We start from the raw sequence: 120,373 nt of genomic DNA on the forward strand, positions 1-120,373 counted from the left end.
TTTGGGTTGGCTGGAACGCTCTGTTAGGAAAAAAGATTTCAGGTATTTTGATGTAGACACGACGTTCCTCTCTTGTTGAACTTCTTTTTTTTTTTTGAAACGGTGGATGTAGTTGATTTAGCTGAAACGTCGGATTCTTCTCCGTCGGTTTCAGCTCTAAACTGATCAATGAAAGAGAACTACGTCGTAAGGGTCCGAGGGTTAATAATCGACTGAAGATCTTCAATTGAGCGAACACAAGTTGGCATTGAGCCTTCTGTGCTCCTAAGCATGATTTTGCCAATCCTGGTCCACACTCTCAACAATTTACCTTCTTTTAATAAATATCTTGCTTGTTGAAAAATCTCAAGCGTTGACACCCCGAAGTGAAGCGCTAGGCGGAGCGCGATGCGCCTGCTGATAAAAGCGGAAGTGGCGAAGCGGGATACAATCATCGTAAATAGTTCACAATTAAATAAATTTAAATATATATAGACAACGGAGAGCAGAGATAAGAATGAGGAATACTTATGCCGGAAGTGGAGCTCCTGAAGCGCAGTGCTAGAGGTATATTGACGAATGCGAAGAAAGCGGAAATGGTAGAGGTATATGCGTGTCTGAGGAAAGCGGAAATGGTAAATGTATCTGCGTGGCTGAGGACAACGGAAATGGTGAATGTATATGCGTGTCTGTGTGTTAAGCGTAGCGTTGAGGAAGAGGGAAACCCCAGGAAAGGCGTAAGGAGAGAACGGAACTTGCACCGGAAGCGGGACCACGAAGTGGCCCGCGAAGCGTACAATAATTGGGGTGATCTCCCTTGATGCAAATCGTATGATGGTATGTGTAGACCACCAAGGCTCGGCAAGCGAAGCGTAGTGAAGCGGTGAGCAGCACAGCAATAAACAGCAGACTTAAGAAGCGTACAGGATGCTGGTCAGAAGCGGACTCCCCCCTCAATAGATAAGGAGGTGACCATATGGTCTTAGAGAAGGTAGAGGGGGTAGTTTGGTAGCGTGAGAATGGCACAGAAAAATACAGAAACAACCAGTTAAAATATATAGAAAGCTTCAGAGAACAACAGTAAGGTTTTAATTGAACAAAAAGCTGAAAGTCCAACAAGCGGAATGTGAAATGTCAGCGCGCGGGCGATGGGCTGACCAGCGCGAAGTCATAGCCAACCGAACTGGCCGAACGTCTTCGGTCACGTTCGAACATATTCATTAACATATATTACGAGATTGCGAATCGAAGCCAAAAGCTTCCGTTTTAAGTTCTTTTTGTTTAACTTGGCCTTAATTAGAAAATTTGTTTTCTCGGAAGTTTTTACGAATCTCAGAAATATCGAGAGATGTCCAGAATTTCTCCTTACTCGCTCGCGGTAAAAGTAATCAATTGCGTCAGTATTTAGCTTAAAATCAATTAGATTCGCAAAAGATATAATTATTGTTTTTAAATCTTCATTAGGAGATTCGGGTATGTTTTTCGAGTATATAGAAAATTCAGTTATGGCACGCTGTAAGTCAGAAATATGACTTTTCAAAGTAATGTTTTCATTTTTTATGTCCAAAATATGTCTATTTGCTTTCTTAATGTCGTTAGATATTTTTTATTGAAAATTTACTAATATCTTTTCTATTATCTGTGATGTCCTTCGAAGAAACTTGAAGGTCGAGTATAAGCGTATTTAAGTCTATTTGAATAGTGTTCATATCATTTTACTTATCTTATCCAGTCGGTCAAATATAATAGAGAGATGGTCGGTACCCCCATACTAGTTTGGATGGACATCTAACGGTGAACGACAGCAAGTTCAATATCCACATATGTATGTGGCTGAATTTGGCGCTGAATGGTCCTCCTAAAATTTCAGCATCGCATGATAGCCAACCTCATCCTATATTTCTTTCTAATGGCATATTCATATTATAGCTATAAAATTCAAAACCTGGGTTCAGGTGGTAAGATGTTCAAGGATAACTTCTCTCATGATTTCATATAGGTTTCGTCCACTTTCAGAAGCTGTGTAGCGTTCTTTATTTTCTTTAGTAATGATATAAAATTACTGATTAATGATAAGACAAGGTTATGGATTTATTAAGAATGTTCACTCGGGTATTAAATATGTGAAGGGGACATTTTATGGTGAATTCAATCTTCACAGGTAATAGATTTCATATTATACTGTGTTTATAGAAAAACTCTCGTTTTGGATGCCCCGTAATTCTTGCGGTATTTTACGTTTGCGTTTGTTCATTTTTAATAATTGCACTAAGAAAAGTTGTACGACCGCTCTACACTTAATTTTTTGTTCCGTAAACCGACCGACAGTACAAGAATTAAAAAAAATATATATATATATCATCCGGGAGGGGAGATCAAAATTACTAGTTTGTATATAACTCATTCATAGATATTTTTATTTAATGCTTGAGTTTATCTGTGCACAGATTTAAAAAACAAATAAATTATTGAGAAAATATATGAACAGATTTAAATTGTAGATAATTGGTAGGAAATAGGTTTTTTACATTTGTGTTGGTACATTTAATAATACTGAGCTGAAGTTAAAGTTAGTATGTTCAGTTGTTTCTCGTGGTAGAACAAAATTTAATTAATTTATTTTTTATATTTGCCTAATGTATATATTTTAGAATTGTAGACACTTGTGTATATTTTTTTAAATGAACTTTATTTAGTGATAAATTATTTATTTATTTTGAATTTAAAGTATGTCTAGCGAATCGGTGAAAACGGTAAGGTTCCTTTTTTAAAAATTAATGGATTTTGTTATAAAAGTTTGTTTTTAGTTGTTTAAGGGTTGATCGTCAAAAAGTGCTGAAAAAAGCGCTACGTTGAAAGACACCCATCATAAACAATTTTTTTAAATAGATATATGGATCGCCTTTTACTTTTGTGCAATCAACTTAATAAATCTTTGTAAGATAATCAGTTGCTCTGATAAACAATCACGTTATTGTTATTGTTTATCTTAAAATTTGGAATTTGATTTGATTGATTAATTTGTAATGTTAAAATTTTTTGTTGATTTGAAGGCTAATGATGACTGAATAGTCGTAATTTCTTGAATAGCGTTAAATAAATATGAACAAGTAGTATTTTTGAAAGGCGGAGCATTGTTGAGACACAGATGAGTGCAAGTTATGGAAACTAATGACCGACATCGAATTTTTTGTACTCTCCAGTCAATTGTAGTGGAGTGTTAAAATCAATTTTTCGTTTTCAGTTTTCAAGCCTCGAAACACCTGGTTATGTAGGATTTGCAAATTTGCCAAATCAAGTTCATAGGAAATCTGTGAAAAAAGGATTTGAATTTACATTGATGGTAGTTGGTGAATCAGGCCTGGGAAAGTCTACTTTGGTTAATAGTCTCTTTCTAACAGATCTGTATCCAAATAGAAAAGTGGCTGATGCAGTAGGTATGTGCCCAATAACAATGTTTTTATTATATTTGAATAATTTAAGGCATGTTTACATCTGAGTCATTCGCGCCTGGAGCCGTTTTATTCCTATGTCGAGCTATGTTCTTTCGATACAGACGTTGTAATCTTCGGACAGAAAACAGCAGTTTATCCTTGAATTGTATCCCATCTTCTTTATGAAAAAAAAAATCAAGCTTAGCTTTGTAGCAATTTTCTGGAGTTAATCGTGGATTTTCAGTGACCATCACATTTTTTTCGTTTATATGCGAGGAGTAAATCAAGTTTAATTTGATAGTAACATTTAAGGGTTTAAAGTCCTATTAACTTTTGTAACGACCCTCTATATTTCAAATAATTTTTGTTATAAAGAACAATTCAACAATTATTTCATTTAAGTTATAATAGTTTCGATTTCGTCTAGATAAAACTACGAAAACAGTGGAATTAGAAGCATCAACTGTAGAAATTGAAGAGAGAGGTGTTAAGTTACGTCTGACGGTTGTGGACACTCCGGGTTTCGGCGATGCCATTAACAATACAGACAGGTTTGTCTTCTTTTTTCTTTTTTAATTTTTCCTATGTGGTATTCTGCCTGGTGATCAATGGCGGGTGGCTCGCATTTCCTCTTATTATTGGCCACTGTGTTTTCCGCCCGAGACCTTGTGCCAAACAGCACGGAGATAGTGCTTTTTATTATTATTATTGTCATCATCATCATTATCATTATTTACCAGTTTCAGAGCCATTATTCAATACATCGATGATCAATTTGAGAGATTTCTCAGGGATGAAAGCGGCCTTAATCGCAGGAACATAATAGACAATAGAGTGCACTGCTGTTTCTATTTTATATCACCATTCGGCCATGGGTAAGTTTTTATGTTTAGACTATAGTAAGTTTTCATTCCGTTAATGGTGACATTTGGCTTGTATTTGTATAACTTTTAACATTTCGTATATTGATGTGAGTAGAAATATCTGTATACTAACTTGAAGCCGACAGTTGACACTAAAAATGTGATGGTTGCCTCCTAAATTCGTGGCACTTACTGACAGTCACGCAACTTTTTTTACTAGATTACGATAAAACATGCGACGTGCTTAGTTCTTAAGCATTGCACCCAAAGGATAGTTACTGACTCTTATAGATCTAGTGGAAGAACTTCTATTTTATGCAATGTCCAGGGCTTATATATCAGTTTTGCGTATCATTTCCAATGATTGAAATTTGTATTTTTGTATTATATAATTGAATTACTTTGGTATAAATTTTGTATATTTGTATTCTGCTTTAACATGGTTACAACAAACTCTTTTGTATGGGGCTAGACCCCGATCACATATAAATAAATAATAAAAAAAATTACATTTCCAATGATTTCAAGGTTCCATAGGGCCCTATCGCAAACAATTGATCCCAATCAGAGAAGATGTAAGCTTAGATTAAGTCGTCGTAAGCACTCAGCTTGGTTCGGGCAATGACTCGTACCTAGTTACTGTCGGTACCTCGAGAATTTGTGCCACTTGTCCGTACAAACAAAACTGTTCAGATGGACTTGTATGCTCATGCTGGTCCTAAGTAACCGCCTTTCCAGTTCAAAAGGATCAGCAGCCATATGTTGAGGGTTGTCCCTCATCTGCCAAAACTCGCCACTGGGTCAAAATTAAAGGGATCTAACTGTGCCGGATGCCCAATGACCGTCCTAGAGGTCCTTAACTTCACCCAATATAGTAGAACGTATTTTCGTACTAGAATGTCTAAAAACTTGTCTCTGGGTTACATCTTCGTGATACCACTACATTCATGGAAACAAGAGAGAAATTTGGGTATGAAGACCTATTTACCTCATTCTCTTGCGGCCAACTACTCGTATTGCTGGTGGACAATTTTATTTTAGTTCAGAATTTTTACAAAAAATAAAACTCATTGTTGATGACAAATTCGTTGACTTGTAATTTTGCTTTGCAGCACAAAACCTCTGGACATTGAATTTATGAAGCAGTTACACAACAAAGTCAATATTGTACCAGTGATCGCAAAAGCCGATGTGCTCACTAAAAAAGAAATATTACGTTTAAAAAAGAGAGTGAGTAATATACTTTTTATCTGTTTAAGAGTTGATATTTACATAAGTTAAGGATGAATAGAATGTTTTACATATCAATAATGACTCGTATCCTTCTTATGGCTTTGGTTAATTTGACAAGGTCGTATTGGAGTTGTGAATCCCCGGCCTTCAAGCCCTTTGCATTCTTAGTACATTTCAGTCCAAACAGATATATCCATCTTAAGGCTTATAGCATCATACAGGCTTAATAATCTTGTATCACTTTCTCTTACTAGTACCCTAAGCATTGCGATCTTATCAAGTTTCTGACTTCGAGATTTCACCAGAAATAAGAGTGCAAAAGGTGTGTTTTTACCAAAGTAAAAGTTTGTGGCAAAATATTTCAAAATCGAAAAAATCTATGAAAGTTCAAACTCCTAATTGCGTTTGGGCGATCTAAATTCCTCTACCCCAAACACCACTTTGCCGAAAGAATTAATCGCATTTTCAATTTTTTCTCAAAAATTGAACGTTAAACATAGTACTCTGATTGCAAACATACGACTTCAGTTGCAAGAATTTTAACGTTTTATTTAAATGCTATTTTTGAAGAAAGTTTGTAAGTTAGAATTTCAATAAGAATTGTAGTAACAGAAAGTTGAAAGTTCATGCAAGATCTTTAATTTAACTTATATTATTACGAAAAGTATAGCGAGTGTCAAATCTTAAAAACTAAATTTTCACCGGAAATAAGATTATTGGGTTGTCCAGAAAATAATGCAGGATTTTATGTTTTCTTTAAAATACCCCTCCGAATAGTAAACTGTTTGTTTGTTCAACTTTTAAAATGTAAACACTTATTAATCCTCTTTCAAACAAATAAGTTTGTTTACCTCTGTAACATTTTGCTACTGGGAAATAATTCAGTCTTTACTAAGATGTCAAAGCACGATTTTTACATAATTTTGGCCCAAACGGCTAGAAATATCAACGATGTCAGGGGCGAAGGCAGTATTAAAACTGTCCGGTAGGACAGTTGTATAAGGGTTGATCGTCAAAAAGTGCACGAAAAAGCGTAACGTTAAAAAACACCCAACTTTGACAATTTTTTTCTCTTTTTCTATAAAAGATAAAATTCCCAAATTTTCTTTAAAATATAGGGCAAATCCTCCTTTATAACTGTAATTTTTTTGCAACCACCCAGACCTAATAGATTTCGAGTAAAAGTTGCCGAAAATGAGCAAAAACGGCATTTTCAGAAATTGTTGTTGTTGTTGTTCTTCTTCTTCTTCTTCTTCTTCTTCTTCTTCTTCTTCTTCTTCTTCTTCTTCTTCTTCTTCTTCTTGTTACCTTTTTTGTAAACAACGTAGCGCCTAAACGCGTGAACCGATTTTCATGAATGAGGTGTCATTCGATTCGGAATTTTATGTAGATGTGCCTTTTGGGGGTCTCGACGCTGTACACCGAATGGGAGAGGAGTTAGCCCCTTTTATGTAAGGCCCCCTTCCAAATTATTATTACTAATTACTCTGTAAATCTTAGCCCGATTTTGATAAAATTTGGTAGGATGATGGGGTTAGGGCTCCCCTATGTAACATTAAAGCGACGATCTGCTCTTACACTAGTACACTAGTTAAGGGGAAGTATAGCAATCGTTTCAAATTATGGACACGTGAACTGATTTTCATGAATGAAGTGTCATTCGAATCGAAATTTTGTACAGAATTGCACTTTAAAAGTCTCGTCGCTATGCCTCATATGGAGGGGAGTTTGCCCCACCCAAGTAAGGCCGTTTCTAAAACTATTATTACCAATATTTCTTTAACGCTTAGTCCGATTTTGATAAAATTTAGCATGAAGAAGTGATTAAAGCTCCTCTACATGGCTGTGAAGTGCCATCATGCTCTTACACCTACTAAGAGGAAGTACTGCAATCGTTAAAATTATCAATGGGTGAACCTATTTACATTAATGAATTGTCGTTCGATTCAAAATCTTTGCCTCTTTGCCGTTTAGGGAGAAGTACTGTAATCGCCCGTTTATTTTTCTTACTCCTCTTAAAAGGAAGGTCTGAAATCGCAGTTTCAATTTGCTTTTTACCTACAAATACCTTCCTATTTTATATAAAAAGGCTTTCTCAAAGAAATTGTTATTGAGGATGGTTTGGGGACCGCAACTATAATCATTCTTTAAAAAAATCTCTCCAGTGGTAGTTACGGTTCCTACTTAACACCTTATCAGGTTATAATGATAGAATTGCTTATTCCAAATTTAAAAAAAAACAGTAAAGCAGATATGTAACTTAGCAAAATAAACAAAAATGAAAATCTATCCAAAAGGTACAAAAATCTCCTTAACAAAAACTTACAGTTTAAAAAGTTAAGTATAAGGGTTGATTAAACGCCAAAAGGTACACAAATCAGCTAGTACCCAACATTTCATTCATGCTTAGTTGATATAATTTAAGTAATTTTGCTGCATTAACTTTTCCTTCACATTTTTTAGAATTTATTAGATGTCACAGACCCTTATGCTGGCCATTTTCATCTACAAAATATTTGTTCAAGTAGCACTGTAGATTGACTGTAATATCTAGTTATTTATAATAATCAAACTATTAATTACAGGTTAAAAAGAAAACGTTATAAAAAATAAAAAAAATTACGAGGCTACAAAATTTAAAAACTTTTTTAAAAAAAATGCTCATATCAACATACATCAATAATTTCGATTATTTTATTTTTAATAAAAATCGTCGGTTTAAGTTTATTCTTCGATTAAAGTAATTGTTATTTTATGAAGTAGTCAAACGTTTATAATAATAGGTAATAATTATCTGGCTTTATCGCAAATAATATAGTTTTCTTCAATTACACTCTCAATGTAGCTGTTCTTCTATATGTTATGTAATATAAAATAAATAAGATATGCATATTTTTAGGACAGCTAATTATTCCAATATTTTACCATAAGTAAAATTAGGGAGACTAAATTTAATTACAATTGAGAAATGAATAATTGTTGTTGAATAATCTACTTGTTATTAACTGTGTGTTATTTATGCTCACGAATATTTCGGTAAGACGAATTCAAGTCTGAAATATTGTTTTAAATCCTCCGTGATTCAAATTTAAACAGTAGCCGACTCTAACTTTGTCTTTTTCTACTTTAACATGCATGTATAAGATGTGACAACTTCAGAATAAAGGGCATATTAAAGATAAATCCGAAGAATAATTTGGAATAGAGTTAAAATAAAGTACCTATTTAAAAACGAAGATATAATATACATTTTATCATAATTATAACCAAATAATATTATGAACGAACTGGCCAGCATAAGGGTCTGTGACATCTAATAAATTCTAAAAAATGTGAAGGAAAAGTTAATGCAGCAAAATTACTTAAATTATATCAACTAAGCATGAATGAAATGTTGGGTACTAGCTGATTTGTGTACCTTTTGGCGTTTAATCAACCCTTATACTTAACTTTTTAAACTGTAAGTTTTTGTTAAGGAGATATGTGAGTGCACTGTTCAACGGTGTTTCCAGAGATTTCGAGAGGTAGACTTGAGCCTTGAAGACAAAGAAGGCCGTGGAAGAAGTTCTGCCCTTGATGAAGATGTTCTCCGAGCTTTGGTGGAAGAAAATCCCAGAAGAACTGTTCGAGAACTGGCAGGGAAACTCGAAGTCAGCAAATACCCTTCGATGGCCATCTCAAGGCGATTGGGAAGGTGAAAAAGCTTGAAAGTTGGTTCCTCACATATTAAACGACCGCCAAAAAGATCAGCGGTATGAAATTTGTGCTGCACTTCTTTGCCGAAACAACAACGTCCTTTTCTGTCCAGGATTGTGACTTGCGATGAAAAGTGGATCCTCTACGACAACAGCAGACGCTCTGGACAGTGGCTTGACAACGGAGAAGCAGCACGACATTTTCCAAAGCCCACAAATCATCAAAAAAAGGTGATGATTACTGTTTGGTGGGCTTCATTTGGCCTGATTCATTAAAGCTTCTTGAATCCTGGCGAAACCATCAATGCCGAATCGTATTGTTACCAAATTAATGTAATGCATGAGAAATTGGCAATAATGAAGCCATCCTTAGTCAATCGAAAGGGGCCCATTCTGTTGCATGACAATGCTCGGCCACATACCTCACATTTGACTTCCCGAAAATTGTTGGAGCTTGGCTATGAGACTCTGCCACACCCGCCCTACTCACCGGACCTCTTGCCTACTGGTTACCATTTTTTTTTTAGACACCTGGACCGCTATTTACAAAATAAAAAATTTATTGACCTAAGGACATTAGAAAATGCGTTTTCTGAATTTGTTAAGAGGGTTAAAAAGAAAATAATAGTTAGGTCAGTCAGTCTGGTGGAAGAGAGGGAGGCAATGATTATTTAAACAAACAAAAACAAAATATATAAATAAATAAATATTTTTTTTTGTTGAGAGGGGGTCAGTCATATGTAATGCACCTCTTAATGAAGTGAATTTGATTTTGTTTAATCAAAAAAAATAGGCTTAGTAATAGTTGGAAAAAGAAAGGATTAGAAGACCAAAAGTGAGGGGAAACAAAAGAAGAGAGAAGATCCAGGAGTACAGATGGCAGGGGGAGCATATGGAAGAAAAAAAAAGGTACTAACAGAGGAGAGTTGGTTCTGACGCTGGCGAAGAAAATTGAGCCTTTGGATAGCTTGTCTTCTACAGAAAACGGAAACTCGCTCGCAGGAGGATTTATTGTGTACCAATGAAAAGAAAAATCTAAAGGCGTAAATGCAAGAGTTGAGAACCTGTTGTTTGCCAAATTCAAAGTTGAATTTAAGAAGAGCGTTGATTGTAGCAGTGACCCCAGCGCTGGTGGTAGCAAAGGTAATGGGAATTGGACAATTTGAAAAAGTTTGAATCCGTTATTATTTTGAACAGAATTTTTTTTATTAATTTTTTTCCCCTCATTTTTCTTATTAAATGTACAATGTGTTAAACATATTCATTGGTCAGCTGGGCTTATTAATTTAATTCAAAGTTCTGTTTGTATAATTAATATATTGTAACGAAGTTGACCTGAGGAGAGAAGAAAGGCGTAGATTGTTCTAGGGGTTGAGCGACCAAAGTCGGTAACGGGCCGCCACTGTGTGAACAAAAGGCAAGGCTTTACCTGAGCTGGAAAAGAAAGGGCTAGATTGTTCAAGGAGTTTAGTGACCGTAGCCTATAACGGTCCACCGTTGTGTAAAAGCCAGCTAAGAGAGAGGCCCCAGTTGGGGTGGTGGCAGTATGTGTTTTCCCCAGCCAGTGAGTGACAGGTGGGAGTGAGACAGACGGAGTTGGAGTGAGACAGAGAGTTGGAGGAGGGAGGCCCCAGTTGGAGGGGGCAGGCAGTTAAAAGTGAGGGAGACAGAGTGGAAGCTAGTCAGGCTTTGAGTTAGTTAGTCTTTGAGAATCAGTTTTGAGAGACACTTTGAAAGTGACAGTTTTTGAGAGAGTCAGTGTTGCGGAGTGCTTCAGAGTTAGCCAGTTGGGCAGGTTAGTCAGTTAGTGAGTAGAGCTGTGTTAGTGCAGCTGAGACTAGTGCAATTCGGTGCAGTGCGGACCAGTGGTCAGTCGTGGAACAGTTTTGTGGCGTTACGTAGTGAGTAAGTAACAGTAAACTGTTGTGACTGTTGTAAATGGTAACTAATGAATAGCGTTAGTTGCTAGTAAATGTTAATGTTAGTTAATGTTAATGTGTTAATAAATCAGACTACTTATAAGTTTAGCGAGTTTGATTATTTATCAAACCCACATAAATTAAATTAACTAGTGGCAGGCACTAGTTGTGTTGTTAAAGTTTTTAGTAAAAGGACAAAAACTTAACAATATTGTTCATGTTCAAGAATTTCTAACCAAGCATTGTCATTTCTGTTATATGTTAGATTATGAAATAGCCTATTCTGATATTGGAGTGAGTACGACCTGCTGTAGCTGGTGCATTATATGAGGGTCGTTTGAAAAGTCCGTGCAAAAATAAAAACTACTTAATTTTTTGGGGTAAACCTTTTTTATTTTTCAACATAGTCTCCTTTTAGGCTTATACACTTCGTCCAACGCTGCTCTAGTTTGTTGATCCCTTCCGAATAATAGGATTTGTCCAAGTCTGCAAAATAGCCATTCGTTTCTGCAATCACCTCCTCGTTTGAATAAAATCTTTTTCCCGCCAGCCATTTCTTCATATTGAGGTAGTCCGAGGGAGCCAAGTCTGGAGAATAGGGGGGATGTGAAACGAGTTGGAACCCTATTTCCATTAATTTTGCGACTACAACTGCTGAGGTGTGAGCTGGTGCGTTGTCGTGATGGAAAAGGACTTTTTTGTGGGCCAATCGTGGGCGTTTTTCTTACAGCTCGGTTTTCAAACGGTCCAATAACGATGAATAATATGCACCTGTAATAGTTTTACCCTTTTCCAGATAGTCGATGAGGATTATTCCTTGCGAATCCCAAAAGACAGTCGCCATAATCTTTCCGGCCGAAGGAACGGTCTTCGCCTTTTTTGGCGCAGATTCCCCCTTGGTAACCCATTGTTTAGATTGTTCTTTGGTCTCAGGAGTGTAGTGATGTATCCATGTTTCATCCACAGTGATGAAACGACGCTTAAAGTCCTGCGGATTCTTCTGGAACAGCTGCAAACCGTCCTTGAAACACTTCACACGATTTCGTTTTTGGTCAAGCGTGAGCAATCGCGGCACCCATCTTGCGGATAGCTTTGTCATGTCCAAATTTTGATGCAAAATATTATGTACCCGTTCATTCGAGATGCCCACAGCACTAGCAATCTCACGCACCTTCACTCTTCTGTCATCCATCACCATATCATGGATTTTATCAATGATTTCTGGAGTAGTAACCTCAACAGGGCGTCCAGAACGTTCAGCGTCACTTGTGCCCATATGGCCACTCCGAAAATTTTGAAACCACTTATAAACTGTTCTAATCGAAGGTGCAGAGTCACCATAATGTTTATCAAGCTTCTCTTTAGTCTCCTGAGGCGTTTTGCCTTTCATAAAGTAGTGTTCAATCAACACACGAAATTCTTTTTCGTCCATTTTTTGAAAATCACTCGACTTCCTCGATTCAAACGAATGCCAAACACAAAGAAATAGACCGATCTGGCTGAAACTTGGTGTGTGTTCTTCCAAGAGATGCTTCTAACTAAACATAACCTCGATACGCGCCAGTGGTGCTATCTCTCTGACTTTGCACGGACTTTTCAAACGACCCTCGTAGGTTGACTGATTGCTCCGTAAATCTAAATTAAATTGAATCCCTGCTTTCTTATAGTTACTGCTCACTCTCTTTTACTCCAGCAAACCTACTATTCCGGGTATTGGGGTTTTCGCTGCTGTACCCCCAAGAACCAACTCTTACAAGCCCATAAACATCCTCTCCCCCTACACCTTTTGTTTAATCATTTATTCGTTTATTATCTTTTATTTATTTTCATTTATCTCCTGAAACCGGTACTTATTTCACTTGAAACAGCAGCGTGGCGCTCAAGGCAACTATAAACCGCCCTTCCCCACCCCTTCATCACTGAGCTAGCGGCACTGCTTTACCTTCCCCATTGGGGAGCGTAACAAATTTATAAATTCTTAGGATTCCAAATTCTATACTGTGGGTATGGAAAAGTTACCCACATGTTGGCAGAAATGTATAGAAAGTAATGGAGACTTTTGATTAATAAAAACAGTTATAAATAATTTTATTTTATTTTATTTTAAAACCATAATTCTGCATTATTTTCCGGACAACCTAATAGTTCCTCTGAGTCCGAAAAAGTGATTTTTAGAAAGTGGTCAGTGTGTGAACTATATACTTCAGTAACGGAAAATAATAGAAAGCCTAACTTTGAGTTTTGTTTTTCCGAGTGTACTTTGCCCCGATTGTGTCCTTTACGAGATTGACTTTTCAGTTGAGATTTTTTGGGAAACAGCCTCAGATTTTTAATTATTCCATTCATACATGTATTTGTATTTTTTTTTACATAGATTTTGTATACATACTTATATGTATTTGTACAATGTTTTCCACGAAATTAATTCATTAGTTTTGTGGGAGGAGGTGTTTAGCTTTTCCCAATTTTAGTGGATTGTGTAATTCTATCTCTTAAAGCACCGTTATAGTGATGTCAACAAAGTTCACTTTATTTAATCAAAAAAATTATATTTTAGAACCTTGAGAACGTAAGTGTAGTGAGAAAGACCTTTGAATGTTCGCACCAGATATTATTTATTCGGTATTTCCAGATACTGTTCTCCTAAACCTAGTGTACTTATATTCCTATAGAAGGAGTTATATCTGGAGGTTTTTTTTTTTTTTTTTTTTTTTTTGGCGCATCAGCAGCTGAGGTCATTAGCGCCCGGAGCTTTTTCCAGTGCACTGCCGGCCTCCGGACAGTGTTCTCTCGTTACAGACAACACTGTCCATCACCGGACAGTGAGCTGTAAGAAGCTCCTAGGAAGAGAAAATCTAAGGGTCAGCTGCTGGATTCGAACCCGGGACCTCCGCGTGGGAGTCCAGTATGCTAACCTCATAGCTAATCCCTTCCCTTATCTGGAGTTTATGGCCGCCTCTACATCTCTCGAAATATGGTGATTGCTAAATTTTTCAAATAGATTTCCTAGCACCCTCTTTACTGCGCATCTATTATTTATATCCATGTACTCTCGCATGCCCACTACCACTAGCTTTTCTTTTAGCTGGGTAAACCAATTATAGTACACTTTATTACCCGGCCATTTATCTAGTGCCCGCAACCTCTCCATACATATTCTCGGCAATCTGTAATCCGGCATATTGTTAACTTTATTTAACCATAGAAACATACGTTTCACAATTTCTACTTCAATATGGTTGTACCCGGTCTCTAGACGAACTAAATGGTTCGGAGTATTGCGTGTCCAGTGGTAAAGACATTTAAAATACCTAAGCGAAACCATTTCCAGTTTCGCGCAATAGAGGGAAGCCCAAATTTCGGACGCATAAAGCAATGTTGAATCCACTAATGCTCTACATAAAGTTAATTCCGTTGCCAATACGTTACTTTTAGCCCTGTTCAATACCGATCTAGCATTTGTTGAAGCCAACAAGCCTTTCTTTATGACCGCCTCAGTATTTATATTAAATCTGCCCGAACTTGAAAAGATGACCCCGAGATAATTGTAACGATCAGCTATTCTTATCTCTTCATCTTTAAACATTATTTTTTTCATTTTTTTAATTACTCCACCTCGCCGAAATATTATAATATTTGTTTTATTTAAATTTACTTCTATTTTATTTTCATTGCAATATCTTTCTAGTAATTTTAATTTCTTTTGAGCATCAATCCATGAATTTGATAAAATCACGACATCGTCAGCAAAAAGTAATATATTCAAGTCCCCACTACTATCTATAGTTACACCTCGAGTATTTTCCTTTTCAAGAAATTTCACCAAATCATTAATAAACAAGGAGAACAGCAGAGGTGAAAGTACGTCTCCTTGCAATATTCCCTTAGTCAACTCTATTCTCTCATCCTCTATCAATACCCTAGCTTTACTGTACAACTCTTTGATTATATTAATTATTTTTATACTAATACCGATATTAGATAATTTTTGAAGTAAATTTACATGATCAATGGTATCGAATGCCCTTCTAAAGTCCACGAATATTGCGAAAACTATCCTTTTTTAAGTCTAAGATTGATATTTATTAATGTACCCAGAACGAATATGTTATCTACACAACCCCTGTTCCTTCTGAACCCATTCTGCTCTTCAGCCAATATTTTATTACTTTCAGTCCAATAAATTATTCTCTCAGCAAGGACGGAAGTGAACAATTTAGCCATAGTATTAATTAAGGCCACACCTCTATAGTTTGCCGGATCCGATTTATCTCCTTTTTTAAAAATGAAATGCATAAATACTTCGCCCCATTTGTCTGGTATTTTGCCGCTATTAAAAATTACATTGAACAGATTAAGTATGTAATGTTCCCAGTTAGCAGGCATTGCTTTGTACACCTCATAGGGGATGCAATCCGTTCCAGGTGCTTTCCCTTTACTATTTTTAAATATAGCATTCCGCAGTTCTTCTAAAGTAAAATCTTTATCAAGTTCTGGTACACTCAATAATCTATCATATCGAACTAGAATTTCTTCTCTGGGTGGGTATAAATTTCTATAAAAACTAATTAGGGCTCCTACTGAAACAGAATCTCTTTGAATTTTCGGCTTTTTGTATCTATTTATTACATCCCAAAAATCTTTACAGTTTCTAGCATCAGATATTTGTTGGACTTGTCTATTGTAATATTCCTTTTTTGTTAATTGAATACATTTTTTTTAAGCCACCTTACTATCATAATATTCTTTAAGTACGTTAGAATTAAAATTATTTAATTTACAGATTTTAAAACTATTTTTAACTTTCCGTTTTGCTTCAGAGCATTGTGCATTAAACCATGGACTTTTATGACTGTTTACTTTTTGCTTGTGTACATCTTTTATTAAATCTAACTGTTTTGCTGTTTCATTTATAGCTTGAGTGACATTGTTATATAATGAATCTGAATGACAAGAATTAAAGTACAATTTTTCTGATTGATTTAATAAGGTGCGAAACATTAGCGATTTGTCGGCATTCCATGCAAAAGCTTTTTTTTTCATTACTTTATTGTCAATATTTATATTAATATTCCTATTTATCCCCTCTAAACTTAACAAACATGGAAGATGACAAGAATTTTCTACTAAATCTAAAACTTCAAAATTATGAATAACCCTAGCAATAGAAAAATTCGCCCATACTAAGTCTATTATACTCGCACCATTACTAGTTATACATGTATAATTTCCTTTTTTATCGCTCGCACTTCTTCCGTTAACCAGAAACAGACCGTGCTCCTCCATTAATTCTGTAAGTTTTCTACCCCTTGCATTTATAACATTATCTAATGAAACTCTTTCTCCATATAAATTAATACCTAATAATAAATCTTCATCAATCTGATTAAGGTTACCTACTCGACCATTCCAATCACCCCCAATTACAATATTATCATATTTGTTCGCATTTTCTAATTCTAATAACATATCGTCTAATAACTGTACACATACATCACTATCACAAGTTGGTCTCCAGCACACGTGCCCTATAATAAAAGAGAAACCTTCAATTTCTATATGAATAATTAACCAAAGGTTTGTAGAGCTGATAATGCTCAACTTTTGGTTTAACCTTTTTTTAATAAGAAAAGCTATACCACCGCTAGCCCTACCTTTTTGTTTCTCCTTAATTGCTTCAGAATGTATAAAAATATACTCATTTAACCAGTTGGGCAAACTATATGGAGAACTAATTAAAAAAGTTTCTGAAAGGGATATTACATCTTGCTTGATTAACATATTTTTGGTTTCAATATTCATGTTATAGATACAATTAAAACCTTCAATGTTCCAAAATAATAAATTATAATAATTATCATTAAAAGAATCAGAAGAATCACCTACTAAACTTCCAGCGAAACTTTCTCAGGAGGCTCCTGTAGATGGTTTTCTCCAGAAGCAGTAGTACGTGAGGGTTGGTTGTAAATAGATGGATGCCATCAGGAGGGAAGTGATCTGACTGATGAAGTTGAGGGCGATCTAGGGCGAAATCGAAACATACTCACTTTTTCTTTGATTTCATCAACCTTTTTCTTTTGAATGAATGAATGATTGAATATGCTTTATTTACATAAAAAAAGAAACTTTACAAATTAAATTACAAAATAAACTTTTTAAACTGATTAAACTCAAAATTATATTTCTTAAAGAATAAAAAGCAATCTGACAATGGTTGAAAACAACCGTCTGCCAGGAATTTGACCTTTCTTTGTTTTTTCCTAAATGAACATATTTATTTTGTTTAATTATATACAATCCAGTACAACACATACAAACACACACACCAACGTACACTCAATAATTGAACTGCTCTACCAACCAATTTCTGTACTCTAAAGCATTTTTTGTATACATATATATACTACTGAGTTGATCAGATTTTAAAACTTTTATTAATTCTTCTTTTGTTATTACAGACTTTCCAAAAAAGGTTTTTCTGATAAAACCTAGCGTTGGACAGGCAGTCATAAAATGTACAGTATCCTCGAATTCTTTCTTATTACAGAGTGAACATAGGTAGACCCTATCTGATAACCACGGTTTATAATTTAGGTTTAGGAGTTCTCCTTTAACTTTAACTATTGTTCTAATAAAATCTATTTTTTTATTATTAATATAGTGATTATTTTCTATGGGTAGTAGTTCTTGGTATAATTTATGGTATTGCGATTGTTGAGCTTTTCTAATAAATTCCTGATGAAAAGATTTTTTCATTATCTCAACAATATCATCTATTTGTTTTTCCCATCTGCTTTTAGAAATGAAAGGACTGTCTAGATTACATTTATATTTATTTGCTAAATTCAGCCACTCACCAAACCATGACACTTTCTCCCTAATAATTAATTTAGCCACAATTTTCGGAAACCTTTTATCATCATAATCAAATATTTTTAATATATACTTAACATGTAGCTGAAAGACTTTGTAAAAAAACAAATCCTTTCCAGTTTCTAAGTATAAAACATAGTTAGGAGTGACACTTGGGATCCTGAGTATTTTCTTTAAAAAGAACCTTTGAATTTTTTCCAACTGTTCGTAAATATTGTATCCCCATATCTGACAACCATAGCACATAGATGCCAAAACTATTGAATCGAAAATTTGCAGTTTTTTTGAAAATGGTATATAATCATTCATAAAAATGCCAGACCAAATACAATTAATCGCTTTTTTCGCCGCTTTATATTTTTCATTTAAGTAGTTTGTATATCTCAGTTGTGGCGTTAGCGTTATCCCCAAATACTTATAGTTATTTACAATTTCTACAGGTTCTCCTCTTAAGTACCACCTCTCAATTCTTTTTAATTTTCCTGTATTCTTTTTAAACACCATCATTTTAGATTTTTTCATACTTACAGTTAAATTCCATAAATCTGAATACATTTCTAGCTTTTTTATCATTTCTTTCATAATAAACGGGTGATCAGCAATTAACACTACATCATCCGCGAACAGAAGGGTGCCAATTTTAATATTTCCAACCTTTAAGCCACCGCCAACATATTCCGCTAAATCGTTAATATAAATAGAAAATAATAAGGGGCTCAAGAGGCAACCTTGTTTTACACCCACATTTGTGTTAAATGAGTCAGATACTCCGTTTTTCAGCCAAACTACTGCATTTGTTTGTTCATATAACGCTTTTATTGCATTTATGAATTTCGCGGATACCCCCAGATTAAACAGTTTTATGAAAAGTGAATAGCGATCTACCGAATCAAATGCAGCTCTGAAGTCGATAAAAAAGCAATAGACTCTTTTATTTTTATCTTGAATGTAATATTGAATAATATTTGTTAAAGTAAACAAATTGTCCATTGTTGAGTATCGCCTCCTAAAACCGCACTGCCCTTCGTACAACCGGCCGTCATTCTCTACCATTCCGTCAATCTATTTGTCAATATCCCGGTATACAACTTCATTATTGTATCTATGAATGATATACCTCTGTAATTAGTAATCAAATCCCGATCTCCTTTTTTATGTAATGGAAAAACTATAGATGTTTTACAATTATCCGGTAAATTTCCGTTCTCTTTTAGATTAATAAAAGCTTCTACTATTAATTTCAAAAATGAATCAGGTGCGTTTTTATAATATTCATGCGTAATTCTGTCAAGCCCCGGGGCTTTATTATTTTTCGCTTTATGTAAAACTTGTTCTAATTCAGGTAATTCAATTGGAGAGTCTAAGTATTCATCTTCATAACGTGGTTCTACAAATAGCATTCGATCACATATGATTGGTGGATTGGAGAGCTACCGGAAATATTCAACCCATTCTGTTGCTTTAATTTGTGGGGCATACTGAAAATTGCACTTTTTAAATTTTTTAACCATTTTCCAAAATGATTTGGTATTTACTTCTGTAAAATTTTTACTAATTTTAATGTAATATTCTTGGCGTGCCTTCTGTATATAACTTTTGTATTTTTTATTGGTTTCTCTGTATTGGTTTTTTACTAAATCACTATTACACCTCCTAAACAGGTTTAAAAGAGCAAAGGTCTTATTTCTTAATTTCTGACAGTTATAATTAAACCACGGTTTTTTATTTTTCAAACTATACTTATTAAAGACAGCGTTATTTCTTTTTGTTTCTGCACAAAACTTTACCGCACTTCTGATAAAATCTAAATCTACTATTCTATTTTGTATATTGTTTGAATCACTTAAATATGAATTTAATTTATTCTGAAAAGTTAATCTGTCATTTTTTGACCAATTAAAAGCAGGAATTAAGGGCAGTACTTTTTCCTCTAACTGTCTTTCTTTTATGTAAATTGTCAAAGAAATTGGCATATGGTCTGAAAAGTTCTCCGCGAGCACCTCAAAACTATTTACAATACTCAGAATCCCAAGGTCAATTACAGCATAGTCAATAACAGAATTACCTCTACTACCCAAAAAAGTGAATTCTCCACCCATGTCACCCTTCACTCTTCCATTTAACACAATAAGATTGTTATCCGCCCATAATTTTAACAACTTAGTGTCTTTGCCATCTTTGTTTTTGTCCTTTGAATTTCTACCTAATACAACATTATCAACCAGTTTATCAGTTTCATCTAGAGTACCTTGATTAATTCCAATTCTCCCATTCCAGTCCCCAATCAAAATAAATGATAAATCATTATTATTATTTAGAAAGTTCTCTAACTCATCATACTCTTCTTCCCAATTAGAACAATTTACATATATTGGCATTAAAAATACAACTCTATCACTAGTAGTTATTTTAACTGATACCCAATTTTGTAATAACACTATTTGTAAATTTTCATTTCCCTTTTTTACACCTATTACTTTTCCCCCAGAAGCCCTACCAAAAGAAGATGTTCTTACTGCAGGGCACCAGAATAAATTATAATCAAGAAAACTATCCTTATATAAAGCAAAATCTTTCTCCTCAATAAATGATTCTAATAAAATGATAATATCATATTTGCACACTAAGTTAATAAAAAAATTATCTTTTACCTTATTTTTGAGCCCCGCTACATTATATGACAAAATATTACATAACTTACAATCAGGATTTTCTTCACCAGTTGAATATACCTGACAGACTAATTCTTCTCATTTCCTTTCACTTAGTTGCTGTAACCATGTCTCGTCCTCTTCACAGATGGCTCTTAGTGACCCTGTATCATCACAGTTGAATCTCTTCCCCTCAATTAACATACTGTCGGTCAAGATACGCACCTTCAAGTTTGGATTTTTCTGCAGGAGTTCTTTTCTAAACAGAAACATATTTTTCCTCTTCATTCTTGTTTGCCAGGCAAAGTCTCTGTCTATGTAGTACCCCGTACCCTTTAACTTCCCTGATTTTTTTAATATTTCCATTACCGTTTTCTTACTATCGCAAAATTTTTCAATTGTACTCTTTTCTGCGCCTTTTTCTACTGTTAAACCTTTAAATATTAAATTATTTCTCTTGGTAAAATTTTCCAACATTTCAAGTTTAACATCCCTTTTCTTCATTTCCACTTTTAATAATACAACTTCGTCTTTTAAATTTATATTTTCTTTTTTTATTTCACATAACTCCTTTTTCACAACTTCAATATCTTTTTTACTAGCAAGATTCTTCGAGTCAATTAGATTGCTCATTTCAACTAGAAGTTCTTTAAGAGACATTGTTCCAACTTGCTTATCCATCTCCTTTCCAAAAATTTTGGCTCTTCCTTTCTTAGATCTTTCAGCTTCAGAATAACCTGGTGAAGAGCGAGATCGTTTAGCTTTCCTCTTGTCAGAACTCACTGGTGTTTTATTTTCTCTCTTGTCAGAACTCACTGGTGTTTTATTTTCTATCTCTTCAAAATAATCCTTTAAAGATTTAGACATAAGAACTTTTGGGGATTTTTATTTAAAAATTTAATTAATGTACTTTAATTAATGTATAGTGGAAAATTATTTATAAAAAAGGTCCAAGAGTAATACACAGAAAGTTATAAAGAAATACAGTTTAGAAGCATTACCTGTACTATCAATGTTCCACACCTCCAGCCCACCCCACTTAGTAACACACTGTTACAAATAATAACCAAGTGTATGGATTGCTCAAACCAATCGTTATTATTTTATTTTTCACTATAATCAAACAACTACTCTATAGATTCGTTTGATTTTTCGCACAAATAATGTTCGTAGCTTTCACTAAAACTCTGTAAATTTTCATTCAAAAAACTCAATATTAACCACTTGAAAAATCACAAAATACGTGGAGACGATGTGAACACAACCAAGTACGAGGTCAAACTCCTCACCTTTTTCTTTTTCTTGATTTGTTCATCTGAGAGAGTATCCGATTGACTTCCGGTCTGATCTTCAGTAAACAGAGCTTCAGCCTCCTTCAAAGTGTAACGGTTACCTCTGAATGAGAACACTTTCCTATTGTAATTTGCCCTTATGTCCAAATTCTTCATTTTGCTTATGCAAGCGAAGATCCTTCTTCCTTCTTCTCTTTCCTCTTTAGTACGGTCGTGGCTTAACCGGAAATGCCTGTGCTGAAAAAGTTGTTTATTGCTGAATATTTTCCTTTTTAGCAGATAACTGTTCAACGAAACCAAAATAGGCCGTGGTTCACCTCCTTTCCCTATTCTGAAGCAATTATTAATATCCTGATCAGTTATTGTAATTTCGCATCCAGCACATACTTCCTTTACCGTATCTACAACGTTTTCATTTTCAGCGATAGGTACGTTATAGATAATTAAATTATTTTTCCGCAACTGTCTATTTAACATTATAACTTCTTCAGTAAGGCGAAAATTCTTTTCTTCCAATTCCTTAAATTTCATTTTCACGTCAGAAAACTGCTTCATTACATCTTCCATAATTGTTAAAGTCTTTTCCAAAGTTGTTTTTATCTCTTTTGTCTCACTTAAATTTTTCTTGATTTCATTCATTAGCCATTACTAATATTTATTTAAAATTTAGGAGACAATAAATTATTAAAGATAAATTAAAATATTATTTCAGTTACTTTTAAAATGATTACGAAAAATTGAAACACTAACAAAAGCTCTTGAACTTTGTCTTATCTCTCCGAACTGTACGCTCTATCACAACAATCGCTCTCTAATAACTCATCAATTATTAAATTCAATTTCCTTTAATTTCTCCGAAGAAAATGCACTATTTTCAATGAAATTTCACAAATATAATCAATTCTTTATGTTCTAAAACTATGACAAATTTCACTGCAAACTGATCACTTCAAACCAATAAAATTTAAAGATCAACAGAGAGCGATCTATTCACGCTACCAAACTCCATACATTATTTATTAAATATATGTGTTTTTAGATAATGGAAGAAATTGAAGAAAATGGAATAAAGATCTATCCATTACCTGATTGTGATAGTGATGAAGATGAGGACTACAAAGAGCAGGTACTTGATTCTTAATTTTAATAAGGTCTTTGAATTTTTAAAGCTGTAATGTAGAATGTTTTGTGCTGTTGGTTGTGAGTCCCGCACGGTGGATAATGAAGTTATAAAAGTTGAATTCAACTTTTCAACGGATTTCCTGTCAATGTGCCGTCAATGGAAATAACGAAGTTGTAGACTGTCAAAGTTAACAGGGACTATGATACACTCGATAGAAAGCCTTCCATTTAAAGCTAATCGGCTTCTCTTGTGCTTCAGAAAACAAGGTATAAAGACCCTTCGGATTGGTTCTTTAATTTCAAACAACACTTGCACACTTGGAATAGGAAAGTCTTATCTAAAAGCTGCATTTAAATCCAAGATGTCCATTGTATTAGACAAACGTGCTAAAAATCGTTTTAATCTTCCAATTTTTAGGTCAGACAGTTAAAAGAAGCTGTACCGTTTGCTGTATGTGGATCTAATACTTTACTTGAAGCTAGAGGTCGCAAAGTACGCGGACGACTCTATCCTTGGGGTGTAGTCGAAGTAGAAAATCCAGATCATTGTGATTTTATTAAACTCAGGACAATGTTAATGTAAGTATAATAATAATAATAATATTGATAATAATAATAATATTGATGATAATAATAATAATATTGATGATGATAATAATAATAATAATATTGATGATAATAATAATAATAATAATAATGATGATAATGGGCGCCAATAACCTTAGATGTGGATGCGCCTTAAATTAAAATATATGTATAATACAGGGTGTTCATTTTAAGACGGCTCAAATGCATTTCATGCTTAAACGGTTAATTTGAGCAATAAATGGTAGAGGAAAAATTTGTTGCCCATCACCTCTAGTTTCCGAATATGTGACTTGATTTTAGATTCATGATCGCGTACGCGGCAGACGCGCGTTCAAAAGTAAGGGTTCGTAGATGACCCCCTCTTTCTTATACGCAGTTTTAAAGAGTATAAAAAGTAATGAAATAAACTGTAAACCGCAATTCGATATCTTCAAAATTAAAGGTGCTAGGCCATTTCAAAATCCGATATTTATTAATCATATTTCAATTTTTTAACTTGTTTTCAAAGAGAAAGAAGAGCACTTGATGGGTCATTTTTATGTATTTTTTCATCCCCTTTCTACTGAAAATATTACCAAGGCAGTATAGCTAGTATTTTTCTTAATATCGGGAAATACATAGTTTTCCAAGTGATTTTCGAAGCAATAATCAAATGTTAAGTGCTTTAGATGTTTACAAGCATTGAGCAAATGGCTAAATAATAATTATACTTCTGTTACAAACAAGAATGTTAAATACTTTTTTTGGTAATTTTGGAAGAGTTGCGTTTAATTACCAAAAAAATTGGAAATATCCTGTCACATATCTAAATGTTCAATATCTTAGTTTTAAATGTTCAAACTTATTTCTTAATTTATCAAATAATGCACTTTACCCAGCTTGTGCAGCATGTAATGTGTCTTCAAAAGTGCCTCCTCTGGTCCTTCTTCCGACCGTAGTTGAGTATCACGGCTACTATTGTGTCCTTACTTCTTTCTCTTCTTCTGGGGTGCTGTATAAGTAGCAATAGAAGTCATGGATAATACTGAGTATCTTATTTTCTTCCATTTTAACAACACCCTTCTTATCTTTCATCACTGTGATAGTTTTTTTAGAATTTATTTAACAAAATATAATACCTTGATAATATAGTTTGAATGATTTGTGAAAATTTTATTGTTAGTCAGATTACATTGCCTGGATTAGCTAAAAAATGTAACAAAATAGTAAAAACAGATGTGAAAAATTATAAACTCAAAATTTTTCAAGTGAGAATACCTTTTGATAATTAGATCTTCCCCCACGTTTTTTAATTACCTCCAACAGCCTTCTGGGAACACTTTTTCCTAAGTTTATCAAAATGTGTTTAGGGATGTTTTCCCAAGCCTTAGTGATCCTTTCTTTGAATTCTTTGACATTTTGGATCTCTGGCTTCTGAATGTCATAGGCGTCCCTTGCCACAAATTTTCAGTGGGGTTAAGATCTGGACTAACAGCCGGCCAATCCAAAACATTGAGCCCGAAATCCTCAAACCACTGTTTTGTGGACCTTGCTTTGTGTATCGGTGCATTATCTTGTTGAAAAATTATCTCTTCTTCTTCTAGTAATGTAATAAAAGGCAAAAGAAATTCTTCCAACACTTTTTGATAACTATCTGCATTCATTTTGCCAGTGATGAATGCAATTTGAGACTTGCCCTTTTCATTGAAAGCAGCCCAAACCCACCACCCCAATTTTCCTTTTTCCCAATTGACCTTCGAGAAAACGTTTTTTTCTCCTTTCTTATGTCGTGCCAGTAATAGTTAAAACCGTCAGGACCATCAAGATTAAACTTTTTTTCGTCACTGAAAATCACCCTGGACCAAATTTCGCTTTCCTGGATGTGTTTTTCAGCAAACTGCATGCGCTGTTGTAAATGATGTTTTTTGAGCTGCAGTTTTCTTGTAATTTTACGATATTTTAAATACCTGGTTTCAGCTATCCACTTCCGTATTAAGCTGGCATCACACCCAAGGTTGAATCGCATCACAAACTGAGCAGAAGAAGCACCAGTTTTTGAAATTTCTCTTAAAACGGCGCGTTTCACATAACTGGAAAATCTTGGAGGCCTTCCAGTTCTTTTATTTTTTTCCATAATTTTCTGAACCTAACTTTAAAAAGTTTTGAATCACACCTTGGGAGAGGTTTAAATCACTAGCGATTTGCCTTTGTGTCATACCGATTCTTTTTAAGCCGATTATTCTTTGTTGCTCAGTTTCACTTAATTGAATCCCGCGCGACATGTTTTAAATTAAGAAAATCAGCAAGAATACTTACTCTTTGATATGAAAAGGTGAACTGAATTGATATACTATCAAAAACATAAAAGTAATTTAAAAATAAACCTTGATCAAAACATTGAGTTTGTAATTATTAACAACCCCAGCGTAAATTAAAACTGTCCGGTAGGACAGTTGTATAAGGGTTGATCGTCAAAATCTGCACCGAAAAAGTGTAACGTTGAAATACGCCCAACTTTGACAATTTTTTTCTTTTAGTTGTCGAAAATAAGCAAAAATGGCATTTTCAAAAAATGTTCTTGTTCTTCTTGATTTTTATGAATGAGGTGTCATTCGATTCGGAAATTTATGTAGATGTGTCTTTTGGGGGTCTCGACGCTATACATCAAATGGAAGAGGAGTTAGCCCCCTTTATGTAAGGCCCCCTCCAAAATTATTATTACTAATTACTCTGTAAATCTTGGCCCGTTTTTGATAAAATTTGGTAGGATGATAGGGTTATAGCTCTCCTACGTAACATTAAAGCGACAATCTGCTCTTACACTTGTTAAGGGGAAGTATAGCAATCGTTTTAAATTATCGACTTATGTACCGATTTTCATGAATGATGTGTCATTCGAATCGAAATTTTGTACAGATTTGCACTTTCAAAGTCTCGACGCTATGCCTCATAAGGAGGGGAGATTGTCCCACCCAAATAAGGCCCTTTCTAAAACTATTATTACCAATATTTCAATAACGCTTTGTCCGATTTTGATAAAATTCAGCACGAAGAAGTGATTAAAGCTCCTCTACATGGCTGTGAAGTGCCATCATGCTCTTACACCTACTAAGAGGAAGTACTGCAATCGTTAAAATTATCAATGGGTGAACCGATTTACATCAATGAATTGTCGTTCGATTCAAAATCTTTGTCTCTTTGCCTTTTAGGAAGAAGTACTGTAATTGCAGTTTATTTTTCTTACTCCTCTTAAAATGAAGTACTGAAATCGCAGTTTAATTTTGCTATTTTCGTACAAATACCTTGCTATTTTATTCAAAACGCTTTCTCAAAAAAAATGTTATTGAGGATGGTTTGGGGACTGCAACTATAATCATTCTATAAAAAGATCTCTCCAGTGGTAGTTACGGTTCCGACTTAACACCTTATCAGGTTATAATGATAGAATTGCTTATTCCAAATTTTTAAAAAAGTCTGTAAAGCAGATATGTAACTTTGCAAAATAGACAAAAAGGAAAATCTATCCAAAAGGTACAATAATCTCATTAACAAAAACTTACAGTTTAAAAAGTCAAGTATAAGGGTTGATTAAACGCCAAAAGGTACACAAATCACCCAACATTTCATAATGTTGATATAATTTAAGTAATTTTGCTGCATTAACTTTTCCTTCACATTTTTTAGAATTTATTAGCTGTCACAGACCCTTATGCTGGCCAGTTCATTCATAATATTTTTTTGTTATAATAATGATAAAATGTATATTACATCTTAGTTATTAAATAGGCACATTATTTTAACTCTATTCCAAATTATTATTCTGATTTATCTTTAATATGCCCTTTATTCTGAGTAGTCACATATACATGCATGTTAAAGTAGAAAAAGATATAGTTAGAGTCGGCTACTGTTTAAATTTGAATCATGGAGGATTTAAAACAATATTTCAGCCTTGAATTCGTCCTACCGAAATATTCGTAAACACAAATAACACACAGTTAATAACAAGTAGATTATTCAACAACAATTATTCATTTCTCAATAGTAATTTAATTTTGCCCCCTAATTTTACTTATAGTAAAGTACTGGAGTAATTAGCTATCCTAAAAATATGCATATTATATTTATTTTATATTACATATATACAACATTGTGGGAAGAACACCTAGATGGAGAATGTAATTGAAGAAAACTATATTATTTGCGATAAAGCCAGATTAATTACCTATTATTATTAACGCTTGACTACTACGTAAAGTAACAATCATTTTAATCGAAGAATGAACTTAAACCGACGATTTTTATTTAAAAATAAAAATAAATAAATAAATTAAAATAAATTCATTGATGTATTTTGGTGTACGCATTTTTTAAAAAAAGTTTTTGAATTTTTTAGCCTCATATTTTTTTATATTTTTTATAACGTTTTTCTTTTTAACCTGTGATTAATAGTTTGATTATTATAGATAAATAAATATTGTCAGTCTACAGTGCTACTTGAACAAATATTTTGTAGATGAAAATGGCCAGCATAAGGGACTGTGACATCTAATAAATTCTAAAAAATATTATTGAAAATTAATGCAGTAAAATTACTTAAATAATATCAATGAAATGTTGGGTACTGCTGATTTGTGTACCTTTTGGCGTTTAATCAACCCTTATACTTAACATTTTAAACTGTAAGTTTTTGTTAAAGAGATTTTTGTACCTTTTGGACAGATTTCCTTTTTTGCTTTACAGATTTTCTTAACATTTGTAATAAGCAATAGTTTCATTATAACATGATAAGGTGTTAAGTCGGAACCGTAACTACCACTGGAGAGATCTTTTTAAAGAATGATTATAGTTGCGGTCCTCAAACCATCCTCAATAACAATTTTTTTGAGAAAGCGTTTTGAATAAAATAGAAAGGTATTTGTACGTAAATAGCAATATTAAACTACGATTTCAGTACTCCTTTTTAAGGAAAACAAGAAAAATAAACTGCGATTACAGTACTTCTCCCTAAAAGGCAAAGAGAAATTTTTAATCGTACGACAATTCATTGATGTAAATTGGTTCACCCATTGATAATTTTAACGATTGCAGTACTTCCTCTTAGTAGAAGTAAGAGCATGATGGCACTTCACTGCCACGTAGAGGAGCTTTAATCACTTCTTCGTGCTAAATTTTATCAAAATCGGACTAAGCGTTATAGAAATATTGGTAATAATAGTTTTAGAAAGGGCCTTATTTGGGTGGGGCAATCTCCCCTCCTTATGAGGCATAGCGTCGAGACTTTGAAAGTGCAAATCTGTACAAAATTTCGATTCGAATGACACTTCATTCATGAAAATCGGTACATAAGTCGATAATTTAAAACGATTGCTATACTTCCCCTTAACAAGTGTAAGAGCAGATTGTCGCTTTAATGTTACGTAGGAGAGCTATAACCCTATCATCCTACCAAATTTTATCAAAAACGGGCCAAGATTTACAAAGTAATTAGTGATAATAATTTTGGAGGGGGCCTTACATAAAGGAGGCTAACTCCTTTCCCATTCGATGTTCAGCGTGGAGACCCCCAAAAGGCACATCTACATAAAATTCCGAATCGAATGATCCTTCATTCATGAAAATCGGTTCACGCGTTTGGGCGCTACGTTGTTTACAAAAAAGGTAACAACAACAACAAGAACAAGAACATTTTTTGAAAAAGCCGTTTTCGCTCATTTTCTGCAACTTTTTTCTCAAAACCTATTAGATCTGGGTTGTTGCAAAAAAATTACAGTTATAAAGGAGGGTTTGTCCTATAATTTAAAGAAAATTTGGGAAATTTATCTTTTATAGAAAAAGAGAAAAAAAATGTCAAAGTTGGGTGTTTTTCAACGATACGCTTTTTTGTGCAGTTTTTAACGATCAACCCTTATACAACTGTCCTACCGGACAGTTTTAATGCGCCTACAGAAGGCAAAAAAAAGGTCTCATCTACGTTACATGATGCACCCTTAAACCAGTCTAAAGATGTATCACTAATATAAAGTTTTAAAAAATCTAGCCAGGCAGTACGCTGATCATGGATATCTTCCACATTATTATGGAGCTTGTGTAACTTAAACAACTATGTTTTATTAATTTCTCGTAAAGTTACAAATTATCACTTTTAGGTTTTCTTTCTTTCTTTTTCTTTTTTAAAAATAAACTCTAAAATCGAAGTTGCCTTGACTTTTTGTTGTGAACGTAATATACAAAGAAACACCCTCCGCAGATTAATATATTGTTATTAAACTTCAGATATATGTCCATGTATTTTAAAGTACTGAGAACTTTTTATTATGTTTTTATACAACTTATTTATCTTTTTAGTTAAAAAAATTATTTTGTTTGTAGAACTCACATGCAAGACTTACAAGAGGTGACACAGGAAGTACATTACGAGAACTACAGATCTGAAAGACTGGCCAAAGGTGCACCCGTACCAAAAAGAACATCGTATGTACTTATGCCTTGGTTAAAAAATGACTAACATGCTGTGGCGTATTTACTTCAACAGGATTTAAGCATTATTACTTATTTTGATGTCTTGTTTCTCTTTATGATCTAACACCTGCATATTGACGGCCTTCTGAAATACATACAACCTCAAATGTGATATTTAATACGGTTTGCATGCGGATCCCAATCCAGGCATGCAATTAATTATTGCGCATTGAACTTCCGCACATTAGATATGTTCATGCTTATCGAATTCTGGAGATCATGAAAGGGACTTTCATTTTTGATCAGATAAGATTTTTCTTATAAACGTAATTTTTTTCCATTCATTCTCTGTTGAAGCATAACAAGTTGATGAATGGGTGGGTGAAGTACAGCACGGTTTCCGCATAGAAAGGAGCACCCGGCCTATTATTCAAATGTGACAAATTTCAGGAATAGTTATCGCAAAAAGAATGTACAGTTTGTTTCATGGAGCAGGCGAAGGTCTTGACAGAATCTGAAAAGAAGAGAGAATTAGGGCCCTGCTTAGCAATCAAAGATCTAAACGCAGTAAGAACCGGTGGCTTTAGGTCACAGGTACCGCAGCTTGTAGAAGTATCATACAAGGCTTCATCAAGGTATTAGCACATTGGATTCCCATGCTGAGATGGCTCTTAGGATTACTCTTTCTAGGAGTTTTTTACTACTCACTATCCGATGATTGACAGTGTTGTCTGTAACAAGAGAACACTTTCCGGCATCCGGCACTGAAAAAAGTTTTGGGTGGCAATGAGCTCAGATGTTGGCACACCTTAAATTAAAAAATAATAATTCCGTAAGAGAAAGTGGTCTAGCCCTTTTTTAGAGGGGCCTTTTCTTCCTTGCGGTTATCTAACAACACGAAAAACATTTACATTGACACCCCAAATACTGTAACATTTGTAGGGCCTGCTGAGATAGTTGATGGGTGCAACTATTTGGGTTTAGCGAACCTTCAAGCAAACTCATGCTCATCACCACATACTGAATCAGGACTCGCACTATTCAGGGTGTTCAGCATGAGACTACGGTAACTTCGGGAGGCGATTCTGGGCATCATTTGCAACAAAAAATTCCATATAAACTATGGCTCGATTCGGCTCCGTTTTATAGATATTTTTAATTTTATGTTTTTTCAAGGTGTTACTACTTTTTAGCAAAAAGATGTCTATATTTCTCAAACTATTAAAGCTACAGTTATTTTAATAAGCTCATTAGAAAGAACGTTAAATTTCCTTTTAAATAAACTAATTTGTATTCCACAATAATAATATTAGGTATTTTACTTTGTGGCCCAAACATAAGAAATAGCAAGTTTCTAATTTTTTCCAAAAACTTTGACTTCATTTTTCTCAAAAACATTTCATATGAAAAAACCGTGCACTATTCAGGAAAAAAATCTACATACGATCACCTTTCGAACGGTATACAATAATTGGGGTTATGTTAAAAATTGATGCAGAAATCTGTCATTAATTGCAAAAAAGTAGGCCTCAAAACAGCGTCGGCATTATGAAAGGAATTCACCTACCATAAGAATATAACTGATCAGAATCATCAAATCCAGTACGATTTTTTGCAAACGTGTAATTTAATAATTAATGAATAAGCCGAGTACTTATCGCTCTAATCTCCAAGTTAAAAACTGACATGTTTTATCCTAATACGGCTTACAAAAACAATTAAATACACAAGAAGAAAAGATAGTTTAAAGTCTACATTTTCATTAGATATTTAGTTGTCATTTGGCTGTCATTACGCCAACGAATTCGAATATTGAATATCGCGATATGTTATACATCTACGGTTTCGTAGATTGGAATAGTGGAGAAGCTAGGCGGGAGTATTCTAGATGTTTTGCTGATAGGGTGTTCCGAACGCTAAGACGATCGTGGAGATGTACTGGCGGTCCGGTGAAATATTCCATCCACTATTATTTAATTTGGGGATCAGAGCGAGTAATAAGTTCATTAGCTCTCCACAATCTCCTGTGTTCGGCTTATTCATTAGCTCTTCACAACCTGTTAATTCCAAAAGTTTATTGAGTAGTTCAAAATGATGATTTATTCACATTATTTGGCATATTCCTTTAATTAACTACAGAATAACACACAGATCTAAACTCGTTAAACGAAAATCCTTTCTTTTGAAATTGGTACCCATTTAACATCATATTCAATTTTCTTCTTTTTATTTTATTATTTATAATGTAAATTTTATATTTTTGAATATAATTCTTAAATTAATTAATTATTAAATTACACGTTTGCAAAAAATCGTACTGGATTTGATGATTCTGATCAGTTATATTTTTATGGTAGGTGAATTCCTTTCTTAATGCCGACGCTGTTTTGAGGCCTACTTTTTTGCAATTAATAACAGATTTCTGCGTCAGTTTTTAACATAACCTTAATTATTGTATACCGTTCGAAAGGTGATCGTATGTAGATTTTTTTCCTGAGTAGTGCACGGTTTTTTCATATTAAATGTTTTTGAGAAAAATGAAGTCAAAGTTTTTGGAAAAAATTAGAAACTTGCTATTTCTTATGTTTGGGCCACAAAGTAAAATACTTAATATTATTATTTTAGAATACAAATTAGCTTATTTAAAAGGAAATTTAACCTTCTTTCTAGTGAGCTTATTAAAATAGCTGTAGCTTTAATAGTTTGAGAAATATAGACATCTTTTTGCTAAAAAGTAGTAAAACCTTGAAAAAACAAAATTAAAAATATCTATAAAACGGAGCCGAATCGAGCCATAGTTTATATGGAATGTTTTGTTGCAAATGATGCCCAGAATCGCCTCCCGAAGTTACCGTAGGGTCATTCCATGTCAAATCAACACGGGGTCTGAACCTCACCATCTCGGATTTTCTTGAAATTTGGCACATGTGTACTATTGGTATAGACTTGGAAAAATATGAAATTTTACTGTGATATGTCAACTGGTTTATGAGTTACAGGGCTGTAAAGTTGCCAAAAATGGGCCGAAAAACAGGGAACCCCGTGTTTTTTAATTACTGTAGAAGCTTTCCTAAGTGAGCTACAGACTTGGGATTGATGTCATTTTATAGCATATATAATGCCCTTTTCTGTGATATGCGACACCATATGGGTTAGGATTAATAAAGTTTGTTAAATTTAAATTTAAAATTTAAATTTTAAATTTTTTAAAAAGTACATATTTTAAAATTTTAAAATTAATTCTATGAATAGCTAATAGTGTTATGAATCACTGGGCAAAATATTAATTTGGGACGACAATGGCTTCATTGTTAAAAAAAATTAAGTCTAAAGCTCCAATCCGATTAATTCAACTCTGAATTCATATTAATATAATAATGCTAATAATAATTCCACTAATAAGTCCAAAGTAAAACATACTGTTAAGTAATAGGATCTCTTTATTATTTTAAGCTTGAAAAGGCTTCATTTGTTTGACATGCATCACTTTCTAGAAGGACATATGTAAGTTCTTCCAGTCAGAGTCACAGGATCAATTTTTATCAAAACATCCATTACTGAGACCCAAAGAATATCGGCATTTCTTGGATACGAGATGATTTAGAGGGTCTAGCTGGATGAAGAAAAGTTACTTTTACTTCATCAAGTTCTTCATTTTTCTCTAAAACATATCCAAGCCACCAGTTTCTTTATAGACTACACTAATATAACCTGATTTGTCGGCTAATTTTAGTTTATCAGGGAATTTTGAAACTTCGCAAGCTTCTGATTTCATAGAAACGTTTTTAACCAATATTTTGGATTGACTTCTGGGAATGAAAGCATGGTATTGCTGTGTTCCTATAATAGCCAATGCTTGAGCAAACCGATTTTTTAAAAAACACTCAGATTCAACATAGTCTTCCTGGGTTGAATATGCAAAGTCTATGTTGGTGATGTTTTCTACTGCCCACTCAAAAAGTTGTAGTGAAGTTTGGATTTGATTTCCATAGGGTCGTTGCAAACTGGCACGAGCTGCCAGTCTCTTTACCGAACCCCCTACGCCATCACAAGGCCCTTTGCCGACTTAAACCAACTTAAAGAGGCTGTTATCTCAGCCAAAGAAGACTGTTCTTAAACAAAGATATTGAATTGAATTATTTTTGTATAATTTGATTAACTGCATAATTTCATTAAAATAATATATTATAATTAATATGAATAATTACTGTAATCATAATTATTAATTCTAAAAATGATTTCAAAATTAATATTTTAAATCTTAATAATTATTAATTTTGATTCATTGATTCATTATTACTATTTTCAATTTATTTATTACTTTAATTTTATTAGAATATATTTTCCATGAAAAGGAGCTTTAGTCTTAAATTTTTTTAACAATGAAGCCATTGTCGTCCCAAATTAATATTTTGCCCAGTGATTCATAACACTATTAGCTATTCATAGAATTAATTTTAAAATATGTACTTTTTAAAAAATTTAAAATTTAAATTTTAAATTTAAATTTAACAAACTTTATTAATCCTAACCCATATGGTGTCGCATATCACAGGAAAGGGCATTATATATGCTATAAAATGACACCAATCCCAAGTCTGTAGCTCAATTAGGAAAGCTTCTACAGTAATTCAAAAACACGCGGTTTCCTGTTTTTCAGCCCATTTTTGGCAACTTTACAGCCCTGTAACTCATAAACCAGTTGACATATCACAGTAAAATTTCATATTTTTCCAAGTCTATACCAATAGTACACATGTGCCAAATTTCAAGAAAATCCGAGATGGTGAGGTCAAAAATGGTCTTTTTTTGTGTTGATTTGACATGGAATGACCCCGTAGTCTTATGCTGAACACCCTGTATATGTAACAGTTATTCGTACATATTCCAACATTAATTTTTTTTTTGTAAAATAAATTAAATTCTGTTGTAAATTTTCCTTTAATTGTTACTTTCTTATTTATTTTTATAGATCATTGCCAGAAAGCGAAAAAGCACAGACGCAAAGTGAAAAAGATAAAATTCTACAAGAAAAAGAAGCTGAATTGCGTAGAATGCAAGAAATGTTAGCTAAAATGCAAGCTCAAATGCATCAACAACAACCTCTGTAAAAACAAAGGAATGGAACTGATTATTTTTTTTTAACTTTTAGAATGGTTAGAATTTAAACGGAAGTTAGAGCCATAGTTTGTTTACTTGAAATTATGATAGTTTTACTAAAAAGATAAAAATCTCAAGTTTGTCGTAGGTTAAGTTTTTTTGACCATAACAAAAAATTAATCCTAAGTAAACCAAGGCAAAAAAAACACTTGGTAGCTTGCCAAATTCTATTCGTTGAAGTTGTCAAGTTGACAGACAAAATTTGTAGAGGATTCTGCATAAAAAAAAGAAAAAAAAAAAGGCGTTATGCACTAAAGCCTGAATCATTGATCCAGAAATTGTTCAAAATACTCAGGGTTGTGCTTTTCAGCATTTCATCTCAAAAATTACCTCGAAACCTCTTTTCATTAAATTTTTAATATGCATATGTTTTTTCTGCAACCGTGTAATAATGTTGCAGTTTACTTTTTCCTGATTTGCGCGATCACAAGCGTTACAAAGAAATTTTCTCCACACTTATTGCTGTTAGAAAAATAGATTTTTATATAATCAATTTGCTAAGTCAGAACTAGAGGGAACATAAAAACACATTTTTAATTTTTGATTAGAGTTTTTTTTTTGGTCTCCTGAAAAATCACTGGGTCGGAGTTGCGTTCTTCATTTATGTAGCTATTTAATTTTAAGTAATTCAGTAAACAAGAGAAGACATTGTTTAAGCTGGAGTTTGATCTCAAATTTTATTTAAAATTCCAAAAATTTGGACAATCAGAAAGAAAACTTTAGCATTTACAGTAGAACTTTATTATTATTATTAATTTAGTGTCATTACTTTAAAAACCAAAAATTATCATTATTTTTATATAACAAAGAAACTCAATTTTGTGAAAATTTAGTATAAGAGTTTCGATAAAAAAATTATTTTTATTTTAAGTTTTTTTTTTTTTTTTACTAAGAATTTCTTTCGGATTCATGGGATAATATTTATTTATGTTTATTACATTGTTTCAAATATAACTACAAACCTTTATTTGTAATAAATACATTTTTTTAAGTAAAGCATTGGAAGATTTTGTGTAAGCCCTCTGCTACGTTTTATTTTTGCCATTCTGGTTTAAACGAGAATTATTTTTTCTTGGAGCTTTTATTACGTATAGGAAGCTTCAATTTTATACTTTATATTTAATAAAACGATATTTCCTAGAAGAATGATTTTAGTAAACAGCCATTTAAGATTCTATAACTACTTTTTACAGTCTCACGCAATATTCAAACCTGGTGAAGATAAAATTCCCAATTTTTCTTAAAATATAGGGCATATCCCCGTTTACAAGAGTATTTTTTTGGAACCACTTAGATTTGATAGGTTCAATGAAGAAAGTGACCAAATATGAGCCAAAAAAGCATTTTCAAAAATTGTTCTTGATGTTGTTACCTTTTTTGTAAACAACGTAGCGCCGCCTAAACGCGCAAACCGATTTTCATCAATGAGGTGTCATTCGATTCGGAATTTTATGTAGATGTGCCTTTTGGGGGTCTGACGCTGTATGTCGAATGGGAGAGGCGTTAGCCTCATGAATGTAAGGCCCCCTCTAAAACTAGTATTACTAATAACTGTAAATCTTAGTTCGATTTTGATAAAATTTGGAGGATGAGGTAGGGTTAGGGCTACCCTATGTATAGCGACGTTCAGCTATTACACCTATTAAGGGGAAGTTTTGCAATCATTTCAAATTGTCGCGTAACCGATTTTCCTGAATGAAGTGTCATTTGAATAAAATTTTACGTATTTAATTATTTTAGTGGTCTCGACGCTGTGCATCATTGCCTCCACGCAAGTGAGGCCCTCTCTAACACAATTATTACTAATATTTCTATAACGTTTAGTCCGGTTTTAGGAAAAAATTTGGCTCGAAGAAGTGGTCAAAGCTTCCCTATTTGACTATAAAGTGTCATCATGGTAGGCCAGCCGCAGACTCTTCCTAATTCTCACTTACTTGAGCAATGATTCTATACGCACACACACACACATTCGCACACACTCACAGAGAGATATGACCCATAAACTATTTGACATAAGCTAGAGTAACGATAGCCAATCTTACCATTAATCAGAATAGTTTCACAGGATAAATTCTTTTTAATAAATTATTTAATAACATTAAATTGACGAGAGGACTCGCAGGTCAACAAGAGGTAACACAAGTTTTTCCAAACAGTTTTGTCCATGTCTTACTTCCAGCAAGTCCCAACTCAGAATGAATAAAAATAAATAAAATCCTTTTTTCCAAACTCCTTAACAAAAACTTACAGTTTTAAAAGTTAAGTATAAGGGTTGATTAAACGCCAAAAGGTACACAAATCAGCAGTTCCCAACATTTCATTAATACTTCATTGATATAATTTAAGTAATTTTACTGCATTAACTTTTCCTTCACATTTTTTAGAATTTATTAGATGTCACAGACCCTTATGCTGGCCATTTTCGTCTACAAAATATTTACTCAAGTAGCACACCATTTAACTTAGATTGACTGTAATATCTATTTATCTATAATAATCAAACTATTAATCACAGGTGAAAAAGAAAACGTTATAAAAACCAATGATTTTATGCATTTATTTTTATTTTTAAATAAAAATCATTGGTTTAAGTTCATTCTTCGATTAAAGTAATTGTTATTTTATGTTGTAGTCAAACGTTTGTAATAATAAGTAATAAATAATCTGGCTTTATCGCAAATAATATAGTTTTCTTCAATTACATTCTCAATCTAGGTGTTCTTCCCACAATGTAATATAAAATAAAGAAAATAAAGATATGCATATTTTTAGGACAGCTAATTATTCCAGTATTTTACCATAAGTAAAATTAGGGGGACTAAATTAAATTACAATTGAGAAATGAGTAAATATTGTTGAATAATCTACTTGTTATTAAATGTATGTTATTTGTGCTCACGAATATTTCGGTAAGACGAATTTAAGACTGAAATATTGTTTTGAATCCTCCGTGATTGAAATTTAAAAAGTGGCCGACTCTAACTTTGTTTTTTTCTACTTTAACATGCATGTATATGTGACTACTCAGAATAATTCATCACTCATTTTATCATAATTATAATAAAAAAATATTATGAATGAACTGGCCAGCATAAGGGTCTGTGACATCTAATAAATTCTAAAAAATGTGAAGGAAAAGTTAATGCAGTAAAATTACTTAAATTATATCAATGAAGTATTAATGAAATGTTGGGAACTGCTGATTTGTGTACCTTTTGGCGTTTAATCAACCCTTATACTTAACTTTTAAAACTGTAAGTTTTTGTTAAGGAGATTTTTGTACCTTTTGGATAGATTTTCCTTTTTGTCTGTTTGCAAAGTTACGTCTGCTTTACAGATTTTTTAAAATTTGGAATAAGCTATTCTATCATTATAACCTGATAAGGTGTTAAATCGGAACCGTAACTACCACTGGAGAGATCTTTTTAAAGAATGATTATAGTTGCGGTCCCCAAACCATCCTCAATAACCATTTTTTTGAGAAAGCGTTTTGAATAAAATAGGAAGGTATTTGTACGTAAATAGCAAAATTTAACTGCGATTTCAGTACTTCCTTTTAAGAGGAGCAAGAAAAATAAACTGCGATTACAGTACTTCTCCCTAAAAGGCAAAGATTTTGAATCGAACGACAATTCATTGATGTAAATCGGTTCACTCATTGATAATTTTAACGATTGCAGTACTTCCTCTTAGTAGGTGTAAGAGCATGATGGCACTTCACAGCCACGTAGAGGAGCTTTAACCACTTATTTGAGCTAAATTTTATTAAAATCGGACTAAGCTTTGTAGAAATATTGGTAATAATAGTTTTAGAAAGGGCCTTATTTGGGTGGGGCGAACTCCCCTCCTTATGAGGCATAGCGTCGAGACTTTTAAAGTACAAATCTGTACAAAATTTCGATTCGAATGACACTTCATTCATGAAAATCGGTTCACGTGTCGATAATTTGAAACGATTGCTATACTTCCCCTTAACAAGTGTAAGAGCAGATCGTCGCTTTATTGTTAGGTAGGGGAGCCCTAACCCTATCATCCTACCAAATTTTATCAAAATCGGGCCAAGATTTACAGAGTAATTAGTAATAATAATTTTGGAGGGGGCCTTACATAAAGGAGGCTAACTCCTCTCCCATTCGATGTACAGGGCCGAGACCCCCAAAAGGCACATCTACATAAAATTCCGAATCGAATGACACCTCATTCATGAAAATCGGTTCACGCGTTTAGGCGCTACGTTGTTTACAAAAAAGGTAACAAGAACAACAAGAAGAAGAAGAACAAGAACAAGAACATTTTTTGAAAAAGCCGTTTTTGCTCATTTTCAGCAACTTTTTTCTCGAAACCTATTAGATCTGGGTGGTTGCAAAAAAATTACAGTTATAAAGGAGGATTTGCCCTATATTATAAAGAAAATTTGGGAATTTTATCTTTTATAGAAAAATAGAAAAAAATTGTCAAAGTTGGGTGTTTTTCAACGTTACACTTTTTCGTGCAGTTTTTGATGGTCAACCCTTATACAACTGTCCTACCGGACAGTTTTAATAAAATACACAGCTGTAACCATAAGCATAGCAACTAGTTCTAGTGCCCAGTTACATCATGATCTTACTTCTACTAAGAGGAGTTACTGCAATCGTTAAAATTATCGACGCGTGTACCGATTTAAGTCATTGAATTAACATTCGATTCAACACTTGATGTGGATATAACTTTTGAAGATTTCGACGTCTTGTAGACATTAAAAACGGAGTTTACAACACTTAAGTGAGGCCCATCTTAATAATCAATAACTACGACCAAAGTTTGAATTTATTCAAACTTTATGGCGCGTCATTAAAGTGCCATCCTACTCTTACAGCTACTAAAGGGAAGTATTGCAATCGTGCGTATTTGACGTTTAATTTCTCTTTCATTTTTGGGGTGAAGTACTGTAAACCCACTTCTACTTTTCTTACTCCTAAGTACTGGAATGGCAGTTTTATTTTGCCTTCCTACTTTATTCGAAACGTTTTCCCAAAAAAATTGTTTTTGTGGATACTTTGGGGACGGCAACTCTAAGGATTCTATTAAAAATCTCTCCAGTGGTAGTTACGGTTCCGACTTAACACCATATCAAGTTATAATGAAAGTATTGCCTATTCCAAATGTTAAAAAAATCTGTAAAGCAGATATGTAACTTTGCCGAGTAGACCAAAAGGAAAATCTATCCAAAAGGTACAAAAATCTCCGTAACAAAAACTTTTATTTATTTTTTATTCTGAATACAAAAAAAAAAAATTGTCAATGTGATTTAAAATAACAAAAACTTAGTTTAAAAAAGTAAAGTATAAAGTTAATCAGCGAAGACGATCAATTCATTAATATTTCATTGGTATCATTTAAATAATTTTACTTGCATTAACATTTCATTAATATTTTTATAGTATTTATTAGAGTCACAGACCCTAATGCTGGCTATTTTCATGTACAAAATATTTGTTCAAGTAGCGCAACATTTACCTTACATTAATTGTAATATCTATTAATCTACAATCAATAAACTATTAACTACAGGTTAAAAATAAAAACGTTACAAAAAATCAAAAAAATTACAAGGCTGAAAAATTCATAAACATTTAAAAAAAATGCTTATACCAGAATAAATAATTGAATTTGCTTATTATATTAATTAAGTTTCAGTTTAAAATAAAAATCATCGGTTTCAGTTTGTTCTGTGATTAAAGTGATTGTTACTTTATTTAGTAGTCAATAATTAAAAATACGTTAATTAATCTGGCTTTATATTAAATAATATACGTGTAGTATTCTTCAATTACATCCTTATTCTAGGTGTTTCTCCCACAATGAAATACATAAAAAATAGAGAAAATATGCATATTTTTAGCACAGCTAATTATTAAAGTATTATATTACAAGTAATTAAAACTGTCCGGTAGGACAGTTGTATGAGGGTTGATCGTCAAAAACTGCACGAAAAAGCGTAACGTTGAAAGACCCAAATTTGACGATTTTTTTCTCTTTTTCTATAAAAGATAAAATTCCCAAATTTTCTTTAAAATATAGGGCAACTCCTCCTTTATAATTGTATTTTTTTTTTTTGCGACAAATTAAATAGATATCGAGAAATACGTTGCTGAAAATGAGAAAAAACGGCATTTTCGAAAAATGTTCTTCTTGTTACCTTTTTTGTAAACAACTAAACCGATTTTCATGAATGAGGTGTCATTCGATTGGGAATTTTATGTATATGTGCCTTTTGGGGGTCTTGACGCTGCACAGAGAATAGTAGAGGAGTTAGCCCCATGTATGTGGGGCCCCTCCAAAATAAATAATAACTCAGTAAATCTTGGCCCGATTTTGATAACATTTGGCAGGATGAAAGGGTTAGGGCTTTCCTACGTACCATTAAAGCGAAGTTCTGCTTTTACATCTACTAAAAAGAAGTTTTGCAATCTTTAAATATTATCGTTTGGTGAACATATTTTTTTCAAAGAAGTGTTATTTGGTTCAAAAAGTGATGTCGATTTGCATTTTTATAGGTCTCGACGCTGTTATCATTAGTAGAGGAGTTTGCCCCACGCTGCTCAAGCCCTCTCTAAAATATTATTACTAATCTTTCTGCAACGCTAAATCCGATCCTGCTAAAATTTAGCACGAAGAAGCGGTTAAAGCTTCACTATGAGACTCTAAAGTGCCATCATGCTCTTACACCTACTAAGAGGAAGTTCTGCAATCGTTTAAATTATCGACGTACGAACTGATTTTAATGAATCAATTGTCTAAATTAGGCAAGAAGAAGAATTTAGAATGCGTGACATTAAAGTGTCATCCTGCTCTTACACTTACTAAGGGGAAGTATTTGCAACCAGGCCGTATTAAATTCACACTTTAAATTCTCTTTGCTTGTTTACACAGAAGAACTGTAATTGCAAATCACTTTTCTTTCCCCTCTTTAGAAGTTATTGTGATCACAGCTTGTTTTCTCTTACATCCCTTAAGAGGAAGTATTGTTATCAAAATGTATCTTATTTCTCTTATTGAAAGGTACTGGTAATTTCAATTTTCTTTCTGTTATCTCTCTTAATGGGTTGAAATTATTCATACTTAGTTCCTCAACGTTTCTCCAGTCTCCATCTTCTTCCCACCAATTTGTTACCATTCCCCATAACTTGTGTCAGTTTTTTTTCATTCTAGATCTTCCAACTAATTTTTTTTCGCGATAGCCGTATATTTAAAAAATCATTGGCTATATAAATTTGTTCCAACCAAGTTAGTTACACACACAAAAAATCTATCCAAAAGGTACAAAAATCTCCTTAGCAGAAACTTACAGTTTTAAAAGTTAAGTATAAAGGTTGATTAAACGCCAAAAAGTACACAAATCAGCAAGTACCCAACATTTCATTCATACTTCTAGTATAATATTTTTTAGAATTTAGGATGGAAGATTTGCGAGGAATCGGTCAAATAAAACTACTCGTCTTTTTGCCAACGTTTCGACAAATATATTGTCCTCTTCAGGGCCTGGATATTACAAATACAAAACTAATTTACAGAGTCAGTAACATAGATAGAACAATAAAAAACAGTAATACAAAAATAAACAGTAAAATACAAAAAATTCTTTATAATTATTGAAACTTACGTGGCTATGCGGGTTGGTTGAGTTACAGAAACTAAGAGCCAGAAATGGAGAAGCAGGTAATACAGGGTGACCAAAGTTATATGCTCCACCCACTTTTTTTTTTAACGGCGGGAAATTTCGAAAAATAAAAAACACGTATTTAATCATTTTTAGTCCAGTTTATTTTCAGTGATTGACCCATTTTTTTTTAAACCCTTGTATCTCGAGATACAGCATCCAACTTTTGTTTTTCAAATGGAACGTTATATTTTTTGTTGCATATTTTTGTAGTATTTGATCTCCTAAAAACAACAAAAAAAATTTTTTTGAAATCGGTTAGGTTTATCAAAAGTTATGGGTATTTAAAATATGAAAAACAAATTTCAGTTTACTGTCAAAATTACGTTATTTTTTTTTAAAGAATCTATTCAAACTGGGCACAATTAACGGATAGGCAAGCCAAAACTCTGGACTCCCACGCTTTGCTTGTAGCAGCACTTATCGTGGCGAAGTCAAGATCTAGGCAGGATAGAAGTATTCGACGTTCAGGTTGCTTTTTCTACAAACGTTTAGGTGGAGTTATAGGAAATCAACTAATCGGCCCATACTTCTACAGAGAGAACTTAACTGGTGAAAGGTATCCAACTTTTTTTTCAGACATTTTGCCAGTTCCGCTTGAAGATGTTCATCTACAACGTCGGATAGATATGTATTTTCAACAAGATGGTTGCCCGGCGAGAGTGGTTCGAGGTTAGCTGGGCAGAAATTTCCGTTAAAAGTGCGTAAGGACTCATTTTCCCATCCAATGGCCACCTCGATCTCCGGACTTGACCCAAATGGACTATATTTTGTGGGGATACCTAAAAAAATAAAGTGTAAAGTATCCTTAATCCCGTGGCTTCAGTCGATGATCTGAAACGTCGAATTACTCTAGCCTGTCTAGAGCAACAACAAACCGTTAAACACAAAACACAGGAGAAACCAAATAACTCTTATGCACTAAATAACAAATAACCAAAAGATTTGTAGTAAATTTAACAAACCCAGCAATAATTATGTACAAAATTTGGATATCTATTTATTTTTTAATGACAAAATTGTAGCAGTTGGCCAAATTCGACGTGTCTGTCCTAAAGTTAACTGTGTTGTTCTGTTTTACTATGTGGCACATTTCAAGAAAATTTCGCTTATACTGGTTTTTTTCCCTATCGAGTACTGTCACATTCTGAAAGTCAAAGTTGTGTTTGTTGTCAATGTGGTGTCTGAGTAGCGCGGTGGAATTGTCGTCTTTTTTTGTCTTACAATCATACTGATGTTGGTAATACCCTTGCCTTGAGTTACTGACTTGTCTGGCCTATATAACAACTGTCACAATCCAGGCAATTTATTTTGTAAATTATGTTAGATAGTTTGTCTGTTAAACTATATATTCATTTTTTAGAATTTATTAAATGTCACAGACCCTTATGCTGGCCATTTTCATGCATAAAATATTTGTTCAGTAATGAACAGCACCCATTTTATTTAGATTGTAATAGGAACTATTTTCTTGAACTATTGACGTTTAAATTAAAAATGCGTATACAAACGTACATACCAATTTTAATTTGTTTTTGTTTTGGACATCTGATTTAAGTGCAAGTTTAGCGCAACAGAAGAAAGTAAAAATCGTAGGTTTAAGTTCATTGTTCAATTAAACTGATTGGCACTTTACTTTTGCAGTAGTTTAGCTTAATAATAACGTAATTAATAATTAATCTAGTTTGTTAATCTTAAATGTTAATGTAGTTTTCTTCAATTACATTGTTAATTTAGGTGTTCTCCCCACAATATTATACATATGTAATATAAAATAGATATGCATATTTTTAGTTGGTTATAAAACTTGTTTACAAGTACTCAATTAAAGAGCTAATTAAATTAAAATTTGAAAATGAATGAATTATAATTACAAGTATTATATATTTGTTATAAACTATGTAAGTTGTGCTCACGTAAGACGAATTCAAGACTGAAATTTCGTTTCAACTCCGTAATTCAAATTACAACAGTACAAGGCCAACTCCAACTTTCCCTTTTTCTTTTTAATATGCGAGTGAATGTGATGATTATTCAGAATAAAGATAAATCACAAGAATAATTTGGAATAGTGTTAAAAAGAAGTGACATTATGATGTATGTATGTACTAATTATGATGATGAGATACATCTTTTGATCCTCCTGTGGACTGATTAGGAATACTGTGGTCAGTAAAAGAGAGGTCAGCAAAAAAGTAAAAATGACCGTCTTCAAGACCGTTTACTTACCTCTTCTTCAGTATGGGGCAGAATCGTGGACTATGCCGGATAAGCATGCAAGCCGGATTACAGCTTCCGAAATGAGATTTCTCCGCCGGGTCGAAGGGAAAACTAAGCGTGGTAAAATTAGAAATGAAACAATAAGGAGCAGCTTAGAGGTACAACTCTTCGTAACCAAGTTGGAGTATCGGCAGTTGGGGTGGTTTAGCCACGTCTGCTGGAGAAGTGAAGAGGAGAAAATAAGGTGCTTGATGGAGGCCAAATCAGAAGGTCGCAGACCAAGATTGGGATATTTGGATTACATCGGACAATTGGCACAAAAGCGTGGTCAGACTAGGTCTTCCAACCGACAATTGGCAAATAACAGAGAAGAGTACATCCGTTGGTTAAAGGCCTAAGTTATCTAAAGCTCGACTAAAGAAGAAGAAAGGTATCAGATAAACAAGGTTAAATTTTGGAGCTTTTACAAATGTTTCAAATTTAAACCACTATATCATTTTTTCGATTCTTCTAATTTTAATGATTTCTGAACGAATTGTAGAGAAAAGTCTACTCTATAACTGGTATAAATAGCAACGTTTTAGTGATAATATTTTTTGAAATACAGAGAGTTAAATTTTGGAGGTTTTGCGAATCCTACAAATTTCAAACCTCTATATTTATTTATTTGCAGAACTGTTACTTTCACTATTTCATACTATTTTTGTTTGAAAATTTAATGTATGCCTCCTAAATCTGGGACTGTCTCTACGCCGTCTTCACGATTTTTTCCTCAAATAATATGTGCTTTTATGTAATTTAGCATTTTTTACATTTAATATCTTTAAATCATTTCTCAAGGTGTTAATATCCGCCTTAATATCAGATTTTAAGCTAGTAATATTGTTCGATAAACTTTGATTTTCCGCTTTTAATGCATTAAATTGCTGCTGAAAGGAAATTAAAGTGTTGTCAAACCTCTATATCTCTCTGCTTATTATTCCGATTCTAATGATTCTATACGGAATTGTAGAGAAATGACTACTCTATAACTGGTATAAATAGCAATGTTTTAGTGAAACTAGTTTTTGAGATATTGAAGGTTAAATATTTCAAAGCTTTATATCTCTTTTCCTATTCTCCCGGTGTTAATGATTTCTTTACCGAATTGTAGAGAAAAGTCTACTCCATAACTGCTATAAATAGAGTTGTATTAGTGATTAATGATTCTTTAAGAAAAACTTGCAGTTTAAAAGGTTAAGTATAATGGTTGAATAGCAATGTACCTTTTAGCGCTTAATAAACCATTATACTTAACCTTTCAAACTGCAAGTTTTTGTTAAAGAGATATATTAATGCTGTAAAGGAATCAGAAGGGTAAATCACTTTTTAATTTCATTTTTTAATCGACGCCAAGCATTTTCTTTCACAAAATCCCATCTACTTTCTAGAATTTTCTAAAGTTGTATCTCTCTTATTATATTAATAGTTTTGCAGTACTCCCTCAGCCATTCTCTGACCCTTTTCCACTTACCTTCACTATTAAGTTGAAATCACCTGTTAAAAAAAATGTCCTGCCTCTTCTCCCACAACTTATTTGGGATAACAATAAGGCAGCTCAATATAAAAATAATATGAGATCGTTAATCAGTGAGACTCTAAATTATTCCGCTGATCTGCAAGACCAGGTAAAACGGGTTGATAAACGCGATGAAGTCTTCTTGTCCTACTTTTCTATCCTATTCTTTCTTCATACGAGCATTGAAAAAAGGAGGTTTGGTTTGATGGTCAGTGTTATCATGCCAGGAAGAAAATATTAAAGCTTTTGAAGCTATTTCCTAAGACGAAAACCAAATTTATTAAAATTGCATATCTGGAGTCTGTTCAGTCTTATAAACGAATTTGTTCAAATAAAAAAAGGAGTTCCCAATGTCTATGGCGAAGCAGCTCATCACAACCAGAGATTCCACATCATTTCGACAATTAGTTAGCAGTTTTAAAAGAAAGAATCTAGTGTGTGGTAACGATATTTCAATATCAGCCTGGGTAACAAACACACTTCAGTGACCTATTAAATCTCCCAACTGAAGTTGCTTCTATTCTGTATGCTTAATCTCTTATTTTTTGTTCTAATAAAGGTGAACCATTCACGTTAGAAAAATCGACTGCAGTATCGAATTCTCTGAAAAATAACGAAGCGCCAGACCAAGATCGTATAAGCTATGAATTCTATAAATATGCCCGGGAAGGGTTTATGAAAAAATTGTTGTCTCTCTTCAACTTCATTGGTAATGTTGGTATAACTCCGCCCTCATTTAGTAGGTTGATCATCTTTCAAATTTTTAAAAACGGAAATGTTAATGATCCTTCGAGCTATTTCTTGTACTTGTACTACTGCTAAGATTTTTTTTGGTTTCCTCCTATGACGACTCGATACTTTACTTCAAATAACCTTTTAACTGAATTCCAAGCTGGATTTCATCTTGGCTGTTTCAGTATTGATAATTTATTTGTACTAATCAATATAATAAAACTAGGACTGCTTTAGAAGAAGAGTAAAGTATACTGGTTTTTTATTGACTTAAAGGCAGCATTTGACAGCAATTTCGTTGGAACTGTTTGTTTAGTCTTGAGGTTTCTTCTAAATTTATAGAAATTTTAAATTGTCTTTTTAGAGACTCTTTATCTGCAGTTAGAAGCAAAGAAGGTACCTCGGAATGGTTCCGAATTTCTTCAGGTATAAAGCAATGGTCTATTTTTTACCCTTTTTATTTTCACAGTTTTTTAATGATTTGCCTTCTGTTTTGGATTCAGGGATTAGAATCGGTAACAATGTCATACTGCTCATGGATGCCGATGATATTGTTCGCAGGCCGATAATATTTATAATTTGCAAAGAAATATTTAATGCTTTTGCAGAATATTTTAACATTTGAAATCTGTTAACTTGGCTAAGTTGAAAGAGTTAGTCTTTAGACGAGACGGAAGATTGACATCAAAAAAAGATGGTCCTTTAAAGGTCTTCCTTTTTGTGTTGACGAGGACCATGCTTAGGTTTTACGCTTACATCCAAATTGGTCAATGACCTCTTATTTAAATGATTTAAAACAGAAGTTTTCGACGGACAAATGTGCAGATAATAAGATGTGGCCTAATTTTATCGGTCGAGACATGAGTGAAATTTAGATTCTTCAACTCGGTCTGCCGATCCGTCTTGTAATTGCCTGCCAAATATGCGGGTATCAAAAGAATGACAGAAAAGTTTTTATTATTTTTTATGTAAATGTTTCTCGCATTACCTCCTAGTATGTACACCAAATTATATTATATAGCTGGAAGTCTCAATGCATCCATTATTCTTCTTTTGTTGGAATCTGCATTTTAGTTATGTCTCCAAAATCATGCCCATCTCACTCACTCACAATGGCACTACAACCCAGTTAGTTGGGTCCTGGCCTCCTCGATTTTAATCCGCCAGTCGTCCCTCTCTCTTGCAGCCGCCATCCACTTTCTAGTTCGCAATAACTGCCTGGCATCCTGCGTCACACTGTCAAACCATCTCAGTTTCGGACGCCCAACTCTCCTTTTGCGGTCAGGGACTTCCTGTAGTAGCCTGTACGGGATCTCTTCGTGGGCCATTCTTGCGACGTGTCCAGCCCATCTAAGTCTGATTTGTTTAATTAACGCTATAATATTCGGCTCTTTTGTCAGACCATACAGCTCTCTGTTCGTTCTGCGGTGCCAAGTCGTGTTCTCACGTATTGGGCCGAAGATCTTACGCAGTATTTTCCTTTCGAATATTAAAGGGCGTTGTTCATCAGCTTTCGTGATTGTCCAGGTTTCGGAGGCATATACCAGGACAGGGTGAATAAGAGTTTTATAAATTCTTAGCTTGGTTGCCCTGTCCAACAACTTACTTCTCATGTGCCTATAAAGACCGAAGTAGCACTTATTCGCGGATATAGGCGCCACGGTAGCCGAGCGGTTAGAGGCGAGACCTGCGAAGCTAAGATGTATTGTGGTACTGGGTTCGATTCCCGGTCTTAGGCCTTGGATTTTATTTAATGGTTAATAAAAGAAATTTACAGTAAAGTATGTTCGCGACACCTAATTGGTAGCTGGACGTTAAGCCCCGCCTGAAAAAATAGGCGATTACTTTACTTTACTTTTACTATTCGCGGATATGATCCTCCTGCTGATCTCGCTCGAGACGTCACTACTAGCAGTTACTATAGATCCCAGGTACACAAAGCTGTCGACCTTCTCAAATGAGTAGCCGCCGACTCTAAGGGGACCTTCAAACCTTTGATGGTTTGTTAAAAATTTGGTCTTACTTTTGTTTACACGAAGGCCCATACTTCTGCCAGCCCTTTCTATCTCTACAAAAGCAGATCTTACAGCATCGGCAGATCTTCCTATAAAATCGACATCATCGGCATACGCGAGGAGTTCTACAGACTTATGGAATATAGTTCCGGTGGTTTGTATTCCGGATTTTCTAATGACCCATTCCAAAGCTAAGTTAAACAATAAACAGGCTAACGCATCACCCTGTTTCAACCCATTAGAAGCTTGGAAGTTTTGGGAGATATCCGACTGAACCCGCACAGCACAGTTGACAGAAGACATAGTCATAGCAACAAGGCGCACTAACTTAGTTGGAATGCTGAGGTCTACCATTGCTTGGTAGAGCTGGCTTCGATTTATGCTATCGTACGCCAATTTAAAGTCTATGAACAAATGGTAGGTGTTCAACTGGAATTCTCTACCCTTCTCCAGGATCATTCTCAGACTAAAGATCTGATCCACTGTCGATTTATCCTTTCTAAACCCGCATTGATAACGCCCCAGAATTCCTTCAACGAAAAATCATGCCCATCGTGACCCTAAAATTATAGCCCTGGAAGTAATAAATGATCAAGTTCTTTGCATCCATCACTGGAATGCCTTACGCACTAATAATTCTGTTGATTTTTCTTTTTCTGTTAACAATACATCTGATTGGAAAATGTAGCAAGCAATTATTGTAAAAAAAATCTGATTTAGACATCAGTTGAAAGTCTTGGATCGCGCTCACTCAACGAATTTCTTCTTATAAGCTGTTAAATAGAGAACTCAATTTATTCTGCTTGATCTCAGAGATCCAGTATGAGTTTAAGAGAGTCACAATGGTTGATTTGATTAAAATCAGGAGAGTAATATCTCAATTTCTCTTCATTCTTCGAAAAAGAGAGCAATATGTGTTCTATGTCTGGTTTCCATTTAGTGGGATAGCGCTCTAGCCTGTTAGAAATTCTTTGCTTAATCTTTAACTTAGAGGCTGGACACTGTTGTATCTACATTGGCGAATTAAAAGTTCAAATGCGAACATGTCCATGTTGTGGTCAAAGTATAACTGAGCCAAAATCTCGTATTTCCTAACTTGTTATTATCCCTCCACTCTATTATCTATTTCACTAACATTTGTCGATTGTAAATATTTTTTAGTAAAATATTCGTTTCATTTGAATGCAAAAAACATTATAAAAAAAGCTCAGTTCATTCTGCTGAATTTTCCGAACATGAAAATTGTTAAGTATGCTCGCAATGCGTGAAGATATCGCCAATGGCCCATTGTACAGTTAAATTTTTAATTTTATTTTGCTATGTAAATATTTTTCGCAGGCTAATTTATGCAAGAAATCTTATTATTTGTTAATTGTAATTTTTTTTATTAATTTGTAACTAATTTTTATTTTTTTCATTTTTTGTTCTTATGTAACATCAACCTCCAGCAGTCGGATGGATATCCATGTTGTACGGTGGTGCTGATAATTTTTGTTGTATTGTTGTCTTATGAACAATAATGTACTCGTATATTGTATTAATATTATTATGTACTTTCAAAGTGGGGGTGTAACTGATTTGAAAGATATTTTTCTTGTAGTAGATTAGAAAGGTACACTTTACTAATGGGACTTCATAGTGCATAACCCTAGCATTAAAAAAAAAAACCTAAAGTGAAAAAATATTTCTTATAAAAAAGTTTCTTGACCAAAAAATTGTCAGCAAGTACCTTAATCAAAAATATAAAATTATCGTTTAATGCTTCATGCTATCTACCATGCATACTATTTTTTTTTTCAGTTCTCTTACTCAGGGAACATCAAAAAAAGAATATTCTATGAAAACTCATAGTTAAGTCTAAAGAAATGCGTACATTTTTTGAGGGGGGTAAAAGAAAGTGAATCTGTCTAAGGTAATAGTAGTACCGAAACATTCCGTCCTCTTGTTGCCAACTAACACTACTGCTCTTAGACAAGCCTTGAGCGCAGCCAGAAAACCAGGCTAAAACCAATTCATACCTCTAACGGCCGTAGATGTCCCTTTGCAATCAATCTTCAACTCCAGAAGATCTTGGCTGAAGCCGTAGAGAACGTAAAAACCGTTAGGAAAGCAGGAAGGCATCCAGATAAGACATAAAAATACACATAAATATTTGTTTGATATAAAATCTCTTTTTAATACAGAATATGAAGACTAAATATTTAAAAAAATATTAATTGGGCATTTAGTCACAGGTAACCTTAACCTATCAACAACTGGTGTTGTGCAGTGAGTACAATGCGACGAAAAATGATTTTACTAAAACAGTCCTTGTGCAATGCCAGTTTCCATATCCAACTCGATGTCATAAATACAGGGACGAGTCGGTAAGCCTGGCATCCTCGTAATCTATGTGCACAAAATAAGCACTAAATTAAAAAAACAAATTTCTTTCTTTACAACTTACACAGTCAACATTTTCTTTAACATTAGAAAGATGTGGCTAACTATTTTATCGCTTTCAACTTGTACGACCTAAAAAACAACACTTACGACTTATAAAAAAATTGCCTACAGGTAAAAAAATCTCCTTAACAAAAACTTAGTTTAAAAAGTTAAATATAAGGGTTGATTAGATTATTAGATGTCACAAATCTTTACGCTGGCCATTTTCTCATACAAAATATTTGTTCAGTAAAGTCTAACACCCATTTAACTTTGATAGATTGAAATAGGACGATTAATGCACATGTAAAGTGTTAAAATTGATGGTGTGAAGTTGGGTTTAAAGGTAAAAGATAATATAGATACTGTATAACTAAGTAAACGTTTATAGTTACAGGATAAAAACAGAGGTCCTGAGTTAAGAACGTAAAGGTGTAGTGGGGGTGAAAGCCTGTGAATGGGGGGACTAGGCACAGTGATGGGCAGAACGAGTCCGCCTTTGGAATCGTCGGATTTGAATCAGTTCCAGGGTTGGAATTGATCCAACAGCTCGTTCACTGACTCCAGTTTCTGAACTTACTATATACTTTCATACAAATGTCACGCAATTTATTAAAATATATCAGTAAAAGTTAGCTTTCCCAGTTAATAACAAAACTGTATTTCTTTAACACACAGAAAGTACTATTCCTAATTTCCAATTTTTCTAATAAATATAAAATTAACAACGTAAACTCATATTAACACAAAAATAGGCTAGTCAAATTTAAACATTAAAGCAATGCAGTTTTGTCATTATCTAGCTTGACCCCTGGAAGACAAGCATTAACTTGCTTCAAGAGTATTCAAGGTAGTTAGAGAAATGAAAATGGATAGGAAATTATTACCACACAAAAAATTCTAACTCATCAATCAAAATGATAATTACTTATAAAGAAACAAATATTTATTTACTAAGAATTGAATATCAAAAGCTTTTAAAATATTATCTTATTATTTTACAAAAGAAAAAGCTCTTTGCTTAATCTCTAACTTAGTGGCTGAACACTGTTGTATCTACATTGGCGAGTAAAAGTTCAAAGTGTACATATCCATGTTGTGGTCAAAGTAGTGATTGGCTATTTGAGCGGACTCGTTCCAGTGGAATAGCTTTAAGTCAGTTGAAAATTGTACATATTTCAGTGTAACATCTAAGTAACTTCAGTATAAATTATTTTCATTTTAATTTGCCTCACTTTTTTGGGGTGGGGCGGAATCACTGTTTTAAAAAATAGGGACTTGAATAAATTCTTTTCACCATCCTATTCGTTCCAGTGGACCGAGTCCGCACAAATAGCCCATCACTAGTAGACAGACATCGGGCACCTAGTCTAGAACACTGCAGACGCAAGAAGTGCTGCATTGCAAAGTATAGGTGAGCTTGACTGTGTGTAACTCACTCACACGGTCTGGTTCAGTGGGAGTTACCTCTGACTGTACTTATTCTAGAGTCATGAAATAGTAGAACGTATCGTTTCCGTTGTAATGAAATATCTTTCCTTTTGTTTTTATTTTAAAACATTTTTTTTTTTCATTTGACCGTTAACAATTCCCTTTTATTATTTAATTATCCCTTTCCTTTAGTGTATGCGAGAGAGTTCGCGTGTTTGTGTGCGAAAGGGAACATGCAACGTAGCTTAGTGAAAAGTCCCGCAGAGTGCCGCCGCGCTACGAACGAGAGAAAGCGGAAGTACCAATTCGCTAGGTTTCACATAGGTTTTTATAAATGCAAACAATTTGACGCGATTTTTTTTTAAATGCATACATCATCATACTTAACAGTTATTATCCCTGTAATTTTGGCTCACGATTCTTCTGAAAGACGAATTGAAGACTGAAATTTCGTTTTAAACCGTGATTTAAATTACGACAAAATAGACCAACTCTTCCTTTTATTCTATTTTATTGTGCATGTGTAAGTGATAATCAATCAATCATTCATTCAGAATATAGGGTACCATAAAGATAATGGAATAGAATCAAAATAAAGTATCAATTTATTAATGAAGATATAATATATGTATATTTTATCATTATTTTAACAAAAAAAAAAAAAAAAAAAAAGAATTGTTACAAATGAAATAGCCAGCATAAGGGCGTGTCTTTGTTTTGTAAGATAATTATAGACGGAACCAAGTGTTTTAATGCCGAAACTTTAGATGTATTGCTTGCGTAGTGAAATATATAATCTAACATGAGGACACTATTTTCTCTAATACTATGATACTATGCAGTACTTTTAACTAATTTTCCTACACATTCTAAAATAAACGTATCTTAGAATTAAACCTAGTGGGGTTGAAATTCCTATATAAAATTTCAACCCCGTAGAAACCCCGGGCACCTAATAAATTTTGAGCAATACTAATAAAAATTTAATGCCCAAAAATTACTTAAATGAAATCAATTTTTATAAAATTTATAAAGATTTTTAGAACCTTTTTAACAGGCTGAAATTACGAGCTGAAGTATGAATGAAAAGTTGGTTACTTGCTGATTAGTGTTTTTTTGTCTTTAATTAACCCTTAAATTTGACTTTTTAAACCAAGTTTTTGTTAAGGCGATTCCTCATACGAATTATTGATTTTGAAAAATTGCAAAGTAATATTTGGCAACAAATGAGTGATTAAATGTTTGAATTCTGTATACAATCTATCAGGAAGGTTTTTTTTGGTTCTTGAGTGAAAAAATTACTTTAAAATTTATTGATAATAAATAAAATATAGTTTACCTCTCCAGCCATGAACACGACAAAGCCTGCTCCAGCTGATAAGTAGACATCGTTTACTAGTAGACTGAAATCTACTGGTGCACCTTTCTTTGAAGGATCTCCGCTCAGCGAGAGCGCAGTTTTAGATATACAAACAGGTAGATTACCGTAACCCTGTGAAATAATAACATATTATTAATAAAATAATAATACTTTATTTTTTAAAAAAGAATCTACATCTACATCATTTTTTAAAAAAAAGTAAATTCGGCATGGCTACATGCAGCCGTCTGCCAGAGTTTACAATAAATGGAAAGAGAACTGTCTTTTTTAATGAAACAAAAACTAGACCTAAAAAATAAGAATATAAAATAATAATAGTAATAATAATAATGAGCTCATACAAAACAAAAAAAAGAAAACTTTAGTAGCAAATTAAATAAAAAAGAAATGTACCAAATAAACAATACAAAAATAAATGTAAAATACATGATAATAGATGACAATAAATAAAGCAATATAAGTAAATAAGAGATGATAAATATCACACAAATAAAGATGATACTTAAACATAAATTTTCTAAGATGAATCTGTAATTCGGATGTACCTAACTCTCCAAGCATCTCGAGCATAGCGGATCAGTAGGCGAGGATTTACTTGTCCGGACAAAAAAGAAACAATTTCATCCCTTGCAAGATTTCTCTTACCGAAATAAAGTACCCGAAATTCTGGTAAAAGAGGGTACTCGCCCAGAAAATTGTATAACTCTTCGCGGGTATGGAAATTACTGGGAGAACACATTTCAACATCGGGCTCTCTCCCAAGCCAAGGTCTACAACTCAAGTATAATAGCTTTCTCCTCAGCTTAAATAGCCAGCGAAGTTCGAAGTAGTTTAGATTCTCCGAGAAGGAGACAGTAACCTTGTCCCGATGTTCCGAAATCAAAACTCTCTACAACAAAAACCGTTCGGATACTACTGCACGATTTACAGACTTCACCAGGCGAGACTTATTAATGACATTTGGAAGTTGCAGAAGCTTGTTTAGGGCAATCAGAAGGGACAACCAAAGAGCAGTGAAAATCATTTGGTAACACCTGGTGAGAATGAGCCAATGTTTAAACCTGGTAAGACTCTTATTTCTGATAACCTGAAGGGCAACAATTTTAGATAGACGGTGATCTGGTAAAGATAGAACTTAATTAAATATTTTAAGTGCAAATGAAGGGTATAGTATTCTAAAGGCGGCAACTCAGTCACTATGGCTAACATGTATGAAGGTGTGACGGATGGTAAACCATATAATTTCTTTATAAAAAAATCTTTGAAATTTTTCTAAGATATCATAAGATTGGAGACCCCAAACTTCGGAACCGTAGCAGACAACTGCTCGTGAGACACTGTTAATATGTTTTCTAAGTTGTACTCTTTATTATTAATAAATAGTTTGTTATATCTTAAAAAAGCTAGACTGTTATTTTAGTGAGCCACTTTCAAGTATAGTATTAATTTCCTTCTTACAGCTCTTAACTCATCAGTCGTTTGAAACAATAATTTTTGTGCCTTTCAGTTTTTTTACCGCTTTAAGTATCACAGTCTTCTGCTAAAACGAATGTACTTGGGGAGAACTGGTCTATTACCTCTACTTTTTCCCAAACGAATTGTCAATATCTTGTGGATTCAAAGTGACTTCCATCTTAGTAGAGCATAGTTCTATAATTCTTCGCATTAGATTAAACTTATTTTCTTCTATTAACTCTTCCAAATTAAATATAATTATATTGTTTCTTCTGTTGAGATTATTAAAATTTTTAATTTGACCCTTTTGTTCAGTTAATTGTTTAACTATATCTAATTGAGCATGTTCAACCTCAATAATATGTTTATTTGTCACTTCTAATTGTTCTCTAAAAAGTTTGATTTCTGCAGGGTTCTTGCGTATTTCATCTTAAAGGTTTAAATTCATTTTCTCAATTAATGCAGCAAGCTGCTTATTAGTTACTTCAGAAGACATACTGAATTGTTAATAAAATGTAGTTTTTATTGATAAATAAAAATAACTAATAAACAATATCTACCAGTCAACTCGGCATGAATGTAACACAAACTTCTCCCACCACACCAACCTCATAAACACCAATTAGTCCACTAATAAATACTTCACTTTTGTTAGCAATAAAGTTAATCGCCAATAACTCCTTAAATAAAATTTCACACTATTAATCCTGGTGCTAAATGTAACAAGTTAGTAAATTTTCAAGTCTCTAAGTTAACTTAAACTTATAAAAAATCTAAGTTGAATAGAGAACGACGTGAACACGTCCAAGGTAAACACCCAACTCGGTAGGATTTAATATATGAGGATAAGGAAGCAGGAGAAGGACATGAATGCTTAATGTCGGCGAATTGTTAAGGATCTGCAGGAAAATGAGAAACAGCATAAATTTCATTATCTAAATTCTGCCTATAAATATCTCTATCCTTTTCTCTCCAGATAAGCTGTAATAATATATTAATTAGCACGGTGTTCAGGAAAGCGCGCATAATACAAGATAGAGGAATTCTGTGATATGTATCTAACATATGTCTGTCAATATTCACTAAACTAAAGTAGTTGCCTTTGGAAATATGTGTATCAGAATTTATAAAGGTATTATAAGGCTAATCAGTTTGAAAAGGTTTCCATTTTAGTATCAAGGAGTTTAATTTAATAACAATGACAATTGAAGGAAGAAATTCGTGGTGCTAAACTAATTGAAAAATTAGTTTTGCGGAAGTTTAAATATGTATCACTTATACATAGAGTTTTTTTTTATACTTAGTTACTTACTTTTACATTAACTCAGTGAAATCAAGAGGTTCTTGGAGATCAAAAAGAGGAATATCTCCTATTCTTACTCTATGATGCTTATCGGCAAATTTTTGATATGGGCATTTTCCTAGACTTATGCAATCTTTTATGTGCCACTCCTGGCGCATGTATTGTGATAACCCCTACTCCACTTGTGTGAATGCTTCCTTTACAGATTTTGGTTATTCATCGTTGAGTATCTCATTGAGTTTTAGGCAATGAGAACCCCAATTTTTACGAGAAATGAAAGAAACCCGCCAGAAGTTATTATTTTGATGAAGTGAGTGAGTGTAAATGTCTGGCCCCTTTTTCTTCTAAAATTCCATAAATGACCAACTTACTATTCTATGGAAACTTTCAGAATGAATGACAATTAAAATGTAGTTTGGTTGGTATATTGATTCAGTTAATCGATAATATTGAATGAATCAACTAAGTTGACAAATTTACTTGAACATGCTTAGAGTCACTATGCCACAATGTGATCCAGAAATAACACGGAGCAGCTCCATTCTTCGTGATACTGGTAATGGAATCCCAGAAGGAAACTTTTTCCGGGCGGTGGATTTGAAGAGGCTTTAAAAAAAGCACCTACTTACTCCGGCAAAATACCGATTTAAAAACGTAAGATTAACATTAATAATCTGAGACAAGCTGCACTACCACTCAGCTAATTCCTTTCCTGCCTCTGGAGTTTGAGTCATTTTCAAGGATTAAAAAAACAAATTTTAACTTACCTGTTGTTCGAATAATTTTATTTTTGCAACAACCTTATCGGATATGAGAATTTGAGCTGCTCCATACATTTCCTTAGCTACAATCTCAGCTTTAGCTAACAATGGCAGATCTAGCTCATACAGTTGCCTGAAAAAAAAATCATAAAAAGAAGAGAAAGCTCAGAACTGCCCATAAGAAAATTAATAAAATACTAGAAATCGAGCCAAATTAAAGCTCTTAAACAGATTTTCCAAGATATTAAAAAAAAAAAACAATTGTTTTTTATTCCATAAATCACGCGCATGGAGAAGTATACTAACCATGTCTTCAGAAATCTAGGCAACCCTATGAGTATCCCCGCATAATAAGGCAAAACAACATAGGAGGCCACACCTAACATTACACAATTATAGGCGTAGTTAATGTGCGCAATTACTTGGGTTTAGTCTCCACTACAACCCCGACCAGGGTCACATAGAATCCCAAGCAAAACGTAAGTCGTAGATTCCTCTTCATGACCTTTAGCAATTGATAATTAATCTTACTTATTGGAATCTGAAAATTTCTTCAGTAAGACTTTTAACACTAGTACTTCTCCAACGTTTCAACAATTTTATAGTCTTCTTACAAGTGATATTAATACATCACTTTATTAATATTATTGATATTAATATACAGGGTGACCAGAGTTATATGCTCCACCCACTTTTTTTTTAACGGCGGGAAATTTTGAAAAAATAAAAAACACGTATTTAATCATTTTTAGTCTAGTTTATTTTCAGTTATTGACCCATTTTTTTAAACCCCAACTTTGTTTTTTCAAATGGAAGTTATATTTTTATAGTATTTGAGCTCCTAAAAAAAACAAAAAAACATTTTTTGAAATCGGTTAGGTTTTTCAAAAGTTATGGTAATTTAAAATATGAAAAAATAAATTCAGTTTATTGTCAAAATTACGTTATTTTTTTTAAAGAATCTGTTCAAACTGGGCACAGTCAACGGATAGGCAAGCCAAAACTCTGGACTCCCACGCTTTGCTTGTAGTGGCACTTATGGTGGCAAAGTCAAGATCTAGGCAGGCTAGAGTTATTCGACGTTCAGGTTGTTTTTTCTACAAACGTTTGGTGTGGGGTTTTAGGAAATCAACTAATCGGCCCATACTTCTACAGAGAGAACTTAACTGGTGAAAGGTATCTAACTTTTTTTAAGAGACATTTTGCCAGTTCTGCTTGAAGATGTTCTTCTACAACGTCGGATAGATATGTATTTTCAACAAGATGGTTGCCCGGCACATAATGCGAGAGTTGTTCGAGGTTAGCTGGACAGAAATTTCCATGAAAAGTGCTTAGGGACTCATTGTCCCATCCTATGGCCACCTCGGTCTCTGGACTTAACCCCAATGGACTATTTTTTGTGGGGATATCTAAAAAATAAAGTGTACGGTAACCTTAATCCCGTGGCTTCAGTCGATGATCTGAAAAGTCGAATAACTCTAGCCTGCCTAGATCTTGACTTCGCCACCATAAGTGCTGCTACAAGCAAAGCGTGGGAGTCCAGAGTTTTGGCTTGTCTATCCGTTGATTGTATCCAGTTTGAACAGATTCTTTAAAAAAAAATAACGTAATTTTGACAATAAACTGAAATTTGTTTTTCATATTTTAAATTACCATAACTTTTGAAAAACCTAACCGATTTCAAAAAATGTTTTTTGTTTTTTTTTTAGGAGCCCAAATACTATAAAAATATGCAAAAAAAATATAACGTTCCATTTCAAAAAACAAAGTTGGATGCTGTATCTCGAGATACAAGGGGTTAAAAAATGGGTCAATTACGAAAAATAAACTAGACTAAAAATGATTAAATACGTGTTTTTTATTTTTTCGAAATTTCCCGTAGTTTAAAAAAAAAGTGGGTGGAGCATATAACTCTGGTCACCCTGTATATGGAGTTGGTTTAATAACTCACTGCAATAGAATATTGTGAGAAGTTAGTTACAACCATTGCAATTACAATAATTGAGTAATTACTCAATCAACTAGCTTTGGAGAACTTAAGAACAACTATGAGGTGTCTGTCAGTCACCCTTTTTGTTTCGCAACGTCAATGTTGTGATAGGAAGTACTTTATTAAAAGCAAACCCGCTTACGGGGACTTTGGAGTGATCTTGGGATCACTGCAGCAATGTTAGTTTACAGGAGATATTTCGAGTAAAGGATATCTAACCTAAACGACATATTCTGTTTGCTTGCAGCTATGATTGCATCAGCTAAGTCCAATGCACCTTCTCCACCTTGGCTCCAATGATCTGCAACTACCGCTGAGAATGCACCAAATTGTACACTAGCTTTTTTCAAAAGTTCCAATTCATTGGATGTGTCTGTTCTAGAAGAATAAAAAATAAAATAAAATAAAAAATCCGAGGTGTGATCTCTCATATCAATTTTTAATTGATAAATTGTCTTCTAATTTTGGATTTTACAGGAACTGTTGTTACTTTTATCTTAAATTTGGTAAGTAAATAAGGATATTACACTAGCCGCTACAAATAGCGCCGCCATCAAATTTGGAAGGTTTTCAATGCTAGAATTGCATCTCATCTATTGTTCTCTAATTATTCAAACAATTTTCGGAAAAATGTTAGAGGAACTTTCGGTCCAACGATTTTACAAAAAATTGAAATTCGGTTAACTAGGCAGACAGGCGGAAGTCTTTTATCTAAAAGTGTAATACAATATTTTTTTTGGGGGGGGGGCAAATTTTGTATTATATTTTGATATAATAAGCACTTATTATTATTAAATTTCAGCAATTCATTTAATGTTTAGCAATTCATTAGATTAGGTGGTGAAATCGTACATTATACAGTAATAGCGCTGCAGAGGAAGTGCTTAAAATAGCTCTCTCCTGAAAAGTCCTCGAATAAATCAATTTTTTAGGAAGGTAATATTTAAAAAAAAGTAATAGGGGTGTTTGCGGCGGATAAATTGGTAAGTTTAAAGAGAATCAGGAGGAAGGATGTTCGGCAATGATCAGAGCACTAAGTCTTCATTACAAATTTATTTATGCAGCTAAAAACCTTTTATTGGTGCTTTACGTTTCAGGAACTATTGAGCACTTTCATCAAGATTTTCTAAAAATAAAATTTATAAAAGAGATACATATAAACATAGAATAAACACAAAATAAAGAACTATTTATAATTTATATATATATATATATATATATATATATATATATATATATATATAAATATATAAAGAAAATAATTGAGAAATATTACATTCCTTGGAAGTGTGTTGTGTGCATTAGTGCTGTCAATATTATTGTTAATAATATCTCATATTTTATGTAAGCTAAGTCTTTTTCGTAAAAATTGTTGGGATTCTTCTACGTAGCAAGAGTTATATTATATTACAATGTACGTATGTTGTATGGTACGGTACATTCATGTGTTTTGTCAGTGAAGTTAATTGATATTTAGTGTTTCGATTAATTAATTTGTTGGTGGAAGAGAATCCTGTACATAGATTTGAGAGAAAATTTTTTAGGAGAGTTTTGATTCTGTGGGAGATGGGTTTTATGTTGCTAAGCAAACAGAAAATGGGAGGTTTTGTGAGCTAATCAGGAGGAATATTCTGAGTGGTCTGAGTTTGTGCACCGTTCCAAATGTTTTGGAAAGGTTGAAAGGATAGTCGTTTTTTAGAAGAATGTCTTTTATTTTCTTGATATTCTTTTGGTGAAACACGATATTGCATAGCTGTACGGTACGCTTACCGTATTGATATACGTAGCTTGATATAGCTTTTATATCAATAACATATCAGATTGATATGTTATTGATATAAAAAACAAATTTCATAAATATTTATTAAATAAAACAAATACCAACATAAATGACAAAATGTGGTATTAAAGGTATGGCATAAGCCGTTTGATGTTTGATGAAATGAATGGCCTCAGAAGAAATGAACTAATCATCCACAATAAGTGGCTTTGGTGTAGCAGTATATAACTGCATACATACAGTAAGTAAGTGTGTGGTCATAGTTGCTTGTAATCTGAGTACCGAGAAAAGCAATTAAAGTGAATTGAAAGTGAGAGTGATATGAATTAAACGATTGAAAGACTGGATTGGCGGTGTGGAATAAGGCGATCTACGTATTTAAATATGGAAGAAATAGAGTAGTGGAGAGAAGGATGAATAAAGTCGATTAAGTCGTTCATAAGTATGTTTAAAATCACTGACGATAAACAATTCTAATTGCAAGGACGTCAGTTTTATTATCTGTAAAACTCGTGTTTGAATTATAAGTAACTAGATTTAGAGTATAAATCAAGAGAATAGAGGAAAATTTTTTATAGAGTAAAGTGGAGTGGGGTTCGACCGAAAACCACTTTTTTTATCACTCTAATGTTTGTTCAAGTGGTAGTAAATAATGATACGGATTCAGGAAAATCATTATTATGTAGTTGGAAAGGATGCGTAGTTGTTTGTCTATGAACTGGAAGGTTGGTTTTCTACTCAGTATGATTGCTTAGTGACGATGTTGGTGATTTATCGTTTACGAGGTCAATACTGTCTTTGAAGGTTCTAAGAATATGTTCTATATCAATAATATGAGGGGGAATGTAATGAGAAGAATCAGGGTTGGAAAAGATGGTGAAATGAGGGCCTAGGCTGAAGATGTTTGATGAAGAAGAATTTTATCTTTTATAGAAAAAGAGAAAAAAATTGTCAAAGTTGGGTGTTTTTCAACGTTACGCTTTTTCTTGCAGTTTATGACGATCAACCCTTATACAACTGTCCTACCGGACAGTTTTAATTAACATCTTCAAAAAAAGGCAAAGACATCCATCCTCCTACAATAACATTTTCCACTTAAAAAAAATATAAATACCAACCACACCTTTCTATTTTTTTACGTTAAAACGTGAAACTAAGGTATCTATCTAATCTTTACTAAACTATTTAATTTTTTTTATATATGTATAATTTCAATTTTTTAATAATTTTTCAATTTACTCTTCAAATTTAAAGATATCGATTTAAGTTTTAAATTTTATTTGAATTTCGTTGCACAATATTTCTAGTTTTTACTTCAATATGAACGTTAAAGGGCCCCAATCGTATCTCAAACGGAGAGCACCAATAAAAAGTTTTTATAATAAAGACTTTCTCTGGCCAATGCTGAACAACCTTCCAGTAATTTGAGGCTAGACAAATTTTTATCCAGGTTGAAGCCATTTTCGAGAAAATAGTATTAGAAAGCTAGGCCGAAATTTTAGCCGACAATAGTACTAAAATGAAACGTCAATTCTGAGCTGTTTCAGCCAATTTCTGTTTTTGATATATTCAGATCACACATACAAATGCCCTTAAATAATATTTTTCCTATTCAAGAAACGTCAAAAAACTGTTTCCGGGTAGAATTTTGACACAAAACTTCTTTTTGCGAGGATAAGAGAAAGTTTAAAACATAAAATAATATTATGAAGTTTTCAATAATATTGAGGTAAATAAGTGTAATTTTAAATTTACTAGTCTTACTTGAATGCATTTATGGCTACAACTACTGCTAGTCCAAACTTAGTTCCGTTGTTAATGTGTTGTTTCAAATTGCATAATCCTTTCTGAAGTAAATCTAGATTTTCCTGTACAACAAAATAGTAATATTTAGACAATAAATTTCTAACTTGCAAATGATCTGCTTAGTTGGTCGAGTGGTTAATAGCGTAGTTTTTGCTCAGATCAACCGTTTAATCATGAAATGCATTTGAGCCGTCTTAAAATGAACACCCTGTATATATACATAAATAAAATTGTGGGAGGAACACCTAGATTAGGAATGAAATTGATGAAAACTATATTATTTAATATTAAACAAGATTAGTTATTACCTACTATTTTTAACGCTTGACTATTACATAAAGTAAAGTAACAATCAATTTAATAGAAGAATGAACTTAAACCGACGCTTATTATTTTATAAAATATTTAAAATCATTGATGTAAGTAAGTGTAAGCATTTTTAAAAAAAGGTTTTGAAAACTTTAGCCTCATAATTTTCTTGATTTTTTTATAACGTTTTTCTTTTGAACCTGTGATTAATAGTTTGATTATTATAGATGAATAGTGTACAATTTTTCCTCTCTATTTGAGAATGCAACTACTTCAACTAGTGCCTGCCACTAGTTAATAAGTAGGTTCGTAAATGATAAAACACGCTAAACTTGTAACAAACCTGATTTATTACACAGCACAGTAAATAAAATTTACTGACAACACGACTATTTACTGAACTAAGATACTGTCTCAACAGTTCACTGTTAAACACTTAAAACAACACTACATAAATTCACAATAAATACTGCTCATAGACTATACTATCACTATTCAAAGAAGACTGACTACTGGGCCACACTGCATCGGACTGACTCGACTGGATCAGCTCTTTCGCTTTTTATATTCCCGCTAAAATCCGCTGGAAGCTTCCAGTGTAAGCTCGGTAATTCTGTTTGCCCCTGGAGAGTCTAGACATCCGACTTATGCTAGCTCTTCCTCGTGGCTCCCTAAGGAACTAGAGATTCCATCTTCTGCCAAGAGATGGCGTCAGTTACTTCGTTACAAAAGATGTTACAATCAATCTATGTTAAATAGTGTGCTGCATGAACAAATCTTTTGTAGATGAAAATGGCCAGCATAAGGGTCTGTGACATCTAATAAATTCTAAAAAATATAAATGAAAACTTATTGCAGTAAAATTACTTAAATGATATCAATTGTTAGAATAATTTCATAAACGCATGCTTTTTCGAATGTTTCTATTTGGCTGAAATCTGGAGTGAAAGTATGAATGAAATGTTGGTTACTAGCTGATTTGTGTACTTTTTGGCGTTTAATCAACCCTTATACTTAACTTTTAATACTATAAGCTTTTGTTAAGGAGATTTTTGTACCTTTTGTCTATTCTGCCAAGTTACATATCTGCTTTACAGATTTTCTTAAAATTTGGAATAAGCAATACTTTCATTACAACCTGATATGGTGTTAAGTAACCACCGGAGAGATCTTTTAAAAGAATGCTTATAGTTGCGGTCCACAAAGAATCCACAAAAATAATTTTTTTTGAAAAACGTTTCCAATAAAATTAAAAGGTATTTGTACGCAAACAGCAAAATTAGACAGCGATTTCAGTACTTCCTTTTAAGAGGAAAAATTAAACTACGATTACACTACTTCTCACTAAAAGGCCATCGAGAAATTAAACTTCAAATATGCACGGTTGTAATACTTCCCTTTGGTAGCTGTAAGAGTAGGATGGCACTTTAATGTCACGCAGTAAAACTCGAACCATTTCTTCCTGCCAAATTTTATCAGAGTTAGTCAAAGGTTTTTTTACTATTAAGAGGGATCTTACTTAAGTGGGGCAAACTCCGTTTCTAATGTTGAAGACGTCGAGATCCACAAAAGCTATATCCACATAAAATTTCGAATCGAATGGCAATTCATTGACGGAAATCGGTTCACGCCTCGATAATTTGAATTATTGCAGCACTTCCTCTTAGTAGGTGTAAGAGCATGATGGCACTTTAAATCACTTAGGGAAACTTTAATCACTTTTTCGTGCTAAATCTGATCAAAATCGGACTAAGCGTTATAGAAATATTAGTAATAGGTTTAGAGAGGGCCTAACTTGTGTGGGGCAAACTCCCCTTCTTTTGTGGCACAGCGTCGAGACTTTTAAAATGCAAATCTGTACAAAATTTCCATTCGAATGACACTTCATTCATGATAATCGGTTCACGCGTCGATAATTTGAAACGATTGCCACACTTCCCCTTAATAGGTGAAAGAGCAGCACGTTGCTTTAATGTTTCTTAGTGGAGCCCTAACCCTTTCATCCTGCCAAATTTTATCAAAATCAGGTAAAGATTTACGGAGTTATTAGTAATTATAATTTTGGAGGGACCTCACATACAAGGGGCTAACTCCTCTCCCATTCGATGTGCAGCGTCGAGATCCCCAAAATGCTCATAAAATTCCGAATAGAATGACACCTTATTGAGGACAATCGGTCCTCACGTTTAGGCGCTACGTTGTTTACGAAATAGGTAACAACAACAAGAAGAAAAACAAGAACAATTTTTGAAAAAGCCGTTTTTGCTCATTTTCAGGAACTTTTTTCCCGAAACCTATAAGATCTGAGTCGTTGCAAAAAAATTAGTTATAAAGGAGCATTTGCCCTATATTTTAAAGAACATTTGGGAATTTTATCTCTCATAGAAAAAGAGAAAAAAATTCTTTCATAGAAATTGTCAAAGTGGGGGTGTTTTTCAACGTTACGCTTTTTTTTTTGCACTTTTTGACCTACCGGACAGTTTTAATAAGAAACAAAAATGAGAATGAATTTCTAAATTTGAAGAAAAATGGCTGACCGAAAGAGCCACTTTACCGAATAAAGTTTGAGTTTTTTTGCAAACGGCTTCAATGACTTTATTTAAACTTGGCATATTGATTACAACTATTTAATAAATGTAAGACGTTTTCTTAAAATTTAATCCCAAAATTTGATTAGGGGTACTTCTGAGAAGGGGTGGCACAGCCTTTCTAAAGTGATAAGAATTACTCGTAAATATTACTTTAACGTTCTGAATTCGAAAAAACTTTTTGAGTTAAAACTTTGACAATAGTCGTAAGAGAAAGTGCACAGGTATTAACACCAGATTTTTTTTTAAAGGATTCTTAAAGTAAAGTTTAATTTGAGAGAATGATAATTGAAGATCGTAGACTTGAACTCGAAGAAAACTGCTCATTTGAGAAAGTTTCAATTCAAGCAGTAAAGTATCTAGAAATCGTTCGCCTCGAAGTGAGGAGAATAGGCAGGGTGAATAAATCCCCACCTAGATTCCTATAAAAATCGTTGTCTTAATGCAGAAGAAAATAGGCTATTTTTTCTACAATTACACGCTTTTCTGAATGTCTTTTGATTATTGTGTGTTAATGATCATGCCCCTTAAGGGGCAAGGATCTCCCAAACGTATAACAACTGATTTTTTTTTTTGTTATTTAGTCTCGAGATGAAACACTTTTTTCTCAGAGATCTCTTTGTGAAACCTAGTTTAACCATTACCACAAAAAATAATGACGCCGTTCTTATGGTGAAAACTGAAGCATTACCAGTTTAAAATTCACTTAAAGTAACTATCGCTGTCCCTGCGGTAGAAAGTAAAAAGTGCTCGTGTGTTTTTTATTTTAATACAAGTATGCACTGACCTCGATATATTCCTTTGGCAGAGGCTTACCGGGCAGAACGGCAGGACCGCCACCATGCATCTTGAGCGCCCTGACGCTGGCTACGAGCACCACCACGCTCGGCGTCAAACCACCAGTCCTGCACTTGATGCTAATAAACTTCTCTAAGCCTTTAAAATAAAATAAGTAACTATAATTCGCAGACATTTTTTTGTAAGAAATATTTTCGGTTATTATTTATATATTGAATATATATATATTTTGAACAGAAGTTTTTTTTTATTAATTTTTTTTCCCTCATTTTTCTTATTAAATGTACAATGTGTTAAACATATTCTTTGGTCAGCTGGGCCTATTAATTTAATTCAAAGTTCTGTTTGTATAATTAATATATTGTAACGAAGTTGACCTGAGGAGAGAAGAAAGGCGTAGATTGTTCTAGGGGTTGAGCGACCAAAGTCGGTAACAGGCCGCCACTGGGTGAACAAAAGGCCGGTCTCTACCTGAGCCGGAGAAGAAAGGGCTAGATTGTTCAAGGAGTTGACCGTTTAGTGACCGTAGCCTAAAACGGTCCACCGCTGTGTAAAAGCCAGCTAAGAGAGTGGCCCCAGTCGGGGTGGTGGCAGTATGTGTTTTCCCCAGCAAGTGATTGACAGGTGGGAGTGAGACAGACGGAGTTGGAGTGAGACAGAGAGTTGGAAGAGGGCGGCCCCAGTTGGGGTGGTGGCAGTATGTGTTTTCCTCAGCCAGTGAGCGGCAGGTGGGCGTGAGACAGACGGAGTGGGGCAGTCGCAGTTAAAAAGAGGCAGACACAGCTGGAGAAGTCAGTCTTTGAGTGAGTTTTGAGTTAGTCTTGGAAAGTTAGTTTGAAGAGACACTTTGGAAGTGACAGTTTTGAGAGAGTCAGTGTTGCGGAGTGCTTCAAAGTTAGCCAGTTAGGCGGTTAGTCAGTTAGTGAGTAGTGCTTTAATAGTGCGGTTGAGTCTAGCGCAATTCGGTGCAGTGCGGACCAGTGGTCAGTCGTGGAACAGTTTTGTGGCGTTACGAAGTGAGTAAGTAACAGTAAACTGTTGTGACTGTTGTAAATGGTAACTGTAATGAATAGCGTTAGTTGTTAGTAAATGTTAATGTTAGTAAAGGTAATGTGTTAATAAATCAGGTTATTACTTACAAATTTTGCGAGTTTTATTATTTATCAAACCCACATATTATTAAATTAACTAGTGGCAGGCACTAGTTGTAGCTGTGAAGTTTTTAGATAAAGACAGAAAAACCTTACAATATTAAAGTAGGCTGTCTTAAAATAAGGAAGTCAAAGGTTACAAATTGCACTAAAAAAAAAAAATACACTCTCTTGAAATATTTGAGAAAATGTTAGGAAATATTTCAAACAAGTGCTATTTGAAACTAAGCAAATTAACCTTAGATTGTAAAAATAGCACTTGTTTGAAATATTTCCTAACATTTTCTCAAACTGACGTCACTAAAGAACAGAGGAAAATATGAAGTTGGCCAATACGTCATTGAACTCCACTTTAGATGTACCACACACAGTAGGCCTATGGACAATACTTACTGGTTCACCCTGTATACGTATACAGGGTGTCCATTTTAAGACGGCTCAAATGCATTTCATGCTTAAACGGTTGATCTGAGCAAAAAATAGTAGAGGAAAAATTTGTTGCCCGTCACCTCTAGTTTCAGAATATGTGACTTGATTTTAGATTCCTGCCCGCATTCGTGGCTGACGCGCGACCAAAAGTGAGGGTTCGCAGTTGACCCCATTTTCATATACACAGTTTTAAAGAGTATAAAAAGTTATGAAAGAAACCGGAAACCGCAATTCGATATCTTTAAAATTAAAGGTGCTAGGCCATTTCAAAATCTGGTATTTATTAATCATATTTCAATTTTTTAACTTGTTATCAAAGAGAAAGAAGAGCACGCGATAGGTCATTTATATGAATTTTTTTTATCCCCTTTCTACTGACTCGCAAGCCAGGTTAGCCAGGAGGTTATCAACTGCTCTCTTTATCTGAGGAGGCACCTCAAAAGGGACAGTACATGCTTCACAAGAGAAAAGTGCATTATTTGATAAATTAAGGAATAAGTTTGATCCTTTAAATGTAAGATATTGAACATTTAAATATCTGGCAGGAGGTCTCCAATTTTTTTGGTAATTAAACGCAACTCTCCCAAAATTACCAAATAATTATTAAACCTTCTTATTTGTAACAAATGTAAAATCAATTTTTAGCCATTTTGGGTATGCTTGAGAACATCTAAAGCTCTTCACATTTGATTTTTCTTCAAAAAACCACTCGGAAAACGACTTATCTCCCGATATTAAGAAAAATACTAGCGTTACTGCATTGGCAATATTTTTAGTAGAAAGGGGATGAAAAAATACATAAAAATGATTTATCGCGTGCTCTTTTTTCTCTTTGATAACAAGTTAAAAAATTGAAATATGATTAATAAATACCAGATTTTGAAATGGCCTAGCACCTTTAATTTTGAAGATATCGAATTGCGGTTTCCAGTTTCTTTCATAACTTTTTATACTCTTTAAAACTGTGTATACGAAAATGGGGTCAACTGCGAACCCTCACTTTTGGTCGCGCGCCAGCCGCGTATGCGGGCAGGAGTCTAAAATCAAGTCACATATTCTGAAACTAGAGGTGACGGGCAACAAATTTTTCCTCTACCATTTTTTGCTCAGATTAACCGTTTAAGCATGAAATGCATTTGAGCCGTCTTAAAATGAACACCCTGTATACATATACGATATATTATATAGATGAATGGTTTTGTAGAGTGGTACTTCAAAATGAGGATTAACTTTCTGTCTTAGCTCATGGTGCCATCCAAACGAAATATAAGTTTATCTTCTAGCTTTTGTTTTTTTTAGCTCGTGTTTACATGCATATAGAAAAATGGTGGTCATTTGGTGGGAAGAGGTTAACGCCTAACAATGAAATTAGTTGTCGTGAAGCACACTCTTAACTGTTATTTTTTTTCCTAACAAATAAAAAGTAGCCACTCGCGAGGGTCGAAGTGGAGATCTCCATCTGACTAGTCCGTATTCATAACCATTATATTAAGAACTCGCCCCTACATATATAATTACACGTAATCAAAGAGCTGGACATTTTTTAAAACACATGTTTTTGGACCCAATTTCCTGAAAACGAGCCTGGTGACGCAGGCAGTTCTACAAAAAGTTTCACAACCCAATGATGTGCAATAGTGGCGAGTTAGCGCCGCCACTTTAAACTAAGCGCTTGGTCTGGAAGGGGGGTTGTAACTTGTTTTCTCTTTTCTTGTTATTCGTTCTTTTATTGTTGAAATTTGTAAATTTATTTTTATCATCATTCACTTTTCTTTTTTTTTAATTGTCTGATAATTGATTTTATCCTGGTCACTTATTTTTGTTGTACACCTGTATAAATCCAGGGTAGAGGAAAAACTTGATCTGTTAAAAGGAAATAACGCACAAGAAAAGTTATGAACACTTAAAATCTATCATCCATCAGGCTGCTGTCAAGGCTCCAAGTAGGAAGTAGAATACTGGAAAATTGGTGAAAGGAGGAAGTAGAGAAGCTTGTTTGAAAAAAAAGATGCATTTTTGAAGTGGATAAATACCCAAAATGATGAGGACTGTCTCACTTATAGAAACCTAATAAATTAGTTAAAAAGAAGATTAGTGAAGTCAAAAATAAATACAAGGAGAATACTAGGAGGTGTTACAGGGAAAAGAAAGAATAAGAAAGAAGAAAATTATATAAAATCTATAGTTCAAGGGAAATGGATGGAGTACTATAGAGATACCACCTGAAGCGCAAAACACCTAGTAGATGTATATAATAAGATTTGGAATAGCAACAAAGTGACTGTTTTAAGAAATCAATTATATTTCCGATCCATAAGAAAGGCAAGATAAACGAAATCAGTAATTATAGAGGGATATCATTGATTGATTCTATTGCAAAAATATTTACAGGTGAGTTGGAGGAAAGATTGAAAGCGTTTGTGGAAAAAAATCAAATTTTAAATGAGTCACAAGCGGGATTAAGACCAGGTTACTCCACAGTAGATAATTTGTTTAATATAGTTAATATATAACAAAATAAAAAAGAGAAAGTATACTTGTTCTTTATAGACTTTGAAACGGCTTTCGACCGAATAGATCAGAATAGTTTATTCTTTAAACTGCATAACTGTGGCATTTCTAATAAATTCTTAGACATTGTTAAAACTCTATATGACGGTACAAGTACTACGGTGTGGACAAAGAACGGCCTATCCCCTTTTTTTTGAAAGGAGTATGGGAGTGAAGCAAGGATGCTTGCTAAGTCCCATTTTATTCACACTGTTTATAAACGACCTAGAAGATTTTATTGAAGGTGGTCAATCGGCGGAAGAAGAATAAATTGTTAAAATAGCTGACGATATTGTTTTAATGACTAGTAATGCAACAACACTTCAGTGCATGATAAATGACTTGGAAAAATATTGTGAACAGTGGAATTTAAAAATGAATTTGAAAAAGTCTCAGATTATGGGTATGTAGAAGGTTGTGGCAGATATAAGAAAAATGAAAAATGGTTTTATAGGAATCAGCGGATTGAAGTTGTGCGAAATTATAAATACTTAGGAATAACCTTGACCCGGACCTTGTCATGATCACCACACTTTAAAGAAAGATTGTCAGCCGCCAGATTTGGACTGAATAGTGTTTGGCATCATGTAATGATGATGCAGTAACACTCAGCAGCAAGATGCTATTACTAATAACTATTCAAGTCTACCTCAAAGATGGTGATGTGCTACGGAGCTCAAGTGTGGGGTGGTGAGGAGCATGATGATGTGGAGACATTACAGAGATACATTTTGAATAAATTGTACAAACTGCCCAACAACACGTATAACTACATGTTGTTTGTAGAAACCTCTAGTCAGCCACTCTACAATTATACTCTCAGGCTACTACATTAACGATAATAATAATTTCCATCTGATCCAGACTATTTTTCGTGTCAGAGGGGGGTTATTAGAATTAAATTACCAACCGTGCAAAAGAGACAGAATCTTTATGTGCTCCCTCTGTAACATAAATGTGAATGAGGATACCTACCCTTTTATATCAGAATGCCCAGTACTTAATGAGTTCAGGTTACAGTTTTTTGGGAAAAAGAGATTGGAGTGGCAGGAATATACTGACATACTAAATGGTAATAATAATGATAACGGATTATATAATTTATATAAATATATGTCCGGGATGCATATCGTTACAGGAAAATATTATGCTCTGAATTTGATTGTAATCATTAATATATAAATAAAAATTAAAATAAATTAAAATATAAATGATTCCTGTGTGAAAATATTTTGATAATTGTCATAAATACATATATATCTATGTTTAAACAAAAATTTAGCTTTGTCTGTCATATTGTCATTATAATTAAAATGAGCGAAGTGAATAGTTAAATTTATTTCAAATATTTTTATTTCAATTCCTTTGTTTAGCTGCTCATCGCTTGTGTTATGCATACTGGAAATAGTATTTCTCTTATAGTTTAGAAACTGCAGTTGCACCAAGTTGACATGATCATTCATTTCCGAACTAATCATATAAAAGTAAAGTAAAGTAATCGCCTATTTTTTCAGGTGGGGCTTAACGTCCAACTACCATTTACTAGGTGTCGTGGACGGAGGGGAATAGCAAACGTACTTTACTATTTAATGTAAAGCAAGAAATAAGGAATTGCATCTAGCTTTCATTGATTTAGAGAAAGCTTATGAACATGTGCAAAGGCCTTTGGTGTGTAGAGCCCTTAAAGAAGCTGGGATTGAAAAGTGTTTTGTTCAAGCAACACAAAGAAAGCACCAGGGTAATATGTACCAAATTAAGCAAGGTAACTGGCTCTCTCAACCGTTTCTAGCCACAATGGGATTGAAACAAGGTTGCTGTATGACCAAATCTCTATTTAAAATTTAACTGGAGAGACTCCAGCATGATTGGATTAACAAATGTAATAGAATGGGTCTGTCTATTGAGAACGAATGTCCTAGCTCCCTATTTTTCGCTGATTGCCTAGGATCGAGAGTATCTGGATCTTTGACAAGAAAGATAAAGATCAGTACCAAAAATGGAACATGAAAATAAAATTCTTAAAGACAGAATATATAGTAGTCGGAGGAAAGGAACGAAAAGATTTAGAAATGGATAGAGAGAAAACTAAAAATTTGAAGGCTTTTAGGAAACTGGGCTTGATTTTAGATGAGCCAGGAGGAAGTAGTGGAAGTGCAGGCAAGGAAAAAATACTGTTAAAATACTATAACCCATCCTATAGAACGCCAGTATTTCCAGGGAAAATAAACTGCATTTTTGAAGGTACCTTTTTGTACAGGTCCGAAAATTGGACCTCAAAAAATCTAATGTTTGAAATGAAAGCATTCGAAATGGAATATAGGAGGCAATGTACGAGGGGGTACCCAAAAATAACCGGAATTGCGTTGCCGCGCATGGAGCTTATGTAGTACGCATTTCTGCCGCTAGACGTGTATAGCGCAATTCTTTGCCAGTTCAGTCCTGCCTGTGTTGTCTGCCTGGCTTGTTCTGTTCATCTGCAGTGATTGTTTTTACCAGCGCTGTTTTGTTCTTTTTTCGTTTTTTATGATGGCAAGTTTAAGTGAACAACGTGCAGCTCTGAAATTTTGTTTTCTACTCGGCAAAAATGCTGCTGAAAGTGTTTTAATGTTGAAAACAGCTTACAAAGATGACGCTATGGGAAAAACTCAAGTATACGAGTGGTTTACTCGGTTTAAAAATGGCGACATGTCGATTGATGACAAACCTCGTTCTGGACGTCCATCAACTGCCCGAATCGGCGAAAATGTTGAAAAAATTCGAGAGCTGGTGTTCACAGACCGTCGACAGACAATTGATCAACTGTCAGAGAGTAGTGGGTTATCTTGGAGCTCGGTTGAGCGAATTTTAACGGAAGATTTGGGGATGAAAAGGGTTGCTGCCAAGTTTGTTCCTCGAGTTCTGACTGACAATCAAAAAGAACATCGAGTTGAAACATGTGCTTTGAAACAACAGCTTGAAACTGATCCAGACTTTCTGTCAAAGGTGATGAGTCATGGTGCTATGGTTATGACCCAGAAACAAAGCAACAGTCGAGCCAATGGAAGACGTCATCTTCACCCCGACCAAAAAAATGTCGTCAAGTCAAGTCAAACATCCAAACAATGCTGATTTGCTTTTTTGATGCCAAAGGCGTAGTCCATTCAGAGTTTGTCCCCCCAGGTCAGACCGTCAATCAAACCTTGTATTTGGAAGTTTTGAAAAGATTGCGCAATAGTGTTCGCCAAAAAAGACCCGATTTGTGGCAAACAGGAGACTGGTTCTTCCACCACGACAATGCACCTGCACACACAGCGATCTCTGTTACACAGTTTTGGGCTAAAAATGGCATGGTTCCGCTGCCCCACGCACCTTACTCGCCTGACCTGGCTCCGTGCGACTTTTTCTTATTTCCACGCATGAAAAAGGGCATGAAAGGTCACCGATTTGACAACATTGAAGAGGTCAAGAAAAAAACGAAGAAGGGGCTGTCAGCCATTTCTAAAGATGACTACAAAAAATGTTTCGAACAGTGGAAGCACCGGTGGGACAAATGTATTAGTTGTAATGGATAGTATTTTGAAGGGGATAAGGTTGTTCTGTAAAAAATTTGTAAATAAATAGCTTTTAAAAAATAATTCCGGTTTTTTTTGGGTACCCCCTCGTACAAGATCCGATCGAATAAAAAATGAATAAATTTTGAATGAAATAGTACAAAGAAAAGAATTGATCAGAAAATAGTGGAAATGAACCTAAGTTGGTATGGGCAAGTGCATCGAATGACACCAAACAAAGGGCCCGAGAAAGTTCGAAATTGGATCCCCCGGAAAGAAGAAGCAGAAGAAAAGGAAGACCAGCGCGCTGTGGGAGGAGGAAATCGAGAAGGAGATGATGGACAGAGGCTTGAAAGATTAAGATTGAAATGATAGGAGGCTACGGAGGGGACTACTAACTTGAAGCGAACTCTGTAGGGGAAACGCCGTAAAAGTAAAAGTAAGTGTATGCAGACCATCTACGCAGACTCAAGATTAATACATGATGTTTGTAAACATCAGACTTTTGTGACGTTTGAAGTCCATAGAGATAGAAAAACTGTCATTATTTTATTTTTTAAACACCCTAACATGTAAATATACTAATTATTTTTAACACTAGATTAGAAACTTTTTGAATATTAAACTTTTGATAAACGGGCCATGTCCTAATCAGATGCAGTTAATCCCTACAAAGAATACCAACTTGACCACCCAGAGAATTTTCGTTCTTTAAATTGTGTTCCACATAAACCTACAAACGCACGCCACTCGCTAAAATAAAAGTTTTCTTTAACAATTTAATTGCTACAAAAATTGCCACATCTTAATATTTTCTCTTCTGATGGCTTCTCGATGGTCACTCGTAAGAAATGTACCGTTTTACAGGACGTACCAATCTCAGATCCGAAACCAGCTTCTGTAACTACATAACCGTCAGCTCCTACCAACTTCATAGCAATAAGGTCTGCAATGATGGAAGAGCAGCCATGTGCAATGTTAGCAAACGGTCCTGCATGCACTAGTACTGGCGTTCCTTCTAAGGTCTGCATCAGAGTTGGTTCAATAGCATCACGCATCAAAACGGCCATAGCTCCTGCTGCACCCTAAAATTCGACTTGATTTAAGCCTTCAAATGTTTTTTTTTTTTTTTTTCAAGAAATTCGTTCATATTAAAATTACAGATCAACCACTAAAATGTTGCAACAGATTGCAACAACCCGAGTTTAGGGCCAAACTGCAAAATACTACCGTTTCAATCACGTACTTACACACGGATCTGCACAGAATGCTCTGAGAAATGCAGGCGCTAAAGGTCTATTCATATTTCTTTCGGCTATTCCCTTCCGTGGAAAAGATCGCCTCCAGTTACGTTGGCGATTCAATAAAATTGTAGGAATGACTTGACTGGGACTGAAAAAAGCTAGCTATTAACAGTCTGCTCAAGTCAGAAGTCGGCAATGCATCCACGGGTGCTGACTGTATATATCGATAAGACATTTGCAGAACTAACTCTCCGATTGGCCTCACGACATTGTATCGTCTAAAACTATAACCCTGGCTTGCTAACTGCAAAGCAAAATCTAATATAATTTTTTTTCTGCTTAGACTCCTAATTGGAAACTTTTTATTTTTGTAGACATGTTCAAAATACTTCCTCTAAAAAAAGAAATTATAGATAGACTAGAAAACGGCTAAATATTATCTAATATACTAACCAAGTCATCTGCAGTAACTGGTTCGTTTTTTTTATCAAAAGCAACAACAATTCTACGCAATCTTTCATTCATATCGGATAAGTTTTTGGAGAGTGCAAGTACAGCCATAATTTCACTGGCAACTGAAATTGAGAATCCTGTTTTCCTGGCCAGATCTTGTTCAGCTGGTGACTGCCCAATTGTTATTTCTCGTAGAAATCGATCATTTGTGTCGATCACTAAAAACAAAAATAAAAAATAGGAATATTAACGGGAACATATAGCTGAGTGAAGGTATTAGCTATGCGGTTAACGCATTAGATTCCCACGCGGAGGTCCCGGGTTCGAATCCAGCTGCTGACCCTTAGATTTTCTCTTCCTAGGAGCTTCTTACGGCTCACTGTCCGGTGATGGACAGTGATGTCTGTAACGAGAGAACACTGTCCGGAGGCCGGCAGTGCACTGAAAAAAGCTCCGGGCGCAAATAACCTTAGATATTGATGCGCCTTAAATCATTAAAAAAACATATAGCAACTTACAAATGTATGGCCTTCTAATGGTTTGCTAAATGTTAGCTGACATCATTATTATACATTTTCAATGCAATTCAAAAATAGTAATTATTCTTTATTTACCTGCACAAAAAAATATTATTTATGGTAAAGAAATTTGTTTATATCAACCATAAATAGAAGTTTACATCAAATAAAATGAATAATTAGAACAAAAACAAATTAGAAGAAAACCAAAAATGAATACCACAATACAGTAAAAGCGCCTAATACTTTTTTATACATACATTAAAAGTAAGTACGCCTATTTTTTCGGGCGGGGCTTAACGTCCAACTACCAATTAGGTGTCGTGTACGGAGGCGACTAGCAAACATACTTTACTTTACTTTTCTTTTATTAACCATTAAATAAAATCCAAGGCCTAAGACCGGGAATCGAACCCAGTACCACAACACGTATTAGCTTCGCAGGTCTCGCCTCTAACCGCTTGGCTACCGTGGCGCCCTATACATACATTATTTTTAGAATAATCTAGAATTATTTTCATTAAATTATTATCATTAAGAGTTATATAAAGGGTGTTCATTTTAAGACGGCTCAAAAGCATTTCAAGTTGAACTGAGCGAAAAATGGCAGAGGAAAAACTTGTAGCCCGTCACCTCTAGTTTCAGAATATGTGACTTGATTTTAGATTCCTGCCCACATAGGTAGCAGACGCGCGTTCTAAGTGTTCGCTGATGACCCCCATTTTCATATGCACAGTTTTAAAGGGTATAAAAAGTTATAAAAGAAACCGGAAACCGCCATTCGGTATCTTCCAAATCAAAGGTGCTAGAGCATTTCATCAATTTTTTAATTCGTTATCAAAGAGAAAGAAGAGCACGTGATAGGTCATTTTTATGTATTTTTTCATCCCCTTTCTACTGAAAGTGTTGCCAAGGCAGTAAAAGCCAGTATTTTTCTTAATATCGGGAAATAACTAGTTTTCCGAGTGATTTTCTAAGCTATAATCAAATGTTAAGGGCTTTAGATGTTCACAAGCGTAGACAAAGGGTTAAAACATAATTTTACTTCTGTTACAAACAAGAAGGTTTGACACATTTTTGGTACTTTTGAGAGAGTTGTATTTAATTACTAAAAAATTTGGAAATCTCCTGTCCATATTTAAATGTTCAATATCTTACATTTAAAGGTTCAAACTTATTCTTTAACTTATCAAATCATGCGCTTTACGCAGCTTGTGCAGCATGTACTGTGTCTTCAAAGGAGCCTCCCCTGGCTCGCAAGCATATCTGCATTCTTAAGTGGCTCTCTGTATCTGATCTGGTGGAATGGCTCTGCAGACACAGACATTCTTCCCTTCAGCTGATGTCATGGGCGCGTATAAACTTAATTTTTTTAATACTCTCCATAAGAATTAATCTAGCGGTGTCAGATCGGGAGTCCCTGGCACGAGATCAGATGAGGGCAAAAGTATCAACCGCTTAAACATGAAATGCATTTAGCCGTCTTAAAGTGAACACTGTGTAAATCAATAGTATGAATTAATGTGATAAATTTTCGATTAACAAAAAATTTATATGGCTGTTCGGTTAAAAACAGTTATTAAAATCTACATTTTGATAATGAAAACTGTCCGGTAGGACAGTTGTATAAGGGTTGATCGACAAAAACTTATTACTGTTGTTGTTGTTGTTGTTGGTGGTGGTGGTGGTAGTGGTAGTGGTGTTGCTGTTGCTGTTATTTTTTTGAACAACTTAGCGCCTAAACGCGCTAACCTATTTTCATGAATGAGATGTCATTCGATTTGGAACCTCATGTAGATAGATGTGCCTTTTCGGGGTTTCGACGCTGTACATCCAAAGGGAAAGGAGTTAGCCCCATGTATGTGAAGCCTCCTAAAAATTATTATTACTAATAACTCAGTAAAACTTAACCCGATTAACCCGCAAGGTACAGAAAAAAACTTTCTAACTTCTATATTCGGCGTAAATCAGCCTAATTATTCCCGACGCCCATACATTTAAAAAATCATTAGATATATAAATTTGTTCCAACCAAGAAACAAAAATAAAAATCTATCCAAAAAGTACAAAAATCTTCTTAACAAAAACTTATAGTTTAAAAAGTTAAGTATAAGGGTTGATTAAACGCCAAGAGGTACACAAATCAGCAAATACCAACATTTCACTCATACTTCTAGTTTCATATTTTTTAGAATTTATTAGATGTTACAGACTCTTATGCTGGCCATTTTCATGCATAAAATATTTGTTCAGTAATGAGTAGCAAGTTCATTGTTCAATTAAACTGATTGGTACTTTACTTTACGCAGTAGTTAAGCATTAATAATATGTAATTAATAATTAATCTAGTTTGTTAATATTAAATGTTAATGCAGTTTTCGTAAATTGCATTGTTAATCTAGGTGTTCTCCCCACAATTTTATATATATGTAATACAAAATAGATACGAATATTTTTAGTTGTTTATAATACTTCTTTGCAAGAAGTACTCAATTTAAGTTTAAAAATGTTCTACATTAAATTAAAGTTTGAAAATGAATGAATTATAATTATAAGAATTATTTATTTGTAATTAACTATGTAATTTGTGCTCACATAAGACGAATTCAAGACTGCAATTCCGATTTAACTCCGTAATTCAAATTACAACAGTAAAAGGCCAACTCCAACTTTCCCTTTTTCTTTTTAATATGCGAGTGAATGTGATGATTATTCAGAATAAAGATAAATCACAAGAATAATTTGGAATAAAGTTAAAATGAAGTGCCTTTTAAATACTAACTATGATGAGATGCATCTTTTATTATTATAACAGAAAAATATTTATGGGTGATAAAATGCCAGCACAAGGGTATGTAACATCTAATACATTCTAAAAAATATGAAACTTAAGTATGAATGGAATGCTGAGTATTTGCCTAATACTTAACTTTTTAAACTGTAAGTTTCTGTTAAGGAGATAAGTGAGAACATGATAATAATATAGTACTATCTTTTGAAATGTCTTAAAAGACGTTGAAAAATGATTTGACTTCTTGTAATCCTAATGTGGTCAATAAGTTTTTATCTTAAGTTCAAAAAAAAAAAAAAATCGGAGCCATTTCAAAGAATATTGTATACAAGGTGTTTATTTTAAGACGGCTCAAACGCATGTCATGCTTAAACGGTTAATCTGAGCGAAAAATTTGTTGCCAGTCACCTCTAGTTTCAGAATATGTGACTTGATTTTAGATTCCTGCCCGCATACGCGGTTGACACGCGACCAAAAGTGAGGGTTCGCAGTTGACCCCCATTTTCATATACAAAGTTTTAAAGAGTATAAAAAGTAATGAAAGAAACCGGAAACCGCAATTCGATATCTTCAAAATTAAAGGTGCTAGAAGAGGCACCTTTGAAGGCACAGTACATGCTTCACAAGTTGAGTTTGATTTTTAGCCATTTTGTGTATGCTTGAGAACATCTAAAGTTCTTAACATATGATTTTTCTTAGAAAAATCACTCGGAAAACTACTTATTTCCCAATATTAAGAAAAATACTAGCTTTACTGCCTTGGCAATATTTTTAGTAGAAAGGGGATGAAAAAATACATAAAAATGACCTATCGCGTGCTCTGTTTTCTTTATACGATATATTATACAGGGTGTTTCAGGGTTAAGTGTCCTAACTGAAAATATGAATTTAGGACCTCAAAACAAGAAAAAAATTTTCTCTGGAGGTATGTCCGTTAACGCATTGTTTATGAGATATTCACGTCTAAAGATTTCCATTTTATGAACTATTATTTGGTAGGTTATAATAAAAAAAATTAATAGTGCCTTCCAACTACTTTATTAATAGAAAATAATGACAATTAAAAGTAAATAAATAAATAATAAAGAAAATGAGGAATCGGTATCTTTCTTCCACAGCAGCAATAGCCGAACGGCACTGGATTGCTGTTATTGATTCTATTACTCTTCTTCTTAAAGAATGTAGATCACAGGCCGGCATTTCATAGACTTTTCCTTTAATGGCACCCCAAGCAAAAACAATCCATTGGTGTTAGATCTGGAGAGTAAGCAGGTTAAGCCGCCGGTCCTAAACGGCCAATAAAGGTTTTAGAACGAATGATACATTGATTGTATAACTGCTAAAATCACCTTGTGTCTCTAACTGCACATCCCAATATTGACATTTTACGGAATAATACCATCTGGAATTTGCACTGTAGACTTTCTAAATAATAACTCTTTCTCAAGAATATTTATCTGTTTGACGCTTTTACAGAGTTTGTGTCATTATGCATCGCATTTATTCTAACAGTGAATATGCCGATATGGTGTTTGTGTATGGTTTTTGCAATGCTGCCCGTCGCGAATATTCCGTGCGATTTCCGAATAAAAGATTACCTTACAAGACCATCTTTAGGTCCACATTATGACGTCTTAGAGTAATTGGCACATTTGTTTTAATTCCACGTGCTGATGGAGCTCTTGTCCCTTTATGAAATAAAAGGAGTGCGACAATAATGATGATAATCCGTCCGCCAGTGTACGAAGAGCTGCAGCTGAATTACATATTTCGCCAACTACAGTAAAGAGAACTCTCTCGCAGAAGGATGTAACCCATAGCATTATCAACGGGTACGACATTTATTACCTTAAGAATTTTGCCAAAGAAATTTTTCCAATTAGTTTAAATCAAGTTGATCTTTAGATAATTTTTGCGTCATATTCCCTAGACAGATGAAGCTACATACATTTACAAGAAATGTTCAACCAAAAAATTATCATCTCTGGATGCTCGAAAATCCTCATGCAATTCGCGAGCAGCATTTTCAGCCTGAGTTTCTGTGCAATGTTTAGTTAGGGATATTACACAATATTGTCCACATTTCTTACCACCTAGGCTCAATGCGGACACATTTCTGCAGTTTCTTAGTAACGATGGTTACATTTTAATTGAAGTTGTTCCGCCTCAACTCAGAAGGAACTCATGGTTTCAATTAAATGGTTGTCCAGCACATTGCGGCAGAGGTCTGCGATAGTGGCTAAATCAACATTATCTCAATCGATGGATTGGCCGTGCAGGACCGATGGCTTAGCCTGCTTACTCTCCAAATCTAACACCAATGGATTTTTTTGCTTGGGGTGCCATTAAAGAAAAAGTCTATGAAATGCCGGCCTATGATCTTCATTCTTTAAGAAGAAGAGTAATTTAATCAATAACAGCAATCCAGTGCAGTTCGACTATTGCTGCTGTGGAAGAAAGATACCGATTCCTCATTTTCTTTATTATTTATTTATTTACTTTTAATTGTCATTATTTTCTATTAATAAAGTAGTTGGAAGGCACTATTAATTTTTTGTATTATTACCTACCTAATAATAATTCATAAAATGGAAATCTTTGGACGTGAATATCTCATAAACAAAGCGTTTACGGGCATACCTCCAGAGGAAAAGTTTTTCTTGTTTTGAGGTCCTAAATTCATATTTTCAGTTAGGACACTTAACCCTGAAACACCCTGTATATATGAATGGTTTTGTAGAGTGGTACTTCAAAATGAGGATTAACTTTCAGTCTTAGCTCATGGTGCCATCCAAGCGAAATATAAGTTTATCTTCTAGCTTTTGTTTTTTTTTAGCTCGTGTTTACATGCATATAGTAAAATGGTGGTCATTTGGTGGGAAGGGGTTAACGCCTAACAATGAAATTAGTTGACGTGAAGCACATTCTTAACTGTTATTTTTTTTTTCCTAACAAATAAAAAGGAGCCACTCGCGAGGGTCGAAGTGGAGATCTCCATCTGACTAGTCCGTATTCATAACCATTATACTAAGCACTCGCCCCTACATATATAATTACACGTAATCAAAGAGCTGGACATTTTTTAAAACACATGTTTTTGGACTCAATTTCCTGAAAACGTGTTAACTTGATGAAAACTCAATTTTGAAAATTAGCAGCAATCGCAATACTTCCACTTACCACCAGTCAGAGAAGGTAATAATTTTGAATACTAAATATGATCATAGACGAACCTCTATTCCAGGATATAGAGGCAGGGTCGATATCCAATCTGGCAAACTGTGCTCGCTCATTGTCTGATAGAGTGTTCGGATCTGCTTTCTCTATACCTAATCTTGTTAATCGCCTTATCTGTGATTTAGAAAACTGTTTCACACCATTTATGGTTGGTACTAAGCGCTCAAACAATCCTTTATTGCTTTGAGTCGCTTCGTGGAACATTCTCGCATCTAGTTGGGCGGCTAGAAGATTATTAGCTGCGGTGACAGCATGAATGTCGCCAGTGAGGTGTAGGTTGAACTCGTCCATTGGAATGACCTGTGAATATCCACCTCCAGCCGCGCCACCTGTACCCACAAACAAGAATTCGTATCATAAATAAATGTAAATATAACTTATAAAATAAAGCTCTTTTTTACAAATTTTCTTAAAATAAACTTACGATTATACAAGACTTCAATTTAAGTGATGTACAAAAAAAGTACCGCCGAGACGTAAAGAGTCTCTCTTACTCCAGAAGGTGATTTGTACCGTTTATAACTAGTTTTTTGATGACTACCTCATATACATTCTGTTTTAGTTTGTTTACCTAATGAGAACATTTATGTAAATAACCGAAAAGTATCTAGAAATTCAGGCGATTTGGCATTATTACATTCTCTCACCCTTTAATGACAAATTAATTAACAACTTTTGTAATGTCACTGAATTTAACTGAAGTTCAATTGAATTTAACTATACCTACTTAAGATCGCAAGTTTGAAGACAACCTCATAAAAAATTGCATTTGCCTGGGAAAATGGAAAGGTTTTCAAATTTCATTATATACAGGGTAACCAGAGTTATGTGCTCCACCCACTTTTTTTTTTTTTTAAACGGCGGAAAAATTTCGAAAAAATAGAAAACTCGTATTTAATCATTTTTAGTCTATTTTCAGTGATTGACCCATTCTTTTAAACCCCAATATCCCGAGATATAGCAACCAACTTTTTTTCCCCAAATGGAACATTATATTTTTTTGCATATTTTTTTAGTACTTGAGCTCCTAAAAAAAACAAATAATTTTTTTTTTAATTGATTAGGTTTTTCAAAAGTTATGGTAATTTAAAAAATGAAAAAAAAATCAGTCGCAACAGTTATGGTGGCGAATCCTAAAAGGAATATCAAAGTCTGAGTTTCTTGCAATTTGTAGAATTTTATTTGTTTTTGAGATTTCCTATTACATTTAAATATTCACCATGAGCCAAAAACATTTTCGAGAAAAACACACGTACAACGCATTTTGATCAAGATTCTTACTGAAGATTCAATGATACCAGCAATTAAAAATAAACTTAATTTAAACTGCTGTGTTTTTGAGGCACTGACCCGCTCGCGCACACACAACGTCTAAAATAACTCCTATTTCCTATTCAAAATGGACTCAAAATGTGTACCAAAATCTCCAGTTCGAAAATCTACAAAATTTCAATTTTCTAGGAAATGAGAGGAAGTTAAAAAAAATAATTATTCACCTTTTATACCAAAAGTAGGCCCCTGAGATGGCTGTCTCAAACAGGCAATGGCGTTTATTTTCTTGTGAGCAGCAAATGCTTGGACTAGACCCACTGTAGTTGTGCTTTTACCCTCGCCTAAAGGAGTAGGCGTTATTCTAAAGATTAAAAAAGTATAAATACATATGTAAATAAAATTTAAAATATAGAAAAAAACTGGATTAACTGTGAGAGGAAGAGTACTGGACACAGGGCACGGAGTTTGAATCTCACTGCTGCCCTTATATTCACTCGAAGATATTAAATGTTAATTTCCGATAAAAGACAACGTTGTCTGCAATAAAGAGAACATTGACAAAAGGCCTAAAGTAGCCAGTAAACGCTTCAGGAAATATTCCCTTCAAATGCAACCATTATTTAAACTTGAAAATTTATTGTAATACTATTAGTGGCGTATTTTATGAATTCAGGGCATGTACTTCCAGCCGATTATCCTATTTGTGTTTTTAATAATTTTGGATGAAATTAGTACGTAATCATTAGATTAGAAACTTTATTTTAAAATGAACTCAACGTTTATAATAACGCCAACCTACTAGTCCCTGCTATATAGTATGGTCAAGTTGCGGTGATGTCAAACGGTCTGGCTCCATCAATTGAACGAAACCTTCAAGTGCGGAAAAATACGCTTTATACGCTTAAACGAGTCACTAAAACATACGATATGTGAAAGCATTAACTCGTACGACAGATATTATAGATTTAATTAGAAACTGCACGAGAACTGGAAGTTAGTAAAATATTACATATAAATTGCTTACCTTAGGTCTAACATCAGGATAACAATTTGATCTACACAATGTTTATCTGACGGCTCGCTTTTATTTCTCTCCTCTTTTTCTCTCAACTCTTCCGCTCTCTTTCCTTTCTTGTTTACGCTAAATATTTTATTCCTTAAACTTTTTTTTGTCAATTTTGTTGATCCTCACGCTACCAAAGTTGCCTCTCTACTTCCGCTTAGACCATGTGGTCACATCCTTTTTTCTATCCATTCCACCTATAACAGAGCTACTCATCGCATCTATTGATTCCGCTTGAACCACCACTTCTCATCGCATCTATTTTTTCAGCCTATAACGCTGCTAGCGATCACGTCAACGCATCTTTGTGCTTGAGTTGTTGGTGCTTTCTAGAGATCCAAATCTTTCCTACGCTTCCCTTCTTTGGGAGCATACACTCACAAATTCATACACGCGCACACTCCGAACGCTTCCCATACCTTTCTTCCGCTTTTTTAACGCTTCGTTGAAATTATTTTCCACTTTCGGTGCTAACACCGTAACAAGCTCTCTTAGCAGGGTATACGGGCGCATCCTTAAAATTAGACTTGAGGAAGAAGTTAAGGATGTCATTAGCGAAGAGCAGGCAGGTTTTCGAGCTGGTAGATCATGCATTCATCATATTTTTAAGCTCAAAATGCTCAGGGAGAAAAGATTAGCCTGTGATCGGGAACTCCACATGGTCTTCGAGGATCTGTAGGCCTATGATACTGTACCGCTAGGCAAATTATGGGAAGCTCTTCATAATGTAGGAGTTGAAAGATACCTCATTAAAACAATTCAATGACTGTATAAGAATATATGTAAGTGAAACAGTAAAAATAGGTGGGCGGAACTCTGGAAGTTTTCCGATAAATAAAGGACAGAAGCAGGGTTGCTGTTTATCCCCTCCCCTTTTTAACATATATGTAGAACAAGCCCTCAATCACTGGAAAAGATCCTGCTGCAAAATGGGTGTACTATTGAAGATAAGTTTACCCACTCAGTCCAATACGCCGATGACCAGGTAATAATAGCATCAGAGGCAGAGGAAATTAACAGCCGTGTATTCCAAATGGGACTAAGCGTTAGCAAAAAGAAGACATAATACACGGTGTAGACGCGCCAAACGTCTACACCCAGGAGCCGGTTACAAGAAATGCTATTAAGTGGGGATAAATGTAATAATGAGAAAAGGTAGAGTAAAGGAGGAGGGTACTTACCCTTTGGTGCCAGATATTGCTGATGAAGCGCTGTCAACCGGCCAGAATAGCGATGAAAGAGGAAGGAAGTTGGGGAGCGGAAGCGGAAGCGGGTGTAGGTGCGTGTGTGAGAGGGTGGTGGTTGCAATGAAGGAGTAAGTAGAAAGGACTGATGAGTCTGTAGTGGCGTCGAACTGCGAGAGCTAACACTAAAGCGCACAAGATGCGTAATGAAGCGGGGCAGTGTCACTGTAGGCACAAGATGCGGTGAGCAAAATTCAAGAACACAACCTTACTGTCACAGAGTCAAAGACGTACAGAACTACAGCAGACGGAAAAACCCCACGGTTAAGAGAGGATAGAGAAGGGGAAGGTTGAAACCATGGGAACTGAGAAATAAACAAAACTACAAAATAGCAGAAAAATAAGATACTGGCGGCGACAACAAAGGAAAAGATTAACGAAAAATAACGCGTACTACGAGAATTGGAATAAGGAGAGAGAGAGAGAGAGAGAGAGAGAAATAGAAAAAGGCGAGATGGAGAACTGTCAAACGGTACTGCCGAGAAAGGATGGTACGCGGCTTAACTAACACACGGTGTTCAATGCTCCTCCCGTTTCGGTAGAGATTGATGAATGGATGCTATATCCAAGCAAGGAATTTAAATATCTTGGGTTCTGGCTGTGATCTGCAGAAACAAGTGATGACATTAAACACAAAGTAAGTAATGGCAAGAAGATTATAAACGCGACTCTGGAACAAGGAAATAGGATTGAGAACAAAAAGAAGATTTACCACTCATTCGTGGAAAGTGTAGCCACATACGCAGTAAAAAACTGGACGTTGTCTAGAAGAGCTGATAGTAGCCTGTGACTTTGGAAGTGGACTTTGGTGGAGAAGTGGTGGTATATCCAGGCTCCAGCGAATTCCCAACTCCGAAATTAGGAAGAAAGCTTAAGTCAAGAAGACCATTCTCTATGCAATAGAGACAAAAAGACTAAAATAGTATGGCCACCTAATGCGGATGGATGAAGATCGCTGACCCAAGAGAATCCACAGCTTTACCCCACGGGAAAGGAAAAAAACGGGGCAGACCCAGGAAGCGGTGGATGGAGGATGTGGAACAAGCGATGGCAGCGAGGGGATTAAGAGAGGAAGACTGGGAGGATAGAAAGCACTGGCATTGGGTATCGGGGATATGGCCGTATAGATTGTAAAAAAAAAAAATTCTACCCGGTAAAAAAAAAATTATTATTCCGTTGCTCTTGGGCTCATCGCGTCCCGCCTTACGGAGTAAGCATTCGCGCGTACACATTGAATATTGCATAAAATAAGTCTAAATAAATACAAATAAAATTACCCAGAAACCACTATCAGTTTTCCATCAGGTCTGTGTTTGAATCTGTTGAGTATTTTCAGAGATATTTTGGCTTTTTTCGAACCATAACAGTTGACTTCCGAGGATATAATTCCAACTTCACCTGCTAGATGTACTATATCTTTTGGGTTCTGTCCGAAGGCTATTTCGCCATCGCTTGAAAAAAAAAATATATACATATATATAGTATATACATATAACAGAGTGACGAATTTATTACATAATGATGGATTTAATAAAGCTACAAAAAATTACATGATGGTGGGTTAAATGAAGCTAACGGACCAGATATACAAAAAATAGTACTGAGAAAAAATATACTGGGTGATACAAAGTATACTAATATCTCTAAAGCGTTGGAGAAAATCAGAGCTATTTTCTGTCAGCCATTTGGGTTATAAATAATACTTGGGTCATTTTAGGCATCTCCACAATAGGAAGATTGTCATAACAGTGTCAACAATGTGAATTCTGGGCTGTACGGTGTTGTATTCAACCTTCATTGAGGAAACAGTCCAATATGTTCACTCAAGCCTACGAGAGGAACAGTGAGAAGGCAAGGGCCCCCACGAAGACTAATAAATAATAAGCCTTTAATTTAATGGGTCGTGAAACCCTTGTGCAGCCTGAGAAATACTTCACGAAAGCAGTCAAAAGGCTTTTAAGAGTCACAGTGGCCTACTTTATGTCTGTAGGTTTTTTTTTTTTTGTTACGGATAAGACACATGTCATTCTCTCTACCATTGTGGAGAATTGAGAAGAATATATCATCGGATTTCCTGATGGCGACTTGTATATTCTAAAAATTGTGCTAGCTTCGTTATTAATTGAGTTTAAGGTTCGTTACTTTTGTTTTTCGTTAGTTTGTCTCGCAAACCTATGAGGTTTCTTTCAGACCTAGATCCGTAGTGCCTCTGAACGAGCCTCCATATACAGTAATAACAGGATTCATATTTGAAGAATAATGCAGCTTTGAAAATGCTCCCACCTAGGCACAGGAACTTTTTTGTTGATTGGCAAGGAAGCTAGCGTCCAAGTAGGAAATACGAGCTGTTTGAAAGCCCGCTGGGCACTGATCACCGTGTTGTTCATCAACATGGCCACTGTCATGGGCCCGACCCCACCGGGCACAGGCGTTATATAGCTGGCCGCTAGTTTGGCTGTGTCATATTCTACATCGCCCACTAGCCGCTTTCCACTCTTCTTGCTCGGATCTATAGACAGAATAAGCACTAAATAGTAAAATATACCAGTAGGGTTTTTAAAGTTAAACCTAACTCTAGAAAACCAACTATTCTCAACAAAATGTTTTTTGCAAAAGGAACGGCATTCCAAGTTTTAAAGAAAACGTTGGACTCTTATCAATAAAACTGCAGTAAAATTCTTATATTTATAAAATCACCTGTAATTGCGTTAATTCCACAATCAATTACTACAGCTCCTTTCTTAATCCATGATCCTTTAACAAATTCCGGTTTACCTATACCCACAACCAATATATCGGCCGCTGATACCTGAAATAAATAAATATAAATAGGTCACTCCTTTACTTTTTAATAGGAAAAATTTTAACCATATAGGCTATTATTAAAATTTTCTTAGATTTGTTCTTTTATCTAAATAGAAAAATGCAGAAAGTTAATGAAAATCCTATGAAAGTAGTTTTCCAAAACAAGTATAACAGTAATCCACGGTAAGAACTCCAGAAAGTTCAGGACCAATTTAGGGTAAAAATAAGGAAACCGAGTGTCACTGACCCTGTACATGGGATTGCATCAGCAATCTATCGATGAATTCGAAAGACAATGTTCATAACAGGATGGTCTTTGTGCCAGCTTATGCCGATAACGAGGAAATCTTGGTTCGATTAAACGTCGAACTCAAATTAACGTTATTAAAGGTAGTAGGGAGCAGTGACGAAGTAACCTGTAATGGGGAATCTAAGAAAACTTCATTACAAAGTAGTTCAAAACTCAAACGCATTCTTAAGACAACCGTTTTATTGTTTTTTTTTAATTTTGAACCTATACATTCATTAAAATGCGTACAAATCAAAGTGAATTTCATCAGTTGAAGGTGGAACTACTACGTCCCCAGCTGGACAAAATTATGACTATGCCATTTCCTGATAGGAGAAACCACGCTGAGTTTATATGGCTAACACTTCCAAATCACTTCCAACTCTACTCCAAGCTTAACAACAGCAATTAGGTCGTGCGATAAGTAGGTTATATAAAAAAATAAATACCTCATGTGCGATATCCTTTGTACGAGAATGACAGATAGTCACCGTGGCATTGTGCCACTTTAACAGTTCAGATACTGGTGTTCCCACAATTTTACTTCTGCCCAACACAACTGAATTACTTCCGGCCATTGGAATGTTACTTCTGCAATGAAAATTTAAAGGTATTGATTGGTAAGGTGCAAAAGCTAAGCTCCCTAGTTAAAATTTGTCTTGTCAAATTTATCGGGGCAGGTCTGGCTCCTCACAGCACTGAAGCTGAAAGCTAACTGCGTAAACCCTTGAATGGCCTAATACGTCAAACTCTTTCTTCTCACAAGGTTCAGGATCTTTCCTAATGGTTATGTAACGATATGATCTCTCCTGGCCGCTAAGTGCAGGCAATATCTCATACTGCAACATCGCGACATCTACGCAATCAAACATAAAGTGAGAAGCTGTTTCCTCCTTTTTCTAACTACACCGAGATTCCTGGTTAAATAACCTCACCCTCAAAGCAGTCACCAGATTGATCTGGTTCTTACCCAACTTCAAGATTTCTTCAGTCTAACATACATTTTACACAGAGGAGCATAAACATTTTTTCTGTGTTTGATTTTTCAAGTTATCGTGCGTACTCCAAAGCCGTTGTTTAAAGAAAGTTCTCACGGTCCTCTTGGGAAATCCAAAAACGGGTTCTAAACCAACAAATGGTGAAGACGTTCATTCGTGGCTGGCTGATCAGCAACTTTGTTGCTCCTGATGTCAGCATGCTCCGGTACTGTCTCAAGAGCTAACTTGTTGCCTGAGGTTGCCCACTCAATCAAATCACCCTCCGAATCAAGAGGTTGTTTATGAGCTGTAAGCGTTTTCAGCGCAGCCTGGCTGTCCGAGAAAATGAGAATCACCTTTAAGGTCCTGTCTAAGGTTCCCTCAGCACATTCTTCACTGTAAAAACTTCAGTCTGGAAAAATTCTGAGTATCTGCCCACACAGCAGATATATTTTTAAGTCGAAAATGGCGCCAACAATTGTAATTAGATTTTGAGAGATAGCTGTTTATAAATAAACCATTACTTTAGTTTAAACATTTCACAGAAGATATTTATCTTAAGGGGTTTTTTAAACGGAACTTAATGAGAGGGATAGGTTTAAACTGTCACTACAAGTTCTGAGCTGAAGGATACAAAGCGCTCTATCAACCAGCAATGACTTGTCAGAATTAACTTAGTTCAGTTCTAAGCTTTAATCTCTTTTATTTAAATTCATGATTTTTATGAATTAAAACTGTCCGGTAGGACAGTTATATAAGGGTTGATCGTCAAAAAGTGTACGAAAAAGCGAAACGTTGAAAAACACCGACCTTTGACAATATTATTTTCTCTTTTTCTATATAAGATAAAATTCCCAAATTTTCTTTAAAATATAGGGAAAATCCTCGTTTATAATTGCAATTTTTTTGCAACAACATAGATTAAATATATTTCGAGAAATACGTGTCTAAAAATGGGCAAAAACGGCATTTTCAAAAAATGTTCTTTTTTTTTTTTTTTGTAAACTGCGTAGCGCCTAAACGCGAGAACCGATATTCATGAATGAGGTGTCATTCGATTCGGAATTTTATGTAGACGTGCCTTTTGGGGGGGGGGGTCTCCACGCTATACATAGAATGGAAGCAGAGTTAGCCCCATGTGTGTGAGGCCCCCTCCAAAAATATTATTACTAATAACTCAGTAAAACTTAACCCGATTATGATGAAATTTGGCAGGATGAAAGGCTTAGGGCTCCCCCACGTACCATTAAAGCGACATTCTGCTCTTACACCTACTAAGGGGAAGTTTTCCAACCATTTAAAATTATCATTTCGTGAACTTATTGTCTTCAATGAAGTATTATTTGGTTCAAAAAATGATGTAGATTTGCATTTTTAGAGGTCTCGACACTGTGTACCTTTAGAAAAGGAGCTTGCCCAACGCAGGTCAGGCCCTCTCTAAAACTATTATTACTAATATTTCTACAAAGATTAGTCCGATTTTGCTAAAATTCAGCATGAAGAAGAGGTTAAAGCTACCCTAAGTGAAAAAAGTGCCATCATGCTACCTACTAAGAGGAAGTTCTGCAATCGTTTAAATTATCGACCTACGAACTCATTTTAATCGTAAATTAAGTTAAACTTTTCACTTTATAGACATAAACAAAGTTAAACACTAAATATCTCGTTTTCTGCCCGATAGATTTTTACGAAATTTCATACAATTATAGACAATAGTAGTGTCCATATACTAGTACAGATAAAACATAAACAAAATCCATCAAGTAGTTTTTGAGATATTTAAAGTTAAAGATTTCACTTTATACAACAGAAACAAACTTTAAACCTAAATATCTCGTTTTCTGCTCGATAGATTTTTACGAAATTTCATACAATTATAGACAATGGTAGTCACCATATAAAGGTAAAATATAAACAAAATCTATCGAGCAGATTTTGAGATATTTGAAGTTAAAGTTTTCACTTTATAGAACAGAAACCAACTTTAACCCTAAACATCTCGTTTTCTGGTCGATAGAATTTTAGGTAATTTCAAACAATTATAGACCATAGTAGTCTCCATAAACAGGTAAAATATGAACAAAATCTATTGAATAGTTTTTGAGATATTTGAAGTTAAATTTTTTACTTTATGGAACAGAAACAAATTTAACCCTAAATATCTCGTTTTCAGCTAGATAGATTTTTACGAAATTTCACACAATTATAGATAATAGTAGTCTCCATATGCAGGTAAAATATAAACAAAACCTATCGAGTAGTTTTTGAGATATTTGAAGTTAAATTTTTCACTTTATAGAACAGAAACAAAAATTGACCCAAAATATCTTGTTTTCAGCTCAATACATTTTTACGAAATTTCATATAGGTATAGACAAAAGAAGTGTCCATAAACATGTAAAATATGAACAAAATCTAGCACGTAGTTTTGAGATATTTGAAGTAAGAGTTTTCACTTTATAGAACAGAAACAGAAATTAACCATAAATATCTCCTTTTCTGCTCGATAGATTTTTACGCAATTTCAAACAATTATAAATAATAGTAGTGTCCATATACCGATAAAATATAAACAAAATCTATCGTGTAGTTTTTGAGATATTTAAAGTTAAAGTTTTCAGTTTATGGAACAGGAAAAAACTTTAAACTTAAATATCTACTTTTGTGCTCGATAGATTTTTACGAAATTTTATATAATTATCGACAATGCTAGTCACCATATACAGCTAAAATATAAAAGAAATCTATTCAGTAGTTTTTGAGATATTTGAAGTTAATGTTTTCACATTATAGAACAGAAACAAAGTTTAATCCTAATCATCTCGTTTTCTGCTCGATAGAATTTTAGGTAATTTTAAACAATTATTGACCATAGTAGTCTCCATAAACTGGTAAAATATGAACAAAATCTATCGAGTAGTTTTTGAGATATTAGAAGCAAAATTTTTCACATTATAGAACAGAAACAAATTTTAACCCTAAATATCTCGTTTTCTGCAAGATAGATTTTTACGAAATTTCATACAATTATAGACAATAGTAGTGTCTATATACAGATAAAATATAAACAAAATCCATTGAGTAATTTTTGAGATATTTAAAGTTAAATTTTTCACATTATAGAACAGAAAGAAATTTTAACCCTAAATATCTCGTTTTCTGTTTGATAGATTTTTACGAAATTACTCACAGTTATAGACAATAGTAGTCTCCATAAACAGGTAAAATATAAAAGAAATCTATCGAGTAGTTTCTGAGATATTTGAAGTTAAAATTTTCACTTTATAGAACAGAAACAAACTTTATCCCTAAATATCTCGTTTTCTGCTCGATAGATTTTTACGAAATTTCATGCAATTATAAACCATAGTGGTCTCCATATGCAGGTAATATATAAACAAAACCTATCAAGCAGTTTTTGAGATATTTGAAGTAAAAGTTTTCACTTTATAAAACAGAAACCAAGTTTAATCCTAATCATCTCGTTTTCTGCTAGATTGAATTTTACGAAATTTCATACAATTATAGACAATAGTAGTCTGCATATATATTTATAAAATTTTGTAGCAATAGAAATATTAAAATATAGGAGAAATTCGTGTAGGTGTTTATATCAGATTTTTGTTGTTAAATAAAATTGCCAATCATCTGTTTAGTAGTTAATCATCTGTTTTTTAGAAATAACCCATAGTAATAAATGTGAGCCAATAGTCTCTTAAGAGTACTCTTAGTGGACCTGTTATCCTGGCGTAGATAGTCTGTTTCCAAAGGAACTAAAATGTAGTGAACAATTTAAAACACTTACCTTTTGATCAGTTCGATGACACCATTGGGTGTGCAAGGTATAAAACCTGACATATCGCCAATTGCCACTCTGCCCTCGTTGATTGTGTTTAATCTAATAAAAGAAACTAATCTTATTAAATTAACAAAAAAAATTGCATGTTGTGGTCTTATCATCTGAGGTCATTAGTGCCCGTAACCTTCTCAGTGCACTGCCCATCGGATAGAGCTCTTTCTGTGGTACTACTCTGTAGAGGCCTGCTAGGAAAGAAATTCTAAGGTTAACCCGCCAGCCTCTACCCGGTATCTCCGTGTTCAAAGTATAGTGCTATCCACTTTACTAATACTTCCTTTTACAACTTTCTAATAATTTATTAAATCGAAAGTACTAAACGAAAGCTATCATGAAGAAATGTACCCACAGGTGGCGTAGTTATATTCTAAACTATGACAGCTGAAGTAAACAGCTGAGAATACAAATAACTAATTTGACTAACCCATCTACATCTTTCTCTGGTGACACTGCATCAGTAATGATATGTGAGTCAATTGGGTTCGGTGAATCTAAAGGCATCTGAACTATGATTCCGTGGATTGTAGGGTCATCGTTGAGTGCTTTTAATTCGCTCAGTAGCTGGAAAAACGAATATTAAATTAATCATGATTGCTTGTTTTCTTTTATTTAAATGAAGCATTTTAATTAAATGCTTATTAGCTTTTAATATTTTACTAATTCAGAAAACAACTATTTTAAGGAAAAGTAACGGCCCAACTCCACCAGCACTCTCCACAATAATATTCTCGGTTAAAAAAGTTCGCAACAAAAGTGTGTGGCGTGTGTGAATAAGAACTGTAGTTACATATATACAGGGTGTTCATTTTAAGAAGGCTCAAATGCGTTTCATGCTTAAACGGTTAAGCTGAGCAAAATATGGTAGAGGAAAAATTTGTTGCCCGTAAACTCTAGTTTCAGAATATGTGACTTGATTTTAGATTCCTGCCCGCATACGCGGCTGACGCGCGACCAAAAGAAAGGGTTCGCTGTTGACCCCCATTTTCATGTACACAGTTTTAAAGAGTACTAAAAGTTATAAAAGAAACCGGAAACCGCAATTCGATATCTTCAAAATTAAAAGTACTGGGCCATTTCAAAATCTGGTATTTATTAAACATATTTCAATTTTTTAACTAGTTATCAAAGAGAAAGAAGAGCGCGCGATAGGTCATTTTTATGTATTTTTTCATCCCCTTTCTATTAAAAATATTGCCAAAGCAGTAAAGCTAGTATTTTTCTTAATATCGGGAAATAAGTCGTTTTCCGAGTGATTTTTATGAGAAAAATCAAATCTTAAGAGCTTTAGATGTTCTCAAGCATACACAAAATGGCTAAAAATTAATTTTACATCTGTTACAAACAAGAAGGTTTAATAATTATTTGGTAATTTTGGGAGAGTTACGTTTAATTACCAAAAAAATTGGAAACCTCCTGCCACATATTTAAGTGATCAGCATCTTTCATGTAAAGAATCAAACTTATTCCTTAATTTATCAAATAATACACTTTACTCAACTTGTGCAGCATGTACTGAGTTTTCAAAGGTGCCTCCTCAGATACAGAGAGCAGTTGATAACCTCCTGGCTAACCTGCCTTGCGAGCCAGAGGAGGCACCTTTGAAGGCGAATTCGTCTTACCAAAATATTCGTGAGCACAAATAACGCACAGTTAATAACAAGAAGATTATTCAACAATATTTATTCATTTCTCAATTGTAATTTAATTTAGACCCCCTAAATTTACTTATAGTAAAATACTGGAATAATTAGCTGTCCTAAAAATATACATATCTTATTTATTTTATATTACATATATACAACATTGTGGGAAGAACACCTAAATTGAGAATGTAATTGAAGAAAACTATATTATTTGCGATAAAGCCAGATAATTACCTAATTATTACAATTTATACATATAAATAAATATATATTTACATAATTAAATTACAATTGAGAAATGAATAAATATTGTTGAATAATCTTCTTGTCATTAACTGTGCGTTATTTGTGGTCACGAATATTTTGGTAAGACGAATTCAAGACTGAATATTGTTTTAAACCTCCGTGATTCAAATTTGAACAGTAGCCGACTCTAACTTTGTCTTATTCTAATTTAACATGCATATATGTGACCACTCAGAATAAAGGGCATATTAAAGATAAATCAGAAGAATAATTTGGAATAGAGTTAAAATAAAGTACCTATTTAATAACGAAGATATAATATACATTTTATCACAATTATAGCAAAAAAATATTATAAATGAAGTGGCCAGCATAAGGGTCTGTGACATCTAATAAATTCTAAAAAATATTAATGAATATTAATGCAGTAAAATTACTTAAATATTAATGAAGAATTAATGAAATGTTGGGTGCTTGCTGATTTGTGTACCTTTTGGCGTTTAATCAACCCTTATACTTAACATTTAAACTGTAAGTTTTTGTTGATTTTTGTACCTTTTGGATAGATTTTCCTTTTTGTCTATTTTGCAAAGTTACATATCTGCTTTACAGATTTTTTTAAATTTGGAATAAGCAATTCTATCATTATAACCTGATAAGGTGTTAAGTGGAACCGTAACTACCACTGGAGAGATCTTTTTAAAAAATGATTATAGTTGCGGTCCCCCAAACCATCCTCAATAACAATTTTTTTTGAAAAAGCGTTTTGAATAACATAGGAAGGTATTTTTACGTAAATAGCAAAATTAAACTGCGATTTCAGTACTTCCTTTTAAGAGAAGTAAGAAAAATAAACTGCGATTGCAGTACTTCTAGGCAAAGAGGCAAAGATTATTTTAATCGAACGGCAATTCATTGATTTAAATCGGTTCACTCATTGATAACTTAAACGATTGCAGTACTTCCTCTTAGTAGGTGCAAGAGCATGATAGCACTTCACAGCCACGTAGAGGAGCTTTAACCACTTATTTGAGCTGAATTTTATCAAAATCGGACTAAGCGTTATAGAAATATTGGTAATAATAGTTTTAGAAAGGGCCTTACTTGGGTGGGACAAACTCCTCCCCTCCTTATGAGGCAAAGCGTCGAGGCTTTTAAAGTGCAAATCTGCACAAAATTTCGATTCGAATGACACTTCATTCATGAAAAACGGTTCACGTGCCGATAATTTGTAACGATTGCTGTACTTTCCCTTAACAAGTGTAAGAGCTGATCGCCGCTTTAATGTTACGTAGGGGAGCCCTAACTCTATCATTCTACCAAATTTTATCAAAATCGGGCTAAGATTTACAGAGTAATTAGTAATAATAATTTTGGAGGGGGTCTTACATACATAGGGCTAACTCTTCTCCCATTCGATGTATAGCGTCAAAAGTATAGCCCCCAAAAGGCACATCTACATAAAATTCCGAATCGAATAACACCTCATTCATGAAAATCAGTTCGCGCGTTTAGGCACTACGTTGTTAACTAAAAAGGTAACAAGAAGAACAACAACAAGAACATTTTTTTAAAAAGCCGTTTTTGCTCATTTTCGGCAACTTTTTTCTCGAAACCTATTAGATCGTATACTGGGTGACCAGAGTTATATGCTCCACCCACTTTTTTTTAAACGGCGGGAAATTTCGAAAAAATAAAAAAAACATATTTAATCATTTTTAGTTTAGTTTATTTTCAGTGATTGACCCATTTTTTTAAACCCAGATTGACTTAACCCCAATAGACTATTTTTTGTGGGGATATCTAAAAAATAAAGTGTACAGCAACCTTAATCCCGTGGCTTCAATCGATGATCTGAAACGTCGAATAACTCTAGCTAGCCTAGATCTTGACTTCGCCACCATAAGTGCTGCTACAAGCAAAGCGTGGGAGTCCAGAGTTTTGGCTTGCCTATCCGTTGATTGTGCCCAGTTTGAACAGATTCTTTAAAAAAAAATAACGTAATTTTGACAATAAACTGAAATTTGTTTTTCATATTTTAAATTACCATAACTCTTGAAAAACCTAACCGATTTCAAAAAAAAATTTTTTGTTGTTTTTAGGAGCTCAAATACTATAAAAATATGCAAAAAAAAAAAAAATAACGTTCCATTTGAAAAACAAAAGTTAGATGCTGTATCTCGAAATACAGGAGTTTAAAAAAATGGGTTAATCACTGAAAATAAACTAGACTATCGTAAAAATGATTAAATACGTGTTTTTTATTTTTTCGAAATTTCCCGTCGTTAAAAAAAAAGTGGGTGGAGCATATAACTCTAGTCACCCTGTATACGATCTAATAGGTTTCGAGAAAAAAGTTGCCGAAAATAAGCAAAAACGGCTTTTTTAAAAAAATGTTCTTGTTCTTGTTGTTGTTACCTTTTTTGTAAACAACGTAGCGCCTCAACGCGCGAACCGATTTTCATGAATGAGGTGTCATTCGATTCGGAATTTTATGTAGATGCGCGTTTTGTGGGTCTCGACGCTGTACATTGAATGGGAGAGAAGTTAGCCCCCTTTATGTAAGGCCCCCTCCAAAATTATTACTAATTACTCTGTAAATCTTAGCCCGATTTTGATAAAATTGGTAGGATGATAGGGTTAGGGCTCCCCTACCTAACAATAAGGCGACGATCTGCTCTTACACTTGTTAAGGAAAAGTCTAGCAATCGTTTCAAATTATCGACAAGTGAACCGATTTTCATGAAGTGTCATTCGAATCGAAATTTTGTACAGATTTGCCCTTTAAAAGTCTCGAAGCTATGCCTCATCAGGAGCGGAGTTTGCCCCTGAGTTTTCTTGTTCTTGTTACCTTTTTTGTAAACAACGTAGTGCCTAAACGCGCGAACCGATTTTCATGAATGAGGTGTCATTCAATTCGGAATTTTATGTAGATGTGCCTTTTGGGGGTCTCGAGTTAACAACTTATCAGGGTATAATGATAGAATTACTTATTCCAAATTTAAAAAAAATCTGTAAAGCAGATAATGTAACTTTGCAAAGTAGACAAAAACGAAAATATATCCAAGAAGTACAAAAATCTCCTTAACAAAAAGTTAGTTTAAAAAGTTAAGTATTAAGTTGATTAAACGCCAAAAGGTACACAAACATTTCATTAATATTTCATTGATATTATTTAAGTAATTTTACTGAAATAATTTTCTTTATTTTTTCTTAGAATTTATTAGATGTCAAAGACCCTTTTGCTGGCCAGTTCATTCATGACATTTTTTTGTTAAAATTATGATAAAATGTATATTATTAACAAAAACTTACAGTTTAAAATGTTAAGTATAAGGGTTGATTAAACGCCAAAAGGTACACAAATCAGCAAGTACCCAACATTTCATTAATACTTCATTGATATTATTTAAGTAATTTTACTGCTTTAATTTTCATTAATATTTTTTAGAATTTATTAGATGTCACAGACCCTTATGCTGGCCATTTTCATCTACAAAATATTCGTTCAAGTAGCACACCATTTAACTTAAATTGATTGACTCTAATATCTATTTATCTATATTAATAAAACTATTGATTACAGGTGAAAAAGAAAACGTTATAAAAAAAAAAATATATATATATGGGGCTAAAAAATGCATAAACGTTTTTAAAAAAAAGCTTACACCAACATACATCAATGATTTTATTTTATTTATTTTTATTTTTAAATAAAAATCGTCGGTTTAAGTTCATTCTTCGATTTAAGTAATTGTTATTTTATGTAGTAGTCAAAAGTTTATAATAATAGGTAATAATTAATCTAGCTTTATCGCTAATAATATATTTTTCTTCAATTAAATTTTCAATCTAGGTATTCTTCTCACAATGTTGTATATATGTAATATAAAATAAATAAAATATGCATACTTTTTAGGACAGCTAATTATTCCAGAACTTTACTATAAGTAAAATTATTTGTACTCACGAATATTTCGGTAAGACGAATTCAAGACTGAAATATTGTTTTAGATCTTCCGTGATTCAAATTTAAACAGTAGCCGACTCTAACTTTGTCTTTTTCTACTTTAACAAGCATGAATATGTGACAGAATAAAGGGCATATTAAAGAGAAATCAGAAGAATAATTTGGAATAGAGTTAAAATAAAGTACCTATTTAATAACGAAAATATAATATACTTTTTATAACAATTATAACAAAAAAATATTATGAATGAACTGGCCAGCATAAGGGTCTGTGACATCTAATAAATTCTAAAAAATATTAATGAAAATTAAAGCAGTAAAATTACTTAAATAATATCAATGAAGTATTAATGAAATGTTGGGTACTTGCTGATTTGTGTACCTTTTGGCGTTTAATCAACCCTTATACTTAACATTTTAAACTGTATGTTTTTGTTAAGGAGATTTTTGTACCTTTTGGATAGATTTTCCTTTTTATCTATTTTGTAAAGTTACATTAATGGTTTACAGATTTTTTTAAAATTTGGAATAAGCAATACTGTCATTATAATCTGATAAGGTGTTAAGTCGGAACCGTAACTACCACTGGAGAGATCTTTTTAAAGAATGATTATAGTTGTGGTCCCCAAACCATCTTCAATAACAATTTTTTTGAAAAAGCGTTTTGCATAAAATAGTAAGGTATTTGTTCGTAAATAGCAAAATTAAACTGCAATTTCAGTACTTCCTTTTAAGAGGAGTAAGAAAAATAAACTGCGAATACAGTACTTCTCCCTAATAGGCAAAGAGACAAAGATTTTGAATCGACCGACAATTCATTGATGTAAATCGGTTCACTCATTGATAATTTCAACGATTGTTGTACTTCCTCTTAGTAGGAGTAAGAGCATGATGGCACTTCACAGCCACGAGAGGAGCTTTAATCGCTTCTTCGTGCTAAATTTTATCAAAATCGGACTAAGGGTTATAGAAATATTGGTAATAATAGTTTTAGAAAAGGCCTTATTTGGGTGGGGCGAACTCCCCTCTTTATAAGGCACAGCGTCAAGACTTTCAAAGTGCAAATCTGTACAAAAATTCGATTCGAATGACACTTCATTCATGAAAATAGGTTCACGTGTCAATAATTTGCAACGATTGCTATACTTCCCCTTAACAAGTGTAAGAGCTGATCGCCGCTTTAATGTTACGTAGGGGAACCCTAACCCTATCTTCCTACCAAATTTTATCAAAATCGGGCCAAGATTTACAGAGTAATTATCATTATTTTGGAGGGGGTCTTACATAAAGGGGGCTAACTCCTCTCCCATTTGATGTACAGCGTCGAGACCCCCAAAAGGCACATCTACATAAAATTCCGATTCGAATGACACCTCATTCATGAAAATCGGTTCACACGTTTAGGCGCTACGTTGTTTACAAAAAAGGTAACAAGAACAACAACAACTACAAGAAGAAGAAGAAAAAGAAGAACATTTTTTGAAAAAGCGGTTTTTGCTCATTTTCGGCAACTTTTTTCTCGAAACCTATTAGATCTAGGTTGTTGCAAAAAAATTACAGTTATAAAGGAGGGTTTGCCCTTTATTTTAAAGAAAATTTGGGAATTTTATCTTTTACAGAAAAAGAGAAAAAAATTGTCAAAGTTGGGTGTTTTTCAACGTTACGCTTTTTCGTGCACTTTTTAACGATCAACCCTTATACAACTGTCCTACCGGACAGTTTTAATATTCGTATCTTCGTTATTTTTTTTTTATTAGGATGTCTCCTAATAATTTTGCAAAAAAGAAAATCTGATGACAGTTTTTTCACCTATCCTTGTAATTAACAATGTTACGATAAAAATGTATTAATTCAAATTTGACGCATATTGAATTCGTAAATAATAATGGTGCGTTTACTACTGTAACACTTTTTCGGACTACGTAAACTGCAAAACAATATTTTTTCGAATAAATTTCACAGTAATCCTCTACCTCAATATAAAAATGAATGTTTAACAATACCTCGATTTGTGTTATGGAAGCAGGTAATTTATGATGTTTGGCGACAATACCAATCTCTGTGGCGGCTTTCAGTTTCATTCTGATGTATACGTTAGAATCTTCTCTTCCTCCGACCTGGACGATAGCCAGGCCTGGCCTGAAATCAGGAACTCTCTCAGACATCTCTTTTACATCAGCTGCCAGCTTTGTCTGAATCTCTCTGACGAAACAAAAATAGAAATCTGTTAAGAAGCACAAGCTAATTATTCTAATTTCTTCTAAGCGATAAATTCTCAATGTACATGTTAAATTATTCGATTAAATGTGCTCACATTAAGCGGTTCTTGATAGTAGGTGTATATGGAGTAGGTAGTGACCCGAACGATGTTACGTTTTAATCTCTTATTTATTACACACTAAAGCAAATATCTACTTATGACAAGGAAATTGAGTACCCATTGTACTTAATATAAAATCATGTAAGACATGGTGAGTTACTTCGCCATAACTTAAGCATTGCTGAGAAAGAAAAGAGAAAGTTGGTTAGAACTCTTAAATCGTGATAAAGGCAACCTATCTAGGTTGCCTATGGGTGGTAATATAGGCCAACATCCTATCCACATAAAAACCGCTTTCAATTAACTAGAAGCAAAGAAAGCCGTAACAGCTCTTCATTATATCATCCCAGGCCTCTCTATTATAAGTAATAAGGATTTCAAGTTACAGATATGCTCACTTATGCTTTAGAGACTAGATAAGTGTCAGGTTAGGGTCAATTGTAAATGACTTAAAATTAATTTCTGGAGAAGGTGCTTGTGAAACCAAGCGGTTTATGTAAACAATAGTATTATCAAAAAAAAAAAAAAAAAGAACAACCGTGTAATTAGTAAAAAGATCAAACGATTAAGACATGTAGTGATCGGCAATGGTGGCCGCATACTAAACGGTAGGTGGAAAAATAGGAGCTGGTAAACCTTGCATGCATTACAAGAAAGGCGTAACAGAGATGAACGGAGGACGTTGAGTAAGGAAATTGCAATGCGATTTTTGGATATTTTCGATGCTTACACAATAAGAAATTTTATTGCACAATACAAAGAAGACATGCACAAGAAATCTAAAGGCTGGCAGTAGAGTGAGGTATGTACTTAATACGTATCAAAAATTGGGTGGAGGTTATTATATTATTATCTGGGTTACCACCAGAAATGACGAGCTTGATCTCCTTAGCTTCGAAAGAAAAATTCTTTGGAACCATTTTGGATGGCAAAACATGGAGAAGAAGAAGTAACGCGGAACTAAGGACTTTGTACAGGGCTGTCGACGTGGTGAGTTTGATAAAGCTTGGACACCTTCGAACGGCAGGACACGTAGGCCGAATGAATCCTGAGGAAATACCATATGAGGTAATTAAAAAATAAGTACATATATGGCACGCGTAGAGTGGGTAGATCGAGATCGCGATGGAATGATGGTGTTTCTAAGGATGCGAGATCTCCTCCTTGGTGTCCGAAACTGGATGGTGGCGGCATTGTACAGGGGCAACTGGCGAACTTTGATTGAGGAAGACATGATTTGCGCAAGCGAGTTGTAGCGCCAATTAGGAGGAGGAGACGATTTTTGTTTTAAACTTTAATTTAATTGAAAAAATTTCAATTGTTACATTATTAACTTCATTAGAAGACACTTGTCAACCGTACAATTTTCAATATAATTTACTAAATGGAAAATTATAGTTCTAAAAATTGAGAAACATATGCAAGAGATGCAACTTTCTTTTGGGAGAGTAACGCCTCAAATTGAAATTCTAAACTAGTGCAAATCTCTTGCAATTATAGAATACATTCAAATATGTAGTGAAATCTTATTTACTGCATAGCTAATCCAACCAAGTTCGGAAATAATTCAGTACTGAGAAACTTAATAACAAAAAAAGATATTCGTATTTATAAAATAGACATCCAATCATAAGTGATTTCTTAAGTAAATGTCTACTATTTAAAGAAATTAATGCGCTATTAAACGCAAAAAGAACATTGTTTACTAAAATGGTTAAAATTTTACTTTACATTCAAAATTAAAACTGAATATCATAAATATAATAATAATTTACTTAGCAATCTGAGTGCCAGACAGTATTTGTCCAAATTCCTCTCTGCTCATCTTGTAAAATTCACTGAAACAAATCTCCCAATAATATTCAAACCACTGGTTTATTTCAATATAAATTTGTCAATGTTCCTTATAAACTTAAAAGTATGCGATAAAAACTAATCACCCATTATCAAAACACCGATATCTAAAAGTTCAAAATGTTAAGGCCAAGACCATTTTATTAATTTACTGATAACTGAGAACAAACATGTCAATGAAATAATTGGAAAAAAGATTATTCGAATACCTTAATTCAATAAGAAATTATAAAAATTATAGTTAAGACTACAAACCTTGAAATGGACAAATTAAAAATCAAGCACTATTCTTACTTTTTTTTGTTTCATAAACCAGTTAGGTAATTAAAAATTTTAAAGCAACAGGAGAGCCAAGTTGAACAAGAAAAAAATTGGCTCTCTTATACATATTAAAAGAGTATCGATATAGTTTATCGAACTAACTCGTTAAATTGATTTTAATTCACTTTTTAGTTTTAAAATGTAATCAAAATTATTCTGTAAGGCTGAAATATTTCATACTATCATATTTAAAAAAAAAATTAAAACTGTCAGGTAGGACAGTTGTATAAGGGTTGATCGTCAAAAACTGCACGAAAAAGCGTAACGTTCAAAAACACCCAACTTTGGCATTTTCTATAAAAGATGAAATTCCCAAATTTTCTTTAAAATATAGGGCAAATCCTCCTTTATAAAAGTAATTTGTTCCTAATAACATAGATCTAATAGATTTCTAGGAAAAAGTTAGCAAAAACTGGAAAAAACGACATTTTCAGAAAATGTTCTTGTTCTTGTTACTTTTTTTTGTAAACAACGTAGTGCCTAAACGCGCGAACCAATTTTCATGAATGAAGTGTCATTCGATTCGGAATTTTATGTAGATGTGCCTTTTGGGAGTCTTGACGCTATACATAATGGGAGAGGAGTTAGCCCTATGTATGTAAGGCCCCCTCCAAAATTATTATTACTAATTACTCTGTAAATCTTGGCCCGATTTTCATAAAATTTGGTAGAATGATAGAGTTAGGGCTCCCCTACGTAACAATAAGGCGACGATCTGCTCTTACACTTGTTAAGGAAAAGTCTAGCAATCGTTTCAAATTATCGACACGTGAACCGATTTTCATGAAGTGTCATTCGAATCGAAATTTTGTACAGATTTGCCCTTTAAAAGTCTCGAAGCTATGCCTCATCAGGAGGGGAGTTTGCCCCACCCAAATAAGGCCCTTTCTAAAACTATTATTACCAATATTTCTATAACGCTTAGTCCGATTTTGATAAAATTCAGCTCAAATAAGTGGTTAAAGCTCCTCTACGTGGCTGTGAAGTGCTAACACGCTCTTGCACCTACTAAGAGGAAGTACTGCAATCGATTAAGCTATCAATGAGTGAACCGATTTAAATCAATGAATTGTCGTTCGATTAAAAAAATCTTTGCCTCTTTGCCTAGAAGTACTGCAATCGCAGTTTATTTTTCTTACTTCTCTTAAAAGGAAGTACTGAAATCGCAGTTTAATTTTGCTATTTACGTAAAAATACCTTCCTATGTTATTCAAAACGCTTTTTCAAAAAAAATTGTTATTGAGGATGGTTTGGGGGACCGCAACTATAATCATTTTTTAAAAAGATCTCTCCAGTGGTAGTTACGGTTCCGACTTAACACCTTATCAGGTTATAATGATAGAATTGCTTATTCCAAATTTAAAAAAATCTGTAAAGCAGATATGTAACTTTGCAAAATAGACAAAAAGGAAAATCTATCCAAAAGGAACAAAAATCTTCTTAACAAAAACTTACAGTTTAAATGTTTAGTATAAGGGTTGATTAAACGCCAAAAGGTACACAAATCAGCAAGCACCCAACATTTCATTAATTCTTCATTAATATTTAAGTAATTTTACTGCATTAATATTCATTAATATTTTTTAGAATTTATTAGTCACAGACCCTTATGCTGGCCACTTCATTTATAATATTTTTTTGTTATATTTATGATAAATCACATATACGTACATTCATGTTAAAGTAGAAAAAGACAAAGTTAGAGTAGTCTACTGTCTTGAATTCGTCTTACCGAAATATACATGAGCACAAATAACACAGTTATAACAAATAGATTATTCAACAATTATTGATTTCTCAATTGTAATTTAATTTAGTCTCCCTAATTTTACTTATAGTAAAATACTGGAATAATTAGCTGTCCTAAAAATATGCATATCTTATTTATTTTATATTACATATATACAACATTGTGGGATGAATACCTAGATTGAGAATGTAATTGAAGAAAACTATATTATTTGCGATAAAGCCAGATAATTATTACCTATTATTATAAACGTTTGACAACTACATAAAATAACAATTACTTTAATCGAAGAATGAACTTGAACCAACGATTTTTATTTAAAAATAAAAATAAATAAATAAAATAAACAAAATCAATGATGTATGTTGGTGTAAGCATTTTTTAAAAAAGATTTTGAATTTTTTAGCCTCATAATTTTTTTTTATTTTTTATAACGTTTTTCTTTTTAACCTGTATTTAACAGTTTGATTATTATAAATAACTAGATATTACAGTCAATCTACAGTGCTACTTGAACATAAACATACTTTGTAGACGAAAATGGCCAGCATAAGGATCTGTGACATCTAATAAGTTCTAAAAAATATTAATGAATATTAATGCAGTAAAATTACTTAAATATTAATGAAGAATTAATGAAATGTTGGGTGCTTGCTGATTTGTGTACCTTTTGGCGTTTAATCAACCCTTATACTTAAAATTTTAAACTGTAAATTTTTGTTAAAGAGATAATAATTTATTTTCAATTCAGGGGAGGAAGCTCTCAAACTTATCTGTTGCTTCTAGATCTAGTTGTTCAATATGTAGGCTGGCAGAGCACTGAAAATGAAAATGCTAATGACCCCAAGCAACAATATCTATATGGACTCTTTCACTGGTAGCTTCTCACCATCAATCTTTTATCAATTAGACAGTAAAATATGTGACTTGTCACTAGAGATAAAGTGGCTCCATTTTTGGCACCACTGGAGCCAATTAATTCGACTAATGAAGTCGTTTATCAGCAACCAGGTTGTCTTGACATAACACTCAGATCTTTACGTTCATTACGTTCCTTAAAGACTTGTAGAATTAATGGTACTGGATGTTATATCATGATCTCCTTTCTTTGGATTTGAAAGAGTTAATTTATTTTACCTCTTTTAAAAAATGTCTTGGTAGTAACGAACTCTTCGCCTATGGACAAATAAATAATATGCAAATTCAGTAACTGTAACTCATATTTCTGTAACTCTACTCACATCAGATGTTAGTGGTGAATTCGGTTAAACTTGAGTGTGGCCTAAAGTAACAATGTGCTAAGAGTTGCTGCTCCAAATCAGTATGTATGCTAGTCCCAACGTGTGAGAATAGGCAAGTACTTGCCCTTTCTCCATGAAGATTCACTTTTGAAAGTAAACTGCTGTTACTAACTGTCACAAGTCTGTAAGGATCATTCAGTAAAATAATGACTGAAATCAAGCGCACAAACACTAGATAGAATCTGAGTGCACAAAAAAGAGGAAATAGAGAAATCATTCAAGTATTACCTGAAAGTACTTACTCTCTCGCAAGGTGGTAGCTAAGGTCTTAGCACCGATTACAGATGCAGCATCAGACTGTTACATTCTTCTAAAAGATGTTATTGCTTAAAAAATGAATTGGAAACTCTACTACAAGGTCAAGGAATGATATTGTTGACTGATTCAATAATCCAGAAGGAAGAAAGAATAGTAAAAAAATAACTAAGGTCTGCGACTAAAAACTGGTTTGATTATCATATAATTTCCATGTGCTGAAAACGAAAAACATAAAATCCCAGACGTCAGGTGACACAAAGTGCAAAATTCTCTTCAAACTTGGTAAATTTTACTTATTTTTAATTTTTCAATCTCAGTTTTGAAATTTGTTCTAAATTCCAACGTTTATATCTCTTATCCTTCTTTTCCGATTTTAATGATATCTTAACCGAATTTTAGCGAATAGTTAGCTCTATAAATGGTATTAATAATATTGTTCTAGTCTCAATAGTTATTGTGATCTGGAAGGTTAAATTTTGTAGGCTTTCGAGTAAGTTCAATATTTCAAACTCTTACATCCCTTTTCGTATTTATCATGTTTCAATGTATTCTTCACCTAAACCTAGAGAAAAGTATTCTTTATTGCTGATATGAATTGCATTTTTTCTACCTGTAATAGTAAATTAGATATAGAAGTTTAAATTTTCAATGTTTTCGATCTCAGTTTTGAAATTCGTTCCAAATTCAAACGTTTATATCTCTTTTTCTTCCTTTCGGATTTAATTGAAATTTTAACCGATTTGTAAAGAATAGTTAGCTCTATGAGTTGGTATTTTTTTTTTTTCTCATCCCGCGACAAAGGCGTTATGAGGACAACTAGTTTTGACAATGATTATGAAAACTACATAAATCCTTAACAAAAACTTACAGTTTAAAATGTTAAGTATAAGGGTTGATTAAACGCCAAAAGGTACACTAATCAGCTAGTACCCAACATTTCATTAATTCTTCATTAATATTTAAGTAATTTTACTGCATTAATATTCATTAATATTTTTTAGAATTTATTACATGTCACAGACCCTTATGCTGGCCATTTTCGTCTACAAAATATATGTTCAAGTAGCACTGCAGATTGACTGTAATATCTGGTTATTTATAATAATCAAACTGTTAATTACAGGTTATTTTATTTATTTATTTTTATTTTTAAATATAAATCGTCGGTTTAAGTTCATTCTTCGATTAAAGTAATTGTTATTTTATGTAGTAGTCAAACGTTTATAATAATAGGTAATAATTATCTGGCTTTATCGCAAATAATATAGTTTTCTTCAATTACATTCTCAATCTAGGTATTCATCCCACAATGTTGTATATATGTAATATAAAATAAATAAAATATGCATATTTTTAGGACAGCTAATTATTCCAGTATTTTACTATAAGTAAAATTAGGGGGACTAAATTAAATTACAATTGAGAAATCAATAATTGTTGAATAATCTACTTGTTAAAACTGTGTGTTATTTGTGCTCACGAATATTTCGGTAAGACGAATTCAAGACAGTAGCCGACTTTGTCTTTTTCTACTTTAACATGCATGTACGTATGTTATATGTGATTTATCATAATTATAACAAAAAAATATTATAAATGAAGTGGCCAGCATAAGGGTCTGTGACATCTAATAAATTCTAAAAAATGTTAATGAATATTAATGCAGTAAAATTACTTAAATATTAATGAAGAATTAATGAAATGTTGGGTACTAGCTGATTTGTGTACCTTTTGGTTTAATCAACCCTTATACTTAACATTTTAAACTGTAAGTTTTTGTTAAGGAGATTTTTGTGCCTTTTGGATAGATTTTCCTTTTTGTCTATTTTGCAAAGTTACATATCTGCTTTACAGATTTTTTAAAATTTGGAATATGCCATTCTATCATTATAACCTGATAAGGTATTAAGTCGGAACCATAACTACCACTGGAGAGATCTTTTTAAAGAATGATTGTAGTTGCGGTCCCCCAAACCATCCTCAATAACAATTTTTTTTGAAAAAGCGTTTTGAATAACATAGGAAGGTATTTGTACATAAATAGCAAAATTAAACTACGATTTCAGTACTTCCTTTTAAGAGGAGTAAGAAAAATAAACTGCGATTGCAGTACTTCTAGGCAAAGAGGCAAAGATTACTTTAATCGAACGGCAATTCATTGATTTAAATCGGTTCACTCATTGATAACTTAAACGATTGCAGTACTTCCTCTTAGTAGGTGCAAGAGCATGATAGCACTTCACAGCCACGTAGAGGAGCTTTAACCACTTATTTGAGCTGAATTTTATCAAAATCGGACTAAGCGTTATAGAAATATTGGTAGTAATAGTTTTAGAAAGGGCCTTACTTGGGGTGGGGCAAACTCCCCTCCTTATGAGGCACAGCGTCGAGGCTTTTAAAGTGCAAATCTGTACAATATTTCGATTCGAATGACACTACATTCATGAAAATCGGTTCACGTTTCGATAATTTGAAACGATTGCTATACTTTCCCTTAACAAGTGTAAGAGCTGATCGCCGCTTTAATGTTACGTAGGGGAGCCCTAACTCTATCATCCTACCAAATTTTATCAAAATCGGGCCATGATTAAAACTGTCCGGTAGGACAGTTGTATAAGGGTTGATCATCAAAAACTGCACGAAAAAGCGTAACGTTGAAAAACACCCAACTTTGACAAATTTTTTCTCTTTTTCTATAAAAGATAAAATTCCCAAATTTTCTTTAAATTATAGGGCAAACCCTCCTTTATAACTGTAATTTTTTTGCAACAACCCAGATCTAATAGGTTTCGAGAAAAAAGTTGCCAAAAATGAGCAAAAACGGCTTTTTCAAAAAATGTTCTTGTTCTTGTTGTTGTTCTTCTTCTTCTTCTTCTTCTTCTTCTTCTTGTTACCTTTTTTGTAAACAACGTAGCGCCTAAACGCGTGAACCGATTTTCATGAATGAGGTGTCATTCGATTCGGAATTTTATGTAGATGTGCCTTTTGGGAGTCTTGACGCTATACATAATGGGAGAGGAGTTAGCCCTATGTATGTAAGGCCCCCTCCAAAATTATTATTACTAATTACTCTGTAAATCTTGGCCCGATTTTCATAAAATTTGGTAGAATGATAGAGTTAGGGCTCCCCTACGTAACATTAAAGCGACGATCTGCTCTTACATTGTTAAGGGGAAGTATAGCAATCGTTGCAAATTATCGACACGTGAACCGATTTGCATGAATGAAGGGTCATTCGAATCGAAATTTTGTACAGATTTGCACTTTAAAAGTCTCGACGCCGTGCCTCATAAGGAGGGGAGTTTGCCCCACCCAAATAAGGCCCTTTCTAAAACTATTATTACCAATATTTCTATAACGCTTAGTCCGATTTTGATAAAATTCAGCTCGAATAAGTGGTTAAAGCTCCTCTACGTTGCTGATGCTCTTGCACCTACTAAGAGGAAGTACTGCAATCGTTAAAATTATCAATGAGTGAACCGATTTAAATCATTAAATTGTTGTTCGATTAAAACATCTTTGCCTCTTTGCCTAGAAGTACTGCAATCGCAGTTTATTTTTCTTACTCCTCTTAAAAGGAAGTACTGAAATCGCAGTTTAATTTTGCTATTTACGTACAAATACCTTCCTATGTTATTCAAAACGCTTTTACAAAAAAATTGTTATTGAGGATGGTTTGGGGGAACGCAACTATAATCATTCTTTAAAAAGATCTCTCCATTGGTAGTTACGGTTCCGACTTAACACCTTATTAGATTATAATGATAGAATTGTTTATTCCAAATTTTAAATAAATCTGTAAAGAAGATATGTAACTTTGTAAAATAAACAAAAAGGAAAATCTATCCAAAAGGTACAAAAATCTCCTTAACAAAAACTTACAGTTTAAAATGTTAAGTATAAGGGTTGATTAAACGCCAAAAGGTACACAAATCAGCGAGTACCCAACATTTCATTAATACTTCATTAATAGTTAAGTAATTCTACTGCATTAATTTTCATTAATAAGTTATTTTTTAGAATTTATTAGATGTCACAGACCCTTATGCTGGCCACTTCATTTATAATATTTTTTTGTTATAATTATGATAAATCACATAAATATGTACATGCATGTTAAAGTAGAAAAAGACAAAGTTAGAGTAGGCTACTGTCTAGAATTCGTCTTACCGAAATATTCGTGAGCACAAATAACACACAGTTAATAACAAGTAGATTATTCAACAACAATTATTCATTTCTCAATTGTAATTTAATTTAGTCCCCCTAATTTTACTTATAGGAAAATACTGGAATAATTAGCTGCCCTAAAAATATGCATATCTTATTTACTTTATATTACATATATACAACATTGTGAGAAGAACAGCTACATTGAGAGTGTACTTGAAGAAAACTATATTACTATTTGCGATAAAGCCAGATAATTATTATGTATTATTATAAACGTTTGACTACTTCATAAAATAACAATTGCTTTAATCGAAGAATGAACTTAAACCGACGATTTTTATTTAAAAATACAAATAAATAAATAAAATAAACAAAATCATTGATGTATGTTGGTGTAAGCATTTTTTAAAAAAGTTTTTGAATTTTTTAGCCTCATACTTTTTTTTATTTTTTGTAACGTTTTTCTTTTTAACCTGTAATTAGTAGTTTCATTATTATAAATAACTAGATATTACAGTCAATCTACAGTGCTACTTGAACATATATTTTGTAGACGAAAATGGCCAGCATAAGGGTCTGTGACATCTAATAAATTCTAAAAAATAACTTATTAATGAAAATTAATGCAGTAGAATTACTTAACTATTAATGAAGTATTAATGAAATGTTGGGTACTCGCTGATTTGTGTACCTTTTGGCGTTTAATCAACCCTTATACTTAACATTTTAAACTGTAAGTTTTTGTTAAGGATTTACAGAGTAATTAGTAATCATAATTTTGGAGGGGGCTTTACATAAAGGGGGTTAACTCCTCCCCCATTCGATGTACAGCGTCGAGACCCCCAAAAGGCACATCTACATAAAATTCCGAATCGAATGACACCTCATTCATGAAAATCGGTTCGCGCGTTTAGGCGCTACGTTGTTTACAAAAAAGGTAACAAGTAGAACAACAAGAACAAGAACATTTTCTGAAAATGTTGTTTTTTCCAGTTTTTGCTAACTTTTTTCTAGAAATCTATCAGATCTATGTAATTAGGGAAAAATTACTGATATAAAGGAGGATTTGCCCTATATTATAAAGAAAATTTGGGAATTTTATCTTTAATAGAAAAAGAGAAAAAAAATGTCAAAGTTGGGTGTTTTTCAACGTTACGCTTTTTCGTGCAGTTTTTGACGATCAACCCTTATACAACTGTCCTACCGGACAGTTTTAATAACTGTGAAAAATGACGTCAACCCCGTTTCCATATCCTTAATATTAGTTGAGATATTTAAGATCAAAGTTACAACTTGATCTATTCGTGAACGGTTTTCGATATTAGTTTTCCACCAGAAATACACGTTTTGGGAGGGCCTCTGTCTGCAAAAATGTTATTTGCGACGCAAAGAACGAAAATAATAATAATTGAAGATTTTAAAGAATGTAGAGTAATGTAATGGTTACGGGAGAATCAGGATAAATTTGTTTTATCATCAATTAAAAGTAACCATCATATCATTTTAATGTACCCCGTACGCAACCCTTCTTGACCTGTAATTAGGGTAAGAATATTTTGCCAGGGTGTTGGTCTAGTGATCAAGAGCGTGGCTTTGTAAGTGGGAGGTCCCCAGTTCGAATCCCATATATGACTACATTTTATTTAAAAAAGTGTTATGATGTATTAAGTATTGTGAAGGACTGCACCCGCGGGATTCGAACTGGAGATCTCCCACTTACAAAACACGCTCACGACCACTAGATCAACACCCACTCCTCCCTGGCAAGATATTCTTACCGTAATCATAGGTCAAGAAGGCTTGCGTACGGGGTACATTAAAATGATGTGATGGTTACTTTTATTTGACGATAAAACGAATTTATCCTGATTCACCCACAGCCATTACATTCTTTAAAATCTTCAATTATTATTATAGTTCTTTGCGTCAAAAATAACATTTTTTGCAGTTAGAGGACCTCCCAAAACGTGTATTTCTGGTGGAAATTAATATTGAAAACCGATCACTAATAAATAAAATTGTAACTTTGATCATAAATCTCTCGACAAATATTAGAGATATGGAAACGGGGTTAACGTCATTTTTCACATTTTTTTATGTAGTTTTCATAATCATTGTCAAATCCAGTGGTCCTTATGAAACCCCAATCAGGTTTTTGACCGTAACTCCGCAAAAAATGAAGATACAGTATCGAGGGTAGAAAATTTGAAAACTAAACCAAAAAAACATATAGTTTACTTCATGGGTTTTTTCGAAATTCCGCTTTCCTAAAAAGTTATTAGCGATTGGTGCGTTGTAAATGGATCACCCTGTATACATATTGTAACGAAGTTGACTTGGGGAGAGAAGAAAGGCCTAGATTGTTCTGTGAATTGGGTGACCAAAGTCTATAACGGTTCACCACTGTATAAACAAAAGGCCAGACTTTACCTGAGCCGGAGAAGAAAGGGCTAGATTGTTCAGGGAGTTTAGTGGCCGTAGCCTGTAACGGTCCACTCTTGTGTGAAAGCAAGCTAAGGGAGCGGCCCCTGTTGGGGTGGTGGCAGTATGTGTTTTCCCCAGCCAGTGAGTGGCAGGTGGGAGTGAGACAGATGGAGTTAAGAGTGAGACAGACGGCGTTGGAGTGGGGCAGTCGCAGTTAAAGGGAGGTAGACACAGCTGGAGTCAGTCTTTGAGAGTCAGTTTGGAAGTGACAATTCGAGAGAGTCAGTGTTGCGGAGTGCTTCAGAGTTAGCCAGTTAGTGAGTAGAGCTTGGTTAGTGCTGTTGAGTCTAGCGCAATTCGGTGCAGTGCGGACCAGTGGTCAGTCGTGGAACAGTTTTGTGGCGTTACGTAGTGAGTAACAGTAAACTGTTGTAAATGGTAATTGTAATGAATAGCGTTAGTTGCTAGTAAATGTTAATGTGTCCATAAATCAGACTACTTATAAGTTTAGCGAGTTTTATTATTTATCAAACCCACATAAATTAAATTAACTAGTGGCAGTCATTAGTTGTGTTGTTAAAGTTTTTAGTAAGAGGACAAAAACTTTACAATATACTAGAAATTAGTATACCAAAAAGACTACAAGCAGTAATAAAAAGCAAAGGAGGTCCTACTAACTATCAAACACTAAGATAATAATAAAAAAATATAAAATTAAACACTTTTTTCCGCCTAATTTTGTTATTTAAAAAGTATTAACTTCGTATGTCTTTAATTCTGTCCTTATTTATTACTTTGTAAGATGCAGATATTTAAAAAATGCTCATTTATGTTTCAACTTACTGTTCTGCTTCCACAGAAGATGATGTTCTTTGAGTAATTTACCTTTTAAACTTTTTATCCGTCATTGTATATATCTTTTTCAAGAAGAGGCCTCATCAGCCCAGTCGGCCGATTTGAGCCAATTAATTTATTGTTTGTTAATTGTATATTAAATTATTGCGTTTGGGTATAACTCAATAAATGGCTTTTTTATTTATTGCTTTTCTGGGCAGAGGCAGAGAATTTTTGCGGTTATGAGACTAGAGCCCGGAGCTTTTTTTAAGAGAGAGATGTTTAATAATGTAAGGGAATATTCGCTGTAATTTAAATTAAATTTAACGATATGATTGTATCATAGCCGTGGTAAGCCAGAATGCTGAGTTGCAATTATCAGCGACAAGGAGCTAGTGAGTAAGAGAGGCAGCCAAATAGCGAATTGGCTCTCCATAAAGAGTTAAATAGCTAGTTAGTTAAATAGTAGTGATGCACCTCTCATTTTTACTTGTATGTAAGTTCTATTACTGCAACTTTCTGGTTGACCATAATTAATGTATGTTCCTTCTCGCTGATAGTTGTAGATAGGAGGGGAGGCAGAGAGTTTGAGTAACCAACATTTACTTACTTGTAATTTTATATGATTCCTGTTGTCCAGAATATTAAAATAGTGCTGTTACGCATATAGTTGTAATCGAGAGTACTATCGAATGGAGATAGAAATATGTACTATTTTTCTAATAGTTGGCATAATAAGCAGAAGTACGAATTGAGGTGGAACTGGTTGCATTAATATTAGATATAGTCAAACAACAGTATTGAATTAATTCATCTAGTAGTGATAACAGATCGAACCAGTTATTGTAAAGCATGCTTAATTATTTAATTTACCCTCAGTTGTATATGTACCCTGATGATGCGTTCTAATATTATTTACTCTATACTTTATGCTTAATTTTGTTTTCTATAATGTCATAAGCTGTGGCGTGGCTAAGTTATTAATGTTCGCTCCTTCTTACTAAGCGAGCAAAATTCTCCCTTAACCCGATCACCCGTTCCAGCGGGCGGCCACAATTCAAGCATCAGAAGTGGGGCTCCTATTGGTGAATCATGCCATTAACGGAGGCAAGAAAGTGGTGCAGGAACTTCATCGAGCGAACCGGGAATTAGAGGCCCTTGACCAAGAACGATTACGAATAGAGAGGGAATTAGGGACGAGTGTTGGTCTAGTGGTCAAGAGGGTGGCTTTGTAAGTGGGAGATCTCCAGTTCGAATCCCGCGTATAACTACTGTTTATTGGTTAGAAAAATGTTTATAGTAAAGTATGAGCTTCCGACCTGTAAAGGGGTAAATAACAAATAGCGAAGTACTCGTAACGTGGGGTTAAAGGTGAAAAAGAATTAAACAGAGGTTCTGTGTTAAGAGCGGTAGTGAGGGGGGGGGGGTGGCCGGTGTGTAAGGGACTAGGCAGAGAGTGGGTAGCCACAGCCTAGCGCAGACCGATTGACAGACGCAAGCCAAGAAGCTAACGTAAAATTTAGGTGTGCTTGTGTGTCGGTGTAATAGTCCCTTACTCACACGGCCTGGTGTAGCGGTGTTAACTCTGTGTGTGTTATAAGTTATAAGACTTATCAATATCATAGTAGCGATTAAGCGCATTGTATATAATATATATCCGTACTATTTGGTAGAAGAGTTCTTTTATGTTGTTTTCAGTTTGCCTTTTAATTTGTTTAATAGTTTTGTTCTGTTAACCAATTAACTGTTCCTTATTATTATTCCCTTCTCTAGAGTGTGTGTGTAGTTTGGTGTGTGCGTGAGTGTTTACAGGTTGGAGTGTGCGTGTGTGGGTGTAGATTGGAGCGTGCGTGTGTTCGAGAGCATCTCAAGGAGCGCAGCAGCGCTGCGAACGAGAGACAGCGGAGGCAGCGACTCGCTGGGATTACAACTGGTGTCAGGTGTGCGCGGTCACAGTGGTGGGGACGCGCCTAGTACACTATCCCAGCGAAAAGGCGCTCGGCCGATATCTCGCGAACGCTTGGTCGCTCAGCGATTTTGACGTTTTTTTCGAACTCAGAAAGTAAAGTACTAACCATTATCGGTGATTAAAATTTTTTTCGAGTTTCCATTGTTTCCCAGATACGTCATCAAAAAAAAAAAAAAAATATCTCGAACACTTTGTTTCAGTTATAAGATATAAGTGTGAGGTATCGTTTCAAACAGCTCGTCGAGCTCTTGAACGTGCTGCTAATATTTACGTAGGTTATAATGGCCGACCTGAAACAGGTAAAAGAAGAATTAGAGAGAGTTAAAGTAGAGCACAGGCAATTAAGGGAATTCTCTACTTCCGAACCGAGGGCCCTCCCACGAAAAGACCTATCTCTTCAAACCCTTATTAGACCTTGGGGTGGGGGTGAGCAAGAACCAGTGGAATATTTCCTATTGGGGTTTTCGAAAGTAGCGAATAATGGAGGATGGACGGATGCCGAACGGTTGATGGTATGCCGTTTGAAATTGATTGGGGCCGCGGCCAACTGCATATCCAGTTATCCAGAACTACTGCAACCCAATGCGACGTTTGGTGACCTTGAGGCTATTCTTAAAAATCGGTTTGCTGGTACGGTTACTCCCGAAGAACAGTTGCTGGCGCTAAACGAGGTGGAGCAACAAGTCGGAGAGAATGTACAGGAGTTCGCGGACCGTTGCCGCCGGCTGGGAGAGAGAACGTTGAAACCAGGGGCATCGAAAGAGGAAAGTACTTGGGCTAGAGGGCAAATAGACCGAATATTGGTGGCCGCGTTTATAAAGGGGTTAAGAGGAGAAGCGGGCCGACAGCTGCGGTATGTGCCTCCAGCGTCTTTCCAAGAGGCGGTTACGCGGGCGGCGAGAGTCGAACAGGCTCAGGCAAAGCCTAGGAATACGCGAGATGTTTGGGCCGTGCAGGAAGAGTCGCCTGAGTGCTTGGCCATTCAGCGGACGCTCGGGCCTTGCTTTAAATGAAGTCAGAAGGGCCACCTTGCCAGGGATTGCCAATCGCTGAAACCAGCAGGACCAGCCGCTCGAACAACTAGGAACCGGCGACCGGAGCGAAGCCAGGGGACCATATGCTTTGTTTTTGGGAAGGTGGGACATTTCGCAAGGGAATGTTCTCGGAGGGCTACTCTATCCAAAGGAGGGGTTCCCGTTACGAAAGAAGAGGTCGTCCCAAACGCCGAAGGCCAGGTGGAAGCCCCGCCACTCAGAGCCTATCGAGCGTAGGGGCGCCCAGTGTAGTACCACACATAACATCCTCCTCCTCTCGCGGTCTCATGCTAGATCTTGTAGTGGGAAAGCAGAACCTACGGTTAATATTAGATAGCGGTTCTGAGATTTCCATACTGAAAGAAAAGGTTCCCGGGTATGAGGTAGCAAATTCCCCAATTCTGGCAACCGGAGTGATGGGAGCCCAGATCCCGATTCTAGGAGAGCAGATACTGCCATGTCGAGTAGGAAAGGTTCGGGTGGAGCATACGTTTGCTATCGCGGCGTTAACGACCCGAGGAGACGGGATATTGTGATGGGACCTGATGTCCAAATTGGGATTAATCCTGGATGCGAACAGAGGGACTGTTACGGTGGAAGAAAAGCAGGTAGCCGGAACGAATTCAAATCCACGAGCTTTACGAAGCGGTATTGGGACTGGATTCCTTCGATGTGAGCCACCTGAAAAGGCGGTACGAGCCGTGGGGGGGTATCACGATACCACCCTTTTGTGAACAAATCGTGGAAGGGAAACTAACAGTACCTGCAGAAGGTGAATGGCTGTTAGAACCGGCACCGCAAACCCAAGGTGGGTTGATAGTCGCGAGAAGCGTTAACTGTGTGGTAGGCAGACAAGTGGGCGTGAAGATCGTTAATGTCACGGGGGAAGATATTAGGGTCCAGAAAGGGCAGTTGCTTGCCTTCGTTGAGGAAATCCTGCCGTTGGATAGTCCGCTATTGGTAGCCTCGATCGGCGAAACTGAACAGGGAGACACAGCAGAGTTAGAGAAGAGTTTTGCTCTCATGTTAGGTCATCTACCTGCAGAGGAGAGAAAGATGGTCTCGGAGATTCTGGAGCGGTACTCCGGAGTTTTTGGAGAACCTGGCGTGCAAGGATGTAAACTCCCACTTCACCACGTAATCAACACCACCGAGGAAGGGCCGATTACTAAACGACCCTACAAAGTCCCCTATCATCAGCGAAGTATCGTTCGAGAGCACGTGCAAGATATGCTAAAGAAGGGGGTTATCGCCCCGTCCACGAGCCCGTGGTCTGCCCCAGTAGTATTGGTGCCGAAAAAGTGCGATAAGGGCCAGTGCCAATATAGATTCTGCACTGATTTTCGTGGCCTAAATGGAGTGAC

The 120,373-nt window shown here is 34.2% G+C and overlaps 2 protein-coding genes across 4 annotated transcripts; one reads left to right on the forward strand and one right to left on the reverse strand.

The window, feature by feature from the left end:
• The first annotated feature begins 2,540 nt into the window (after positions 1-2,540).
• On the forward strand, positions 2,541-35,824 carry Septin1 (Septin 1). Of its 2 annotated transcripts, XM_074138834.1 has the most exons (11): positions 2,545-2,732; positions 3,224-3,416; positions 3,841-3,964; positions 4,154-4,288; positions 5,389-5,506; positions 9,022-9,203; positions 9,318-9,435; positions 22,979-23,065; positions 23,480-23,640; positions 30,001-30,102; positions 35,063-35,824. In XM_074138834.1, exons 1-11 carry the CDS (start codon positions 2,709-2,711, stop codon positions 35,199-35,201), a joined length of 1,383 nt encoding a protein of 460 aa, XP_073994935.1. In that variant the 5' UTR covers positions 2,545-2,708; the 3' UTR covers positions 35,202-35,824. The 2 variants fall into 2 exon arrangements, with proteins under 2 accessions (XP_073994936.1, XP_073994935.1); XM_074138835.1 differs by lacking the exons at positions 9,022-9,203; positions 9,318-9,435 and having other exon boundaries at positions 2,541-2,732.
• Positions 35,825-51,626: 15,802 nt separating this feature from the next.
• On the reverse strand, positions 51,627-105,340 carry pug (pug C-1-tetrahydrofolate synthase, cytoplasmic). Of its 2 annotated transcripts, none has more exons than XM_074138833.1 (19): positions 105,201-105,340; positions 104,867-104,929; positions 102,775-102,910; positions 95,337-95,473; positions 94,862-94,954; positions 90,529-90,670; positions 89,683-89,794; positions 89,269-89,494; positions 88,263-88,436; positions 84,903-85,039; positions 83,403-83,735; positions 76,861-77,078; positions 76,038-76,248; positions 67,493-67,641; positions 63,767-63,870; positions 60,442-60,600; positions 58,239-58,365; positions 54,672-54,824; positions 51,627-51,865 (listed from the first exon to the last, which is right to left on the reverse strand). In XM_074138833.1, exons 2-19 carry the CDS (start codon positions 104,914-104,916, stop codon positions 51,776-51,778), a joined length of 2,751 nt encoding a protein of 916 aa, XP_073994934.1. In that variant the 5' UTR covers positions 104,917-104,929; positions 105,201-105,340; the 3' UTR covers positions 51,627-51,775. The 2 variants fall into 2 exon arrangements, with proteins under 2 accessions (XP_073994934.1, XP_073994933.1); XM_074138832.1 differs by having other exon boundaries at positions 102,775-102,973.
• Positions 105,341-120,373: the final 15,033 nt, after the last annotated feature.

This window comes from Rhodnius prolixus, unplaced genomic scaffold (genome assembly GCF_049639745.1).
Source record: "Rhodnius prolixus isolate KJV_2025 unplaced genomic scaffold, Rpr scaffold_11, whole genome shotgun sequence".
Lineage (NCBI taxonomy): Eukaryota > Metazoa > Arthropoda > Insecta > Hemiptera > Reduviidae > Rhodnius > Rhodnius prolixus.

Excerpts from the sequence above, each read along its gene's own strand:
- Septin1 (XM_074138834.1), top strand. The coding sequence starts at position 2,709 with ATGTCTAGCGAATCGGTGAAAACG. Across the intron at positions 2,733-3,223 it reads CTAGCGAATCGGTGAAAACG|TTTTCAAGCCTCGAAACACC; the intron begins GTAAGGTTCCTT and ends TTTCGTTTTCAG. Across the intron at positions 4,289-5,388 it reads ATATCACCATTCGGCCATGG|CACAAAACCTCTGGACATTG; the intron begins GTAAGTTTTTAT and ends TTTGCTTTGCAG.
- pug (XM_074138832.1), bottom strand. The coding sequence starts at position 104,916 with ATGAGCAGAGAGGAATTTGGACAAATACTGTCTGGCACTCAGATTGCT. Across the intron at positions 95,474-102,774 it reads CTTCCATAACACAAATCGAG|CTACTGAGCGAATTAAAAGC; the intron begins GTATTGTTAAAC and ends TCGTTTTTCCAG. Across the intron at positions 54,825-58,238 it reads TAAAATTATTCGAACAACAG|GGTTACGGTAATCTACCTGT; the intron begins GTAAGTTAAAAT and ends ATTATTTCACAG.